Consider the following 115,055-nt stretch of genomic DNA (forward strand, 5'->3'; position numbering starts at 1 on the left):
AATATCAATTGATATTCATACAAAATATAAAATATCGATAGTGCCATCTATATTTTGCCAGTTCCACCCGATAGCAAGATATATTCGGTTACAGGTATTGGCAGTTGCCCAACAACAAAATATTGAGTGCATTAGCTGTCAAAATCAGTGATTAGTGCAACTCCGAGTTTGGTACTAGTTCGCGCCATTTTTCGTTTGTTCTTAACTATAATATACACACACAACCAAAAATCATTGGCAGATAGTGCACTTCGCGAGAAAAAATTGTACTCAGTTGTTAACGGTTCACAACGTGGTAATTATGTCATGACCCGATAGTATCAGTTGTGTGTCGTGAATAGCTGAACAACTGATCTTAATATGTGAAGGGGACAAAGAGCAGAATGAAGCGTACTGGCAGCGTATTTAAAAATTCAGTCGGCTTGGGGGGACTAGTGAGCCGCCAACGAAAATTTCGGAACGCCTTTATTGTCTGATTTGATGTATCACCAACTTCGCCATCGCGCTTGTAAAAATATTAACCAACTTTCCGATTTCGAAGAATTTTTGTTTTTTAATGCCTAATCTTTATTTTTCTTATCCTTCGCGGCGTCGCATATCCTTTTCCGCTTAGTTGTAATATAGAAAAGTAAAAAACCATTTTTCAATATTTAGAAGTGACGTCTTTTTCCATCCGGGTGAAAAGGTGGGTGAAAGAAAAAGTGAGAAAAAAAGTGAGAAACGAGATCTTGAATGAAAGTACTTGAAGCATGGAGGAAAAATAAAACAATCTATTCACATTACAAACTGATACATATCAGAACAAAACTCAAAATTAACAAAGAAAATGTCAAAAAATTTCGCGTAATTATTTTGCTTGGTCTTGTCAAGTACTTACGCGATTACTCATCTTCGTCACTGCCTGCCGTTTTATCTGCTCGCTTGATTTATTTTTAGTGTTGTCTCTGTTCATTATAAGTTATAAATAAATATCCTTGATACCCTTTGCAACTCTTTAGTGCACCAACATGTCAAGTTTTTACCAGCGATTCTCCTGTTTTGCATGAATATTTTCTTTAAATATTTAGACAACAGCAACAACATCGCAGCATCAAGCATCACACATTGTATCCCTTAACCCGCATTTAAATCTTCCGGTTGTCATCTTCTTTTTCTTTATGCGTTCTTCGTCATTATTATCAGTATTCATTCGCTCAATGCTTCAATTTGTTCTTGAAGCCAACCATCTACTATGCGCAAGAAATGAAGGACTTGATGATCTCCGAATGTGAAACAAATTACTAATGAGCATTCAAGAATAATGAAATTTGTCGAACTTGTATCATTTACGCTCGTTCACTGCCCATCCCACCCCACATACATAAGTGGAATTAAAAAAACAAAAGAAAGAAATCGAATATGATTGACAGCAATATTGTGTTACAGTACACCCGAAGAAAAATATTTTTTGGACTGTGAAATGCCAGAACGAACATATCAAAACGGTAAGTTAAGCCCCTACCTATGTGATAGTTAAGTTGGTTAATATTTTCGATTCTCTTTGCGAACAATGGCCATACAACACCATTGAAAGTTTTTCCCTTCTTTTTCACACACCGAAGTTATTTGTTAAGAAGGAACTGTTGCTGTTGCATCTGCAGCAGAAGGGAAGGAAGAAGTTTATTTTTTATGCCATTCCCAGAAACCTACTACAATGGGATCGCCTAAATCCTTTTCCTTACTTTAGTCGTATCTCGGATTCCTGCAATACCATTCGCTCCATTCACCATTTTTGTACAGTCGTAGCTACCGATTTCCCCAAGGAATGGTTGATCTCGTCAATATGTATTGAACCTACGAAAAGCTTAGCTGGAAGTTACCGGGCGCGTCCACAGGTTGCGGATAGTGGAATGCTCCATACGGAGTAGTTGCAACAGCAGTTGCGGACAATCAGCGGTATCGAATGGAGAGTCTCAATGAGAGGCCGGGTAGCACCGGCTCTTGCTTAAATACTTACTGCCTATGATGCTCGATACGACAAGGCGGGATATTGGCGCCTTTAAATAACCAAAGGCCAACATGTTTCCATGGCGATCGGTTGTATAGACCGGAACGAGTTTGCTAACCTGTCCTATAAGAGCTTGACGAGGAACGCCACCTCCACATGGAAATGTGGCTACAACTATACCCTCCAAATACTCAACAGCTACGGCGGTGGCGTCAGATCGTAGCATGTTGTCCTCCCCTCCTATAGGTGTGGGTGCCTTGGCGCACAACTAGTCGTCAGACTACTTAGCGAGGGAGAGACGGATAAACCAGAAGGATGCACAGTTCGTCCCCAGCCTTTAAGTTAATGTGGTGATCCGACTTGAATTCAGACAGCGACATTGTCAATGAAACAGTCATTGAAACCGAATCGAGAGATGAGGGCTAAGCTTAGAAGCAGACCGAGAAAGCGATCCGATGCACAACGAAGGAGACAGAGGAGTACGTACCGGCAGCGCAATAGAGCGAAAGTGCAGGATGCTGGAAGGCATAGAACTGACATTCCTAGTTGGAAGCTGAAAAAAGAATCAGATTTCCCGAAGAGCATAACATTGCAAAAATGCTGAAGAAGAAAAAGATCTCCCCGCTTGCAAGTACTCTGAGAAAACAAAGCCAGCCATCCCGCAATGGAGACTCCAGACAGTGTTCTGCGAAGGTAGACAAAGTCGGAAAAGGAACGAAGGAAGCGCACACAGGCCCTGAGTCTTCATGGAGGAATGTGACTTCCAAAAGGAGGCCACAGCCATCACAGAAAGGGAAAATTCTCTCTGATAACGGTAAGGAGCCGCCCTCTTACGCCAGAGTGGCAGAGAAACACAACAGAGTTGAACTAACTTAAGCAGGCATCAATATCGGGGTGCATCCCGTAGGATTCCACCAGATCATCGGTCCTAAGTGGAGGATCAGGTTAACGAACGGATTTTCGAACATGTGTGGAACTCTGTTGAGGGTCCAAACATACAACGCTGCGTTTGGCGTCGGCGAAATGTATTGATACCGTCAAACAGCTCGTCAGAGGTGTCCACGCTCCCTGGGAAGACGCAAAGCTCGACCTGGTGAGAAAGATGGACATCCCCCAGCTCACAAAGGCGACGGTCTTCATCAAGGTATTGGACAGTTCATTTGTGACAGAACGTATTTTCGGGTTCTTGGGTATGCAAAATCAATGCTTGGTCGCAGAGAAGTGGGAGGTCTTCCACAGGGAGGAGAAGGAGGAAGGAACTTTGCTTATGGTTGGAATTGAACAAGTCTCCGTGACGAGTTTGGATAAGACTTAAGGCTTGGCGCACTACGGGAGCAAGGCTGTCTTTTTCACAATTGGGAAGACTAGGATAGGCAGAAATCCTCATGTTGAGACATCAGGTCATGCAGCGGCTGGTGGCTATTGAGCCCAACGAACAGGGGCGGACGACGAGACAATTACCGCCTCTCTCAATATTGGAAAGACTAGGATAAACAAAGATCCTAATACTAAAATATCAGGTAGTGCAGTGGCTACAAACCCAACACAGCCAAACAAACAGGGTCCCGGCGACGGATCCATTACCGACTTTAAGATTCGGAAGACTAGGAAGATCTAGTAAAGGTCCTAACATTAGGCAGCGCATCGACAGGAGTCTCAATGCTGCCTAGCAAACAGGGAGCCGACGATGGTACCATCACTTACTCCCAAGAAGACCATTTACTTAAGATTTGGAAGACTAAGATAGGCAAAGATTCTAGTATTGAAACATCACGCAATACAGGGACTGGAAACTCAAGACAGCCTAACGAACAGGGACCCGAAGATGGAACTATACCGACTTTATAAAGATTCGGGAGAATAGGATAGGCATATAAACTAATACTGAAACATCACGCAGTGCAGTGACAGGAGATTCAATGCAGCCTAATGATCAGGGAGCGGACGATGAGACCATCACCCACTCCCAAGATGCCCATTTACTGAAGAACCAATGATTGAGGCAATCCAGATAAACCCCCACAGGAGTGAGATAGCTACACATGCACTGATGGAGAAAATCAGCAAGGGCAAGATTCACATTGCCTTGATTCAGGAGCCATGGACGACCCGGAACAAACTTTCTGGACTGAACCATACCAACTACTATTATTCTATGCTAACACTGGCCGATTACCTGTGTTATTTGCCTTAAAAATTTTCAATATATATTTTCCCCAGAGTTGTCAACATCGGATGCAATAGTGATGAGACAGGGAGACGTGGGAGCATACCTAGCATCACTTTATCTGCCTTTCGACTCTCCGACACTGCCACCTACGTCGGGCCTTTAACAGTTGGAGAGGAAAGCAAAACAGACAGCAAACGAGGTACTAATAGGGTGCGTTGCGAACTCTCACCACATTTAGTGGGGTAGTACCAACACTAATAAGCGGATCCAAGCCCTGGCAGAGTTCTTGAATTCTCACGACCTAATTACACTTAATAACACTGGAGGCCACCGTAGCGCAGAAGATAGCATATCCTCCTATGACGCTGAACGCCTAGCGGGACCATCAGAAAAAAATTTTCAGCGGTGGTTATCCCTTCCTTATGCTTGCAACATTTGTGAGGTACTATGCTATGTAAAACTTCTCTCCAAAGAGGTGTCGCACTGCGGCACGCCGTTCGGATTCGGTTATAAAATGGAGGCCCCTTATCGTTGAGCTTAGCTTGAATCGTACTGCATTCATTGATATGTGAGAAATTTACCCCTGTTTCTTAGTGGAATGTTCATGGGAAAAATTTGCAGTAACACTTAATATTGGTAAAACCGCTGCCTTTGTTAAAAGAATTAGGGAGAAGGCGTTAGATGTGACTCTCTGCTGTCACGAGAAGCTTAGCTGCGTGCTACCGGGCACGTCAACGGGTTGCGGATGGTGGAATGCTTCATACGGAGTAGCTGTAACTGCAGCTGTATCGAGTGGAGAGTCTAAGTGGGAGGTCGGGTGGCACTGGCTCTTGCACAAATACCGAGTACCTATGATGCTCGATATGACAAGGCGATTTATTGGCGCCTTTAAATAACCAATGGCCAACCTGTTCCCGCGGCGATCGGTCCTTTGGACCGGAACGAGCTTGCTCACCTACAGGAGCTTGATGAGGATCGCTACCTCCACATGAAAATGAGGTTACATTTTAGAATAGCACGGCTAGCGCCGAATCCGATAAGCTTTCGGAATAAGTTGAAAACTAACTGGTAATTGGTAATGTGTAATGTATGGGACATTTATTCGCTAAATGTAATATGGTTACAGAATGTAAAATATTAAAAATATTTTTCATTACATCTGCACATTCCGCCAATTTTGTTGTTCTTGGTTCTCGTCCAAAGTTTATCTTTCCTATGGACGCTTTTTGCTAATTATGAAAATCAAAAGAAACGGCAGATGTTGCCCATAAAGGACCACAGCGCCTGACGTTTCACTCACTGTTTCAAATTTCTTCGAAATCGGAAGAAATATGCTCCTTTTATGGATTCAATACTCTATTTCGGGAAATCAATCTATATGGCAGCTATGGTCGATATGGTCCGATCTAGACCACATTCAACAAAAAGGTGTGGGTCTATCAAAACACACTGTTCCAAGTTTCATCGAAATCGTTTATGGGTTCAATACGCTACACATGGACGATATGTTGGGTGTGAGTGCATCCCAAACACAAAAATTACGAGTAAACACAAATTCATATCTACTTTCCAAGAGTAGGCAAAAACAAAGGTCTCGAAAGAGAAAGCAGTTAGCTATGTGCATGTTTCATCAATGGCTTCTTCAATTGGTATGGATACATTCTGGGAGAACAATTTTGACCAGTGCTTGTTTCAGATGAATAACATTCGTAATGTAAGGGATAGGATTTTGGACCTGGTGTTTACCTCGATCATGGACTTCTCTTTATGTAGATGTTTGCCATTTGCGGAACCCGAGGATGGATACCATCCAACTATGTCTGTTGAAGTTCAGTTGCGCGTGATTTGATGAAAGATCTTCCAGTAAAGGATACGGGATTTAAATTTAATTTTGGCAGTATTATCTTTGATCTGCTGCGATCGATTTTATTCGGCATTTATTGGGTTTCTGATTGCGATTTGGATTTGTAAATTTCGTCTTTTTATAATGTTCTAAATGATGCTTTCAAAATATCTGTTTCCACTGTGAGGTCTCATTCTGAAAGGGGACCAACATGGTCTACCTCGTATCTGAGACGCTTGTGTAATGTCAAAAGTACACTTTGAAATATAACAATTATTCGAGAACGAGGGCTAAGTACAACACTGAGAACATAACATGTTATTCTGATTATCTTGTCAGGATGAGGAATTATCTTTACAGTAATCTCAGTAGCTTTTATAAGTTTGTGAATTCTAATAAGGAGGTTCGGGAATTGCCTAGTTGCATGAAGCTTGATTGTAGGGAATCGTCTGACGATTCGGAGATAGCGATATGTTTGCAGACTTTTTCCAAATTAGTTATAACAAATTGTCTTTCTGTTCCAGATATGCTTATGACATTAATAGGTTGAATAATTTTCAACTGATTATTCTTACTGAGGATGAGGTGCTGAATTCCAAGACACCAGGGCGGGATGGTGTACCGGCGAACATTCGTAAATCTTGTGCCTCCGAGTTATATAGGCCATATTCAATGATTCATTTTCTTCAGGATATTTTCCTCATTCCTGTAGTTCAAGTTATATAATTCCTTTGCATAAAAATGGTAGCAGATGTATTATTGAAAATTATAGGGGTATTGCGAATTAAAGTGCAACGCCAAAGCTGTTTGAAATGCTGGTTTTTCGTAGGATAGCCCATTTTGTCACACCAATTATTTCACCCTACCAACACGGGTTTGTTAAGGGGAGGTCGACATTGACCAACCTATTAGAACTGAAGTGTCATGCATATAATGGTTTTGTAAACAGATTTCAAACGGATGTAATTTACACTGCTTTTAGTAAGGCTTTCGATACTGTGGGGTATTATTTATTACTGTTAAAACTTAATATAATGGGTTACCCATCTGTTCTTTTGAATTGGATAGCTTCTTACTAACAAGATCATATACAGAAAGTTTACTTTGACAATATTCTTTCCAAGGGTATAACTGCTTATTCTGATGTTCCACAGGGCAGCCATTTAGGTCTATTGCTGTTCGTTCTTTGCTTGAATGATCTTCCATCATCTCTATGGAATGCATGGGGATAGCAGTCAGATCCGGTACTGCCGAGATAGAGCTACACAACGTGTATCCACCGCCCGGAAGCCTTAATGTAGATCTACATGATCTAGAGCGTGAGGTTCAGCGCTACAAGAGAGAACCTTTAGATGAAGCGGCATATCAAGCAGGTCTAAAGAACATTCATGCAGACACGGTAGCAGATGCGGTAATTGGCTACCGGGTGAATGTAGTCCTTGGAGAACGAACGCCCCGCTTTGCACCCTAAGAAATCAACCTCCCCCAGCAGACCAGAGTAGTTCTGGCTCAATTACGTTCCGGCAGATGCAGCCGCCTCAACTCCTACATAGCAAGGATTGATGCCGACGTGCAAGATGTATGTCCCGATTGTAACCAGGGACCGCACGATACACGTCACCTGTTAAACTGCACGGCCAGACCCACTCGACTCAGACCCAGATCCTTGTGGACGCACCCCATATTCGTCGCAGAGTTCGTTTGTCGCATGCGTTTGAGCCAATTTTTGAAGCACTTTTGTCATTCTGATTGATGTATCTCCAAAACATGCATTCTGAACGCATCAACCGCTTCTTCAGGTGCCGAAAAACGTTGACCTCTCATTTTGTTTTTTACGAAAGGGAATAGAAAGAAGTCTTTCCGGGCCAAGTCAGGACTGTGAAGCGGATGACTCATCAAATCGATGTTTTCAGTGCTCAAAACTACAGTTCTTTCGTATTTTTGAAGCATTTCTCTCGACCAATTGACTCGAGCCTTTTAAAGTTGTCTCAATCTCACGATAGATCACATGATGATCTTGCAATATCAGTTGGCGCACAGCATCAATGGTTTTTGGAACATCAATTGATTTTGGACGACCTTCACGAAATTAGTCTTGGAGTGAACTACCACCTCGGTTGAATTCATCATACCATCGATAAACACTGGTCCTTGATGGACCTTGATCGCCAAAAATTGAATTAAGTTTATCGATGCACAGTTACTGTTGAGTTAATCCACGTCGAAAGTTGTAAAAATTTTCGTACGAAAATGTTTACGATTTAATTCTATTGTTTGGGCGAGATGAATCTTTTAAGTTACTGTGAACAGTTGAGTACGCATAACCTCAGTGCGCAGATTGCAACACAAGGGTTGTCCAATCCCGAAATATAAGAGACAACCCTCGTAAGATTAAATTAAACTATTTTTTTTTCTATAGACAAAATCAAGACAAATCTTCTATGCCATGTAAAAACATTTTAGTAAAACTTTTTAAAATGACAAAATTTCATATTTATAATATTTTACAGAGAGAACAAATTCAAATATTTAATGATATTTTTCTAAACAAATTTTAATGAATTTTTTTAAAGACGAAATTTCAGGTAATATTTTTAAAGACGAAACTTCATCACAGTTTCTCCTAAAGACACAATTCTTATAATTCAGCGTAACATTCTCGGCCCCAAACAACCCGGCCCCAAATTTTTATTTATTTTTTTTTTCTAAAATAGAAACAAAATGAAAAATCACAAAATAAAATACAAAATGATTTTTTTTTTTATGTAAGGATAAAACTTAAAAGACTTTTTTTTTAAATTTTGCTCAGGCCCGGGCATCCTCGATTTTTTTAAAGAAAGATTTCGATGAATTTCAATAAAATCTTTTCAAACATAAACATTTTCCTACATTTTTTCTATAAACAATTTTTAATAAATGTCTTTAAAGACCAAATTTTAACCCATTACGCTTAATCCTCGACTCCCTTGTCCAATTTGGATGAAATTTCATATATTTATAATTTAGAGCATTTATATTGACGTAGTTATTTTTTAATTCATTTAACGACAATTTTTTTAAAGAAAAAATAAAAAAAATTTTAGACATTTTTGAAAAAGAAGCTATTCTTTTATTTCCTCAGCCACAATGTATTTATAATAAAAAAAATCATGCTTTTAATATTTTATCACCATTTAGCGAAGAAAGGTGGATTTAATTACATTCAGATAAAATAGCACTTGCTGACTTATCGCCATAAATTTATTTTTTATATATAGAAACCATCAAATGCAACAAGGCTCTAAAATGGATTCAAGAAATTTTTAAGAATTTTGAGAAAAATTTTTGTTGGATTTTTTTGAATGGAAAAAATTGCCGAATTTCGACAAGCCAATTTCCCCCAAAACATGACATTATATCAGGGGATAACTTATTTTTTACTAGTAGCCAATCCCAATTTCATTAGGATACCTCTTTCTTAGCTTGAGCTGGAATTATTCTAAGGCAGCTCCATTGTTGGGTATTTTTCTACTCTTTCGTTTTTAATGGGTTAATGACATTTTCTTTAAAGACCGAGTCACCCAGATTTACATTTTAAAATAATTATTTCAAATGAAACAATTTCTTTTTTCCTTGGAATTTCAAAATACAGTATTTAAGGCAATTGATATCATAGTGAATTAGGATCGAAATCTATAAGTCAATAGCAAGCACCATTGCTTCTAGAAGAAATTTATAAGTTGTGTAGGTGAGGTGCAGGTAGGTGTAGAGTGAAATATTTTTAAAAAATTTTAAAATTAACATTTTGAATTGTTGATTTTCTTCCAAAAAAAAATTTACAATGAAAGGAGCTTAATACCCACCTTAAGAAAAAAAATGTGTTAAAATAATATTAGTCGGCAGACTTTTATGATTGAGAACAAGTTTTATATTGCAACTGCGGTTGTTGCCATTATTGATTTATTTATTTCATCTACAGAGTAAAAATTAGTTGTCAAAGAAAGACAAAAGTTTACAACTGCAATAACGTGGAAATCTCTTCGTAATTCTGATTTCTAGATTCATCACCTTTTCTTTTTTATCTCAAATAAATTATGCAAATTATAGCCATATACGGCAATAGTTGGATTTAATTTTTACCGGACATCCTTTCCTTCAAAATCGGATTTTCGATCGATTTTAATAAAGTTCGGAGGAGAACAAGGTGGATTAATAAAGTGGTCTCACGCGAACACCTGAAAACAGCCGGCCAGTTTGACGGTATAAAAATGTCAGTTCTGTGTTTGCATTCTCAGCAAACTGCCCCATTTTTTAACGTTCTCCTTGTTTGAGTTTCCATTTCTCTCATTTAACTGGCATACGTATGCAAACGAGGGCAAATTTCTTTGGTTGTGTTGAGAACAATGCCAATTTTGAAATTACATCTTGATGGCGGTTTGCACCATATGCTTTGAGGTTGTTAAACAAATGAGACCACCATTAATTGTTTCGCCATGGGAGGAGAAAAAAGCGGCATCATTTAGGCAGAACCTAAATGGCTCGTCGGAAAAATAAATTAGAATTTATTTTTTTGAAATATTTAATATTTATTGTTTAATATTTATTGTTTTTTAAATTTATTTGCGTAAAATTTTATGGAAATAAAAGTCATTTAAAACCAACTGACCGATACAAACAATAACCTGTTGAAATCATAAAAATAGTTTGAGATTAAATTAAAATAAAAGAAGAAATTTCTCAAAATACTGAAGCTGGTTCGCCAAAACTATCACTATAAAACTAAGATATTCGCAAAGACAAGCAGGCTTTAAAAGATAAGGATCGGCCTGAAAACAGTGTGTTGGCAAGCCGCAAAAAAATCAGCTCTGACTTTAACTAGATGTCAACGCCTATGGGCCAACGCCTGCACCCAATTGCGACGATAATTTTCAAAAAAAGTTTGAGGTATCTTACCAATTTCACAGTTATAGAAAAATTTTGGCAATTTTCGATTTTGAAAAAATGTGAGACTCTCCGCTTGATACTGCTGATTGTCCGCGACTTTCGTTGCGGCTATTCCGTATGGAGCATTTCACTATCCGCAGTCTGTGGACTCGACCGGTAGTTCGCAGCTAAGCTTCTCGTGACAGCAATGAATACCACACAGATCGGGCATCAGTCTTCCAGCCTGTGTGGTGCTCACAGCTATCCGTTCCGTGATGTTGTTGTTGTAGCAGTGTGTTTTGTTTTATGTTGCGTCTGCTTGGTTCTGATGAATATCCAGATCCTGGAACTCTGCAACTAAGGTGGTTTGTGCCTTCACGTTGGCACCAATCTTTGCTCTGTAGGGGTTGAGGCAGCTGCATCTGCCGTATCTATTTGCCGAGGGGAGGTCAATTTCTTCAGGTGCGATGGGTGGCGGTCGTTCTCCAAGGCCAACATTCACCCGGCAGCTATTCATGTTCAACTCGCACAACATTCCTGGATGCTGAAAAAATTTAAATGTAAATGTTTTCCCACAATTTATTGTCTTCTGTGATACCCCATTATATTTTTATAGTGACAGACCAAAGAATTTTGTGAAAAAATAAACCAATATCCACACAATGATAAACCGACCAATCTATATATTCAGCGCATCCATAATGAAGGTTTAATAAGTATATTTATAGCCAACATATTTTCTTATAAAATTTATTCGATTAAAAAAACTTAAAGTTCCAAAAAATATCGTGAGTACTGGGCTTGTAGGTTAAGTTAGGTTAGGTTAGATTTAAGTGGTTAGTTAATCACACTTATATAAAAACTTTTGCATATTGATCCGGCCCTGGAATGTGTTATTTTATTGATAGTGTCCAGTTCAACCAATTTTAGTCCCACCTCTATTAAGTACAATTTCATTTTTTGTATTTTTCAAATACTTCCTCAAGCATCGACACATCCTTTTGACAGCTTCTTCTAACTTATCTGTATTATAGAAAGCAATAGACAACCTGAAACAGTTTGAAGCCCTTTCGGGTATGACTGTAAATACAGTTCCAATAAGGAAAAAAATCCGCTCTTCTTCCATGCAAACTTTAAGAAACTCTGAAGCACTACATCCCTTCTCTAATGTAATCCAAATGAACTGCCCACCTTCTGGGTGAGACATCTTACAACCAACTGGCAGTTCCTTTTTCAGAGTAGATAATGTAGCCAACATACGTTCTTTGTAGGTTTCATACATACGGTTTATATGTGTCTGTGCTAAACCCAACTCAAATAAACTGGCCACTATGCCCGAAGTGTAATTGTTTAAACATCCAGCACTGTCAATAATACCGCTACACTCCAAAATATCTTTTATTCTTCGAGGAACTTCAAACCAGCCCAAACGTATGCCAGGACTAATGATTTTGGAGAAGCTTCCATTAGATACAACATGGCCCCTATAGTCCTTGTCACGTTTGTTGTCGTACGACAGCAGGCGTTTTGTGCAATTTTCGTCGTTGTAATTCAATATGTTATAGACATCATCGCATGTTATAAGAATATCATATTTTCGGGCCAATTTTATTAAACCTTTGCAAGTAGTCGGTGAAAATAGTACACCTGTTGGATTGTGGAAGATAGGTATGGTGTAATACATGCCCCAAAATTGTTTTTTCTGTGCTTTATAGACGTATTCTTTCAAATGTTTCTCCAAATCCTCCAAGTCAGTGCCATCCTCACTTAACTTAATTGGTATAATGTGCATTGAGCTGAATTGTCTTATGACATCCAAAGCTGACATATACGTGATCTCATCCACAAATATGTATCCATTTAAGTCGACTAGTGTAGATAAAATTACATTTAGCCCTTGCGTTGCCCCACACGTAATAAAGAGATCCTCACACTTTACTTCACTCCCATACATGTGCGTAAAATATTTCGCAATCTGAAGCCTAACTTCATACAACCCCGATTTTGGGCCGTACTGAAATAATAGCGATGAATTACTCTTCTTATCAGGGTGAAGACTGTGTTCGGTAGCCTGGCGAAATATATCTACACAGTGTTGCAGCAAATCAGGATCCGGGGCACCAGCACTCAAGTCTAGGATCTTTGAATCGTATAAATTCCATTCTGTGCCGTCGAAGAGGTTAGTCAATTTCTGTTCTTCATTTATCAACGACATGATGAAATGAAAGAAAATCTGAACTTGCGAAAGTTGTAAATACTAGTGGCGTTTACAATAAGCTTTTATGGGTTTTATAACGTGTTATCTTAGCGAATTATTTCCTTGAAGTCAAAATGTGCCAAGTCCAATTAACTATAAAAAAGAAAATTTATCTAATAATAATTCCAATGAGAACTTTTTAGAAACAGAAAATTCTGCTTACAATTTACAAATAGTATAGAACAAATAAAAAATAAGAAAAGAGAGAAAGAATAAGAATTGGTGATTTTTTTAATGAGTAAAAAAATACCCCCGGTGTTGCTAATTGCTAAATAAGTTGGGCAGCCATTGGTTTGCTAGCTATGCCTGCGGGAACTGCCAACGAGTACGGACATAGCACACAAATTGTGCTGCTTACAAACAGAATCCGAACATTTCGCTTAAGACGCTATTACACGACATGTTCTTGTCTTATGACATTGACATTTGGTATTCACATGTAACTTATAATGCTTGCCAAAATTGTCAATTTGGGGTTGGTACTCTTTTCGGTTTTTCACGTGAACAACTGTCAAACTCCATTTAAGAAAAATGTATAAGCTAAAAACATATGCAATGTCCTTTTATGCCAATGACTCAAAAGGAGCACTTAGTCACAACTAATCCTAGTGTAATATGAATGTAAGATTAAGTCAGTAATTATGTTTAAAAAAATTATGATATTTTGTTAAAGTTTTTCGCAGCAATTTCGAAAACTGAGCAGAATACTCTGCTTTACATACGACTCATCATTTTTGGTACCACACCTGCATGTTATTTTCGTATGACATAACCTTTAAATGTGAGCAAATCTGATTTTTTACGCGTAATAATTGTGTAGTTGTTGTGAGAGAGGTGGTTAAATCATAAATTTCTAATAATAATTTAATTTGGGGTTGCTCTCATTCGACTGACAACATAAACAGCTGATTTCTTTATGTTTCTCTATTAATACACCCCCTGGCACTATGGACATACACCTAAGTCAGTAATTGTGCGGTCTAAATACTAAAAAGTAACCTCGAAAAAGCAAATGCTAAGTAAGGAATTCTGCGCTACTTACAAAATGGTACTTACAAAATCCCTAATTGTCTCCCATACCGGGCCCCTAGGTAGGTTCATTTTTGGTATAGTGACCCCACCTAAGTGCCGGTGTCTGTGGGCCGCGAAAGCCGGGCAATGCAATAGGATTTGATCCAAAGTCTAATCATTTTCCTCACATGCTGTCATTTGGCGCAGTTATTCTGCATAGGTGAGTTCGTTGTCCTTATCTGTCCCGTTGTGATAGCGTAAGTTATACTGATCTCCTTCACTCTTCCTTTTAGTAATAGCCTCGATGTCTCACGATCTGGATCTCGACATAGGATTTTCGTCATCCTACCGAACGTTTCGCTACTCCAAAGTGTCGCTAACGCCCTTAACTCGGCCGCTGCGTCAAACCGAAAGGCTTCTTGTTAACCAAGTTTATTGACGGCAGTCCTTTGGCCTTCATCGCCATATCGTCTATTCTTTCATTCCTCCTTACTGCGTTATAGCTCTGCTTTCAAACGATGTGAAACTTCCCATCCTCAGAATGAGAATGCGTTAATCTCCTTCCTACACTCCAAGGCTGTTCGTGACCTTACCATCCTGGTTGTTATTGCCCCGATAGCCAGTGATCGCCCGAATCTCCGCCTGAAGGACCTATTATGATCAGGCAGTCGAAAATAAAGGATAGACCCCAGGCCCTCTGTCCCCTAGCTTTGATCCATCTGTGTAGAATGAACTTCCAGATGGCAATACTAGAGTTCCGTGAATTTTTTTTTTGCGCGTGAATGAAAAAACACTCGCGTGCATATATCTAATATTTCTCACGCATCAATGAGTGCTGTCCGATTCAAGTTTTAAGCTCAATGATAAGGGGCCTCCTTTTTATAGCTATGTCCGAACGGCTTGCCAAAGGGCGACACCTTTTTGTGGAGAAGTTTTTACATGGCTGCCATACCAAATATACCTCACAAATGTCGCCAGCATATGAAGGGGATGACCACCGCTGATGTCGTATTTAATTTTGGCGGCACAATAAGTTGCCTTCTGACTACTTCAAATGGGATCAATTGGTGACACTTCGTGTCAGCAACACTGTTAATATCTGAATGATAGGATAAACCCAAAAAGTATTGCAAACATCAATTGCTGCCTATGGGTTATCCAAAGTATGGAACAACGATTTTGTAGTTTAAATTTTTAGAACACCTCCGTGGAAGGCGGTGCTGAAGAAGTTAAGGCGGGGTATTGATCCTTGAAGTGGATATCGAAAATCATAACGAAGAGCCATATTTTAGTCAAAAATGATAAGATTTGCATAATAATTTGCTACATTAATCTAACTGTTATACGATGTAAATGTTGGTTTCGTTTTTTTTTTAGAACAAAATCTTTCGACGTTGACTTATCTCTTTTTATTAAAGTCGGCACACACAAACTGTCAATTTAGCTAGAACATGTTTATAATTAAACTGATTTTAAATGTAGTTATATCAAAGGTCAATTAATAATCCCCCTATAATTACGTTGCTTGTTTACTACCTAAAAGCCCCGTTTTATTTTAGCACTGAATATATTAGCCTTGGACAACATACAAAAATAAAAGGCAAAAAATTATCCAGTGCAAGTCCGGTCATTTGATATGAGATGACCGTTTGTCAACCTATACAAAGAATGCAAAATTTATTATCAATTATTACTAAACAACTACATATTGACACAAATAATGGGTTTTCCAGCAAGAATCTTAAATTTTTTGATATTTGACAAGTAGAAACTACGCCATTATTAAAAATGAAACGATACACGCTTCAACTACGCATTGAAGTTATTAATGTTGGAGCCCTTCATCGGCAAGGGCTGCCGCCTCAGTCTATAACAAAAATTATTCAAATTCACTATAAAATTGATGAAAAACTGCAGTCACAATTCGTATCGAAATCGAAAAATCACCTTGACACCTTGAGACCCATTTCCAACTCGGTGGCTACGTCAACAAGCAAAATTATCGCATCTGGGACTCGGAAAACCTGAGAGTTATTGTTGAGAAGCCTCTCCATTCTCGGCGTGTGACTGTTTGGTGCGGTTTATGGTCCGGCTGGGTCATTAGACTTTACTTTATCGAAAATGAGGTTGGATCAACAGCTACACAGAAAAAATATTGACTTAAATTGGATCAATTAAATTTGGTATTGATTAGTAAAAACATTTTTACCAAAGTGATTAATTGCTTTGATAAAATTTGACATTGAAATTCCATTTTGCCCATTTTGCATTGAATCATGACATCTAATTGGTAAAAAAGACGTACGTTGAAAAAATTTTTGATTGCACTGATTAAAATTGTTATTAAATAGCATAACAGTATGTATCTGTTTCTACAATAAGAGAAACCATATTGTGTTCTCTTTCATACAAATGCTATGCAAACAGAAGTGCATATAAGTGAAATATATGAGCGCATACACCACTGAATACAAAATTTTTTGTTTCTCTCCCACACAATCGCATTTTTATTTTGTCCATTCCTGATATAATTCAAGAAAACACAGAAAAAAAACTCTAGAAACTATTTATTTACGACTGCTTAAAATAAGTTCAATAAATTTTAAATAAAATCAATTTATAGTGCGAATTGGAGCAGGGTGTGAAACTACGAATGGACGAATTGCATACTCGTATATATGAAAGGCAACCAAAATTAGAAATTATATGAGGTATTTACATATCAAAGCCCTGAACAAAACAATTCATTTGTGACTTTTTTGCTGAACTCGTGAACACTGAACCCACGTGATGTTGTATTTCAAGACTACTGAAGAGCGAGACACTGAAGATTCAGTACTTAGGAGTATTTTTGTCTCGAATTCATTTCCGCTACAGTGAGTTATGAGACATTACTCGCTGTATATCAAAGCGTCTCGCTGTCATTTTCAAAATATAAACTGATCACGCAAATCGTTTGCAAATTGTTTGTTTTTTCATATAAAAAACGGCGTGTGAGTTTACCCATGCTTTTGCCAGATCAACCACGTTGCCTTCATACGAATTTCGTACTACAAAAACAGACGACAAGAAAAAAGGTACTTTATCTGCAGCAAAATGTACCCGAATACGAGGGTTGCCTTTTATATTTCGATATTAGAGAACACAAAACCAATGTTTATCATCGAAAATAGCTTTATTGTTTTTCATAATATTCCCCATTAAGATCTATACACTTTTGCATGCGTTTGAACCAATTGTCGAAGGACTTTTGCCACTCTGATTGAGATATCTCCAAAACTTGCATTCTAAACGCGTCAACCGCTTCTTCAGTTGTCGAAAAACGTTGACCTTTCATTTAATTTTTTACGTACGGGAATAAAAAAAGTCATTCGGTGCCAAGTCAGGATTATACGACGGATGACTCATCAAATCGATGTTTTGAATGCTAAAAAATGCAGTTGTTTCGTATTTTTGGAGCATTTCTGTCGACTAATCGACACGAGCCTTTTGTGAGCGATTAGGAAATTGTGTGGGATCAAACGCTAAAAATTTTTTTTGACAGTCAAATATTCATGCAATATTAAATGTATGCTGGTCCCACTAATGCCTAAGGTTGTCTCAATCTCAAAATAGGTCACATGATGATCTTGCAATATCAGCACAGCATCAATGGTTTTTGTTGTTGTAAAAAAAAATAATCGTACGAAAATGTTCATTAATTTTATTCCATTGTTTGGGCGAGGTGAATCTTTTAAATTACTGTAAACAACACAAATAGCGCTCGTATGTCCAAACGTTCTGAGTAAGCATAACCTCAAAAATGTCAAGCTTTTCTATAGAGCTGTCAGTTGGCAGATTGCAACACAAGGGTTGTCGAATGTAATGTTTTAGTTTACCTTAATCTATAAAATAGGATCCATGTCTTGGAGGCAAACAAATTGAGGAGTGATAAAATGATTTCTTAAAATATGTTGTCGGGAATACAAGTAAAACCTAAAAAAATAGATTTTTGTGATGTATGTGTTGAAGCAAAGCACAGCCGAGAGCCTTTCAATGGAACACGTGAAAGGGCAAAGAGACCTTTAGAAAGAGTACTTTCAGGCGTCTGTGGGCCAATTGATCCGATAGCATGAAATGGTTCAAGATACTTTGTGTCTTTTAGAGATGATTTTACACTTTTTGCTATTGTCTACAATATTAAAGCCAAGTCTTGTGTTTTCGAGAAGTTCAAGGAGTATGAAGCACTAGCAACAGCACAGTTTGGAACAGCTCTAAACTTACCGTTACTCAAGGGACAGAATATGCTTCAATTGAACAAAAAAGTGGTATTTGAATAAAAGCATTCAGGTTGAAGAAACCATCGCATATTCTCCTCAGCAAAATGGGGTTGCTAAGCGGTTCAACAGAACCGTAGTTGAATCAAGAATCAAGTGCTCCAAAATATCTTTGGAATGAAGCTATCTAACCGCAGTGCACACAATTAATTTAAGTCCTACGGTATCCTTAGAAGGAAATGTGACCCCTGCAGAGACGTGGTACGGCTATAAACCTAATATTGCAATAATAAAGCCAACGCTTGGATTTCTAAGCAGAAAAGAAGAAACATGATCTCAAGAGCATTGGATTGGATATGTTCCGATCGGATATAAGCCGTGGGATCCAACCAAAAAAATTGTCACTTCTCGAGATGTTAGATTTGATGAAAATGTATTTTCCTATAAGGAACCGTCAAACAAAGGTGTTGATGTTGTTTTTGGTATACGACAAATGAGTAAAGAAAGCAAATGCAACTATGTTATTTTAACATTACATGGAACAATTAAACTTAATTAATTCTTAAAATTTTTGTTTATTTCTCTTTCGAGACGAGCTCAATGATCGGAGATGCAAATGGAAAAGGAAAGCCAAAGATAGCAACACACACCAACCACTTTGGTTAGAATACTTTTCAACCATATTAAGTGTGATGGGTTCAAGGGCTGAGCGTTGGTATGTTGTATTTGAATCGTATAAATAGCGAAAACGAATCTATGATACAATTACCACATTAACCGCACTCGACAACCCTGTCTATTAGCTGTACTTTTCCCAATGCATGTATTTTTGTGTAATGACAGACATTCTTTCTGTGACAAATTGCACTTCTTCCGCACTACATATGATTTTGTGCATCTGTTGGAAGTTGTATTGATGGCTTCGAACGCTAAGACAACGGCAATGGCTCTCGCTGTTGCCCCTGGTTTGAATCCCGGCCGGGCTCTGCCGAATTTTTCAAGTTTTTTGCCTGTTAGGGCAAAGATCATTTAATTGTACAATTTTTGTTTGTTTCTCTTTCGAGGCGATCTCAATGATCGGAGATGCAAATGGAAAAGAAAAGCTAAAGATAGCAACACACGCTTTAATTCTTTGTAGAAATAACATTTGAAGAATAACATTCGGTGCAGATAACTTATAAAATGGCGATAGATAAAATTATAGCCTCAGTTATAATTTTTGATCATAATGATTTTTATAGGGTATACATATATAGCTATATGTAGCAGATCCTCTTTCATCTAATTAGATTTCATGGGCTACTAGATATGATTAGATCTGCCCTTATCAATTTTTACTCGGTAATTGAAATTTTCGCATAATAGAGCCGATTATGGACATAATTGATCGCTTATGTTGACAAAAAAAAAACATCAAGTGCAGACCATATATTTGGTATTTTGAATAAAAATTTCTTTTTATTGTAAGTGTTTAGGTTTTTGGATCATGTTTCTGATGTGATTTATGCCCATTCTACTAGCGGTTGAAGAGAAACAACTAGTGTCTGTTTGGAAACAATGCTAGTGAGTCTTAGTACTAAAAAGCTTAAAATCAACAATTACAATAGTTTTTAAATTGAATAAAACTTAGTGCGAATAATTAATAAGATATTTTCTTACAAGGTATTCAATTAAATTTGTTATACGATAAATACTTACTTTAAAGAGACCAATTAAAATTTTTAAAATCATTTTACAAACTTTTAATCACCTAAAATACTTCTTTCTTTTTTTAGATACCACTGGAAGCTTTCAAACAAACTGAATTTAATCAATCCATCCATTCGAAACTTCAACATCTTTACAAAGAAATTGCCTAAGCCATCACATATGATGAATAAGATTGTTATACATATTAACAACTAAGTTGATCAAAACCTTAAAATACTTGGAAGCAGCGGTGGACAACTAGTCCACAAGGCACAGACATTTTTGCCCATTAGAAAGACGTTGGTGGAAATACTTAAAAGAAATTGGAAAAAAGGACTAACATTGTAGATTTCATGATGGCATATTGCAATGCTTGAACGTTTTCGTCTTAGTAACTTAAGCCGCCACTATCGCTTACGATCTACAGAACTGGCTCGGGAAAAGAAACAAAAGCAGCAATGTGTTACTGTGCTATTTCTCGATGATACTACCCATACCTTTCGGATAGAGGTAAGTTCAGTGTGATGTTTAATTTATTTTATTTGAATTAAAAACAAGAGATCTGCTTATTTTTGAATATTAAATAACATATTAACAAGATAGATTAACATTTAAATTGCTATTGCATAAAATCTACAAGTGATAGATATCAGCATGAATATTATAACTATATATATAACTACGCCATTGGACTAAATTTGTAACGATATTTTACTCATTCTCAGTAACTTTTGTTTCAAATTACCTTACATTATTTAGTTTTCAGTTTATTTTTTATAATTGAAGAAAGTTGAGTGTGAACTTTCTTTCTAAATAAATCCTTATGTGGCAGAGAGTGGCAGGGCACTTTCAATTATCAAAAGCTGTGCAAACACGGTTAGATCTTAGAGGGTAGAAATCTAATACAAATTCTTACGACCAGTGTAGGAAATGATTGCCTTTGACCTAGAGAGATGAGAGAAAAATAAAAGAAAGACAAAGTAATGTTAACGTATTTTATTATCACCTTCCTTTGTGCGATGTCGTTGATAAATAAGCCCAAGTCGGCTATAGTTTAAAATACAACCAAGTAAAATTGCCAACAATAATGCCAAATTACAATATTGAGTTTACAGAGATGGGAAGATTAATTTATTGTTCAAAGTTGAACAATAATATTTGATTTCCGTGAACCTGTAAGGTAGCTCGCCACTACTGTTCTTCGGAATGCACAAGCCACAATAGACTTCGGGGTTTCTAATGGCTGTGTGCAAATTTGGTTTTATAAATGTATTTATTTTTTTTTTTTTTAATTGTACCTTTCAAAATTGAAACACCGCAAGTTTCCGCTCTTATTTCTTTATTTCATAAGAGTTGGCGCATGAATGGCAATATCACATCAGGTGTTCGTATTTAAATAGGCCCTCAATGTCTTTATCGATTCATAGAATGATGTACTTTATAAAAACAAATAAACATAATACTAAAAATTCGTTGCTGTCTCAACGACTGAAACAAAGAGCGTAAGAATACGTGGGACTTGCCATCGACGCTACCGCAAAGGGCTTTCAGACATATAAATTTTGTGTGAATATCTTTTTTATTGTAGTTTGTAAGTTGTAAGCAAAAAACTAAATTTGAAACCCAAATTTTGTGATTTTTTTACCTATGTGACATTAAAGCCGTTTCCCAGACCTTTAAACAAAAGTTGTACAAAATTTTTCCAAAATAACATATCTATTTTAAAAATTTTATTTTTTTTAATTGATTTTTTTTTAGATAATGGATTTTGAAATAAAAAACTTTCTGATTTTATTCAGTATGGCATTCCCCCATAACGCATGAAACAATTTTAATAGAAGTATTATCTTATCATTGGGATTTTTGTTGTGTTTTAAAAAAGTAATCGCGAAAAACATGTGCTTTCAACTGTGAAAAACAACCAAAGTACCAGCCATTAGACTAAAAAATTGACGAAAATTTTGCAAAATTCGTTTAATAGCATAACATTTACATATTTGTTTTTAGAAATATTTTCTATTTCACATTAAATTAAAAGTTTAATATTTTTCATTTCATTTATGTAATAATTAAAAAAAAACAATTAATAATTTCATTTTTAAGTTTTTTGGAATGACATTAGTTTCATTATCATTTTTACCATCATTCTCACTATCATCTTCATCATAATTGTCCGCTGCATCATTGAATCCATCACTGGATTCATCATGATGTGGCATTCGTTGGGTCATAAAGTTGGCCCGCAAGTCGGAGGAACTCGTTGAATGGATCTTTTTTATTTCCTTTGCACCAAATCATTAAGGTAAACTTCTTTATATAGCCGTTGAAAAAATGTTTCCTGCGGCTATATAGTAGAAGCGACTTCTTGAGATGGTTTCATAAACCTTCAATAGTGTTAGTGTGCTGTTTTGTCACTGGGTGTACAAAATACAGCTTATGATTCACTGTGCAGTGCTGGTAGCCTTCCTCACTCAAATAATCATAAGAAACAGTCTTGTGAAAATTTTGTATACATATATTTTAAATTACTCACCTTCCAGCAATCGGAAACGATGATAGATCCAGGCAAAATGTATTTTTTTTTAATAGGGGGCGGAGTGTGGATCTTTTCCGATTTGCAACTGGGACAATAAAACATCGGTTTGTTCCCCGTTCCACACCTCCAAACACCGATTTCCATTCAACTGCATGTCCTTGATTGTATTTTCGATTTCACATTTTAGATTCATCGATTTCCACAGTGATGTTGGGTCCTCGGATTTGTATAGATGTCTGGAATGAACTGCAGACAACAACTTCCCTGCAGAAGTTGTTAGTGAAATGTTTTTACACCACATAAAGACGAAGACAAGTATTTGATACTTCTACAAGTGGGAGTTATACAAAAATGTTCCTTTACGTAAGAAACATTTGTAATCGTACTTATCGGCTTGTTATGACCCTTTGCCATATTAGCTCTGCATCTAAAAATAAAATAATAATGGTTATATATTGAACAAGAAATTTTGTACACTTACCTCCACATCCAGCCGTTTATATTTTCACACTGAGATAGAAGAAGGTTATGTCCATTAGGACATTTGCATTTCCTTTCTTTTGGAATTAGTTTCCATTTCATTAATTACGTCAATGCTTCTCGGAAAACTATTCCATTTATTTTATGATCAGAAAGATCATACACAATTGTTTTTCTTACGTCCATCTTTATAAAATTGTTAACGTAGTTTAAATAACGGTAAACATTTTCATCGTTACCGTATCGAAAAAATTGATGAATGATCATATTTTGGAACAGATGTGACATGTTTGTTTTTCTGGCAACTACACCTACACATTTATATGGAATTCACATTTAGAAAGGTTATTTTATAAAGTGATAATGATATAAAGAAGATTTATAAAATACGAAAGTTGTACCATAAATCGTTAATTCGAAAATTTAAACTGTGTAAATGATGTAAGAAATATTTATTAAAAAAAATCAAATTTGTTCAACTTTGGAATGTAAAAAGCGTTATATTTTAAAGACTCTTGGCTGTTCCTTCTGAATTACTTTGAATTTATCGATTGAAAGAAACATACCAAATGATTTCATATATAAGTTATACTGATTGGATAACATTACAAAATGTAATACCTTAATGTAAATTTTTTACTTAAAATTTATTTCGATATATTTTTTTTTCGGTTAGCTAGGTGAATTATACATCAAATGATAGCTTAGAGGAGAGTCAATTGTAATCTGGATGGTTCAACGGTAGGAACTAGAAGACATCTTACTTCTTCTGTTTCTGTGTTATCACAATGGATGAAAATGACTAAGTGAGTCTGATGGCAGACGGCCACTTAAACCTAACCTAACCTAGCCTGGTACAGTTGTTGAAAGTCATAACAAAACACTACATGCAAAATTTCAGCCAAATCGGAAGAAAACTGCGGCTTGTAAGGGCTCAAGAAGTCAAATCGGCAGATCAGTTTATATGGAAGCTATATCAGGTTCTAGACTGATTTACACCGTACTTTGCGTAGTTGTTGGAAGTCATAACAAAACACTACATGCTAAATTTCAGCCAAATCGGACGAAAATTGCGGCTTGTAAGGGCTCAGGAAGTTAAAATGGAAGATCGGTTTACCGGATTCTTTAGCCTCTAGAGGGCGCAATTCTTACTCAAATTGGCTGAAATTTTATTCACGGTATGGATTTCCAACAACTGTGTCAAGTATGCTCTGAATCGGTTGATAGCATGGTATAGGTGCCATATAAACCGATCTCAGATTTGATTCCTTAAGCCTCTAGAATGCGCAATTGCCACCTGATTTGGCTGAAGTTTTGCACATAAAGCTTTTCTATTGCTTTCAATAGCCGTGCTAAGTATGTTCGAAATAGGTTTATAACCTGATATATTATAGTTCTTAAATAAACAAATTTCCCTATTTGACTTCTTGGGCGAGGAGCATAACTTTTTGGTTGAAATTTTAAACGTGGTATTTTTTATGACTTCTAATAGTCATGACAAGTAGGGTCCATTCAAAGAATGTGTCAAATGCGATCCATGTGTGGACGGTATATCTAATTTGGCCCAGCCGAACTTAATGAACCTGTCAAATGCGATCCATTGTGGAATCGGCCAGCCCGAATCCTAGATTTTTCTGTTTGCACTCCTCCAATTCACATTATGAATTTAGTTTAATTCAAATTTATTGAATTTTATGCAATCGAAAATACATTCTACACTTTCTAGAAATTTTCTTTTGGACAATTTATTTTTATCTAGCCAGGTGTTTTCTTGAATCAGGGATGCACATAATGAGAAGCAAGATTTTTTTTTGCATTTAGTGGCATATGCGTACATATGTTTGCCTCATTGGCACTTCTGTTCGTATTACATGTGTGTGAAATAAAACACAATATCATCTTGCTTATTCCAGAAACATATATACCGATTATGCTATTTTTTTATAGCATATAAATGCCAAGAATTATCAAAGCACTTTCCCACATTGTTTAAAATGTTTTAATTATTCAATGATGACACCACACTATTAACTGGCTTCACACCTGGCATGCAGAAACTGATGGCAAAACTTATATGTGCAAGCGAATCATATGGACTAGAATCGATATTAAAAGGACAAAACTTATGTTGTCAGTAAGAAGAATGTCTACCCCTTATATTACCTGATATTAAAATTGAGTGAGTAAAAAATTTTGAATACCTGGGAGTAGTTATCACAGCTCAATGGAACATTTCAGATGGAATTAAAACCCGAATTGAAATGGCAAGGAACGCTTTTCTCAAAAATATTAAAGTGCTCACCAGCCACGATATGACAGTAAGACACCATAATATGTGCAGCGAGAGACCGGGAACTGCATTTACAGATATAGAATACACTTAAAATATTGAATTGATCGATCGCTTATATCCGAATTATGATTTGACGAATAAATAAAAGAAGAAGATTAATCAGTGACAAGTTTAATTGTTCAAGTCAATTTTTTCTGTGAAATGAAAACTTGGTTGCCTGCGAATAAAAAATGAAAAATTAAAAACCCAAAATAATGATTTTTATAAACTTTAATGGTCTTAACATTAATAGTACAACTATAAGAATCTCATTCCTCAGCAAAGATGCGTGGGCATTGTGCAGGTGACGAATAAATCCACGTCAAGTTTTTTAACCGTGATTGCCTTTTGTTTTATTAATAAAATCTTTTTGGACAAATTATGTGGGTTTAAACCAAAGTCAAAAAAGAACAATCTTTACAGGTATTTGGAATATCAGCAAAGGGATTAACCTTAACGTCCTTCCCTTGGGTATTACCTACCTTTACGCCTCACACAATTGTCATCTCCGTCACAAACTCTGTGAAGTATAATAAAGAAATTATTTTCATATTAAAATAAATCGTAATGAATGCCAACCTCAGCATTTCGCGAATACTATCTCGAAGTGTGGATCCAAACGAAGGCTTGTAGTTGGGAAGTTGTGTTTCTGTCACTCACTATTATAAAGCCTGATTTATATTTGGACAATTAAATATTTTAATGTGGGAAGGATAACTTTATTAAACATAACTACTTCAATTAATTTCAACAATACTATCAATTTTCGGGTGCATTTCGCATGTATGCTTTTTTCACATCCTCCTCCACTTCGCACTATAAATTTGTTTGTTATTTATTTTTTTCTTAATAGTAATACATAAGTCTCCTCGATCAAAAAAAACGTATTACAACAATATATGTATACTCATAAATAAACACTAAAAAGTTAAATACTTCACAGTTACGAAAAGATGTAAGATTCTTAGGCTAATTCATTTTAATTGGCTCCTTAGCCATAACAAGATTATGCGACAACTTAAACTGTTGGATTTTTGAACAAGTCCCATGTTAGCAATACAAAAAGATTCAAGCAACAACACTAAGTTTGATCTGTACAATAGAAGTTAATAAGTTTTAAGCGAAAAACATTATTCGAGTGTGAACAGATTCTTAACTCGGCGGGCAATACATTCCAACACCTGGTCACACGATTACAGAATGATCTATCGAAAACAGACCTAAATATACGGGGCAAGTTTATCTGAGTACTCCTACTCGAGCGAGAAAAATTGAAGTATCTACGCAGTGTTACTGGTGTTCCACTTTTTATAACTTTGTAAAAGAATAAAATATTTCGTAGATCAATAAAACGGGCAAAAGAAGTTCCCAAAAAGGTTTTGACATACTCTGAAATGTGGTCACGAACACGTAGATTATATACAAACCTAGCTACTGCATTCATCACCCGTTTCAGTTGTAGAAGATTATAGTCAAACGTTCCTGACGTTATCTCCAAGGCATTAACAGAGCGTGAACAAGTCTGATTTTCACCCACGAAGGAAAATAAATACCTGCCGAATACAACCGACGCAAAATACCATAAACTCGAGAATAGAGAAAGTCAATATGACAACCGAAATTAAGGTCTTTATCAATCACTATCCCCAAACATTTAATCCTATTAACAAAATTTACTCTAGAATTCCCCACAAAAATATCAAACCCAGCTTGCGTCTGGGATCCAAAAGGTAATGCCTTAGTTTTTGAAGGGTGGATAGAAAGCGAGTTAAGACTAGACCAAAACAAGATTCGACCTATAGAAGCATTAATATTCATCTCCAGAATATTGCTAGAACCACGATCCACACTAAAAAGAAGATATTGCCCAAAAAGTAATTGCGGATTTTTTAAAAGAAAGTAAATGCATTTTTAATAAAACTTAGAATGAACTTTAATCAAATATACTTTTTTTACACATTTTTTCTAAAGCAAGCTAAAAGTAACAGCTGATAACTGACGGAAGAAAGAATGCAATTACAGAGTCACAAGCTGTGAAAAAAACTTGTCAACGCCGACTATATGAAAAATCCGCAATTACTTTTTGGACAACCCAATATATATAGTCTGCAAAAAGAAAGGTTTCACACAAGTTAGGTCCAAGGAATTCAGAAAAATCATTAATGTAGAGTATAAACAGAAGAGGTCCTAAAACCGATCCTGCGGCACACCTGAAGAGAGGGGAATAATGCTAGACCGAGCTCCATTAAAATCAACAAATTGTGGTCTACAGCACATACACGACATAAGAAGCCTGCAAGGAGATCTAGAAAAGTTAATGTTATCCCTTAATTTCTCAACCACAGTATCAAAGCAAATAGAATTAAATACCTTAGCCAAATCAAGAGACAAAAGGACACAATCTTTCCCATTATTCAAACCATTTCGTATTGATTCAGTGAGATGAAGCAGCATAGAGGTCGTGCTGTGACCTGATCGAAACGCGTATTTGAAATCAACAATTTTATGCCCAACATTATCTGGTCTTTAAGAATATGTTCGAAAGCTTTAGAAAGTACTGGAAGAATCAGCATCACGATTAATAGAAGAGTTAGGAATTGGTACTACACGCGAAATTTTGCATACATCAGGAAAAACAGAAGAAAGCAAAATTGAATTAAATAAATGCAAAATCAAATCAGAAGTGTAGGGAAATAAAAGTTTAGGAAACTTGCTAGGTATACCATCAACACCAATGGACTTAGCCTTAATTTTTCCTAAAGCTACCGCAACATCTTCAATATTTACACAACGAAAGGAAACTGAATCTCCAACATCGGGAAATGATTCATTGACGCAAAAGAAAATACGATTGTGTGGGTCAGGGACGGGATAACTATGAACACCACACAGGCTGGAAGTTTGAGTGCCGGTCTGTGTGGTGGTCATATGTAGTTATCACGAAAAGCTCAGTTGCGGATAGTGGGATGCTTCGTATACGGAGTAGCTGCAACTGCAGTCGCGGACAATCAGCAGTAGAGAGAGTCTCAGTGGGAGGCCGGGCGGCACCGGCTCTTGCTTAAATGCTGAGTGCCTATGATGGGAGTTTGGGAGTTTGACGAGGATCACTACCTGCACATGCAATGTGGCTATAACAACAATAACAACAACGATTGTGTGGGAGAAAAGCAAGAAATTTTATTGTTGCATTCCGTATTATATGTGTGAAAAAGTACAAGTAAATCACCGCTTGTGCTATTAAATAACAATTATTATTGTAATTCGTGCAAATACAAATTTGCTAACAATACATATGCCTTTTTTAACAATCGTGACACAAAGGAAAATAGGAATTCATTGTCCGAAATTATTAATGCAATTTTTCTTTTTGTTAAAAATGTTTTCATTGATTAATACCATGTTTATGTTATAATACTTCTTAGGCGTAAGGATCCGAACCAGCTATGCAGAAGGGCCGAAAGGGTCTTGCATATGACATATGACTGGGCTAGGCACAGGGGTCTCAATGTTAACCCAGAGAAGAACGAAGGTGGGTGAGGTGGGGCTCCAGACACGTGCTCTATCGAATACAATTTATTTAAGTCCTATATTGCCATTGGTTTAGGGGAGTTTACACGATGAGGCGTCCCCCAAACACATAGCCCCAAAATTGGTTGTCAAATTCGTTTTCCAATCTCAAATACCTTTCATTTGAGACACATATTGGCATGGTCGAAAAATTTTTACCCTTTGGGGGGAGTTTTGGGTTAGGGGTGATGCCCTAAATACATGGTCCTACATTTGGATATCAAATTCGTATTCTACTCCCAAATACCTTTGAGCCCCATATTGCGATGGTCATTGAAAAATTGCTGTTTGTAGGGTATTTTGGGAATAAGGGGTAACACCCAGAAAATTGGTCCCGAAGATGGGTATCAAGTTTTGCTCTACCCCCCAATGCCTTTCATTTAAGCTCCACATTGACATTGTCGGTAAATATACCCGATTTGTGGGTGTTTTGGGGATTGGGATGGTCCCCCAAACACTAAGCCCGGAAAATATATCAGCAACGTGCTCTATTCTCATAAAACTATATATAATTTATTTAAACCCCATATTGCCATTGACCTCAAAATTGGATATCAAATTCGTTTTCTAATCTCATTTCGACTCCTTATGCAAAAGTCAGCAAATATGTCCGGTTTGGGGTATTGACCCTAAAAACTATGAATATTTAGTTACACTCTCTTTTAGACGCAAATTGTCTTGGTGAGCAAATACGTCCTATTTGGGGGTTGTTATGGTGGTGGGACGTCCCTAGATAGTTGGTCCCTAATCTTGATATCAGATACGTGGTCTACTTCCAAATACCTTTAATTAGAGCCCCATATTTCCAAAGTCGGCAAACATGACCGCCTTGGGGGTGTTTTGGGTGATGGGCGGCCACTCAGTGAGTTGGCCTTGAAAATATATATCGGATTCGTGTTACACTCTAAAAACCCTCTTATTTGAGCCTCATATTGCAATAGTCAGCAGATACTTCCTATTTGGGTGGTGTTGTGGGGGTGGGGTGGCCCAATAGACACTATTTCCGAATATTGATATCAGATTCGTGCTTTACTCCCAAAGATCTTTCATTTGAGCCCCATATTGTTATGGGCATAAATTTGCCCCCTTCGGGGGATGTTTTTTGGGAGGAGGCGGCCCCCCAAACACTTGGACCCATATTTGGATATCAGATTCGAATTCTACTCCCAAATACTTTTTATTTAAGACCCATATTCCCATGGTCAGTAAATAAGTCCTGTTTGGGAGGTGTTTTGGGGAGGGGTGGACCTCCAGGAACATGGTCCCACATTTGGATATTAGATTCGCATTCGCAAATACCTTTCATTTGAGTCCCATATTCCCATGGTCGGTAAATATGTCCGATTTAGGGGTATTTTTTGGGTTGAGGTGGTCCCCCTAACACTTGGTCCGACAATTGGATATCAGATACGTTTTCTTATCCTAAATACCTTTCATTTGAGTCCCATATTGTCGTGATTGGTTAAAATATATGTTTGGTAGGTTTTGGGGTGGGGCGGCCCCCTACGTACCCCATCCGAAATTTGGATACCAATTTTTTATTTTTATTTTTACTATATGAGAGCAGACAAAATTTCGCTTAAATCGCACCACACATCTCCGAGATCTGGCGTTTCTCAAAATTGGGGTAAGGGGGAGGGTCCGCCCCCCCCTTTAGATATCAAAAAATGTAGTACCCTATTTTCACCACGGGATCATTTTGCACCATCTGTGAAAATCAAGAAAATCGCTTCAGCCGTTTCTGAGTCCATAAGGAACACACACAAACAAACCTACAAACCAACACAAATTGATTTTTATATATAAGGCATTTTATCACCCAAGGCATGCGCAAGTGTGAGTCGACTAAAAAAGTTGTGCGTTAGTGAGATATCTTTGGTTGTAATATAATACTAGAATCGTCTTTGTATAAAACAAATTAATAAATCACTTATTTGTTTGAAAATGATGTCTCCGGAAATCCAAAAACAATTGTGGTCGTCCTCTATATTTATTGGTATGGTCCAGTTCAAAATATTCTAATATTGTTTCATCTTTTGTATTATTTAATTTTTTTTTATGTATCTAACAAAACCAATGATTTTTAACGCAAGCTACATTTAAATGCTTGACATTGAATATGATTTTTGTTATTAATTTCAGAAACGAGCCAAAGGCGTAGATTTACTTGAGCAAGTATATCAGTTTCTCGAATTATCCGAAAGGGATTATTTTGGTCTATTATTTCCATCAAAACCAGGCGATGTAGTGGTGAGTTCAAATCTGAAACAAAAGATTTAATATATGAAGAAGAAATGAAATGAAATATCCTATATATTTATTAAATGTATTCTTATAGCGGTGGGTGGATGCACAAAAACCTTTTAAGAAACAATGCAATAGCGTTGCTTTGGATAATGACGCCGTACCACTGCTAGAATTTAGGGTTAAGGTAATATGAACTCCTGTCATTCGCTGCAAACTTTTTACTATATTCTCATGCCACATTCCTTTCCAGTTTTATGTAAGCGATCCCAGTCGACTACAAGAAGAATATACGCGATATCAATTTTATTTGCAAATAAAACGTAACATATTGTTGGGCAAATTGCCATGCTCGCTTAATACACAATGCCTATTGGCAAGTTATACAGTGCAATGTGAGTACCTTAGTTTATCTTGTATGCCTTCAGAACGAATATAGCGCTGATTTTCGTTTTATTTATTCTTGCTGCAGCTGAATTGGGCGATTTCAATCCCACTGATCATAAGGCTGGTTATTTGAGTAATATGCAACTGCTTGTTGACCAAACGCCAGATGCTGAACGTAAAATATCAGAATTACATAAATTGCATCGCGGCCAATTACCAGCAGATGCCGAGTATAATTATTTGGAACATGCTAAAAGGCTCGAATTATATGGTATTGACTTGCACAAAGCCATGGTAAGTTGTAAACTAAGCCAAAGTGGGTCAGACGAATACAAACTCAATATATTTAATTTTTATACTTCTCGAAATACAGTTGAACCTTGATTAACCGGCTCGCTCTGGACCGAGCTGAGCACGGAAAATCGAAAACACGGTTAATAGAGGTTTTTCTTAAATTTCATTATTTATGTGCTTTTGTAGATTTCTGATAGTATCATAAAGAGTTTCTATAATGCAATGCAATGTCGTTTGTTTTTCCGCGTGTATTTTAGTTTGTTTTTGATTAGTTTGTATGAGATGTAGCTGCATTACATTTCTCTGAATTTTATGTACTACTATTGTTTTCAAGACATTCCAATAGAACACTATATTCGTTTATTGCTTAGTCTAATGGGGATTTTTGGTTTTTTTTAGTTTCCTTCCTCCGATTCTTCGGAATCTCCATTAGTCTCGTATTCTTCGCTTTGGTTAGCCATGTGTATTATGCGATCAGTAGAGATGGGCGATGTGTAAATACCGAAAAGGTATCTACCCGGTTAATTAGGTAAATACCCGGATATTAACCCATTTATACCCAAAAGCTGGGTATTTATAATTTTTCAGATATCTTTGGTATGTTGTTGTTGTTGTAGCAGTTTATTGTGTTCTATCGTTCGTCTGCTTGATTCTGCTGAGTGTGAAGACCCAGGAACTCTGCGACTAAGATGGGGTGCGTCCACTGGGATCTGGGTCTGAGTCGAGTGGGTCTGGCCGGGCAGTTAAACAGGTGACGAGTATCGTGCGGTCCCTGGTTACACTCGGGACATACATCTTGCACGTCGTCATCAATCCTGGCTCTGTAGGAATTGAGGCGGCTGCATCTGCCGGAACGTAATGAGCCAGAACTACTCTGATTTGCCGGGGGAGGTCGATTTCTTAGGGTGCAATGGGTGGCGGTCGTTCTCCAAGGACTACATTCACCCGGTAGCCAATTACCGCATCTGCTACCGTGTCTGTATGAATGTTGTTTAGACCTGCTTGATATACCGCTTGATCTAGAGGTTCTCTCTTGTAGCGCTGAACCTCACGCTCTAGATCATGTAGATCTACCTTAAGGCTTCTGGGCGGTAGATATCTATCCATAAGATGATGATTTGGGTGGTTTCTGCGATAACAGCCCAAAAGGTATTGCTTGGACAGCATGTAGTTATGTCTTCGCACTGGTAGGATCTTGAGAACTGAGGAGACAGCCCGTCACAGACCGGCCAATTGCTTTGTACGTGGTCAACAAGGTTTCTTTGTCTGCACCCCAAGTGCTGCCAGCAAGTGACTTGAGGACCTTGTTTCTACTTTTGATTTTATCGCAGATTGCTGTGGCATGTGAGGAGAATGTGTAAGAGCTGTCAAATGTGACGCCAAGTATTTTGGGACACTTGATGGTCGGAATCATTTCTCCATCGACCATCACAGTCAGCTCAGTATTCACCTCACGCGTATTTGTAGTGAACAATGTGGCTGAAGATTTGGTGGCGGATATTTTCAGATTTCTTGCAGCGAAATATGAGGCAAGCTCGTTGAGGTAGACGTTCACCCTATCGCAGACGTCATCTATGGGTAGGGCGCCTGATGCCATGATCGTTCAATCGTCCGCATATGATACGATCTCTATTCCGTCTGGAGGGGTGGAATGGAGGATAGGTAGAGGTTAAACAGTGCCGGAGATATCACTCCACCTTGGGGAATTCCCTGTTTCACTCTACGGTGTTTCGACTTCTTATCCCTAAATTCCACAAATGACAGGCGACCACAATAGCGACGACGACGACGCTTGTCACCCACTGCTGGCTATGTTCGCACAGCACCTTGCACCATAACCAGTATGACTATACTCCCGTAGTGAAGTGAGGCCAGAGCAAGATCGGCAATGTACACACTCACCTCACCGTCACCGGCCGATGATACTGGTTCTGTTCGGTTCTGGCAAAACGAACAGAACCAGGGTCCGGGGTTCTTTTCAATCCCGGCACGGACCAAAAGCGTGCGGAGAAGGCACTCCGGGATGTGCCTCTCCCATGACGAAAAAAAAAGACGAATACGTACACTGAGGCGGCAGCCCTTGCCGATGAGGATTCCATCGGGTCAGTCCGGTGCGTACAACCGCCTCAAATGGGAAATGTGTATTATTGATTAGCAATTTTGCAATTTGGATTTATGATAAGCTCGTATAAAACATGATTTAATCTATTAATTTCTTAATAATATAAATATATGAAAAAAGAAGAAAATTTGTCGTTTCCATTATGAACCCCTCTTCATTGACGGAGACATGGTCTGTAAAGAGTATCATAAGCAAATGAATTACAGTACCACGAAATCAAGATCCACATTTGTTATCTTCCGTCCTCAGCGCTATTTTTCAAGTCAATATACCTCTATATGGATAATGAACTATTAAAATAAGATAATATTAATAATATTTATATGCTATATATATGACGTTGGCATTCTAAAATTTGTTTGGAATTTGTCTATTCTATTTCTTCACATCTTAATTTGTTTCGCTTTTCACTATTTCAGCGAAACATTTTTAAAAATATTTTTTTTTTACTTTGCAATTTAAATAAAAATAATTATATATTTTATGGAGAGATAAAAAGAACTACACTTTCTATTTTTCTTGATTTTTTTTGTCTACCCACGCCATTTTTTGTCTTTATATGATAGAAGCGAGACATATATTTGGCTCATTCTCACTTCTCTTCGCAATGCAATCTTGATCAATGTACAATTTATACTATTTAATAGCATTTTAATTCGTACAATTAAAAATATGTTCAACGCAAAAATGATCAAAGCAATTAATCATTTTGTTAAGAATATTTTTATAAATCAATATCATGTTCAATTGGTCAAATTTAAGCCAATACTTTTTCTGTGTATTAATCTTTATTTCTATTACAAGTGAGCAATGTTCATAGAGAAATGTTACGCTAGCATTCTGTATTGCTTATGACTAATCGATAACATTAGTAAGCTTTCAGCTAATTTTTTAATTGATCCAATTAAAAAAGCGATTGCCAATTTTTTGAAAATATCAATTACTTTCTATAATATGTGGTACACAGATGTATTCCTTCTGCAACATGAACTTGAAGTGCGTTGTTTGGACACCCCTATAAACAAAAACTTTCTCGCTAGGGTTTCCAAAAAATGCCAGGTGTCGGGTAGGGTGCCATATAGATTTGTTGTTGTTGTCATAGCTGTGTTTTGTGCACTCAGGCGTCAGCCCTTGGTCCATGAAGGACTCCATCGAGTTAAACCGGTAGGTAGAACCGGCTGCCATAGATTTGCCGAAATGTGGGATGTATAGGTCTTTGAAATCTCCTTCCATTTACAACGTAAGGACAATATGGTCTTTAATTGATTCTTCTTAAGCACCACATTACAGGTGCTTAATGCAGATATTTGCTTAGTTTTATTTAGTTTAGGTCAGATGTTCTGGATAGAATTTCAGTGCAAAGCTGTCCTGAATAGTTATCGATAACATACAGATAATAATAATCGATTAATCGTGTGTTGCGATATGGCGTTCTAAAATAAAACAGCAATTATAAAAGAGGGCGTATAGGACCTATGACCAATTCGTAATTCAAACAATTTTCGGTTCAATTAAAGTAATGATTGAAACAATAAATTTTTATGAAGAAGATAACATTTTCAATCAAATCTTCTAATGAAACATTTTTCAAATTCAATTGAAAATTATTGAATCAATTAATTTTTTTTTTTTTTGATAATTACAAAATTTTCAATCACGATGTCACAAAATATCAGATTAAATTCAAAATAATATTGATTCAATGATTTGTTTAATTGGAAATTTTAAGAAATTGGTCAATTATTGTTTGGACCAATTTCTTCGTTGGTGCTCTTTAAATCATTTAGAGGTCAATCCCTCTAAAATTAAGGCTGTTCTCTGTGGTCCAACTGGCCGTTTTTTACCAAATCTCAATTTGTTTCTAGGCAACGATGAAATTGAAATAGTGGAGCACCACAGACGCTTGGGTATTATCTTGGATAGTTAACTGAACTTTAAATCTCACTTTGACTTACTCTCTGGCAAAGTTTGGGCTGCAATGCGTCGAATTTATTCAACTTTGCTTATTTACCTTTTCGCGTTAGGCGATTGCTGGCACATTCTCTTTTGTCAAGTTCTCTTGTCTCAAGTTCTTTATGACCTCGAGATTATATTATTATTATTTTCTCTAGATCAACAAGAAACCATCAAATACATATAACACGAATCGCGAGCTCTTTATTTGTCAGATCGCATATAGTCAGAGTTGCACGTTGTTGGAATAGATTGCCTTATGAATTGAGAATTTTATCGCAGTCTAACAATGTGTTTCGTTTGAAATTGTTGGAGCACTTCTCATAACTCTCTTATTATTACATTCTGACTTATGTGTCTGTGGTAATAACTTCTAGGATATTTTTTCTATTATATAATATATATTCAACTTTTATGTTACATGGCTGGGGAGCCTCAAAGATTTTTGATTATATTTTTTTTTCTTCTTCATTTAGTTTAAGTAATTCATAAGGTTTTTACTTAGGTTTTTTTTTCTAGATAATATGGATTTTTTGGCCCTGTAGGCTTTTTGTATTACTGTTTTATGAATAAATAAGTTCAATCCAGATGGTGTTTGAAAATTGTTTAAGATTCAATTAAAAAATTAATTGATTCAAAGGCAAAAATTTCAATTTACACTAAAATTGAAAAAAATTAATATTCAATTAAAAAAATGATTGAATCGATTAATTTTTTAATTGAAAACGATTTTATTTTCAATTAAATTTTTAATTAAAAATTTGTTTTCGATTTTTTTTTCTATGTAATGTAAGTAAAGCTGAACATTATTCCCTTTGTAAGATGCTGCTATCGTATATGATTTCCTATATCGTGGCAGCCTCGATGGTCTTAATCATCTCGTGTTAGGCTGTGGATGTCGAGCATATATTTTAAAAGAATTGCACCCAGAATAACCTCTGCTCTATTAATGCCTTCTTGTACTCTCTAAGCTTTGCCTTGTAAGGCAGCCCGAATCTGGTTGACGTCGCCTTAGCCAGATATTGAACAGATTCCAATTATGATCTGAGAAAAACTTCTTGTCTTTCTTCGTCGAGGAAAGTTTCTCTCTTTTAAGGTTTTCTTTCCTTCCGGTTCACCTGGCGAAATATCCTCTTTCCACCTGGCGAAATATCCCCACGAGACATCAAACTTAGAGTGAGAAAGGTTAAAAATATGAGATCAAGAGAAATAAAAAGTTGTTTTTACCTGGTGGGGTGTTAAAGAGCTAACCTTTTGCTTGCAAGTCGTATGTTATGACCCTTTGCCAAACGCTTGTTTGATTAAAGAAGGCATGTAAACACGAACATTCTAATTTCAGATTTGTGACCACAGCAGTAGAGGATGAGAGTCAAATTTGTGAAACAAACTATTCTATTCTGTGAACAAACTGCAGTTGCAGTTACTCCGCATATTTACGGAACATTCCATTAGCCGCCCCGGCAGCTCTTAGCTAATACCGTGATATAAACTGAGAGCAACAGCGATAAAGATGGACAGATGTTTAAAGAAGAAGGCAACGTCAGCATATATGCAACCACAAAAACTCCAATTTTAGATTTCTGACCACAGAAGTAGAAAATGAGAGTCTATTTTGTGAAACATGGGTGAGGGGCGAGCAAAGGGGATGTTACGTATTTGTCCAGCTTCTACGTTGTTTTTTTTTTTATTTTTTTTAATAGTAGCCTTTTTGAGTTTTAAGAGACTGGATGCGACACATCATAAGCCTTTAACAGCAGGCCTGCGCTAGTACCAAAATAACAATTACTAGGTGTTCCTAAAAGCTTATTTCAAAAAAGAAATCGTCTCTTTATTTACAGGACTCAAATGGTAAAGAGTTGCAGTTGGGAGTTTCAGCCATTGGTCTTTTAGTTTTTCAAAACGGTTTACGCATCAACACGTTTTCATGGTCCAAGATGGTGAAAGTTTCGTTTAAACGCAAAGATTTCTTCATTCAGCTAAGAAGAGAACCGGTAAGAAAATAAAGACATGTTTGCTAAAGAATTCACTATAGATTATACTATGTGTTTTGATTATTTATCTCAGTCTGAAAGTTATGATACGTTGTTGGGCTTCAGCATGTCCTCACATAAACATGCTAAAGCCTTGTGGAAGTCATGTGTAGAACACCATTCATTCTTCCGACTGAAAAGACCGCATCGATTATCACGATTTCTCAATTTAAGCCTAGGATCAAAGTATGTTGCTTAATTTTCTATTAAAGATATACACTTAGCAATAATGTTTTCTAATATTTTAAGTAGATTTTATTATTCTGGACGGACTGAACTGCAAGCTGTGCAAGAGTCCAAGCAACGAGTAAAAATCCATAAAGCTTTTGTTCGTTCCCCAAGTAAGCGGCTCATCAGCATAGGGCCTGGTGGCACTACGATGCCTCCTTTGGTTAACGGTGCCAGTGGCTCCGATAGTAATGGCAGTGTTTCTCATAATGGTAAACCTCCGTCCGCTTTAGCTGCCACACATACGTCCATTTTAACAATAACAAAAACTAGCCGTCCACATCATGACAATAAAGTTACGTCTAAACAATTGGATACGATGCCTCGTAAAGCTTGGGAACAGCAAAGTGATGAATATGATATTCAGCTGTAAGTATTACAAGTAGCGATTTAAAGAGATGTAAAAGAATAAAATGAAAGAATTTTTACATTTTATTTGCATAAATTTCGCCCTCTAGTGATACTGGCTATATCGATCAATGTGGTCGTCGTTTTGAATCTCCAGTACCTGCATATAGCACGGGATCTCATAGTCCAAATGGCACCCAATTAGGTGCAGCCATAACAACCTATATTAATGGATGTTCTGCAGGACCACCGGAAAGTGGAAGTGATTTAATAACCATACGTCTGTTAGCCGATGAACATGGTCGATTTGGTTTTAATGTTAAAGGTGGTATTGATCTGGGTTTACCAGTTCAAGTATCAAAAGTTGTCCCAAATACACCGGCCGATCGCTGTACACCGCGCGTCTGTGAAGGAGATGAAGTTGTCCTCATTAATGGTCGAGAAGTTGTGGGTCTAAAGCATGAACAAGTTGTTAGTATGATTAAAGAGTGTCGAAACACCCGTACCGGAGAACTGTTACTTACAATGCGACCTTGCTCAATTGGTCCTTCTTTAACAGAAGAGGAGGAACCTTTATATCAATATGTACCGGAAACTGATGAAATCGGTTCCCATTCCAACCTGCTCGATGGTGATGCTTTGTTTACCCAAAGTTTATTGTTGCTAAGTGATGGTTTAGCGTCTGGTGCACTGTTGGCTCAATATGAATTAATGTATCGTAAAAATCCCGATTTGGCCATAACCGAGGCCAGAAAACCGGAAAATGTAGCAAAAAATCGCTATCGCGACATATCGCCATACGACTGCACTCGTGTCACATTGGTTAACGCCTCCAGCGGCGATTACATCAATGCAAACTATGTGAATATGGAAATACCAGGAGGCATTAATCGCTACATTGCTACTCAAGGTCCCCTGGCTTCGACAACAAGTGATTTTTGGCGAATGGTACAGCAAGAAAGCAGTCATTTGGTTGTTATGCTTACCACTGTCATGGAAGCTGGCAGACAAAAATGCCATCAATACTGGCCCGTGACTGGAGACGAATTGCAATTGGGTGAAGGTTTATGTATCAAGTGTCTAACTGAGAAGCCGGATGAAACTGGCAGTTTTGTTTTTCGCGAATTTCTTCTATGCGACAGACGAACAGGTGAACAACGTCATATACAACATATGCAATACCTTGCCTGGCCAGACCATTGCGTACCATCGGATCCAAATCTTTTTCTGGAATTTGTGGAACGTGTGCGGAATGCACGCAATCGTACACTCTTGCAGGAAATCGAAGAAAGCCTCAAGCAGGTCCGTTTAATGGACGCCGATGCTGATGAAAACGGTGGTATAATGGGCGAACGCAAATGTGCTGCAAGTAATGGTGTCACTCCGGAAGATGAAACACCAGTATCGACTAGTGTCCATCAGTAAGTGTGGCAATTATTTTTCAAAGGCATCACAAGTTGGGGGTTTATAACATTTTATTGTGTCTTCTACATCAGATGTATAAGTGCCGCCAATCCCCCTGTGATAGTCCACTGTTCGGCTGGTATTGGACGTACTGGTGTCCTAATCTTAATGGACACTGCATTGGCCTTAATGGAAGCTCGTGAACCGGTCTATCCATTGGATATTGTTCGTACAATGCGTGACCAAAGGGCTTGTATGGTACAAAATGTGGTAAGCAAACATCCATTGTAACGGTATTACATTTTTACTGAAATATACGAATGCATCTTCCGAAAAAATATATTTAAAAACTTCACTTTATATTTTCCCTTTTAACGAACCATCAATTAATGTCATAGCTTTTGTCAGTATAGAAAGTGCTACGTCCATCTAAACTGACGTAACGGGTGTTACCGTTACAATAAGCGAAATTTCCATGTCTTTCACCAATGTCTTGATTGTAACGGGCGTTCCAACTAAATGTAACGTGCGTTACGGATAATCTTATATCACAAAGCACATATTTTTATTTAACATTTTTTTTTTCGTAAACACAATGTAATTAGACATAAAACATACTCTTTTGAAACATATATTATCGGACTATACCCCACTCAAATAACTATATGTGCAAAAACAATTTTGCTGTCTTCCATCTAAATGAAATTAAATGTACACTATCTTGAACACTCTGCCATTCCATAACCAATTCTCTGTATCGACTTCATTCAAAGGACCATTATTCTTAATTTCTGTGGAAGTTTAAAATTTCCATAGAAAAATTAAAATATTGGGTTGCCCAAAAAGTAATTGCGGATTTTTTAAAAGAAAGTAAATGCTTTTTTTATACTTTTTTTACAATTGTTTTCTAAAGCAAGCTAAAAGTAGCAGGTGATAACTGACAGAAGAAAGAATGCAATTACAGAGTCACAAGCTGTGAAAAAATTTGTCAACGCCCACTATATGGAAAATCCGCAATTACTTTTTGGGCAACCCAATATATTGAAATATATTTTCACAAGCCAAATTTGTTAGAACATCACCATCTAAATTAAGTGATATTTAAAGGTTATTTAGAAGGGTATGTAAGGAGTGAAATCTTATATATAACGAGTAAAAGCGTGCTAAGTTCGGCCGGGCTGAATCTTGGGAACCCACCACCATGGATTCGGCTAAAATATGGGAGCTATATCTGGTTATAGACCGATTTGGGCCTTACTTCACACAGTTAGTTGTTGAGACGCATAACATACAATTTCAGCCAAATCGGATAAAAATCACGGCTTGGTTTATATGGGAGCTATATCACGTTCCTGACTGATTCAGGCCGTACTTGGCTCAGTTGTTGGAAGGCATAACACTATGTGCAAAATTTCAGCCAAAGCGGACGAAAATTGAAGAAGTCAAATCGGGAGATCAGTTTATATGGGAGCTATATCAGGTTATAGACCGATTCGGACCGTACTTGGCTCAGTTGATGGAAGTCATAGCAAAACACTATGTGCAAAAATTCAGCCCAATTGGACAAAAATTGCTGCTTCCAGGGGCTCAAGAAGTCAAATCGGGAGATCGGCTTATATGGGAGCTATATCCAAATCTGAACCGATATGGCGCATTTGCATTCCCCAATGACCTACATCAACATTGAGTATCTGTGCAAAATTTCAAGCGACGAGCTTTACGCTTTCGGCCGCTGTTGTGATTCCGACAGATGGACAGACATGGCTGGTTCGACTCAAAATGTCGAAACGATCAAGAATAAATATGCCTTATGGGGTCCTGGATCAATATTTCGAGGTGTTACAAACGGAATGAAACGGTATACCCCTCTGTCGGTTTGTCTGTATGTTCCTCTCCCCCAAACAGAACTTATTTACTATTACTTATGACCATGGCAATATGGGGCTTAAATAAATGGCATTTGAGTGTAGAAGACGAATCTGATATCCAAATGTGGGACCAATTCTTTGTGGGGCCGCCCCGCCCCAAAAACATCCACCAAAGAGGACAAATTTACGACCATACCAATATGGGGCTAAAATAAAAGATCATTTGGGAGTAAAGCACGAATCTGATATAAATATTCAGGAAGAAGTGTCTATAGGGCCGCCCCACTCCCATAACATCACCCAAATAGAAGTATTGCTGACCATTGCAATATGGGTCTCAAATAAGAGGTATTTTAGAGTAGAACACGAATCTGATATAAATTTTTAAGGCCAAGTCACTGAGTGGCCGCACCATCCCCCAAAGCACCCCCCAAACCTGTAATTTTTGCCGAAATATGGGGCTCAAATGAAAGGTATTTGGGAGTAGACCACGTATCCGATATCAACATTCAGGGCCAACTGTCTACGGGACTACCATGGCAATCCCCAAATAGGACTTATTTGCTCACCAAGACAATTTGGGTCTTCAAGACAGTGGAGCTCGATATTGATAGTTTTTAGGGCCCAATCTACAAACGGGACATATTTGCTGACTTTTGCAATAAGGGGTTTAAATGAAAAGTATTTGAGATTAGAAAACGAATTTGATATCCAATCTCGAAGCCAATGGCAATATGGTGTTCAAATAAATGATATATAGATATATGAGAATGGAGCACGATGCTGATATTTTTCAAGGCTAAGTGTTTGGGGGACCACCCCATTTCCCAAATTATCCCTAAATCGGGCATATTTACTAACCAGGAAAATGTCAATGTGGGGCTCAAATAAAAGGTATTGGCGAGTAGAGCACGAAATTGAAAACCACTTTCGGGACCAATTTTCTGGGGTCCACCCTTTTCCCAAAACACCCCACAAACAGCAATTATTTACTGACCATCGCAATATGGGCCTCAAATAAAGGTATTTGGGAGTAGAATACGAATCTGATATCCAAATGTGGGACCATGTATTCGGGGCACCGCCCTTCTCCAAAACACTCCCCAAAGGGTAAACATTTTCTGACCATGCCAATATGTGTCTCAAATGAAAGGTAATTGAGATTATAAAACGAATTTGATAACCAATTTTGGGGCCAAGTGTTTGGGGGCGCCTCATCCTATAAACTCTCCTTAAACCAATAGCAATATGGGGTTTGAATAAATGGTAATTGAGAGAAGAGCACGATGCTAATATTTTTTCAGGGCCAATTGTCTGGGGGACCACCTCACCCCCGAAAACATCCCTAAATCGGTTATCATGAGAATATCGGACTGAAATAAAGTCTTTTAAGAATGGTGTACATCTAGCATCCAAGTAAATTTAAAGAAGGCGTACCGAAGCGGGTCCGATTCAGCTAGAATACATATAAAATTCGTCTTTTTTGTTAATTTCAATGAGGCCAGCGGCGCCATCTCATGTTAATTGCTAACGCCAGCACATGATTTGAAATAGGCACTATGCTCATTTTAAAAACGGGCGTAAGAAAATTTGAATGGATAGTTTTTGCCAAAGTTGATAGTCGAATTCGATATAATACCAAAACGTAATAGATGGTTCGTCTTAGACATCCATAAAACCTTTCGACTACGCCTTCGACAATCGGAATAATGGTGATTAAATACCGTCTTTTTACCTTATTTCGCTTTAATTTATTTAATTTACCATATTTTGCCATTAAAATATTACAATTAGCCAGGAATGCATTTTTCCAGAATCTGCGTTTTATGTTTGCACTCCATGTTCATATTTTGCTACATACTAACTTTTTAGTTAGTATAAAGTTATTCAAAAGTATACACCATATTTGGAGACTTTTTTGTTATCTTCGTATATCCTGAAATTAAATTGACAATGATAATAAATTGAAAGTGGGTCGTTTGAAAAAAAACATTTTGCTCTTTTTTCGTAACAGGCGTTACATACTTGAACCTGAAGATAAATGTGCTTGCACTGGCTAGTATCATAAAACTCAACTTAATGCAAGTACATATTTTCAAAGCCAAACACCATTATCTAGTAATTGTCGATACCAGCATTGAAAGGATTAACCATTTGTGAGAAACAATGATGCCAATCCGACCAGTTCTTAGATAGATTTTCAACCGGTATACATGAAAGAGCTAGCATTTTTGGGACTTTTAGAAATAGTTTTAATACATTTTTTACTGAATGCTTTTACTTCTAAGCCTACCATTGCAAATGCAAATTTTGCCCATGAACATTCCACTAAGGAACAGGGGCAAACTTCCCACAAATCAATGAGTGCAGTCCGATTCAAGTTGTAAGTGCCTCCTTTTTTTAGCCGAGTCCCAACGTCGTGCCGCAGTGCGACACCGTTTGGACAGAAGTTTTAACATGGCATAGTACCTCACAAATGTTGAAAATTTTTTTTGATGGTCTCGCCAGAATTCGAACCCTGGCGTTCAGCGTCATAGGCGGACGTGCTAACCTCTGCGCTAGGGTGGCCTCCGAAGACTACCATTAGGTACAAATTTGTTTTTATACCCTCCACCATAGGATGGGGGGTATACTAATTTCGTCATTCTGTTTGTAACTACTCGAAATATTCGTCTGAGACCCCATAAAGTATATATATTCTTGATCGTCGTGACATTTTATGTCGATCTAGCCATGTCCGTCTGTCCGTCCGTCTATCTGTCGAAAGCACGCTAACTTCCGAAGGAGTAAAGCTAGCCGCTTGAAATTTTGCACAAATACTTCTTATTAGTTGTTGTTGTTGTAGTAGCAGTGTGTGGTACACTGAAGCGGCAGCCCTTGCCGATGAAGGAATTCATCGGGTCAATCCGGTACATACAACCGGCTGCCATGGGATTGACTTCTTATTAGTGTAGGTCGGTTGGTATTGTAAATGGGCCATATCGGTCCATCTGCCATATAAACCGATCTTGGGTCTTGACTTCTTGAGCCTCTAGAATGCGCAATTCTTATCCGATTTAAATGAAATTTTGCACGACGTGTTTTGTTATGATATCCAACAACTGTGCCAAGTGTGGTTCAAATCGGTCCATAATCTGATATAGCTGCCATATAAACCGATCTTGGGTCTTGACTTCTTGAGCCTCTAGAGTGCGCAGTTCTTACCCGATTGGCATGAAATTTTGCACAATGTGTTTCGTTATGATATCCAACAACTGTGCCAAGTATGGTTCAAATCGGTCCATAACCTGATATAGCTGCCATATGAACCGATCTGGAGACTTGACTTCTTGAGCTTCTAAAGGGCGCAATATATGAATGTTTGATTCCAGTATCTCCTCCAAGTGTTCATCATGTTCCTACAATTATAGAAATGGAATGTTTTATGTACATCCCAAATGATACTTCTGAGTGTTTCAATTTTAATTACAACGCATGTAACTTTGATGTGCTAAATTCGATGCTTTCATCTATAAATTGGGTATCGATGTTTCCTACGTGTGAACCATCCAATTGTTATGATATTTTTCTGGCAAAGGTTTTAGACATTCTTAAATTGAATGTTCCTCTAAAGAAGAAAAAGCCCTATAAGCTTCCATGGTATACTAAAGGCCTAAAAAAACTAAAAAATCTGCGCAATAAATTCCATAATCGATTCATTAAATCTGGTAATCTGGAAGAGCAAGTCAAATTTTTACATTATCAAAAAGAATTTAATTTTTTAAACAAATTTCTTTATAAACAATACATTCTTTCTAAAGAGAATGAAATTAAAGTAAATGTTAAACATTTTTGGTCGTTTGTGAAGTCTAAGAAGAAATCTTCAGATATCCCATCTACTGTTCAATATAACAGTTGCATCTCGCAGTCTGGCCATGATGTTGTAAACATGTTTGCTAATTTTTTCCAATCTAATTTTGAGCAGCCTTCCACTTGTAATATGACGCTACCATGTTCTTATTCAGCCATAAATTTGGGAAGTATTTATATCTGTGAGGATGATGTTTTTGAAGCTATTGGTGCAATTAAAAATAGCTATAAAAGTGATGCTGATGGTCTTTGTGCTTATTTCTTAAAAAGTTGCTGTTTTAGCATTGTTTCCGTTTTGACTTTTATATTTCGCCTATCTCTTAAGAAAGGTATTTTTATAGCCAAGTGGAAGATAGCATCAATTACTCCTGTATTTAAAGAGGGTAGAAAAGATGATGTTACATGTTACAGGCCAATATCAAAACTTTCGTGTGTTTCGAAAATTTTTGAAAATATCATTTTCAAAAAATTATTTTTTCTTTGCAAGTCTACTATCTCTCCTTACCAGCATGGGTTTTTTTCGGGTAGATCTACCACATCGAATTTAACATTATTTACAGATTACTGTATGACCGCCCTCGAGCGAGGTAAACAAGTAGAAGTTATTTACACTGACTTAAGCAAAGCTTTTGATAAAGTTTCGCATAGTATTTTACTTGCTAAGTTACAGAATCTAGGTTTGCATTCAAATTTTCTAAAATGGATTCATTCATATCTAACTAACAGAGTGTGTAAAGTTAAAGTTGAAGGATACGTGTCTCAGCCATATTTTCAGACATCGGGAGTACCTCAGGGTAGCATCCTTGGCCCACTTCTTTTTAACTTATTTATCAATGACATCTCTTCATGTTTTTCGCATTCCAATTTTCTTTTGTATGCTGATGACTTGAAATTTTTTACTAAAATTGAGTCTCTACAAGATATAAATAATTTGCAAGTTGATTTAGATAACTTAGTCATGTGGTGCAACATCAATAAGCTTTTTTTGAACCTTTCAAAATGTTTTCACGTTTCTTATTTTAGATCACTTAATCCCATTCAACCAACCTTCAAAATTGGCAGCCACAATCTTACTAAGCTAACTTCCATTCGTGATCTAGGCATTATATTTGATACATCACTATCATTTATTCCACATATAGACCACATTATTCCTGAGGCCTACAAGGTTTTTGCATTTATCAAAAGAAATTGTGCGGAATTTTCTGATCCTAATACCGCAAAATTAATTTATACGGCATTTGTTAGGTCTAAACTAGAATACGCTTCAATTGTTTGGGATCCTCAATGTAGTGCTCACATTGTTCGCATTGAGAGAATTCAAAAAAACTTTACAAAGTTTGCCCTTAAAAACTTATTTCCTGCTCAGATGCCTCCATATAGATCTAGATTTTTGTTACTTGGCTTGCAATCCTTAGAATCTCGTAGAAAATATCAATCGGCTTGTTTCATATTTGACTTGCTTAATAATAATATTGATTCACCGGATTTGTTGTCTTTAGTTCCAACATTTGTTCCTCCAAGAAGCTTACGAGTTGTAAATTTGTTTGACATACCGTTCCACCGCACCAACTATGCGAGAAATGGGCCTTTAACACGAACTTTTTTGAATTTAAATTTTATCAACAACAGGCTTCAAAGGGAGTCAAAACCATGTATTGATTTTAGCACATCAAAAGAAATTTTTAGATCCATTTTATATTATATATTTTTGTAGTATGCACCTCTTTATTATCATACATTACTATTTAAACATTTGTTACGGAAGTCATCTTAGTCTGTAAGGATATTTGTTCCATTGACTAATAAACAAATAAACAATTCCTATCTGATTTGGCTGAAATTGTGCATGACGTTTTTTATTTTTTCTTTCAACAACTGTGTCAAATAAGGTTTAAATCGGTTCATAACCTGATATAGCTGCAATATAAACCGATCTGGGATCTCGACTTCTTGAGCCTCTAGAGGTCGCAATTATTATCCGATTTGCCTGAAATTTTGTACGATGGATCCTCTCTTGACCATCAACATACCTGTTTATTATGGTCTGAATCTGTTTATAGCCCGATACAGCTCCCATATAAATCGTTCTCTCTATTTTACTTCTTAAGCCCCAAAGGGCGCAATTCTTACTCGAATTGGCTGACATTCTACACAGGTCTCCAACATATAATTTAATTGTGGTCTAAACCGGATCATAACTTTATATCGCTCTAATAGCAGAGCAAATCTTTTCTTATATCACTTTTTGCCTAAGAAGAGATGTGGGGAAAAGAACTCGACAAATGCGCTCCATGGTGGAGGGTATATAAGATTCGGCCCGGCCGAACTTAGCACGCTTTTACTTCTTTTATTTATTTTACCATAATGAATATGGCTTCGAAAAACATAAACCGATCACATAAACATTTTTGTTGTTGTTGTTGTAGCAATTTATTGTGTACTATCTTTCGTCTGCTTGATTCTGTTGAGTGTCAAGACCCAGGAACTCCGCGACTAAGATGGGGTGCGTCCACTGGGATCTGGGTCTGAGTCGAGTGGGTCTGGCCGGGCAGTTAAACAGGTGACGAGTATGGTGCGGTCCCTGGTTACACTCGGGACATACATCTTGCACGTCGTCATCAATCCTGGCTCTGTGGGAATTGAGGCGGCTGCATCTGCCGGAACGTAATTGAGCCAGAACCACTCTGGTTTGCCGGGGGAGGTCGATTTCTTCGGGTGCAATGGGTGGCGGTCGTTCTACAAGGACTACATTCACCCGGTAGCCGTGTCTGCATGAATGTTGTTCAGACCCGCTTGATATGCCGCTTGATCTAGAGGTTCTCTCTTGTAGCGCTGGACCTCACGCTCTAGATCGTGTAGATCTACCTTAAAGCTTCTGGGCGGTGGGTATCTATCCACAAGATGATGATTTGGATGATTTCTGCGATAACAGCCCAAAAGGTATTGCTTAGACAGCATGTAGTTATGTCTTCGCACTGGTAGGATCTTTGTCTCCTGATGGAGGTGGTCCACATGAGAACTAAGGAGATAGCCCGTCGCAGTTCGGAGGGCGGCATTCTGACAGATCTGAATATTATTCCACTGCGTGTCACAAAGTTGCATGACCACACTGGCGCTGCATAACTTACCACAGACCGGCCAATTGCTTTGTACATGGTCAACAAGGTTTCTTTGTCTGCACCCCAAGTGCTGCCAGCGAGTGACTTGAGGACCTTGTTTCTACTTTTGACTTTATTGCAGATTGCTGTGGCATGTGGGGAGAAAGTGTAGGAGCTGTCAAATGTGACGCCAAGTATTTTGGACACTTGATGGTCGGAATCATTTCTCCATCGACCATCACAGTCAGCTCAGAATTCACCTCACGCGTATTTGTAGTGAACAATGTGGCTGAAGATTTGGTGGCGGATATTTTCAGATTTCTTGCAGCGAAATATGAGGCAAGCTCGTTGAGGTAGACGTTCACCCTATCGCAGACGTCATCTATGGGTAGGGCGCCTGATACCATGATCGTTCAATCGTCCGCATATGATACGATCTCTATGCCGTCTGGAGGGGTGGAATGGAGGATAGGTAGAGGTTAAACAGTGCCGGAGATATCACCCCACCTTGGGGAATTCCCTGTTTCACTCTACGGTGTTTCGACTTCTTATCCCTAAATTCCACAAATGACTGGCGGCCACACAGATAATTCGCGACCCAACGTTTCAGGCCTGGCTGGAGGGACGTGTTGGCGATGTCCTCAAATAATTTGGCATGGCTGACCGTGTCGAATGCCTTCGATAGGTCCAGTGCCTCGAGGACTGTCCTATCACATGGCCTGGGTTGATTGAAGCCACGGCAAATGTGTGTGGTGATGGCATGCAAAGCTGTTGTTGTGCTGTGCAGTCTCCGAAATCCATGTTGATGCTCGGCGAATGGAAATTCTCCTACGAGGCTCGGGAGGAGTAAAGCCTCAAGCGTCTTAGCCACTGGTGAGAGAAGGGAGATCGGTCTGTACGACTCCCCCAAACTCGGGTCTTTACCAGGCTTCAGTAGCGGGATCACTCTGCCCATTTTCCAGACATCGGGAACTATAAGAGTGTTCAATGACAGGTTAAGGACAGTGGTAAGGTACTCAACTCCAGGTAAATCCAGATTCTTCAGCATCAATGTAGAGATTCCGTCGGGGCCCAACGCCTTGGAAGATTTGGCGCCACGGATGACATTCGTAACTTCGCCCACGGTAAATTGTGATGGCTGTTCATCGGCTCGGAGACCACGAATACGGCGAATGGCTCTCCTCCTTGCCCTGTCTCTCTCGGGATGCACAATAAATTGACGGTTGAACAACCTGGCGCATCTCTTCGGATCAGTCACGGTTATCTCGCCAAAAGTGACTGAGGTCCTGTCGTCCCGTCTACCGGGGTTCGAGAGAGACTTAACAGTGGCCCACAGTTTGCCTGCACCGGTGCCTAAGTTACATTGCTCCAAGTGTTCCAGCCACAAATTCCGCTTATGTTCGTTGACTACCCTGTTTATTTCCAGATTCAGCTCGCTGATTCTGGGGTTAGCGGGGTCCATAGCACGAATCCCATCACGCTCGTCTGCGAGTACCCCTGCTTGCGCCGGGAAATTGGGTCGCACTTGCGGTATTCGACCAGCTGGTATAAAGCGAGCGGCTGCTGCGTTGATGATGTCTCGGAATTTCGGCCACAAGCACATCAGAGGGGGGTGGCAGTTCATTGAAGCGGCGATTGGTATACTCTCTGAAGCCAGTCCAATTGGCCTTCTTGTAATTGATGAACGTCCGGCGCTCAGAGGTTATGAAGTCGGGTGGTCGGTCGATGGTGAGGATTATGGGGAGGTGGTCTGACCCCAAAGAGATGACGGCTTGCCAGGATACCTCACTCAGGAGATCAGGGGATGCGATTGAGATGTCTGGCGAGCTGCTGCACCTCCTCGTAGTCCTAGTGGGGGCATCCTCATTCACCGTGCAAAACGTGGAGCTATCTATCTGCTCTGCCAGAGCTATGCCACGCTGGTCGTTACCTAGGGGAGAATGCCATGACGAGTGATGTGCATTAAAATCCCCCAGAACCAGACGACTATGGCCAGATAGCAACCCACTTATGTCGGGGCTGTAGGCCTGGCCATTAATCGTGACACAGCTACCAACCGGCGGTATATACACGTTGTATATCTCTATCTCGGCAGTACCAGACCTGACTGCTACCCCCATACATTCCATGTATGGGTCACTAGCGTAAAGCGCAGGCGAGATAGGTCTATACTGCACGGAATGGTGTATAACAAAGGCCAATCCCCCACCTCCATTCCTTGAGCGATCCTTACGTAGCACATTGTAGCCGTGACAACTGTGCAAGCTGCAGGTGTTAGTCAGCTTTGTCTCCTGGATCGCTGCGACCGATATGCTCTTCCGATTCATAAAATCTACAATCTCATCAATCTTGCCTCACAGTCCATTGCAGTTTAACTGCAAGAACGATACACTTCCCGGCACTGGCCTGGCAATAGTAGGGCTAGGGTGCTGTCGTTGCATAAATTACCGTACGGGAGAGGTCGGGGGGGTCACATAGTCCGACGACGAGGACGCCGAAGGCGACGACGGCGACGCTTGTGACCCACTGCTGGCTATGTTCGCACAGCACCTAGCGACATAGCCAGTATGACTATACTCCCGTAGCGAAGTTAGGCCAGAGCAAGAACGGAAATGTACCCACTCCAAGCACCGGTTACACCTCACCGACACTGACCGATGATGAAGGCGGTTCTGGCAAACGGAACAGAACCAGGGTCCGGGGTTCTTTTCAATCCCGGCACGGACCAGAAGCATACGGAGAAGGCACTCCGGGATGTGCCTCTCCTATGACGAAAAAAGACGAACACGTACACTGAGGCGGCAGCCCTTGCCGATGAAGATTCCATCGGGTCAATCCGGTGCGTACAACCGGCTGCCATGGGATTCGAACATTTTTGTGTCAGTGTTTGGCGACGTAACTGTGACTGACCCGAAGAGAAGCGCCAGGTTGTTCAACCGTCAATTTATTGTGAATCCCGAGAGTGGAAGGACCGCCATCACAATTTACCGTGGACGATGTTACGAATGGCATCCGTGGCGCCAAGTCTTCCAAGGCGTTGGGCCCAATGGTATCTCTACACTGATGCTGAAGAATCTGAATCTACCTGGAGTTAAGTACCTTACTACTGTCCTCAACCTGTCTTTGAACACTCTTATAGTACTGGATGTCTGGAAGATGGGCAGAGTGACCCGGCTACTAAAGCCTGGAAAGGACCTGAGTAAGGTGGAGTTGTACAGACCGATTTCCCGTCTCTCACCAGTAGCCTATGGCAGCCGGTTGTACGTACCCGATTGACCCGGTGGAATCGTCCATCGGCAAGGGCTGCGGCTTCGGTGTGCAACACACTGCTACAACAACAACAACGCTTGAGGGACAATTCTTTCCAAGTCTCGTTTGAGAAATTCCATTCGCCGAGCATCATCATGGATTTCGAAGGCTGCATATCACAACTTTTGCTTTGCATGCCATCACCGCACACATTTGCCGTGGCTTCACTCAGCCCAGGCCATGTGATAGGACGGTTCTCGTGGCACTGGACCTATTGAAGGTATTCGACACGGTCAAACATGCCAAACTATTTGAGGACATCGGCAACACGAATACGAATTATCGTGTTGTCGCCAGTCATTTGTGGAATTTATGGGTAGAAGTCGAAGCACCGTAGAGTGAAACAGGGAATTCCCCAAAGCGGAGTGATACCTGCGGCACAGGTATTCGACACGGTCAACCATGCCAAACTATTTGAGGACATCGGCAATACGAATACGAGTTATCGTGTGGTCGCCAGTCATTTGTGGAATTTATGGGTAGAAGTCGAAGCACCGTAGAGTGAAACAGGGAATTCGCCAAGGCGGGGTGATACCTGCGGCACTGTTTAACCTCTACCTATCCTCCATTCTAGCCCCTCCAGACGGCATAGAGATCGTATCGTATGCGGACGATTGTACGATAATGGCTTCAGGCCCCCCACCCATTGATGTTATCTGCGGTAGGTTAAACGTCTACCTCAACGACATTGCCTCTTATTTCGCTGCAAGAGATCTGTGGCAGAATTACCGCATACGTGATCTAGTACGCTTTTGTATCGAATGAGATTTCATCACGTATCGAATGGATGTATTACCGCACTCCAAAGCTGTCGTATCGAAAATTTTCGAATGACTACCGATTATTTTTTGCATCAGAGTTGATTGAACATATGTTTGTGAAAAAACAAAACAACACGAACACACAAATGAAAATTAACATCTACCCGGCTTTGTGACAAAAATTGCAAATGCAAATTGCAAAATTTTGCCCATGAACATTCCACTAAGGAACAGGGGCTTGTTGTGCTTGTCGTCCTCTAATTCTAAAAAGGACAATGACTTTGTGCGTATTCGCAGAGAAATAATATTGGGTTGCCCAAAAAGTAATTGCGGATTTTTCATATAGTCGGCGTTGACAAATTTTTTCACAGCTTGTGACACTGTAATTGCATTCTTTCTTCTGTCAGTTATCAGCTGTTACTTTTAGCTTGCTTTAGAAAAAAAGTGTAAACAAAGTATATTTGATTAAAGTTCATTCAAAGTTTTATTAAAAATGCATTTACTTTCTTTTAAAAAATCCGCAATTACTTTTTGGGCAACCCAATAGATAAAAGTGATCCAATGTCATTGCCGAATAAAGCGTACATAAATAATCTAAATAAAACATTTATGTTATTAGTAACAAATGCATGTTATTTAGATTTACCGGGTAGCTGACAAACGACCACTTTTTGTGTAAAAGTATTTTTTATTCAAAGTACGAAAGTATGCGGTAATATTTTTGATTTCATTCACTTTTGCGCGATACGACGACATATTCCATTATCTTCTGTTCTGAGTCGTTAAAGAAACGAATTGCAATCAGCACGAATGTAATCTGCCGGTATGTTGGCCCATTCCTCTACAATATATTTATTCAGCGCATGCATACGGGCATATTTTGTAGTCCTTACCTTGCTCTCAAAAGTAGCCTAAATAAAAAAGTCCGTCGGATTGACATGTGGCAAATAGGACAGCAACTCTGTGAACCAAAAGAAGTACAGAATATGATTTTTTTGGCATTCCTGGTTTATACGTGCTAAACTGCCGAGTCTTGTTGGTACGTCCATGGTCTGCGACCGAAAAATCTGCTTGCCCACGGCTTCAAAACAGCGATCAACATGTTTTAACGATAACAAATTGCATTTACTTTATTTGATTTGAGCTTAACTTCCAAGGGCTCATGTCCACCGCGGTGCCACCAAAGTTGCATTTAGCCGTTTCTTACATTTCCCCAACATTTGACATCATTTGTTCTTTAGATGTTGTCTTCCCTTGGCTATAATTTGGATTTTTTTTTTTTGCCAAATTCGAATGGCCCTGAATGCTCTAACGTCTCATCATCTTCCCCTCATGCAACAACTACAACAACGATCTGGATCCCCCCATAGGATTTTCGCCGTCCTACAGACCGTTTCGCTGTTCCACAATGTTGCGTGCGCATTCGCCGCCCTCTCCCTTAACTCGGACTGCGTCGACCCGAAAGGCTTCGGGTTAACCAAGTTTATTGACGGCAGTCCTCTGGCCTTCACCGCTAAATCGACTGCCCTTTCATTTCCCCTTACTCCGTTATGGCCCGGCTCCCAAACGATGCGGATGTTGCCATCTTCAGAGAAGGCGTTAATCTCCTTCTTACACTGCAAGACTGTTCGTGACCTTACCGTCCTGGTTGTTATTGCCTTTATGGCAATTTTACTCTCGGTAAAGATGTTCACACTCAACGTCCTCGCGTTAGCACCTCACCGCACCTCACCACTTCACGCATTTTGTGATCGCCCGGATCTCCGCCTGCAGAATCGTATTATGGTCAGGCAGTCTAAAACAGATGTCAGTCCCTGGGTTTTCAATGTAAACCCCCAGGCCCACTCTGTCCTCCAGCTTTGATCAATCCGTGTAACATGATCTTCCAGATGGCAATACTAGGGTTCCGTCAATCCAAGACTGTGCCGATGGCAGCAGTGCGTCGCGCTCGACTTCAAGGTTCATCTCAGGTATCCGATCGGAAACCCCTCCTCTCGCTCCTCGATTATACCGCGATGGTATGAGCTGCTCCCATCCTCAATCCATTCTCCCATCGCCTCAAGTCTTGTAGCAACAGTGGCTGCTCAAGTCTTGTAGCAACAGTCTTGTAGCAACAGTGGATTCAGGCCCCATTTTGAGCCTACGGCCCGTCTACATAGTGCCCAACATCTGTGAGCCCTCTCAGTACGCTCCTGAATGTGACACTTCCAATTAAGTTTCCTATCCAAGATTACTTCGAAGTATTTGACCTTGCCAGATATCGAAATCGTTTAATTAAGGAAACGTGGTGCGTCAAATTGGCCCATCTTCGTCTTCCTCGTGAACAGGCATATTTCAGTCTTATCTGGGTTAACATTGAGACCTCTGGGTCTAGCCCAGTCATATGCCATATGCAAGACCCTTTCGGCCCTTCTGCATAGCTGGTTCAGATCCTTACCCCTAAGAAGTATTAAAACATCGTCTGTCTAGCAGACGGGTTCAAATCCCTCCTCAGTCAGCATCCGTAATAGTTCATTTATGGTGGTCGCCCATAGGAGTGGCGATAAAATGCCCCCCTGTGGTGTGCCCTGTGCCACTTTCTCCCTTATATTTATGCCATTGGACACACAATTTATCCACCTGTTCCTTAGCATATGGTTTGTCCAGTCTCTAAGGACCGGGTCCACCCGGTACTGGTCTAAGGATTGGATCAGTGTGTCGCTCCGCACATTGTTAAAAGCCCCCTCGATGTCAATGCATACCGCCAGTGTGTACGTTTTGGAATCGAAGGATTCTTCTATTTTATGCACAACCTCGTACAGGGCAGTCTCCACCGACCTTCCCTTAACATAGGCATGCTGTTTGTATTTGAGCAGTTCGCTGGATGTCATACTCTTTATTATGGTGTCCACAATACGTTCCATGGTTTTGAGTAGAAAGGACGTTAGGCTTATGGGTCTGTAGGCCTTTGGTGTCATAACTTGCTTTGCCGGGCTTAGGTATAAACACCACCCTTGCCTCCTGCCAGACTTTCGGAGTATATGAAAGTCCTAGGCACGCTGTGAAAATTTTGGCCAGATAGTCCGCCTCTTTCTGCAGTAACGCCGGAAATATTCTATCAGGTCCGGTTGACTTAAATGGTTTGAAGCTCCTCAAGGATTCCTTCACCATAAATTCCGTTATTATAAACGTTTGATCAACGTCATTAATTCAAGATTCCGGTGTCTACGTGAGTCCCGTCGTATCCTCTGGAAAATGGGTTTTCATCAAAAGCCTCAACATGTCCTCCGTTGTCTCTGTTCTCACTCCCTTGAGGCGTGTGTAATACACATCCCCCTAAACTTCCATCTTTTTACGACGTGCTCTGTTAAAAAGTCTGCGGACCTCTTTCCCAATATTGCGGATCTCCCCGGTCATCAAGGGTTTTTCTTGAGATGATTTCCTTTCCCGAAGAGGACAACTATCTTCGAAGGATCCCACCAGTGCAGTCGTAATCCTGTTGACATTCTCGTCAATCTGTTCTATGCTTGGACAATCTAAATTATTTTGCCCAAGTCTTCTTCTGAGTAGCCTTCCGAATTTTGTCCAGTTGGTCTACAACTTATTCCGGAAGCTTATCGGATTCGGCGCTGGCCGTCCTATTCTAAACCTAATGTAGCGATTATCAGAGAAAGAGTGTTCCCTGGAGACCCTCGTCACATCTAATATTAAGTGTTATTATGTCGTTAGTATTCAAGAACTCTGCCAGGGCTTGGCCCCGCTTATTAGTGTTGGTGCTACCCCACGAAATGGGGTGAGAGTTCGCATCGCACCCTATTAGTACCTCGTTTTCTGTCTGTTTTGCTTTCCTAACCAGCCGTTGCAGCTCCGATGTGGGTGGCGGTGTCGGCGAGTCGAAAGGCAGATAAAGTGATGCCAAGTATGCTCCACCGTCTCCCTGTCTCACCACTGTTGCATCCGACGTGCACAACTCTGGGGAAAATATATAATTCAAATTTCTATGACAAATAACGCAGGTCCTCGGCCGAGTACCAGTGATAGCATAGAATAATTGGTAGTTGATATGGTTTAGTCCAGAGACTTTATTCCGGGTCGTCCATGGCTCCTGAATTAAGGCAATATGAATCGTGCGCCTGCTGATTTTCTCCATCAGAGCGTATGTAGCAGTCTCGCTCCTGTGGAGGTTTATCTGGATTACCTCAATCATTGGTCCTCCAGTAAATGGGCATCTTGGGATTAGGTGATGATCTCATCGTCTGCTCACTGTTCTTTAGACTGCATTGACTTTTCTGTCACTGCACTGGCTGATGTCATCGTTTTAGGTTCATTGCCTAGTCTAGTCTTCCGACTTTCTTCCCTGTTCGTTAAGCTTTACTGGGCTTCCATTTCCTGTTCTCCCTGTTGTTTCAAAACTAGGATCTTTGCCTATCTTAGCCTTCCAAATCTTAAGTAAATTGGCTTCTTGGGAGTAGGTGATGGTACAATCATCGGCTCCCCGTACGTTGGGTTGCATTGAGTCTCCTGTAGCTGCGCTGCCTAATGTTTCAATATTAGGATTTTTACCTATCCCAGTATTCCGAATCTTTAATCAACAGATATCGAAACTTAGGTGGAGACACAATATCAGACATGAACCAACTTAGGGGAGTGGCATTGAAAACAATTAAGGATTTTGTAAGTAGCACGGAATTCCTAACTTAAATTTTTCTTTTTAGAGGTTACTTTATGGTTTTTAGAGCGCACAACAAGCCGATTACTGGCTTAGGTGTATGTCCAAAGTGGCATGGGGCGGATTAATATCTGCACCCTCTTTTCAACCTAACCTAACGAATGCGGCAATGCCAAAACAACAAATTTCGAACAATTTTACTGGTTCACGTATGCGTTAATTCGGTCCCAGAAGATATCTGCCACCAATTTACATGAGATCGGTAGGGAGCTGAAAGTGATGGTCGATGGAGTGACAATTCCGACCATCAAGTGTCCCAAAATACTTGATGTCACATTTGACAGCTCTTACAAATTCTCCTCCCATGCCACAGTAATTTCCGTTAAAGTCAAAAGTAGAAACAAGGTCCTCAAGTAACTTGCCGGCAGCACTTGGGGTGCTGTAAAAGAAACATTGGTGATCACGTAAAATCCAATTGGCCGGTCTGTGGTACGTTATGCAGCGCTGTGACACGCAGTGGAATAATATTCAGATCTGTCAGAATGCCGCTCTTCGAACTGCGACGGGCTGTCTCATCAGTTCTCACGTGTACCACCTCCATCAGGAGGCAAACTATGAACACCACACAGGCTGGAACTTTGAGCTCCGATCTGTGTGGTGTTCATTGTTATCACGAGAAGCTTAGCTGCGCGCAGGTTGCGGATAGTGGAATGCTCCATACAGATTAGCTGCAATTACAGTCGCGGACAATCAGCCGTATCGACTGGAGAGTCTCAGTGAGAGACCGGCTCTTGCATAAATACTGAGTACCTATGATGCTCGATATGACAAGGCGAGTTATTGGCGCCTTTAAATAATCAATGGTCATCATATTCCCGTGACGATCGGTTCTTTGGACCAGAACGCTTGCTCACTTATAGGAGCTTGACGAGCATCGCCTCCTCCACATATAGACATGTGGCTACAACAACAACAAAGATCATCGCAGAGACCATCCAAATCATCATCTTGTGGATAGATAACCACCGCCCGGAAGCCTTAAGTTAGATCTACATGATCTAGAGCGTGAGGTTCAGCGCTACAAGAGAGAACCTCTAGATCAAGCGGCATATTAAGCAGGTCTAAACAACATTCATGCAGACACGGTAGCAGATGCGGTAATTGCCTACCGGGTGAATGTAGTCCTTGGAGAACGACCGCCACCCATTGCACCTAAAGAAATCGACCTCCCCCGGCAAACCAGAGTAGTTCTGGCTCAATTACGTTCCGGCAGATGCAGCCGCCTCAATTCCTACAGAGCTAGGATTGATGCCGACATGCAAGATGTATGTCCCAATTGTAACCAGGGACCGCACGATACACTCAACTGTTTAACTGCCCGGTCAGACCCACTCGACTCAGACCCAGATCCCTGTGGACGCACCCCATCTTAGTCGCAGAGTTTCTGGGTCTTGACACTCAATAGAATCAAGCAGACGAACGATAGAACACAATAAACTGCTACAACAACAACAAAGATCCTACCCCTGCGAAGACATAACTACATGCTTTCTTACCAATAACTTCTGGGCTGTTATCGCAGAGACGATCCAAATCATCATCTTGCGGATAGGTATCCACCGCCCAGGAGCTTAAAGGTAGATAAACATCATCTAGAGCGTGAGGTTCAGAGGTATATCAAGCGGGTCGAGACAACATTATTGCAGACATGGTAACAGATGCGGGTGAATGTGGTGCTTAGAGAACAACGGCCACCTGAAGAAATTGACCTTCCCCCGCAAATAAGAGTAGTTCTAGCTCATTTGCGTTCCGGCAGATACAGCCGTCTCTACTACTGCAGAGCAAGGATGATTCCAACGTTCAGGATGTGTGTGTCGGTTGTGACCAGGGACCGCACGCAATCCCATGGCAGCCGGTTGTACGCACCGGATTGACCCGATGGAATCCTCATCGGCAAGTGCTGCCGCCTCAGTGTATGTGTTCGTCTTTTTTCGTAATTGGAGAGGCACATCCCGGAGTTACATCGGTGAGATGTAACCGGTGCATGGAGTGGGTACATTTCCGATCTTGCTCTGGCCTCACTTCACAACGGGAGTATAGTCATACTGGCTATGTCGCAAGGTGTTGTGCGAACATAGCCAGCAGTGGGTCACAAGCGTCGTCGTCGTCGCCTTTTGCGTCCTCGTTGTCGGACTATGTGACCCCCCGACCTCTCCCGTACGGCAATTTACGCAACGGCAGCATCCTAGCCCAAATATTGCCAGGCCAGTGCCGGGAAGTGTATCGTTCTTGCAGTTAAACTGCAACGGACTTCGTGGCAAGATGGAAGAGATCGTGGCCTTTATGATTCGGAAGAGCATATTGGTCGCAGCGATCCAGGAGACAAAGCTGACCAACACCTGCAGCTTGCACAATCGTCACGGTTACAATGTGCTACGTAAGGATCGCTCAAGGAATGGAGGTGGGGGATTGGCCTACGTAATACACCATTCCGTGCAGTATAGACCTATCCCGCCTGCGCATGACGCTAGTGACCCCTACATGGAATGCATGGGGATAGCAGTCAGGTCAGGTACTGCCGAGATAGAGCTATACAGCGTGTACATACCGCCGGTTGGAATCGCATGGCTGTGTCCCGATTAATGGCCAGGCTTACAACCCCGACATAAGTGGGTTGCTATCTGGCCATAATCGTCTGGTTCTAGGGAACTTTAATGCGCATTACACGTCATGGCATTCTCCCCTAGGTAACGACCAGCGTGGCATAGCTTTGGCAGAGCAGATTGAAAGCTCCACGTTTTGCACGGTGAATGAGGATGCCCCCACTAGGATTACGAGGAGGTGCAGCAGACATCTCCATTGCATCCCCTGATCTCCTGAGTGACGTATCCTGGCAAGCCGTCATCTCTTTGGGGTCAGACCACCTCCCCATAATTCTCACCATCGACCGACCACCCGACTTCATAACCTCTGAGCGCCGGCCGTTTATCAATTATAAGAAGGCCGATTGGACTGGCTTCAGAGAGTATACCAATCGCCGCTTCAGTGAACTGCTACCCCCCTCTGATGTGTTTGTGGACGAGAGGAAATTCCGAGACATCATTAACGCAGCAGCCGCTCGCTTTATACCAGCCGGTCGAATACCCCAAGTGCGGCCCAATTTCCCGGCGCAAGCAGTGGTACTCGCAGATGAGCGTGATGGGATTCGTGCTATGGATCCCGCTAACCCCAGAATCAGCGAGCTGAATCTGGAAATAAACAGAGTAGTCAACGAATATAAGCGGAATTTGTGGGTGGAACACTTGGAGCAATGTAACTTAGGCACCGGTGTAGGCAAACTGTGGGCTACTGTTAAGTCACTCTCGAACCCCGGTAGACGGGATGACAGGACCTCAGACACTTTTGGCGAAATAACCGTGACTGATCCGAAGAGATGCGCCAGGTTATTTAACCGTCAATTTATTGTGCATCCCGAGAGAGACAGGGCAAGGAGGAGAGCCATTCGCCGTATTCGTAGTCTCCGAGCCGATGAACAGCCATCACAATTTACCGTGGGCGAAGTTACGAATGTCATCCGTGGCGCCAAATCATCTAAGGCGTTGGGCCCCGATGGAATTTCTACATTGATGTTGAAGAATCTAAATTCACCTGGAGTTGAGTACCTTACCACTGTCCTTAACCTGTCATTGAACACTCTTATAGTTCCCGATGCCTGGAAAATGGGCAGAGTAATCCCGCTATTGAAGCCTGGAAAAGACCCGAGTTTGGGGGAGTGGTAGAGACCGATCTCCCTTCTCTCACCAGTGGCAAAGACAGTTGAGGCATTACTCCTCCCGAGCCTCGTAGGAGAATTTGCATTCGCCGGGCATCAACATGGATTTCGGAGACTGCACAGCACAACAAAAGCTTTGCATGCCATCACCACACACATTTGCCGTGGCTTCAATCAGCCCAGGCCATGTGATAGGACGGTCCTCGCGGCACTGGACCTATCGAAGGCATTCGACACGGTCAGCCATGCCAAATTATTTGAGGACATCGCCAACACGTCCCTCCAGCCAGGCCTGAAACGATGGGTCGCGAATTATCTTTGTGGTCGCCTGGCATTTGTGGAATTTAGGGATAAGAAGTCGAAACACCGTAGAGTGAAACAGGGAATTCCCCAAGGTGGGGTGATATCTCCGGCACTGTTTAGCCTCCACCTATCCTCCATTCCACCCCCCAGACGGCATAGAGATCGTATCATATGCGGACTATTGTACGATCATGGCATCAGGCCCCCCACCTATAGATGACGTCTGCGATAGGGTGAACGTCTACCTCGACGAGCTTGCCTCATATTTCGCTGCAAGAAATCTGAAGATATCCGCCACCAAATCTTCAGCCACATTGTTCACTACAAATACGCGTGAGGTGAATACTGAGCTGAATGTGATGGTCGATGGCGAAATGATTCCCAAAATACTTGGCATCACATTTGACATCTCTTACACATTTTCCCCACATGCCACAGCAATCTGCGATAAAGTCAAAAGTAGAAACAAGGTCCTCAAGTCACATGCTGGCAGCACTTGGGGTGCAGACAAAGAAACCTTGTTGACCACAAACAAAGCAATTGGCCGGTCTGTGGTAAGTTATGCAGCGCCAGTGTGGTCTCGTCAACTTTGTGACACGCAGTGGAATAATATTCAGATCTGTCAGAATGCCGCCCTCCGAACTGCGACGGGCTGTCTCCTCAGTTCTCATGTGGACCACCTCCATCAGGAGACAAAGATCCTACCAGTGCGAAGACATAACTACATGCTGTCCAAGCAATACCTTTTGGGCTGTTATCGCAGAGACCATCCAAATCATCATCTTGTGGATAGATATCCAACGCCCAGAAGCCTTACGGTAGATCTACATGATCTAGAGCGTGAGGTTCAGCGCTTCAAGAGAGAACCTCTAGATCAAGCGGCATATCAAGCAGGTCTAGACCACATTGATGCAGACACGGTAGCAGATGTGGTAAATGTGGCTACCGGGTGAATGTAGTCCTTGGAGAACGACCGCTTCCCATTGCACCCAAAGAAATCTACCTCCCCCGGCAAATCAGAGTAGTTCCGGCTTAATTACGTTCCGACAGATGCAGCCGCCTCAATTCCCACAGAGCTAGGATTGATGCCGACGTGCAAGATGTATGTCCCGATTGTAACCAGGTACCGCACGATACACGTCACCTGTTTAACTGCCCGGCCAGACCCACTCGATTCAGACCCAGATCCCTGTGGACGCACCCCATCTTAGTCGCAGAGTTCCTGGGTCTTGACACTCAACAGAATCATGCAGACGAAAGATAGAACACAATAAACTGCTACAACAACAGGGACCGCACAACACACGTCACCTTTTTGACTGCCCAGCCAGACCCACTCGTCTCAGACCCAGGCCCCTCTGGACGCACCCTATTTAAGGGGCCGATTATGAATGGCAACTCAACTGTAGTTGCGTTGCGTTGAATGTTCGGCTACTGAGTAAATTGTAAAAAAGAATGCAAATCAGTACAGATCTGGATACTCAACAGAATCAAGCAGACGAAATATAGAACACAACACACTGCTACAACAACAACAACTATGGTACTGCATTAGAAAATAGTGTTGCTAACATTACTTTATTCGGCAATGACAGAACATTTGTCCCATTATCCGAACGTAGAATAGCGTTCCAAGTGCCTCGGTCTTCTGCGCACCTTCTATAATCTCTGACACCAAGTTTCGAGGTGTTTCTCGCTTAGGTCTTGATCCTTCCATCGGGCTTTTGGCCGTCCCGGTTTGCATATACCATCGTGATCACCTTCAAAAGAATTTTTCGCTGGAGCTTTTTCATTTATTTTGAAACCATAATCAAGCCAGCGCAACCGTTGTATTTTGGTACGTTTTACTATGCCAACGTCGTCATGCAGCTCATACAGTTCGTGGTTCATACGACGCCGATACTCTCCATCAAGGCAAAGTTTGTTGTTGTTGTTGTTGTTGTTGTTGTTGTTGTAACAGTGTGTTGGAGACTGAGACGGGAGCCCTTTCCGAAAAGGACTCGATCAGGTCAATCCGGTACGTACAACCGGCTGCCATGGGATTGTAATGCAGATATTTGGCCGCAAGGCTTTTGTATTATGCTGAAATAAATAAAACAAATCAATCACATTTCTTTTTTAATTTTTTGACGCGGTGTCATAAACAGGATTCTATTCGTGTGTGTCACTTACATTGTATATGATTGTGCAGCCTTTTAATTCCGTCGAACGTTATTATTTTTATGTAGACTAAATTTCATGTTCATTAATTTTTCCAGAGCCAATACCGTTTTGTATGTGAATGCATATGTGCTGCTTACATGAAGATGTCTCGCAATAGTGCATTATTAGCGCAAGAAGAAGGCGAAGATGAGGACGACGATGGTGATTGAGACCAATACGAATGAACAGAGAGATATAAATTAAGGACTTTTTCGAAATAATGCACGTGCCTCTCAACGGAATCACAATAATATTAAATACCAACCAGCCCATAAGAAAAATACACAGTTAAACAAGAGAAAGAGGATAAAATACATGCATATGGAATATAATGGATAATACATATATTTTTATATACAACTTACAACTAAACAAAATTGAACTATATACACATTTATTTCTATTTACAATTACAACGCATAGAGGACGACGACGTATACGTATTTTTTGTTTCTTATCTTCGCGTTTCGGCGAATCGGTTCAATCCTTCTGAAAAGTTTGTTCAACAACATCATGTTTGTTCGAGTTCAAGAGCTTATGTATGCATACATCACTTCTTATGCGTTTATTACGTTAACCAACATGTACTATGTTATAATAATTTTTACTTTATTATAAACTAAATTTCCTATCGCTGCAAAGGTATAAAAAGCATTTAAAATGTCCAACAACAAAACTGTCGTATCTCAACTTCCACCCCTAAAACCTACTTCCTCTTTTATATTCGATATTGGAAAAACGATTTGTTAAACTTACTCTTCCTTGCTTTCTTCCTTAAAGTTATAGTTTATAAATTATTTTTAAGTGTATAATTGTATTTTATGATTACATACATTATAAGGTGTTTTGTCCAAAATTCAATTGTCCAGAAGCGCTAAAGGAAACTCCGTACCAAAGGAAGACTTTCCAATTTTCAAATTATATAGTTTTTATTAGCAATACAACACCCTTCAAATATGATAAATACACAAAACAATTAGTATTCTAGCACCAAAAATAAAAAGGATATTTATGATAAAATAAACATACACATATAATAGAGCGTATTTATTATTATAATCATCATTTTACGATGTAATAGTTTTTCGATAAAAACGTTGTACGAAAATTGGTCCTTATTTTATAACAAAACCGAATAAAAGAAACTTCCCATATTTGGTTTGCAGTGATGCAATGTGTCTCATTTCATTTTCTCATTTTCTCGTACTACAACATCGGAACGTGCCAAGATCGGGCGGGCCGAATCTTATATACTCTCCACCATGGATCGCATTAGCCAATTTCTTTCTTTATTGACAAACAAAGGATAATGGATAAGAATTGTTATGCTATTGAAGCTTTATCAGGGTATGGACTGATTCGGACCATACTTGGCTTGCATGTTGGAGACCATAGTAGATGTCATTGTGCAATTTCAGCCAATCGGATAAGAATTGCGAATCCGGAGATCGCTACACATATATATAGTGAATTAGTATATTAAATATATTACAATAACATATCAATATTCCATGGCAGCCGGTTGTACGTATCGGATTGACCCGATGGATTCCTTCAACGGCAAGGGCTGCCGCCTCAGTGTAAAACACACTGCTACAACAACAATGAAATATGACCAATAGTAAACTATTCAGTGTCAATATAGAACACCAGCAAGCTCTCTCCATCCAGCTCTATCGTTGGTCAAAGCCTTAGACTGATTACACGATACATAGGTTGATTCCAACTCCCTTTTCGTGCAGCGGATCCATGTGTTTTTCGGGCATGCCCTTCTTCGCTGCCCTTGCGAGTTCTAGTCTAGGACATTCTCGCTATATCATCGCGCGGTCGGCGTAGGATATGACCCAACCAGGTCCATTTTCTTTTCCAGATTTCTTATTTGCAATTCCTGATTTGAAATACGATTTGGCCAGAAAATTCGAACCATATGACGCAGGCAGCGATTTATAAAAACTTGCATTTTGCAAGTAGTCGCTCGTGTCAAGCTCCAAGTTGTATCATGTCCGCATATGACGCTGAACGCCTGGCTTCGAATCCTGGCAAAACCATCAGAAAAAATGTTCAACGGTGGTTTTCCCCTCCTAATGCTGGCAACATTTGTGAGGTACTATGCCATGTAAAACTTCTTGTACTCATTGATATGTGAGAAGTTTACCCCTGTTCCTTAATGGAAAAATTTGCATTTTGCATATATAATACAAAGCTTTATTTTGGTTGCGCTGTCAGACTCCATCTCAACCAAACGTAAATTGTTATCCGTAATCAATCCATTGGGTGTAAACTTCTCTACTAAGTGGTGTCGCTCTGCGGCAAGCAGTTCGGACTTGGCAAGAAACTTTGTCGAACTTAAACTTATTTTCAGCATAAACTTGTATAAAACAGAAGTATCCCCGCTATTCCTTAATGGAATGTTAATCCTCAAATTTGCATTTTGAATATTGAAGTATGAAATAAAACACAATGCCACTTCCTTCACTTGGTCAAGAAAAGAAAAAGGATATCCGTAATCGAGCCATTTGGTGTAAACTTCTCTACTAAATGGTGTCGCTCTGCGGCAAGCCGTGCAGACTCGCCAATAAACTTGTATCGAACTTAAACTTAGTTTGAGCTTAAACTTGTATCGAACGGAAGTATCCCCGCCGCGTTAATCCCCAAATTTGAATTCGCATATTGAAGTATGAAATAAAACACAACGCAACTTCCTTCACTTGGCCAGGAATAGAAAAAAGAATGGCAATTCTTGTTATTCCATTTGCAAAACATCGAAATATTTTTTCTAAACACATAATTCACAAAACATATATGTACTTTATAGGAGAAACAAAAAACTATTTTTCTTCAAATGTATTAATAGTATTAAAGTATGATTCTTAGCGATTTTCATATCAGACTACACTTCATTTAACCTTCGTAAGGATGTAAGGATACACCTTATCTCTTACCATTTGTTTATTAGTGGCCAAACCTTTGCAAAAACTATGCCAAGATAAGCAGTTATTCAACTAAATTCACTTTATTCAGTATTTTTTGGGTTGAAAGAGAAAGAAACAAATATTTAATTAGCGAAAAGTATTAACACTAAAACGATTAAAGTATTTGAAATATAGATAAGGTTTATCATTAAAAAGTATGATAGTAACTTTGATTTGACATCTAGAGTAGGTCCTTTACAGCCTTACTGATTTTCGAAGCACATTTGGTTTGATTTTTATGTTTTGGGCTCTAACTATAGGACTTGCATGTGGCAACCATACAAGCGGTGTGTTGACTTTTTGTCGTCCACCATTCGTAACACAAAATGATCCTGGTTTCGATGATGAACTTTTATTTTCGTGAGTACCGTTGATATGCACTTCAGAATTCTGTTTTTCTGGGAGCCTTTCGTGAATGTTTACGCTTAGAATGTTTTGATTGTTTCCGTTTGGCTTTTGTAGACTTCTTTTTTGTCGAAATATCCTGCTGCTGTGGTCTGTTAAAAGTAAAGAAAAAAAACTGTAAGGCGATAAATGCAACAGATTTTGAAACATACTTTGACTTGGACAGAATATCTTTTTTAGCTTTAACCACGAGTTCCTTATCTGCGACTACTTCAGCATCCAACTTGCATGTTTTCTTAGATTCCTTAGATCCGTCCAAGGCGTTCTTGCTGCAGAAAAATTGCAATTCGAAATCTTTAGTAACGTCATATGCATGTATGTAAAATTTCCTTGAATCTCACCTAAACTGGTTTTTGCCAGAAACTTTTTCTAATGAAACCTGCTTGTTACCTAAAAAAATAAATAAATAATGGATGTAATCACCTTTGACAATAAGCAGTAAAACTTTATGTTCAACCCGGCACGGGATAGCTAAGCTGGGAGCTACCGCCCGCGTCCAGAGGTTGCGGATAGTGGAATGCTCCATACGGGGTAGCTGCAACTGCGGTCGCAGACAATCAGTGGTATCGGGTGGAGAGTCTCAGTGAGAGGCCGGGTGGCACCGGCTCTTGCTTAAATACTGAGTGCCTATGATGTTGTTTTTGGCGTCTTTAAATAACCAATGGCCGTCATGTTGCCGCGGCGATCGGTCGTATAGATCAGAACGAGCTTAAAGAGGATCCCCACCTCCACATGCAAATGTGGCTACAACAACAACAACATGTTAAAATATTGCAACATCTGGAATATCTGTTTTCAGTTAAATAAAAAAAAACAGTTTTTATAGCCAAGTTGGAAAAATGCACAGTGCTCGGGTCTATTTTTAATTAATTTCCTAATTAGACTGAAATTTTCAGTTGTGGATCTTTTGCCAACTAAAATTTCTCTATAAAGATGTATCGCTCTGCAGCACGCCGCACAGTGGCAAATTTGACCCCAAGTGTTTTTTATATCAACTTATGTAGTTTTGATATTTATAGTTTTTGAAATATTTTTTCAAATTGATATACGTAAGCTTCCCTATCGATTTCTGGCCTGCTAATGAAAATACAAAAATTTAATTCAAACCATTAAGCTCGAGATCTTTTGTGTTCAATTTATCGTCGTTTATTTCCCGATATTTCGCAATTTCATTTAATTGCATAGCCATTGCGAAATATCGGAAAATAAACGATGATTAATTGAACACAAAAGATCTCGCGCTTGATGATTTGAATAAAATTTTTATATTATTAAAGAGAACACCGAAAAAACTAAACCAATTATTTATACATTTTGCATGTGCTCAAATCAATTGTATTGTATAATTGTGTTGGCCCGCTCAATGTTACCTTTTGCTTACTTGCATATAACAAGTATAAAAATTCAAAGTAAGGATAAGGATACCATCATACAAACAAAGTAAAGACTATAGACTTTTAGACTTACCACCTTGTGCTGCTTCCGTTTTGCCCATCATGTGCGAATGGATTTGTAATTTGACTTCATCAACATTAATTATCTTTGGCGTGTTTTCTACCGATATATTACTGCTATTTTTCAAGGTGGAATTGTTAGTTATTGACGTTTCTCTCATTAACTCTCTAGATTTCTTAACAGATAAATCAAAAGGTACGTCATCTAGGCGATGCTCTTGGAAAATCATCTGTTTTCCATGGGGCAAATGCAGCACAGAATTTGCACCAAAGTGCACAATTGGACGTTTTGTTATGTTATGCTGCAAAATAAAAGAAATTTTAAATCAACTTGTGTACTACAATTACAAATGATTTTCAATACCTACCTTGAAATAATAGTTGTCTTTGGATTTTGCATTGGACTTGGACCCCATTGTTCTTTGAGTCATATTCTGTTTGTTGTTTGTATCAAAACAACTATCTTGGCTTAATTGACTTGGAATTTGAAAATCAATGACATTTTCATAATTTTGGGCCACAACACGCAATTCATCTTCTATCTCACATTTGATTTTTTTAGCTGGACTGCATATAATTGGATCAACACGTTTATGTTTCTTACCAACACTTGTATGCGGTTGCACTTCTATGACTTGTTCTACGCGTTCACCATCTTGCTTAATTTCAGTTCCTTTTTTATAGAAAAAAGAATGACAAAGCTCTTGGTCTGTCGTCGTTGAGTTTGCATTTGAATTTTGATTTCCTTCTAACTCAGGGGATGAAGAAAAAATCGTTTGTGGCGAAATGTTAATCTTGGCCATACTGGATTTAATATTAACAGCCAGTTGTTCGATATTTGCTAAACTTTTCGGATTATGTCCATTAATTAAATATTTGTATGATCGATACGGCTTCTGGGACAAGCGTAAAGATCTACGACAGGGTTGGGTCGAATTCACAGATAAAAGTTTGAAACTCAATTATTGAAACTAAACATTTTTCGTATATTGTGGCAAACACTTACATTTTCGCTTCATTGTTTTTTATTTTAGAATTTGTATTACAGCTTACCAGTGTATGCTTTTATAAACTGTCGACTAGTCCGAAGCGTTCACATTTCAATATAACGGCTTTTCGCAAACGCCATGGTATTTTGTACAAATAGTGATTGGCAGCCCTGATAGCTGTGAGTATACCTCTCACTCTCAGTTACGTTATTTAACAAATCATCTTTTTCTTTTTTGTTTGCAAATGACATTCAATGCATTGGAATAAGATAACAATATTTCTATATTGGTTCATGATAACCATTCGTTGTAAACTTTCAAAAAGAAGAAGAAAAAAGTTTAACTTACGGACTGTGCCAAATGATAACAATTTACTATAGTGAGAGTTAAAAATGTTCTGCTTAACATTTGCTTTCCCTCAGGATTCACTGAATAAGGTTAAGCCAAGCGATCAGCCGATATACTTTTTTTTAATATTTGGCAGTACTTGGAATTGAGGATGTCAACTTGTTCTCTTTTTACATTCATTCTTTGTTTACGTTTTCTCCTATATGATGACATTTTCAACCGTCAGATTTGACATCCTTAATGATGTTTATGGGGCCTATCCACTTTGTGTTTTGCATGTGACCCAACCTTCTATTAGTGAATCCTGGCTTTCCCTGATGAAAAAAGTACATTTTGTTGTGCTAAACGATGTATTGCTATTTTAAATCATCAAAACTGATGGTAAATCAACATTAAAAAGAATTTCAGTGCAAAGTTGTCCTATGGTTCAATTGTGTAATGTTTGGCGAAACAATTAAAGATAGTCTCATCTGTACAACAACCACAAAGCATATGGTGCAATCCACCATCTTGTCATCAAGATGTCATTTCAAATTTGCCTGTGAATTTAAACACAAAACTGACATCTTAATACCGTCAAACTAGCCAAATGTTTTCACATGCTCGCGTATGACCACCTTTATTAATCCACCTTGAACGACAATCGTTGAGATTAATTTTGCGACAAAAATATCGTTTGCACTAACGATTATGCTATTCCCTCAATCCCATGACAGCCGAATGTACGTATCGGATTGACCCGATGGATTCCTTCAACGGCAAGGGCTGCCGCCTCAGTGTAAAACACACAGCTACAACAACAATGAAATATGACCAATAGTAAACTATTCAGTGTCAACATAGAGCACCAGCAAGCTCTCTCCATCCAGCTCTATCGTTGGTCAAAGCCTTAGACTGTTTACACGATACATAGGTTGATTCCAACTCTCTTTTCGTGCAGCGGATCCATGTGTTTTTCGAGCATGCCCTTCTTCGCTGTCCTTGCGAGTTCTAGTCTAGGACATTCTCGCTATACCATCGCGCGGTCGGCGTAGGATATGACCCAACCAGGTCCATTTTCTCTTCCGGATTTCTACATCAACAGGGGAAGTGTTTGTTCTTATTTGCAATTTCTGATTTGCAATACGATTTGGCCAGTAAATTCGAACTATTTGTCGCAGGCAGCGATTTATAAAAACTTGCATTTTGCGAGTAGTCGCTTGTGTCAAGCTCCAAGTTGTATCATGTAATAAAATAGATTTCACATCATTGTTCAAGATTCGGACTTTTGAATTATGTGAGATGTCACTGCATCTCCAAACTTCGTTGAGTTTAAGAGAGTCGCTTCTAGCCTTGTTGATACGTACGCGTATGTCTGCTTCCGATCCTCTGTCCTTTGTTATTTTGCGGCCAAGATAGGAGAAGTTTGTCGACGTCTTCAATGACATGGTCGTTTATAGTGAGCGGTGTCAAATTTGATGTTCTTATCCTTATCAATTTCGTCTTTGCTTTCTTTATCTTCAGGCCTACTTTGGCAGCGTTTTCCTTCAATCGTTTCAATTTCGCCTTTATGTGCTCAAAGCGATGCGCAAAGAGGCATATGTCATCCACGCAGTCGATGTCTCCAAGGAAGTCGTTTATGCCCCAGCGTATGCCATATGGGGCCTCAGCAATAGCTGCTTCTAATACAGAGTCGCTCGAAGTCGATGAATAAAAGGTATAGGTGTGTATTAATTTTAGTTTATGTGGTCGGCACAAGAACGTCTGTTGCTTCCTCGAAATGCTGTCAAGTGCAGGCGAAATACGCTGCAGAAGAAGACTTGTCGTCACTTTATTTATAGGGTTTACACTGGGAGAGGTCACCCTTCTTTGGTCCCGGCACGGGATAACTATGAGCACTACACAGGCTGGAACTTTGAGCTCCGATCTGTGTGGTGTTCATTGTTATCACGAGAGGCTTAGCCGCGAGCTTCCGGGCGCGTCCACAAGTTGCGGATAGTGGAATGATTCATGCGGAGTAACTGCAATTGCAGTCGCGGACAATCAGCGGTATGGAGCGGAGAGTCTTAGAGGCCGAGTGACACCGGCTCTTGCACAAATTCTGAGTGCCTATGATGCTCGATATGACAAGGCGAGTTGTTGGCACCTTTAAATAACCAATGGCCATGATGTTTCCGCAAGAACCGGAACGAGCTTGCTCACCTATAGGAGCTAGACGAGGATCGCGACCTCCACATGTAGACATGTGGCTACAACACCAACCCTTCTTTGGTATCTTTATGAAGACCTTGTCACCCGACCTATCTCTGAAACTCTCTGCTCGATACCTCTGTTTGTCCGCGACTGCCGTTGATGCTACTCCGTATGGAGCATTCCACTATCCGCAACCTGTGGACGCGTCCGGTAGCTCGCAGCTAAGCTTCTCGTGACAGCAAAGAACACCACACAGATCGGACCTCAAAGTTCCAGCTAATTACTGTTCGGGTGTTGTTAATTCCGATCCACCCTCATCTTTTATTATTGCCGTTGGTCTTATATTGTTGCCGCTCATTTGTTTTATTGGCTTGATATGCCAGCATATCAAAATATATTTGCTTATGTCTGCGAACTAGGCGCTTGACCAGCGAGGGGAGAGAAGTTTAAGAACTTGAACTTTGTGCTTTTTGTTTGAGTCCTTTTCACTACACCACTACTGTGGTACAGGGTATTATAAATTAATGCATTTGTTTGTAAAACTCAAAAGGAAGAGAGATAGACCCATTGATAAGTATACCGATCGACTCATTTTCACTTTCTGATTCGATTTAGCTATGTCCGTCTGTCTGCCCATGTTAATTTGTGTACAAACTACAGGTCGCAATTTTCATCCGATCGTCTTCAAATTTGGTACAGGCATGTTTAATACAATAAAAAGGCCATTTGTTAACCGATTCTCTCGAAATTTGGCAGAAAGGATTTTCTTATGACTCTCGACATTATTGTTGAATTTCATGGAAATCGGTTCAGATTTAGATATAGCTGTCATATATATGTATAGCCCGATTCTAACTCCAACAGCCACTGCAAGCGCATTTATTGACCAATCTTCCCACAATTTTGCACAACGCTTTCCTTTCCGACGAATACCACTATATATGAGAAGATTGCTCAAAATCGGTTGAGACTTAGATATAGCTCCCATATATATGTTCGTCCGATTTTGGCTAATTTGCAATATTGTTGTCATTTGTCAACCGTAGTTATTAAAGTTTGAACATATGCTCGAAATGTGATACGGATTGTTTAATAACCCATCTGAAAATATCTGCCGAGGTCCATCACAATTGGTTTAGAATTGGATGCAGCCCCACATTGTACTTATAGGGTAGGTGTAGGGTATTATACATTCGACACCGCCCGACTTTTGCCCATTCCTTACTGGTTATGGGCGATCTTTGTGCCTAGAAATCAACGAATTTGTCACCATTGTCATTCGTGGTATCGATAAATCCTTGCAATCCCATGATTGATTGTAGATTATTGTTGTTATTGCCCACCTTGGCATTAAAATCTCCCATAACAAGTTTAGTGTCTCCTTTTGGTAGAGAGCATGTCACTGAGTCGAGTTGGGAATAGAATTGATCCTTTATTTCGTCTTCATCGGGTACGGTTGGCGCATAGCATTGTACAGTAGGTATTTTGGGGAATTTCGAATTTAATCTTGCCTTCAGATATAACATTGTATGATAGAAGAGCTCGCTTTGCTTTCGGCGACTGTAAAAGACCGACCCCATTTATTCGGTGGATTTTATTGCCTGAAGAAATGAAGTGGTAACCAACTTGCAGATCCATAGTTCCGGATTTCACTTAAACAACGGATGTCTAGGTTGTAGTTTGACATTTCGTTCAGGACTTGGGTGATGTTGTTGTAACCACATTTATGCGGAGGTGGCGATTCTCGTCAAGATCCTGTAGGTGAGCAAGCTCGTTCCGGCGCAAAGGACCGATCGCCGCGGGAACAGTGTGGCCATTGGTTATTTAAAGGCGCCAATAACTCGCCTTTTCATATCGAGCATTATAGGCACTCAGTACTTGTGCAAGAGCCGGTGCCACCCGACCTCTCACTGAGACTCTGCACTGGACACCGCTGATTGTCCGCGACTGCAAATACAGCTACTCCGTATGGAGCATTTCACTATCCGCAACAGTTAAGCTTCTCGTGACAGTAATGACCACCACACAGATCCGAACTAAATGTTCCTGCTTGTGTGGTGCTCACAGCTATCCCATGCCGGGCTAGACTTTGTAATGCCTCGATGCTTCTGAGAGAGTTCTGACGTTCCATGTTCCAATCATAAACCTTGTTCTGAATCCATAGATCGTCATCGGGGGTTTGTGAGTTCCATTATTTATTGTTGATGTTTCTGTAATCGTGATTTTTAGAGAGAACATGTTGTCTTGGCATAGGCGGAGCGGTGAGGACCACGCCCACTAGGGCACTGGGGACTATTCTAGGTATCCGACCCATTGAAATACAAATTAAGTGTGAGGCAGCCACTGCGGCTCTTGGATTGACGGAGCCCAAGTATTGCCATCTGGAAGATCATGTTACACGGATGGATCAAAGCTAGAGGCTATTATTGAAAGGGAGTAAGAAGGAGGTCAGTATAGCTATTGGTATCATAACGGGACACATTGGACTACGAGCTCACTTTTGTAAAATCGGTGCGTCAAGTGATAGCATGTGTAGGGCATGCGGGAAAGATGATGAGACGTTGGAGCATTTCCTTTGTCATTGCCTGGCTTTCGCGTCTAACAGATACCCGCACTTAGGTGGAGACACAAACCAGACATGAACCAACTTAGGGGAGTGGTATTGAAAACAATTAAGGATTTTATAAGTAGCACGGAACTCCTAACTTAACATTTTCTTTTTTTTAGGGTACTTTATAGTTTTCAGAACGCACAACAAGCCGATTACTGGCTTAGGTGTATGCCCATAGTGGCATGTGGCGGATTAATATCTGCACCCTCTTTTCAATCTAACCTAACCTTATCTAACACTCATAGAATAAAGTTTGCTTAAAATAGCAAACACTGTCGGCCGAATATTAGTAGTAAATTTTGCTGTTATTTTGGCAGTAGTTCTGCAATTTCAGAGTAGCAGGCTTACTGCTGAACAGTCTGTTGAAATAAAATACAAATGTAAATGCGTGTCTCAATGGATATTTATAATCACCACTGAATGTATTGCAAATTGCAAATTTTGCCCATGAACATTCCACTAAGGAACAGGGGCAAACTTCTCACATATCAATGAGTGCAGTCCGATTCAAGTTTAAGCTCAATGATAAGGGGCCTCCTTTTTATAGCCGAGTCCGAACGGCGAGCCGCAGTGCGACACCTCTTTATAGAGAAGTTTTACATGGCATAGTACCTCACAAATGTCGTCAGCATTAGGAGGGGAAAACCACCGGTGAAAATTTTTTTCTGATGGTCTCGCCAGGATTCGAACCCAGGCGTTCAGCGTCATAGGCGGACATGCTAACCTCTGCGCTACAGTGGCCACCACTGAATGTATACTTTCCATAATATTTTTTCTTTAAATTTAGATACAAGAGGCCATGCCAGTCATCTACACATTAATAGAGCAATAACAAAAAATGCGAGCGAGCCACGTTCTGAAATGTATACGAATGGATGGATCAGATAACTTTTTTACAGTAATATTCCACAAATTAAATCATCTTAAAAATCTAAAAAATACCTAAAGTAATCAAAACAAGTAGCAGGTAAACATAAAACATAGCATAACTTTTTTCAGCAGATTTTTGTACTTGAATCACTAGATTTTGTTTGCTGATTTAGCTGACCGAAATATTTGCTAATACAGCAGCCATGTTTGCTGAAACAGCAGTTGTGTCTTCTTTCCCATTTTCAGCAGACAAAAGCTGCTGTTTTAGCAAACATTTTTGCTGTTTTTAATAATAAATTTGGTTGAGTGTACAGTCGAAATCGGCTGATAACCTGATATAGCTGTCATATAAACCGATCTCCCAATTTGACACGCTAAGTCACTGGAGGGCGCAATTTTTACTCGATTTGCCTGAAATTTTAGATGGGGTATTTTTCTATGACTTCTTACAGCCATGGCAGGTACGGTCCATATCGGTCAATAACTTGATGTAGCTCATATATATTGAAAAAGTCATTCGAGGAACTTGACAAATGCGATCAATGGTGGAGGGTATATAAGATTCGGCCTGGCCGAACTTAGCACGCTTTAACTTGTTTATATTTATTTATTTTTGTTTTTTTTTACTTTTTGATGCTGCCGGACTGCCAAAACACTATTATAGGCATCAATTGATAAAAGTTGTCATATATAATACAATTGGAGGCCACCGTTAGAGGTTAGCATGTCCGCCTATGACGCTGAACGCCTGGGCTCGAATCCTGGCAAAACCATCAGAAAAAATTTTCAACGGTGGTTTTCCCCTCCTAATGCTGGCAACATTTGTGAGGTACTATGCCATGTAAAACTTCTTGTACTCATTGATATGTGAGAAGTTTACCCCTGTTCCTTAATGGAATGTTCATGGGCAAAATTTGCATTTTCCATATATAATACAAAGCTTTATTTTGGTTGCGCTGTCAGACTCCATCTCAACCAAACGTAAATTGTTATCCGTAATCAATCCATTGGGTGTAAACTTCTCTACTAAGTGGTGTCGCTCTGCGGCAAGCAGTTCGGACTTGGCAAGAAACTTTGTCGAACTTAAACTTATTTTCAGCATAAACTTGTATAAAACAGAAGTATCCCCGCTATTCCTTAATGGAATGTTAATCCTCAAATTTGCATTTTGAATATTGAAGTATGAAATAAAACACAATGCCACTTCCTTCACTTGGTCAGGAAAAGAAAAAGGATATCCGTAATCGAGCCATTTGGTGTAAACTTCTCTACTAAATGGTGTCGCTCTGCGGCAAGCCGTGCAGACTCGCCAATAAACTTGTATCGAACTTAAACTTAGTTTGAGCTTAAACTTGTATCGAACGGAAGTATCCCCGCCGCGTTAATCCCCAAATTTGAATTCGCATATTGAAGTATGAAATAAAACACAACGCAACTTCCTTCACTTGGCCAGGAATAGAAAAAAGAATGGCAATTCTTGTTATTCCATTTGCAAAACATCGAAATATTTTTTCTAAACACATAATTCACAAAACATATATGTACTTTATAGGAGAAACAAAAAACTATTTTTCTTCAAATGTATTAATAGTATTAAAGTATGATTCTTAGCGATTTTCATATCAGACTACACTTCATTTAACCTTCGTAAGGATGTAAGGATACACCTTATCTCTTACCATTTGTTTATTAGTGGCCAAACCTTTGCAAAAACTATGCCAAGATAAGCAGTTATTCAACTAAATTCACTTTATTCAGTATTTTTTGGGTTGAAAGAGAAAGAAACAAATATTTAATTAGCGAAAAGTATTAACACTAAAACGATTAAAGTATTTGAAATATAGATAAGGTTTATCATTAAAAAGTATGATAGTAACTTTGATTTGACATCTAGAGTAGGTCCTTTACAGCCTTACTGATTTTCGAAGCACATTTGGTTTGATTTTTATGTTTTGGGCTCTAACTATAGGACTTGCATGTGGCAACCATACAAGCGGTGTGTTGACTTTTTGTCGTCCACCATTCGTACCACAAAATGATCCTGGTTTCGATGATGAACTTTTATTTTCGTGAGTACCGTTGATATGCACTTCAGAATTCAGTTTTTCTGTTTTTCTGGGAGCCTTTCGTGAATGTTTACGCTTAGAATGTTTTGATTGTTTCCGTTTGGCTTTTGTAGACTTCTTTTTTGTCGAAATATCCTGCTGCTGTGGTCTGTTAAAAGTAAAGAAAAAAAACTGTAAGGCGATAAATGCAACAGATTTTGAAACATACTTTGACTTGGGCAGAATATCTTTTTTAGCTTTAACCACGAGTTCCTTATCTGCGACTACTTCAGCATCCAACTTGCATGTTTTCTTAGATTCCTTAGATCCGTCCAAGGCGTTCTTGCTGCAGAAAAATTGCAATTCGAAATCTTTAGTAACGTCATATGCATGTATGTAAAATTTCCTTGAATCTCACCTAAACTTGTTTTTGCCAGAAACTTTTTCTAATGAAACCTGCTTGTTACCTAAAAAAAAATAAATAATGTATGTAATCACCTTTGACAATAAGCAGTAAAACTTTATGTTCAACCCGGCACGGGATAGCTAAGCTGGGAGCTACCGGCCGCGTCCAGAGGTTGCGGATAGTGGAATGCTCCATACGGGGTAGCTGCAACTGCGGTCGCAGACAATCAGTGGTATCGGGTGGAGAGTCTCAGTGAGAGGCCGGGTGGCACCGGCTCTTGCTTAAATACTGAGTGCCTATGATGTTGTTTTTGGCGTCTTTAAATAACCAATGGCCGTCATGTTGCCGCGGCGATCGGTCGTATAGATCAGAACGAGCTTAAAGAGGATCCCCACCTCCACATGCAAATGTGGCTACAACAACAACAACATGTTAAAATATTGCAACATCTGGAATATCTGTTTTCAGTTAAATAAAAAAAACAGTTTTTATAGCCAAGTTGGAAAAATGCATAGTGCTCGGGTCTATTTTTAATTAATTTCCTAATTAGACTGAAATTTTCAGTTGTGGATCTTTTGCCAACTAAAATTTCTCTATAAAGATGTATCGCTCTGCAGCACGCCGCACAGTGGCAAATTTGACCCCAAGTGTTTTTTATATCAACTTATGTAGTTTTGATATTTATAGTTTTTGAAATATTTTTTCAAATTGATATACGTAAGCTTCCCTATCGATTTCTGGCCTGCTAATGAAAATACAAAAATTTAATTCAAACCATTAAGCTCGAGATCTTTTGTGTTCAATTTATCGTCGTTTATTTCCCGATATTTCGCAATTTCATTTAATTGCATAGCCATTGCGAAATATCGGAAAATAAACGATGATTAATTGAACACAAAAGATCTCGCGCTTGATGATTTGAATAAAATTTTTATATTATTAAAGAGAAGACCGAAAAAACTAAACCAATTATTTATACATTTTGCATGTGCTCAAATCAATTGTATTGTATAATTGTGTTGGCCCGCTCAATGTTACCTTTTGCTTACTTGCATATAACAAGTATAAAAATTCAAAGTAAGGATAAGGATACCATCATACAAACAAAGTAAAGACTATAGACTTTTAGACTTACCACCTTGTGCTGCTTCCGTTTTGCCCATCATGTGCGAATGGATTTGTAATTTGACTTCATCAACATTAATTATCTTTGGCGTGTTTTCTACCGATATATTACTGCTATTTTTCAAGGTGGAATTGTTAGTTATTGACGTTTCTCTCATTAACTCTCTAGATTTCTTAACAGATAAATCAAAAGGTACGTCATCTAGGCGATGCTCTTGGTAAAGCATCTGTTTTCCATGGGGCAAATGCAGCACAGAATTTGCACCAAAGTGCACAATTGGACGTTTTGTTATGTTATGCTGCAAAATAAAAGAAATTTTAAATCAACTTGTGTACTACAATTACAAATGATTTTCAATACCTACCTTGAAATAATAGTTGTCTTTGGATTTTGCATTGGACTTGGACCCCATTGTTCTTTGAGTCATATTCTGTTTGTTGTTTGTATCAAAACAACTATCTTGGCTTAATTGACTTGGAATTTGAAAATCAATGACATTTTCATAATTTTGGGACACAACACGCAATTCATCTTCTATCTCACATTTGATTTTTTTAGCTGGACTGCATATAATTGGATCAACACGTTTATGTTTCTTACCAACACTTGTATGCGGTTGCACTTCTATGACTTGTTCTACGCGTTCACCATCTTGCTTAATTTCAGTTCCTTTTTTATAGAAAAAAGAATGACAAAGCTCTTGGTCTGACGTCGTTGAGTTTGCATTTGAATTTTGATTTCCTTCTAACTCAGGGGATGAAGAAAAAATCGTTTGTGGCGAAATGTTAATCTTGGCCATACTGGATTTAATATTAACAGCCAGTTTTTCGATATTTGCTAAACTTTTCGGATTATGTCCATTAATTAAATATTTGTATGATCGATACGGCTTCTGGGACAAGCGTAAAGATCTACGACAGGGTTGGGTCGAATTCACAGATGCTGTGATAAAAGTTTGAAACTCAATTATTGAAACTTAACATTTTTCGTATATTGTGGCAAACACTTACATTTTCGCTTCATTGTTTTTTATTTTAGAATTTGTATTACAGCTTACCAGTGTATGCTTTTATAAACTGTCGACTAGTCCGAAGCGTTCACATTTCAATATAACGGCTTTTCGCAAACGCCATGGTATTTTGTACAAATAGTGATTGGCAGCCCTGATAGCTGTGAGTATACCTCTCACTCTCAGTTACGTTATTTAACAAATCATCTTTTTCTTTTTTGTTTGCAAATGGCATTCAATGCATTGGAATAAGATAACAATATTTCTATATTGGTTCATGATAACCATTCGTTGTAAACTTTCAAAAAGAAGAAGAAAAAAGTTTAACTTACGGACTGTGCCAAATGATAACAATTTACTATAGTGAGAGTTAAAAATGTTCTGCTTAACATTTGCTTTCCCTGATGAAAAAAGTACATTTTGTTGTGCTAAACGATGTATTGCTATTTTAAATCATCAAAACTGATGGTAAATCAACATTAAAAAGAATTTCAGTGCAAAGTTGTCCTATGGTTCAATTGTGTAATGTTTGGCGAAACAATTAAAGATAGTCTCATCTGTACAACAACCACAAAGCATATGGTGCAATCCACCATCTTGTCATCAAGATGTCATTTCAAATTTGCCTGTGAATTTAAACACAAAACTGACATCTTAATACCGTCAAACTAGCCAAATGTTTTCACATGCTCGCGTATGACCACCTTTATTAATCCACCTTGAACGACAATCGTTGAGATTAATTTTGCGACAAAAATATCGTTTGCACTAACGATTATGCTATTCCCTCAATCCCATGACAGCCGAATGTACGTATCGGATTGACACGATGGATTCCTTCAACGGCAAGGGCTGCCGCCTCAGTGTAAAACACACAGCTACAACAACAATGAAATATGACCAATAGTAAACTATTCAGTGTCAACATAGAGCACCAGCAAGCTCTCTCCATCCAGCTCTATCGTTGGTCAAAGCCTTAGACTGTTTACACGATACATAGGTTGATTCCAACTCTCTTTTCGTGCAGCGGATCCATGTGTTTTTCGAGCATGCCCTTCTTCGCTGTCCTTGCGAGTTCTAGTCTAGGACATTCTCGCTATACCATCGCGCGGTCGGCGTAGGATATGACCCAACCAGGTCCATTTTCTCTTCCGGATTTCTACATCAACAGGGGAAGTGTTTGTTCTTATTTGCAATTTCTGATTTGCAATACGATTTGGCCAGTAAATTCGAACTATTTGTCGCAGGCAGCGATTTATAAAAACTTGCATTTTGCAAATAGTCGCTTGTGTCAAGCTCCAAGTTGTATCATGTAATAAAATAGATTTCACATCATTGTTCAAGATTCGGACTTTTGAATTATGTGAGATGTCACTGCATCTCCAAACTTCGTTGAGTTTAAGAGAGTCGCTTCTAGCCTTGTTGATACGTACGCGTATGTCTGCTTCCGATCCTCTGTCCTTTGTTATTTTGCGGCCAAGATAGGAGAAGTTTGTCGACGTCTTCAATGACATGGTCGTTTATAGTGAGCGGTGTCAAATTTGATGTTCTTATCCTTATCAATTTCGTCTTTGCTTTCTTTATCTTCAGGCCTACTTTGGCAGCGTTTTCCTTCAATCGTTTCAATTTCGCCTTTATGTGCTCAAAGCGATGCGCAAAGAGGCATATGTCATCCACGCAGTCGATGTCTCCAAGGAAGTCGTTTATGCCCCAGCGTATGCCATATGGGGCCTCAGCAATAGCTGCTTCTAATACAGAGTCGCTCGAAGTCGATGAATAAAAGGTATAGGTGTGTATTAATTTTAGTTTATGTGGTCGGCACAAGAACGTCTGTTGCTTCCTCGAAATGCTGTCAAGTGCAGGCGAAATACGCTGCAGAAGAAGACTTGTCGTCACTTTATTTATAGGGTTTACACTGGGAGAGGTCACCCTTCTTTGGTCCCGGCACGGGATAACTATGAGCACTACACAGGCTGGAACTTTGAGCTCCGATCTGTGTGGTGTTCATTGTTATCACGAGAGGCTTAGCCGCGAGCTTCCGGGCGCGTCCACAAGTTGCGGATAGTGGAATGATTCATGCGGAGTAACTGCAATTGCAGTCGCGGACAATCAGCGGTATGGAGCGGAGAGTCTTAGAGGCCGAGTGACACCGGCTCTTGCACAAATTCTGAGTGCCTATGATGCTCGATATGACAAGGCGAGTTGTTGGCACCTTTAAATAACCAATGGCCATGATGTTTCCGCAAGAACCGGAACGAGCTTGCTCACCTATAGGAGCTAGACGAGGATCGCGACCTCCACATGTAGACATGTGGCTACAACACCAACCCTTCTTTGGTATCTTTATGAAGACCTTGTCACCCGACCTATCTCTGAAACTCTCTGCTCGATACCTCTGTTTGTCCGCGACTGCCGTTGATGCTACTCCGTATGGAGCATTCCACTATCCGCAACCTGTGGACGCGTCCGGTAGCTCGCAGCTAAGCTTCTCGTGACAGCAAAGAACACCACACAGATCGGACCTCAAAGTTCCAGCTTATGTGGTGCATACAGCTATCCCGAACCGGGATTCTAATTGCTGTTCGGGTGTTGTTAATTCCGATCCACCCTCATCTTTTATTATTGCCGTTGGTCTTATATTGTTGCCGCTCATTTGTTTTATTGGCTTGATATGCCAGCATATCAAAATATATTTGCTTATGTCTGCGAACTAGGCGCTTGACCAGCGAGGGGAGAGAAGTTTAAGAACTTGAACTTTGTGCTTTTTGTTTGAGTCCTTTTCACTACACCACTACTGTGGTACAGGGTATTATAAATTAATGCATTTGTTTGTAAAACTCAAAAGGAAGAGAGATAGACCCATTGATAAGTATACCGATCGACTCATTTTCACTTTCTGATTCGATTTAGCTATGTCCGTCTGTCTGCCCATGTTAATTTGTGTACAAACTACAGGTCGCAATTTTCATCCGATCGTCTTCAAATTGGGTACAGGCATGTTTAATACAATAAAAAGGCCATTTGTTAACCGATTCTCTCGAAATTTGGCAGAAAGGATTTTCTTATGACTCTCGACATTATTGTTGAATTTCATGGAAATCGGTTCAGATTTAGATATAGCTGTCATATATATGTATAGCCCGATTCTAACTCCAACAGCCACTGCAAGCGCATTTATTGACCAATCTTCCCACAATTTTGCACAACGCTTTCCTTTCCGACGAATACCACTATATATGAGAAGATTGCTCAAAATCGGTTGAGACTTAGATATAGCTCCCATATATATGTTCGTCCGATTTTGGCTAATTTGCAATATTGTTGTCATTTGTCAACCGTAGTTATTAAAGTTTGAACATATGCTCGAAATGTGATACGGATTGTTTAATAACCCATCTGAAAATATCTGCCGAGGTCCATCACAATTGGTTTAGAATTGGATGCAGCCCCACATTGTACTTATAGGGTAGGTGTAGGGTATTATACATTCGACACCGCCCGACTTTTGCCCATTCCTTACTGGTTATGGGCGATCTTTGTGCCTAGAAATCAACGAATTTGTCACCATTGTCATTCGTGGTATCGATAAATCCTTGCAATCCCATGATTGATTGTAGATTATTGTTGTTATTGCCCACCTTGGCATTAAAATCTCCCATAACAAGTTTAGTGTCTCCTTTTGGTAGAGAGCATGTCACTGAGTCGAGTTGGGAATAGAATTGATCCTTTATTTCGTCTTCATCGGGTACGGTTGGCGCATAGCATTGTACAGTAGGTATTTTGGGGAATTTCGAATTTAATCTTGCCTTCAGATATAACATTGTATGATAGAAGAGCTCGCTTTGCTTTCGGCGACTGTAAAAGACCGACCCCATTTATTCGGTGGATTTTATTGCCTGAAGAAATGAAGTGGTAACCAACTTGCAGATCCATAGTTCCGGATTTCACTTAAACAACGGATGTCTAGGTTGTAGTTTGACATTTCGTTCAGGACTTGGGTGATGTTGTTGTGACCACATTTATGTGGAGGTGGCGATTCTCGTCAAGATCCTGTAGGTGAGCAAGCTCGTTCCGGCGCAAAGGACCGATCGCCGCGGGAACAGTGTGGCCATTGGTTATTTAAAGGCGCCAATAACTCGCCTTTTCATATCGAGCATTATAGGCACTCAGTACTTGTGCAAGAGCCGGTGCCACCCGACCTCTCACTGAGACTCTGCACTGGACACCGCTGATTGTCCGCGACTGCAAATACAGCTACTCCGTATGGAGCATTTCACTATCCGCAACAGTTAAGCTTCTCGTGACAGTAATGACCACCACACAGATCCGAACTAAATGTTCCTGCTTGTGTGGTGCTCACAGCTATCCCATGCCGGGCTAGACTTTGTAATGCCTCGATGCTTCTGAGAGAGTTCTGACGTTCCATGTTCCAATCATAAACCTTGTTCTGAATCCATAGATCGTCATCGGGGGTTTGTGAGTTCCATTATTTATTGTTGATGTTTCTGTAATCGTGATTTTTAGAGAGAACATGTTGTCTTGGCATAGGCGGAGCGGTGAGGACCACGCCCACTAGGGCACTGGGGACTATTCTAGGTATCCGACCCATTGAAATACAAATTAAGTGTGAGGCAGCCACTGCGGCTCTTGGATTGACGGAGCCCAAGTATTGCCATCTGGAAGATCATGTTACACGGATGGATCAAAGCTAGAGGCTATTATTGAAAGGGAGTAAGAAAGAGGTCAGTATAGCTATTGGTATCATAACGGGACACATTGGACTACGAGCTCACTTTTGTAAAATCGGTGCGTCAAGTGATAGCATGTGTAGGGCATGCGGGAAAGATGATGAGACGTTGGAGCATTTCCTTTGTCATTGCCTGGCTTTCGCGTCTAACAGATACCCGCACTTAGGTGGAGACACAAACCAGACATGAACCAACTTAGGGGAGTGGTATTGAAAACAATTAAGGATTTTATAAGTAGCACGGAACTCCTAACTTAACATTTTCTTTTTTTTAGGGTACTTTATAGTTTTCAGAACGCACAACAAGCCGATTACTGGCTTAGGTGTATGCCCATAGTGGCATGTGGCGGATTAATATCTGCACCCTCTTTTCAATCTAACCTAACCTTATCTAACACTCATAGAATAAAGTTTGCTTAAAATAGCAAACACTGTCGGCCGAATATTAGTAGTAAATTTTGCTGTTATTTTGGCAGTAGTTCTGCAATTTCAGAGTAGCAGGCTTACTGCTGAACAGTCTGTTGAAATAAAATACAAATGTAAATGCGTGTCTCAATGGATATTTATAATCACCACTGAATGTATTGCAAATTGCAAATTTTGCCCATGAACATTCCACTAAGGAACAGGGGCAAACTTCTCACATATCAATGAGTGCAGTCCGATTCAAGTTTAAGCTCAATGATAAGGGGCCTCCTTTTTATAGCCGAGTCCGAACGGCGAGCCGCAGTGCGACACCTCTTTATAGAGAAGTTTTACATGGCATAGTACCTCACAAATGTCGTCAGCATTAGGAGGGGAAAACCACCGGTGAAAATTTTTTTCTGATGGTCTCGCCAGGATTCGAACCCAGGCGTTCAGCGTCATAGGCGGACATGCTAACCTCTGCGCTACAGTGGCCACCACTGAATGTATACTTTCCATAATATTTTTTCTTTAAATTTAGATACAAGAGGCCATGCCAGTCATCTACACATTAATAGAGCAATAACAAAAAATGCGAGCGAGCCACGTTCTGAAATGTATACGAATGGATGGATCAGATAACTTTTTTACAGTAATATTCCACAAATTAAATCATCTTAAAAATCTAAAAAATACCTAAAGTAATCAAAACAAGTAGCAGGTAAACATAAAACATAGCATAACTTTTTTCAGCAGATTTTTGTACTTGAATCACTAGATTTTGTTTGCTGATTTAGCTGACCGAAATATTTGCTAATACAGCAGCCATGTTTGCTGAAACAGCAGTTGTGTCTTCTTTCCCATTTTCAGCAGACAAAAGCTGCTGTTTTAGCAAACATTTTTGCTGTTTTTAATAATAAATTTGGTTGAGTGTACAGTCGAAATCGGCTGATAACCTGATATAGCTGTCATATAAACCGATCTCCCAATTTGACACGCTAAGTCACTGGAGGGCGCAATTTTTACTCGATTTGCCTGAAATTTTAGATGGGGTATTTTTCTATGACTTCTTACAGCCATGGCAGGTACGGTCCATATCGGTCAATAACTTGATGTAGCTCATATATATTGAAAAAGTCATTCGAGGAACTTGACAAATGCGATCAATGGTGGAGGGTATATAAGATTCGGCCTGGCCGAACTTAGCACGCTTTAACTTGTTTATATTTATTTATTTTTGTTTTTTTTTACTTTTTGATGCTGCCGGACTGCCAAAACACTATTATAGGCATCAATTGATAAAAGTTGTCATATATAATACAATTGGAGGCCACCGTTAGAGGTTAGCATGTCCGCCTATGACGCTGAACGCCTGGGCTCGAATCCTGGCAAAACCATCAGAAAAAATTTTCAACGGTGGTTTTCCCCTCCTAATGCTGGCAACATTTGTGAGGTACTATGCCATGTAAAACTTCTTGTACTCATTGATATGTGAGAAGTTTACCCCTGTTCCTTAATGGAATGTTCATGGGCAAAATTTGCATTTTCCATATATAATACAAAGCTTTATTTTGGTTGCGCTGTCAGACTCCATCTCAACCAAACGTAAATTGTTATCCGTAATCAATCCATTGGGTGTAAACTTCTCTACTAAGTGGTGTCGCTCTGCGGCAAGCAGTTCGGACTTGGCAAGAAACTTTGTCGAACTTAAACTTATTTTCAGCATAAACTTGTATAAAACAGAAGTATCCCCGCTATTCCTTAATGGAATGTTAATCCTCAAATTTGCATTTTGAATATTGAAGTATGAAATAAAACACAATGCCACTTCCTTCACTTGGTCAGGAAAAGAAAAAGGATATCCGTAATCGAGCCATTTGGTGTAAACTTCTCTACTAAATGGTGTCGCTCTGCGGCAAGCCGTGCAGACTCGCCAATAAACTTGTATCGAACTTAAACTTAGTTTGAGCTTAAACTTGTATCGAACGGAAGTATCCCCGCCGCGTTAATCCCCAAATTTGAATTCGCATATTGAAGTATGAAATAAAACACAACGCAACTTCCTTCACTTGGCCAGGAATAGAAAAAAGAATGGCAATTCTTGTTATTCCATTTGCAAAACATCGAAATATTTTTTCTAAACACATAATTCACAAAACATATATGTACTTTATAGGAGAAACAAAAAACTATTTTTCTTCAAATGTATTAATAGTATTAAAGTATGATTCTTAGCGATTTTCATATCAGACTACACTTCATTTAACCTTCGTAAGGATGTAAGGATACACCTTATCTCTTACCATTTGTTTATTAGTGGCCAAACCTTTGCAAAAACTATGCCAAGATAAGCAGTTATTCAACTAAATTCACTTTATTCAGTATTTTTTGGGTTGAAAGAGAAAGAAACAAATATTTAATTAGCGAAAAGTATTAACACTAAAACGATTAAAGTATTTGAAATATAGATAAGGTTTATCATTAAAAAGTATGATAGTAACTTTGATTTGACATCTAGAGTAGGTCCTTTACAGCCTTACTGATTTTCGAAGCACATTTGGTTTGATTTTTATGTTTTGGGCTCTAACTATAGGACTTGCATGTGGCAACCATACAAGCGGTGTGTTGACTTTTTGTCGTCCACCATTCGTACCACAAAATGATCCTGGTTTCGATGATGAACTTTTATTTTCGTGAGTACCGTTGATATGCACTTCAGAATTCTGTTTTTCTGGGAGCCTTTCGTGAATGTTTACGCTTAGAATGTTTTGATTGTTTCCGTTTGGCTTTTGTAGACTTCTTTTTTGTCGAAATATCCTGCTGCTGTGGTCTGTTAAAAGTAAAGAAAAAAAACTGTAAGGCGATAAATGCAACAGATTTTGAAACATACTTTGACTTGGACAGAATATCTTTTTTAGCTTTAACCACGAGTTCCTTATCTGCGACTACTTCAGCATCCAACTTGCATGTTTTCTTAGATTCCTTAGATCCGTCCAAGGCGTTCTTGCTGCAGAAAAATTGCAATTCGAAATCTTTAGTAACGTCATATGCATGTATGTAAAATTTCCTTGAATCTCACCTAAACTGGTTTTTGCCAGAAACTTTTTCTAATGAAACCTGCTTGTTACCTAAAAAAATAAATAAATAATGGATGTAATCACCTTTGACAATAAGCAGTAAAACTTTATGTTCAACCCGGCACGGGATAGCTAAGCTGGGAGCTACCGCCCGCGTCCAGAGGTTGCGGATAGTGGAATGCTCCATACGGGGTAGCTGCAACTGCGGTCGCAGACAATCAGTGGTATCGGGTGGAGAGTCTCAGTGAGAGGCCGGGTGGCACCGGCTCTTGCTTAAATACTGAGTGCCTATGATGTTGTTTTTGGCGTCTTTAAATAACCAATGGCCGTCATGTTGCCGCGGCGATCGGTCGTATAGATCAGAACGAGCTTAAAGAGGATCCCCACCTCCACATGCAAATGTGGCTACAACAACAACAACATGTTAAAATATTGCAACATCTGGAATATCTGTTTTCAGTTAAATAAAAAAAAACAGTTTTTATAGCCAAGTTGGAAAAATGCACAGTGCTCGGGTCTATTTTTAATTAATTTCCTAATTAGACTGAAATTTTCAGTTGTGGATCTTTTGCCAACTAAAATTTCTCTATAAAGATGTATCGCTCTGCAGCACGCCGCACAGTGGCAAATTTGACCCCAAGTGTTTTTTATATCAACTTATGTAGTTTTGATATTTATAGTTTTTGAAATATTTTTTCAAATTGATATACGTAAGCTTCCCTATCGATTTCTGGCCTGCTAATGAAAATACAAAAATTTAATTCAAACCATTAAGCTCGAGATCTTTTGTGTTCAATTTATCGTCGTTTATTTCCCGATATTTCGCAATTTCATTTAATTGCATAGCCATTGCGAAATATCGGAAAATAAACGATGATTAATTGAACACAAAAGATCTCGCGCTTGATGATTTGAATAAAATTTTTATATTATTAAAGAGAAGACCGAAAAAACTAAACCAATTATTTATACATTTTGCATGTGCTCAAATCAATTGTATTGTATAATTGTGTTGGCCCGCTCAATGTTACCTTTTGCTTACTTGCATATAACAAGTATAAAAATTCAAAGTAAGGATAAGGATACCATCATACAAACAAAGTAAAGACTATAGACTTTTAGACTTACCACCTTGTGCTGCTTCCGTTTTGCCCATCATGTGCGAATGGATTTGTAATTTGACTTCATCAACATTAATTATCTTTGGCGTGTTTTCTACCGATATATTACTGCTATTTTTCAAGGTGGAATTGTTAGTTATTGACGTTTCTCTCATTAACTCTCTAGATTTCTTAACAGATAAATCAAAAGGTACGTCATCTAGGCGATGCTCTTGGTAAAGCATCTGTTTTCCATGGGGCAAATGCAGCACAGAATTTGCACCAAAGTGCACAATTGGACGTTTTGTTATGTTATGCTGCAAAATAAAAGAAATTTTAAATCAACTTGTGTACTACAATTACAAATGATTTTCAATACCTACCTTGAAATAATAGTTGTCTTTGGATTTTGCATTGGACTTGGACCCCATTGTTCTTTGAGTCATATTCTGTTTGTTGTTTGTATCAAAACAACTATCTTGGCTTAATTGACTTGGAATTTGAAAATCAATGACATTTTCATAATTTTGGGCCACAACACGCAATTCATCTTCTATCTCACATTTGATTTTTTTAGCTGGACTGCATATAATTGGATCAACACGTTTATGTTTCTTACCAACACTTGTATGCGGTTGCACTTCTATGACTTGTTCTACGCGTTCACCATCTTGCTTAATTTCAGTTCCTTTTTTATAGAAAAAAGAATGACAAAGCTCTTGGTCTGTCGTCGTTGAGTTTGCATTTGAATTTTGATTTCCTTCTAACTCAGGGGATGAAGAAAAAATCGTTTGTGGCGAAATGTTAATCTTGGCCATACTGGATTTAATATTAACAGCCAGTTGTTCGATATTTGCTAAACTTTTCGGATTATGTCCATTAATTAAATATTTGTATGATCGATACGGCTTCTGGGACAAGCGTAAAGATCTACGACAGGGTTGGGTCGAATTCACAGATGCTGTGATAAAAGTTTGAAACTCAATTATTGAAACTAAACATTTTTCGTATATTGTGGCAAACACTTACATTTTCGCTTCATTGTTTTTTATTTTAGAATTTGTATTACAGCTTACCAGTGTATGCTTTTATAAACTGTCGACTAGTCCGAAGCGTTCACATTTCAATATAACGGCTTTTCGCAAACGCCATGGTATTTTGTACAAATAGTGATTGGCAGCCCTGATAGCTGTGAGTATACCTCTCACTCTCAGTTACGTTATTTAACAAATCATCTTTTTCTTTTTTGTTTGCAAATGGCATTCAATGCATTGGAATAAGATAACAATATTTCTATATTGGTTCATGATAACCATTCGTTGTAAACTTTCAAAAAGAAGAAGAAAAAAGTTTAACTTACGGACTGTGCCAAATGATAACAATTTACTATAGTGAGAGTTAAAAATGTTCTGCTTAACATTTGCTTTCCCTGATGAAAAAAGTACATTTTGTTGTGCTAAACGATGTATTGCTATTTTAAATCATCAAAACTGATGGTAAATCAACATTAAAAAGAATTTCAGTGCAAAGTTGTCCTATGGTTCAATTGTGTAATCTTTGGCGAAACAATTAAAGATAGTCTCATCTGTACAACAACCACAAAGCATATGGTGCAATCCACCATCTTGTCATCAAGATGTCATTTCAAATTTGCCTGTGAATTTAAACACAAAACTGACATCTTAATACCGTCAAACTAGCCAAATGTTTTCACATGCTCGCGTATGACCACCTTTATTAATCCACCTTGAACGACAATCGTTGAGATTAATTTTGCGACAAAAATATCGTTTGCACTAACGATTATGCTATTCCCTCAATCCCATGACAGCCGAATGTACGTATCGGATTGACACGATGGATTCCTTCAACGGCAAGGGCTGCCGCCTCAGTGTAAAACACACAGCTACAACAACAATGAAATATGACCAATAGTAAACTATTCAGTGTCAACATAGAGCACCAGCAAGCTCTCTCCATCCAGCTCTATCGTTGGTCAAAGCCTTAGACTGTTTACACGATACATAGGTTGATTCCAACTCTCTTTTCGTGCAGCGGATCCATGTGTTTTTCGAGCATGCCCTTCTTCGCTGTCCTTGCGAGTTCTAGTCTAGGACATTCTCGCTATACCATCGCGCGGTCGGCGTAGGATATGACCCAACCAGGTCCATTTTCTCTTCCGGATTTCTACATCAACAGGGGAAGTGTTTGTTCTTATTTGCAATTTCTGATTTGCAATACGATTTGGCCAGTAAATTCGAACTATTTGTCGCAGGCAGCGATTTATAAAAACTTGCATTTTGCAAATAGTCGCTTGTGTCAAGCTCCAAGTTGTATCATGTAATAAAATAGATTTCACATCATTGTTCAAGATTCGGACTTTTGAATTATGTGAGATGTCACTGCATCTCCAAACTTCGTTGAGTTTAAGAGAGTCGCTTCTAGCCTTGTTGATACGTACGCGTATGTCTGCTTCCGATCCTCTGTCCTTTGTTATTTTGCGGCCAAGATAGGAGAAGTTTGTCGACGTCTTCAATGACATGGTCGTTTATAGTGAGCGGTGTCAAATTTGATGTTCTTATCCTTATCAATTTCGTCTTTGCTTTCTTTATCTTCAGGCCTACTTTGGCAGCGTTTTCCTTCAATCGTTTCAATTTCGCCTTTATGTGCTCAAAGCGATGCGCAAAGAGGCATATGTCATCCACGCAGTCGATGTCTCCAAGGAAGTCGTTTATGCCCCAGCGTATGCCATATGGGGCCTCAGCAATAGCTGCTTCTAATACAGAGTCGCTCGAAGTCGATGAATAAAAGGTATAGGTGTGTATTAATTTTAGTTTATGTGGTCGGCACAAGAACGTCTGTTGCTTCCTCGAAATGCTGTCAAGTGCAGGCGAAATACGCTGCAGAAGAAGACTTGTCGTCACTTTATTTATAGGGTTTACACTGGGAGAGGTCACCCTTCTTTGGTCCCGGCACGGGATAACTATGAGCACTACACAGGCTGGAACTTTGAGCTCCGATCTGTGTGGTGTTCATTGTTATCACGAGAGGCTTAGCCGCGAGCTTCCGGGCGCGTCCACAAGTTGCGGATAGTGGAATGATTCATGCGGAGTAACTGCAATTGCAGTCGCGGACAATCAGCGGTATGGAGCGGAGAGTCTTAGAGGCCGAGTGACACCGGCTCTTGCACAAATTCTGAGTGCCTATGATGCTCGATATGACAAGGCGAGTTGTTGGCACCTTTAAATAACCAATGGCCATGATGTTTCCGCAAGAACCGGAACGAGCTTGCTCACCTATAGGAGCTAGACGAGGATCGCGACCTCCACATGTAGACATGTGGCTACAACACCAACCCTTCTTTGGTATCTTTATGAAGACCTTGTCACCCGACCTATCTCTGAAACTCTCTGCTCGATACCTCTGTTTGTCCGCGACTGCCGTTGATGCTACTCCGTATGGAGCATTCCACTATCCGCAACCTGTGGACGCGTCCGGTAGCTCGCAGCTAAGCTTCTCGTGACAGCAAAGAACACCACACAGATCGGACCTCAAAGTTCCAGCTTATGTGGTGCATACAGCTATCCCGAACCGGGATTCTAATTGCTGTTCGGGTGTTGTTAATTCCGATCCACCCTCATCTTTTATTATTGCCGTTGGTCTTATATTGTTGCCGCTCATTTGTTTTATTGGCTTGATATGCCAGCATATCAAAATATATTTGCTTATGTCTGCGAACTAGGCGCTTGACCAGCGAGGGGAGAGAAGTTTAAGAACTTGAACTTTGTGCTTTTTGTTTGAGTCCTTTTCACTACACCACTACTGTGGTACAGGGTATTATAAATTAATGCATTTGTTTGTAAAACTCAAAAGGAAGAGAGATAGACCCATTGATAAGTATACCGATCGACTCATTTTCACTTTCTGATTCGATTTAGCTATGTCCGTCTGTCTGCCCATGTTAATTTGTGTACAAACTACAGGTCGCAATTTTCATCCGATCGTCTTCAAATTGGGTACAGGCATGTTTAATACAATAAAAAGGCCATTTGTTAACCGATTCTCTCGAAATTTGGCAGAAAGGATTTTCTTATGACTCTCGACATTATTGTTGAATTTCATGGAAATCGGTTCAGATTTAGATATAGCTGTCATATATATGTATAGCCCGATTCTAACTCCAACAGCCACTGCAAGCGCATTTATTGACCAATCTTCCCACAATTTTGCACAACGCTTTCCTTTCCGACGAATACCACTATATATGAGAAGATTGCTCAAAATCGGTTGAGACTTAGATATAGCTCCCATATATATGTTCGTCCGATTTTGGCTAATTTGCAATATTGTTGTCATTTGTCAACCGTAGTTATTAAAGTTTGAACATATGCTCGAAATGTGATACGGATTGTTTAATAACCCATCTGAAAATATCTGCCGAGGTCCATCACAATTGGTTTAGAATTGGATGCAGCCCCACATTGTACTTATAGGGTAGGTGTAGGGTATTATACATTCGACACCGCCCGACTTTTGCCCATTCCTTACTGGTTATGGGCGATCTTTGTGCCTAGAAATCAACGAATTTGTCACCATTGTCATTCGTGGTATCGATAAATCCTTGCAATCCCATGATTGATTGTAGATTATTGTTGTTATTGCCCACCTTGGCATTAAAATCTCCCATAACAAGTTTAGTGTCTCCTTTTGGTAGAGAGCATGTCACTGAGTCGAGTTGGGAATAGAATTGATCCTTTATTTCGTCTTCATCGGGTACGGTTGGCGCATAGCATTGTACAGTAGGTATTTTGGGGAATTTCGAATTTAATCTTGCCTTCAGATATAACATTGTATGATAGAAGAGCTCGCTTTGCTTTCGGCGACTGTAAAAGACCGACCCCATTTATTCGGTGGATTTTATTGCCTGAAGAAATGAAGTGGTAACCAACTTGCAGATCCATAGTTCCGGATTTCACTTAAACAACGGATGTTGTAGTTTGACATTTCGTTCAGGACTTGGGTGATGTTGTTGTAACCACATTTATGTGGAGGTGGCGATTCTCGTCAAGATCCTGTAGGTGAGCAAGCTCGTTCCGGCGCAAAGGACCGATCGCCGCGGGAACAGTGTGGCCATTGGTTATTTAAAGGCGCCAATAACTCGCCTTTTCATATCGAGCATTATAGGCACTCAGTACTTGTGCAAGAGCCGGTGCCACCCGACCTCTCACTGAGACTCTGCACTGGACACCGCTGATTGTCCGCGACTGCAAATACAGCTACTCCGTATGGAGCATTTCACTATCCGCAACAGTTAAGCTTCTCGTGACAGTAATGACCACCACACAGATCCGAACTAAATGTTCCTGCTTGTGTGGTGCTCACAGCTATCCCATGCCGGGCTAGACTTTGTAATGCCTCGATGCTTCTGAGAGAGTTCTGACGTTCCATGTTCCAATCATAAACCTTGTTCTGAATCCATAGATCGTCATCGGGGGTTTGTGAGTTCCATTATTTATTGTTGATGTTTCTGTAATCGTGATTTTTAGAGAGAACATGTTGTCTTGGCATAGGCGGAGCGGTGAGGACCACGCCCACTAGGGCACTGGGGACTATTCTAGGTATCCGACCCATTGAAATACAAATTAAGTGTGAGGCAGCCACTGCGGCTCTTGGATTGACGGAGCCCAAGTATTGCCATCTGGAAGATCATGTTACACGGATGGATCAAAGCTAGAGGCTATTATTGAAAGGGAGTAAGAAGGAGGTCAGTATAGCTATTGGTATCATAACGGGACACATTGGACTACGAGCTCACTTTTGTAAAATCGGTGCGTCAAGTGATAGCATGTGTAGGGCATGCGGGAAAGATGATGAGACGTTGGAGCATTTCCTTTGTCATTGCCTGGCTTTCGCGTCTAACAGATACCCGCACTTAGGTGGAGACACAAACCAGACATGAACCAACTTAGGGGAGTGGTATTGAAAACAATTAAGGATTTTATAAGTAGCACGGAACTCCTAACTTAACATTTTCTTTTTTTTAGGGTACTTTATAGTTTTCAGAACGCACAACAAGCCGATTACTGGCTTAGGTGTATGCCCATAGTGGCATGTGGCGGATTAATATCTGCACCCTCTTTTCAATCTAACCTAACCTTATCTAACACTCATAGAATAAAGTTTGCTTAAAATAGCAAACACTGTCGGCCGAATATTAGTAGTAAATTTTGCTGTTATTTTGGCAGTAGTTCTGCAATTTCAGAGTAGCAGGCTTACTGCTGAACAGTCTGTTGAAATAAAATACAAATGTAAATGCGTGTCTCAATGGATATTTATAATCACCACTGAATGTATTGCAAATTGCAAATTTTGCCCATGAACATTCCACTAAGGAACAGGGGCAAACTTCTCACATATCAATGAGTGCAGTCCGATTCAAGTTTAAGCTCAATGATAAGGGGCCTCCTTTTTATAGCCGAGTCCGAACGGCGAGCCGCAGTGCGACACCTCTTTATAGAGAAGTTTTACATGGCATAGTACCTCACAAATGTCGTCAGCATTAGGAGGGGAAAACCACCGGTGAAAATTTTTTTCTGATGGTCTCGCCAGGATTCGAACCCAGGCGTTCAGCGTCATAGGCGGACATGCTAACCTCTGCGCTACAGTGGCCACCACTGAATGTATACTTTCCATAATATTTTTTCTTTAAATTTAGATACAAGAGGCCATGCCAGTCATCTACACATTAATAGAGCAATAACAAAAAATGCGAGCGAGCCACGTTCTGAAATGTATACGAATGGATGGATCAGATAACTTTTTTACAGTAATATTCCACAAATTAAATCATCTTAAAAATCTAAAAAATACCTAAAGTAATCAAAACAAGTAGCAGGTAAACATAAAACATAGCATAACTTTTTTCAGCAGATTTTTGTACTTGAATCACTAGATTTTGTTTGCTGATTTAGCTGACCGAAATATTTGCTAATACAGCAGCCATGTTTGCTGAAACAGCAGTTGTGTCTTCTTTCCCATTTTCAGCAGACAAAAGCTGCTGTTTTAGCAAACATTTTTGCTGTTTTTAATAATAAATTTGGTTGAGTGTACAGTCGAAATCGGCTGATAACCTGATATAGCTGTCATATAAACCGATCTCCCAATTTGACACGCTAAGTCACTGGAGGGCGCAATTTTTACTCGATTTGCCTGAAATTTTAGATGGGGTATTTTTCTATGACTTCTTACAGCCATGGCAGGTACGGTCCATATCGGTCAATAACTTGATGTAGCTCATATATATTGAAAAAGTCATTCGAGGAACTTGACAAATGCGATCAATGGTGGAGGGTATATAAGATTCGGCCTGGCCGAACTTAGCACGCTTTAACTTGTTTATATTTATTTATTTTTGTTTTTTTTTACTTTTTGATGCTGCCGGACTGCCAAAACACTATTATAGGCATCAATTGATAAAAGTTGTCATATATAATACAATTGGAGGCCACCGTTAGAGGTTAGCATGTCCGCCTATGACGCTGAACGCCTGGGCTCGAATCCTGGCAAAACCATCAGAAAAAATTTTCAACGGTGGTTTTCCCCTCCTAATGCTGGCAACATTTGTGAGGTACTATGCCATGTAAAACTTCTTGTACTCATTGATATGTGAGAAGTTTACCCCTGTTCCTTAATGGAATGTTCATGGGCAAAATTTGCATTTTCCATATATAATACAAAGCTTTATTTTGGTTGCGCTGTCAGACTCCATCTCAACCAAACGTAAATTGTTATCCGTAATCAATCCATTGGGTGTAAACTTCTCTACTAAGTGGTGTCGCTCTGCGGCAAGCAGTTCGGACTTGGCAAGAAACTTTGTCGAACTTAAACTTATTTTCAGCATAAACTTGTATAAAACAGAAGTATCCCCGCTATTCCTTAATGGAATGTTAATCCTCAAATTTGCATTTTGAATATTGAAGTATGAAATAAAACACAATGCCACTTCCTTCACTTGGTCAGGAAAAGAAAAAGGATATCCGTAATCGAGCCATTTGGTGTAAACTTCTCTACTAAATGGTGTCGCTCTGCGGCAAGCCGTGCAGACTCGCCAATAAACTTGTATCGAACTTAAACTTAGTTTGAGCTTAAACTTGTATCGAACGGAAGTATCCCCGCCGCGTTAATCCCCAAATTTGAATTCGCATATTGAAGTATGAAATAAAACACAACGCAACTTCCTTCACTTGGCCAGGAATAGAAAAAAGAATGGCAATTCTTGTTATTCCATTTGCAAAACATCGAAATATTTTTTCTAAACACATAATTCACAAAACATATATGTACTTTATAGGAGAAACAAAAAACTATTTTTCTTCAAATGTATTAATAGTATTAAAGTATGATTCTTAGCGATTTTCATATCAGACTACACTTCATTTAACCTTCGTAAGGATGTAAGGATACACCTTATCTCTTACCATTTGTTTATTAGTGGCCAAACCTTTGCAAAAACTATGCCAAGATAAGCAGTTATTCAACTAAATTCACTTTATTCAGTATTTTTTGGGTTGAAAGAGAAAGAAACAAATATTTAATTAGCGAAAAGTATTAACACTAAAACGATTAAAGTATTTGAAATATAGATAAGGTTTATCATTAAAAAGTATGATAGTAACTTTGATTTGACATCTAGAGTAGGTCCTTTACAGCCTTACTGATTTTCGAAGCACATTTGGTTTGATTTTTATGTTTTGGGCTCTAACTATAGGACTTGCATGTGGCAACCATACAAGCGGTGTGTTGACTTTTTGTCGTCCACCATTCGTACCACAAAATGATCCTGGTTTCGATGATGAACTTTTATTTTCGTGAGTACCGTTGATATGCACTTCAGAATTCTGTTTTTCTGGGAGCCTTTCGTGAATGTTTACGCTTAGAATGTTTTGATTGTTTCCGTTTGGCTTTTGTAGACTTCTTTTTTGTCGAAATATCCTGCTGCTGTGGTCTGTTAAAAGTAAAGAAAAAAAACTGTAAGGCGATAAATGCAACAGATTTTGAAACATACTTTGACTTGGACAGAATATCTTTTTTAGCTTTAACCACGAGTTCCTTATCTGCGACTACTTCAGCATCCAACTTGCATGTTTTCTTAGATTCCTTAGATCCGTCCAAGGCGTTCTTGCTGCAGAAAAATTGCAATTCGAAATCTTTAGTAACGTCATATGCATGTATGTAAAATTTCCTTGAATCTCACCTAAACTGGTTTTTGCCAGAAACTTTTTCTAATGAAACCTGCTTGTTACCTAAAAAAATAAATAAATAATGGATGTAATCACCTTTGACAATAAGCAGTAAAACTTTATGTTCAACCCGGCACGGGATAGCTAAGCTGGGAGCTACCGCCCGCGTCCAGAGGTTGCGGATAGTGGAATGCTCCATACGGGGTAGCTGCAACTGCGGTCGCAGACAATCAGTGGTATCGGGTGGAGAGTCTCAGTGAGAGGCCGGGTGGCACCGGCTCTTGCTTAAATACTGAGTGCCTATGATGTTGTTTTTGGCGTCTTTAAATAACCAATGGCCGTCATGTTGCCGCGGCGATCGGTCGTATAGATCAGAACGAGCTTAAAGAGGATCCCCACCTCCACATGCAAATGTGGCTACAACAACAACAACATGTTAAAATATTGCAACATCTGGAATATCTGTTTTCAGTTAAATAAAAAAAAACAGTTTTTATAGCCAAGTTGGAAAAATGCACAGTGCTCGGGTCTATTTTTAATTAATTTCCTAATTAGACTGAAATTTTCAGTTGTGGATCTTTTGCCAACTAAAATTTCTCTATAAAGATGTATCGCTCTGCAGCACGCCGCACAGTGGCAAATTTGACCCCAAGTGTTTTTTATATCAACTTATGTAGTTTTGATATTTATAGTTTTTGAAATATTTTTTCAAATTGATATACGTAAGCTTCCCTATCGATTTCTGGCCTGCTAATGAAAATACAAAAATTTAATTCAAACCATTAAGCTCGAGATCTTTTGTGTTCAATTTATCGTCGTTTATTTCCCGATATTTCGCAATTTCATTTAATTGCATAGCCATTGCGAAATATCGGAAAATAAACGATGATTAATTGAACACAAAAGATCTCGCGCTTGATGATTTGAATAAAATTTTTATATTATTAAAGAGAAGACCGAAAAAACTAAACCAATTATTTATACATTTTGCATGTGCTCAAATCAATTGTATTGTATAATTGTGTTGGCCCGCTCAATGTTACCTTTTGCTTACTTGCATATAACAAGTATAAAAATTCAAAGTAAGGATAAGGATACCATCATACAAACAAAGTAAAGACTATAGACTTTTAGACTTACCACCTTGTGCTGCTTCCGTTTTGCCCATCATGTGCGAATGGATTTGTAATTTGACTTCATCAACATTAATTATCTTTGGCGTGTTTTCTACCGATATATTACTGCTATTTTTCAAGGTGGAATTGTTAGTTATTGACGTTTCTCTCATTAACTCTCTAGATTTCTTAACAGATAAATCAAAAGGTACGTCATCTAGGCGATGCTCTTGGTAAAGCATCTGTTTTCCATGGGGCAAATGCAGCACAGAATTTGCACCAAAGTGCACAATTGGACGTTTTGTTATGTTATGCTGCAAAATAAAAGAAATTTTAAATCAACTTGTGTACTACAATTACAAATGATTTTCAATACCTACCTTGAAATAATAGTTGTCTTTGGATTTTGCATTGGACTTGGACCCCATTGTTCTTTGAGTCATATTCTGTTTGTTGTTTGTATCAAAACAACTATCTTGGCTTAATTGACTTGGAATTTGAAAATCAATGACATTTTCATAATTTTGGGCCACAACACGCAATTCATCTTCTATCTCACATTTGATTTTTTTAGCTGGACTGCATATAATTGGATCAACACGTTTATGTTTCTTACCAACACTTGTATGCGGTTGCACTTCTATGACTTGTTCTACGCGTTCACCATCTTGCTTAATTTCAGTTCCTTTTTTATAGAAAAAAGAATGACAAAGCTCTTGGTCTGTCGTCGTTGAGTTTGCATTTGAATTTTGATTTCCTTCTAACTCAGGGGATGAAGAAAAAATCGTTTGTGGCGAAATGTTAATCTTGGCCATACTGGATTTAATATTAACAGCCAGTTGTTCGATATTTGCTAAACTTTTCGGATTATGTCCATTAATTAAATATTTGTATGATCGATACGGCTTCTGGGACAAGCGTAAAGATCTACGACAGGGTTGGGTCGAATTCACAGATGCTGTGATAAAAGTTTGAAACTCAATTATTGAAACTAAACATTTTTCGTATATTGTGGCAAACACTTACATTTTCGCTTCATTGTTTTTTATTTTAGAATTTGTATTACAGCTTACCAGTGTATGCTTTTATAAACTGTCGACTAGTCCGAAGCGTTCACATTTCAATATAACGGCTTTTCGCAAACGCCATGGTATTTTGTACAAATAGTGATTGGCAGCCCTGATAGCTGTGAGTATACCTCTCACTCTCAGTTACGTTATTTAACAAATCATCTTTTTCTTTTTTGTTTGCAAATGGCATTCAATGCATTGGAATAAGATAACAATATTTCTATATTGGTTCATGATAACCATTCGTTGTAAACTTTCAAAAAGAAGAAGAAAAAAGTTTAACTTACGGACTGTGCCAAATGATAACAATTTACTATAGTGAGAGTTAAAAATGTTCTGCTTAACATTTGCTTTCCCTGATGAAAAAAGTACATTTTGTTGTGCTAAACGATGTATTGCTATTTTAAATCATCAAAACTTATGGTAAATCAACATTAAAAAGAATTTCAGTGCAAAGTTGTCCTATGGTTCAATTGTGTAATCTTTGGCGAAACAATTAAAGATAGTCTCAACTGTACAACAACCACAAAGCATATGGTGCAATCCACCATCTTGTCATCAAGATGTCATTTCAAATTTGCCATTATTCTCAACACAACCAAAAAAACTTGCCCTCGTGTGTGTACGTGTGCAAGTAAAATGAGAGAAAGAGAACATGCCAGAAAAAAATGGGGTAGTTTACTGTGAATGTAAACACAGAACTGACATATTAATACCGTCAAACTGTCCAAATGTTTTCACATGCTCGCGTAAGACCACCTTTATTAATCCACCTTGAACGACAATCGTTGAGTTTAATTTTGCGACAAAAATATCGTTTGTACTAACCGGTTGTACATACCGGTTTGACACGATGAAGTCCTTCATCGGCAAAGGCTGGCGCCTCAGTATACAACACACTGCTACAACAACATTATGCTATTCTCTAATTTTTTGTTAACTGTAATCGTTATTGCTTTATTGACTTTGGCAACGTTACCCAAAAATAATTGAAAATCCCAAAGAGGATAGACGAAAATAATTGGGTTGTTTTTTATTTACCAGTCTTGCGGATTCGCTACCATAAGCAACCCTGTACAGCTTTTCGAGCGGAGCTGTGTCAACCTCCATATAAGAGAATCGTCGGTGAAGCTTTGGCTAAAAATAGGCGGAAAAGTGGTATTCTGCTTATAGTGAGGAAAATGGCAAAAGAATATTATAGTTGCAACACTTGAAACTATTGCCGACATCATTTTTTATTAGTTTTATTGGTTTCACTAGTTCGTTATTATTTATTTATTTGCAAAAAAATATATTAAATAGAGAAAACAATAAGTGCATATAAAGAAAAGTTTTTATGGAAACAAGAACATTTGATTGCTATCAAATCTCGCTCGGGTGTTGGGTTTGTTTTATTTAGTTGGCATCACTAAAAGTGAGGCCGGCAATTTAATCACAAAATTAGCACAAATAACCATCTGAACATCTCAAATTTTAATGAATTATAAACAACGTAACTTAAGAACAATTGCTATTGGCTTATTTACCGCCTTTAACTACAATTATTAAATTATTTTGTACAACAACCACCAATCATATGGTGCAATCCGCAATCTTTTTATCAAGCTGATCGACGTTTTACCAACACACAAAAAGAAATTTGTGTGCGTGTGTGTACATGAGCAGAGAATATGCAAGAAAGAAGATAACAACAAAGAGAATGCAAACAAATGTCATCTTAATAGCGTAAAACCTGGCCAGATGTTAACGGCTGTTCCCGTGAGACCACCTTTATAAATCCGCCTTGCCTAGAGAGCAGGCCTGTGTAGAACATCTGTGTACAGGAGTGGCAAAATATGTTTTTTACATCTTAGTCTGGCCACCTGTAATTTATAAAATTACGTGCACATTTCTTAATAAAATTTGTTTAACTTCGATGCCAGCATGTGTTTTGCAAATTTTATTTCTGAATTTTACAAATATATATTTTGACACGATTGCAATCGGTGTTACACTCTGATGTCAAACAAACAGACTTTCACTGAAAAATTTTTGCGTTGTATTTTTGTCCTTCACGACTTGTTTATTCTGTACTAAAATAAAACACAGCAATATGTAGGTTAATCATACGGAAATAATATATACAATTGTGATAGAAAAAATATGAATCGTATGTAAATTGACAACTTTAAGTGATATAGGGCCTTAAAGAAATCGATTTTTCGTTATTGGGAATTGCTTCATTCATCACGCATACACGAAGACGGCGCATTTGATGTAGCGTGCAAATTGTTCATAACATCTACCACTACGTTTGAATTGCAAAATAAAGATTACTAGCAGCTGATTGGAAATAAATTTCCCTAAAAGTAGATGGAAATTCCTCATATTCTTTCTGCGGGCATCACCCACGAAAAAAGTTGATTTGGTAAATATTTACTCATAGTTGATGCCATGGACGAGGTTGATAAAATTATCGTGTATTCACTGAGGCAAATTGGTTGCAAATTAGAAACATATGACAATGAAATATTCGGGCTTGAACATTTTTCACCGGATCTTCTTGTTAAATCCGTCTCAAGATGTCTTCGGGAAATAAAGCCGGATGCCCTATTACCTTCGTCTCTTCCAGAGAGCATGAACATGGCACAAAGATTTACAATTGCCTCAACATTAGCAGAAGTTGTACTGTCCTGTGGATACCGGGGTGATATTGGATATCAGACTTTCCTGTATCCCAGTGTAGTGTCAATTAGAAGATTGTTTATGTTCCTTATAGAACAATTGCCCAAAGTACATGATAGTTCCCAAAGCAGTGATGGTACCAAGGAACGAAATGAGTATTCACAATTTATGAAGGAGATCAAACGAAAGATTTCAATGGAATTGAATTCTCCATGGGTTCCTCAGTATTGCAGGGGCATAGCCAACCGAAAAACAAATGGCGGTAGTAGTCTTACAATTGATTTCCTCCCACAATTGAATTTGCACATTCCTCATTGTATCGAAGGCGGTGTAGTATCGTTGAAGGAAGTTTCCTATCAGGTTCCGAGTATATTTCAACAAACTTCAGCCGTCGAGTACGATTTAGTAAGTTCTGTGCTACATAGAAGTGCAATAGATTTATACGATTCAAGACAATCTCCTGAGGTTATTCGATTGACTGGAAACAGGGTGAGCACTTTAGCTGCGTCGATTAAACCTTTACATGCGGAACAGTTGTCCGAATCCGAATCTATTGAACAGAGGAAAGTAACAACACCATTACAAAGCTTGTTACTGGAAGTTGAGTCTTTAAAATCCAAAAATGATTGGTGTATTAGAGAAAGACAGCAGTGCAATAACGAACTCACCCAACTTAGACAAAAGCGTTGCAACATTGAAGCATTCATCGGGACTATAAAACAAGGCGTAAAAATACATGAGCGGACTTGTGTTATTTTAGAAAACCCGACAGATAATATTAGAAAGCTTGAAGCATTAATAGACAAAACAAGAGAAAGACGACAAGCGGTTGAGAATCAATGGCAATTGCATCGTGAGCCGGCAATAAAAAGGATTGACGAACTACAAAAATTAAGACAAACAATAAATCTGCAAAACATTCAAGAATTAAGGGAAGCTATACATAAATCTGAAAGAAGCTTGCGAGAAAAAACAAACGTACACGCCCAATTGGCTGACGAACTGAAACGTAGCTCTATAAATGTGGCTCCACGCAAGGAGTACACGAAACGTATTTATGAGTTTATTGGAAATATTCGTAAGCAACGGAATGACATACACAAAATTCTCGATGATACTCGCGACTTGCAGAAGCAGTTGAATTCAGTCTCAGATCAGCTACAACGTCAATTTAATTATACCGATGATCTGCTTTTTCAGAGTGCCAAGTTACACGTGCATGCAAAAAACGCTTATAAATTACTCGCTTCCTTACATGCTTCGTGCAATGAAATATGCGATATGGTTTCACAAACAGGGCAAACGACAAAAGAAATCAGAGACTTTGAGGTTCAAATTGATCGCGAGCGCATGAATAAGGTCGACGCAAGTTTGGCAAAAATAACAAAAGATATTCAACAATTTCAGATTGCCAAAAAAGAAATGCGATCTGCAAACCAACTTGATAACAAAATACTCAGCAATTAAAAATTCAGTAATAAAGAATGCATCTTTACTTAATCATTTCTGTGTTGTTCATTGATGTTTATATGCGGCGCAAAGTAATTATACAGCCAAAAAGTGTGGGATTACGGGAAACTATTTTTGGAAGTACCGTTTTTTGATTTTGTGTACTTTAAAGTGTTCTATATTTTTTATAAAACTAATATATCTGTCATTCCATCAGTTTTATGAAGTAGGTTCTCATTTCTAACTCATGTAGAAATCCACAAATATTATTACCCCGGATATCTGCAAGAGTTGCAGAACGATGTTTTGAACTTCGGGTTGAATACAATGTCTTTTGAATTACGAAATTTTTCACGTGCTCCATATGCTTTTAAAAGGAAGCTTACGGAGCATATTGCATATATTGGAGATAGGACAACTATATATTAACGTTTGATTTTACATACGTTTTATCGATCCATTAATTTAAAAATTGCATGCTGGCAAGGGATTTCTTTAAGGGCTTCCGACACTTTTTTAGGCTTCTAAAATTTTTTTAGGCTTCCGACCCTTTTTTAATTTTAATGAAATTTTTAAAGGCTAAATTTCAATGAATTTTCTTGTAGACAAAATTTTAATGCACTTGTTTCAAAATGTCTATAAAATATTTTCTAAAAACAAAATTTCAATGAAAGATTGTCTAAAAAAATGTTCCTTAGGCCTGGGCTCCTCGAACGTTTTTTCTTTTTAAAAGATACATTTCAATAACATCTTTTAAAACGACAACATTTCCCAAAAATTGCCTTAATTCTATTAGGTTGCCAAAAAAGTCGGCGTTTTTTCATATAGTCGGCGTTGACAAATTTTTTCACAGCTTGTGACTCTATAATTGCATTCTTTCTTCTGTCAGTTATCAGCTGTTACTTTCAGCATGTTTTAGAAAAAAGTATATTTGATTAAAATTCATTCTAAGTTTTATTAAAAATGCATTTACTTTCTTTTAAAAAATCCGCAATTACTTTTTGGGCAACCCAATAGTTCTATCATTTTAAATTGAAACTTTATCTGTAGAAAAATACTATTTAAAAATTGATTTTAAAAAAATATTTTGTTTGTAAGTCTGAAAAACTTTAGTTAATAATAATTAAGGTTTCCGAAGAATAACTTCTAGTATTTAAAACCTCGAAACGTTCACCTTGAAATTTTTGTAGATTTTGGCCGTAGATTTGGGCACAGGAAATTTTTTTATGAATTTTTTTGTTTTTTAATTTTTTCAATTTTACCCCGAAACGTTCCCGTTGATTTACCCCGAAACGTTCAACTTTAAAACCCCGAAACGTCCACCTTGATTAATTTACATTTTAAAATAAATGTTTCAAATGAAACCATTTCGTTTACTTTTTTTTGAAATTTTTGTAGGTTTTGGCCGTAGATTTGGGCACAGTGCAATATTTTTTTTTTAATTTTTTCAATTAGTGGGCATTTTGGACTAGTCGAATGAGAAAGCTTAATAAAGAGTTTGAAAGTTGTCATTGTTGAGGGTATAAATTATTTATGAATTGACGAAACTAAATCAAATAACATTTAAAATGCAATAAAATTGACAACCCGAGCGAAAAAATTAATATGGTCAGATCCAATTTAATCAGCCATCAGATATAATTGGATCAAATTATAATTAATGAGATAAAATTAGACAAAATGTTATCTCAAATTTGTCCTGAGTTTTCAACTTTTTTTACTAGTGGAAAAAAACAATTAAAACTGCAATAACGTAAAATTCTCTTCGTATTCCCGATTTTAAGTTCTACCACCTTTTCTTATTTCTTATTTTATTTCCAATAAATTAGGAAAACTTTAGGACTTTACGGCAATAATTGGATGCAATTTTTAGCGGACATTTTTTCCAATTTTCGTTTGTTTCTCTTTCGAGATGAGTTCAATGATCTGAGGTGCAAATGGAAAAGGAAAGCCAAAGATAGCAACACACACCAACCACTATGGGACGCCAATCCCATGGCAGCCGGTTGTACGCACCGGATTGACCCGATGGAATCCTCAACGGCAAGGGCTACCGCCTCAGTGTACGTGTTCGTATTTTTTCGTCATGGGAGAGGCACATCCCGGAGTGCCTTCTCCGTACGCTTCTGGTCCGTGCCGGGATTGAAAAGAACCCCGGACCCTGGTTCTGTTCGGTTTGCCAGAACCGCCTTCATCATCGGTCGGTGTCGGTGAGGTGTAACCGGTGCTTGGAGTGGGTACATTTCCGTTCTTGCTCTGGCCTAACTTCCCTACGGGAGTATAGTCATACTGGCTATGTCGCTAGGTGCTGTGCGAACATAGCCAGCAGTGGGTCACAAGCGTCGCCGTTGTCGCCTTCGGCGTCCTCGTCGTCGGACTATGTGACCCCCCGACCTCTCCCGTACGGCAATTTATGCAACGACAGCATCCTAGCCCTAATATTCCAGGCCAGTGCCGGGAAGTGTATCGTTCTTGCAGTTAAACTGCAACTGACTTCGTGGCAAGATCGATGAGATCGTGGACTTTATGAGTCGGAAGAGCATATTGGTCGCTGCGATCCAGGAGACAAAGCTGACCAACACCTGCAGCTTGCACAGTTGTCACGGTTACAATGTGCTACGTAAGGATCGCTCAAGGAATGGAGGTGGGGGATTGGCCTTCGTTATACACCATTGCGTGCAGTATAGACCTATCTCGCCTGCGCTTGACGCTAGTGACCCATACATGGAATGTATGGGGATAGCAGTCAGGTTTGGTACTGCCGAGATAGAGATATACAACGTGTATATACCGCCGGTTGGTAGTTGTGTCCCGATTAATGGCCAGGCTTACAACCCCGACATAAGTGGGTTGCTATCTGGCCATAGTCGTCTGGTTCTGGGGGATTTTAATGCACACCACACGTCATGGCATTCTCCCCTAGGTAACGACCAGCGTGGCATAGCTTTGGCAGGGCAGATAGATAGCTCCACGTTTTGCACGGTGAATGAGGATGCCCCCACTAGGACTACGAGGAGGTGCAGCAGCTCGCCAGACATCTCAATTGCATCCCCTGATCTCCTGAGTGACGTATCCTGGCAAGCCGTCATCTCTTTGGGGTCAGACCACCTCCCCATAATCCTCACCATCGACCGACCACCCGACTTCATAACCTCTGAGCGCCGGACGTTCATCAATTATAAGTAGGCCGATTGGACTGGCTTCAGAGAGTATACCAATCGCCGCTTCAATGAACTGCCACCCCCCTCTGATGTGCTTGTGGCCGAAATTCCGAGACATCATCAACGCAGCAGCCGCTCGCTTTATACCAGCCGGTCGAATACCACAAGTGCGACCCAATTTCCCGGCGCAAGCAGTGGTACTCGCAGACGAGCGTAATGGGATTCGTGCTATGGACCCCGCTAACCCCAGAATCAGCGAGCTGAATCTGGAAATAAACAGGGTAGTCAACGAACATAAGCGGAATTTGTGGCTAGAACACTTGGAGCAATGTAACTTAGGCACCGGTGTAGGCAAACTGTGGGCTACTGTTAAGTCACTCTCGAACCCCGGTAGACGGGATGACAGGACCTCAGTCACTTTTGGCAAGATAACCGTGACTGATCCGAAGAGATGCGCCAGGTTGTTCAACCGTCAATTTATTGTGCATCCCGAGAGAGACAGGGCAAGGAGGAGAGCCATTCGCCGTATTCGTGGTCTCCGAGCCGATAAACAGCCATCACAATTTACCGTGGGCGAGGTTACGAATGTCATCCGTGGCGCCAAATCTTCCAAGGTATTGGGCCTTGACGGAATGTCTACATTGATGTTGAAGAATCTGAATTCACCTGGAGTTGAGTACCTTACCACTGTCCTCAACCTGTCATTGAATACTCTTATAGTTCCCGATGGCTGGAAAATGGGCAGAGTGATCCCGCTACTGAAGCCTGGAAAAGGCCCGAGTTTGGGGGAGTGATAGAGACCGATCTCCCTTCTCTCACCAGTGGCAAAGACAGTTGAGGCATTACTCCTCCCGAGCCTCGTAGGAGAATTTGCATTCGCCGACCATCAACATGGATTTCGGAGACTGCACAGCACAACAACAGCTTTGCATGCCATCACCGCACACATTTGCCGTGGCTTCAATCAGCCCAGGCCATGTGATAGGACGGTCCTCGTGGCACTGGACCTATCGAAGGCATTCGACACGGTCAGCCATGCCAAATTATTTGAGGACATCGCCAACACGTCCCTCCAGCCAGGCCTGAAATGATGGGTCGCAAATTATCTGTGTGGTCGCCAGTTATTTGTGGAATTTAGGGATAAGAAGTCGAAGCATCGAAGAGTGAAACAGGGAGTTCCCCAAGGTGGGGTGATATCTCCGGCACTGTTCAACCTCTACCTATCCTCCATTCCACCCCCTCCAGACGGCGTAGAGATTGTATCATATGCAGACGATTGTACGATCATGGCATCAGGCCCCCACCCATTAATGACATCTGCGATAGGTTGAACGCCTACCTCAACGAGCTTGCCTCATATTTCGCTGCAAGAAATCTGAAGATATCCGCCACCAAATCTTCAGCCACATTGTTCACTACAAATACGCGTGAGGTGAATACTGAGCTGACTGTGATGGTCGATGGAGAAATGATTCCGACCATCAAGTATCCCAAAATACTTGGCGTCACATTTGACAGCTCCTACACTTTCTCCCCACATGCCACAGCAATCTGCAATAAAGTCAAAAGTAGAAACAAGGTCCTCAAGACACTCGCTGGCAGCACTTGCGGTGCAGACAAAGAAACCTTGTTGACCACGTACAAAGCAATTGGCCGGTCTGTGGTAAGTTATGCAGCGCCAGTGTGGTCACGTCAACTTTGTGACACGCAGTGGAATAATATTCAGATCTGACAGAATGCCGCCCTCCGAACTGCGACGAGCTGTCTCCTCAGTTCTCATGTAGACCACCTTCATCAGGAGGTCACATAGTTTTGGAAAGCGAAATACCCACAGATTCCAGTGTCCCTGGAGTGTGTAAGGTAGTTCCTAGTTTCGCAAGCTCGCCTTAGAATTTCCTGGTATATCTCTGTGGCCTGGCACCCAGAACAGGTGAATTGTGAACTGTTCAGCCATCTCGTTGAGAGATCTGCGACAGTCAAGGGCGGTTTTCGCGTTCAGAAATACGTTCTCCAGGTATTTAATGTCTGTCTGAGAAGATATTTATGTTAATCGTTGTAATGACATTATATCTTAGCCATTCCACTACTCTCTTAATTGCAAGGATCTCTGCTTGATACACACTGCAGTGGTCGGGTAACCTCTTCGATATGATCAGTTCTAGATCTTTAGTGTACACCCCAAAGCCGACCTGGTCGTTTAATTTGGAACCATCCATATATAAATCTATGTAACTTCTGTTACCAGGGATATCGTAGTTTCAATCGATTCTATGCGGAATAGTGGAACAGTAATTTTTATCAAAAAGCGGCTCAGGTAGGGTGTAATCCACACTGCCTGTATCATCGGATATTGTATCAAAGATAACACAGTATTCGTAGCCGCCACATGACCAATGAGAAAACTCCTTAACCTCACGGCAGTGGTCGCTGCGATTTGGGTAGCCACAATGTCCAGAGGCATAAGATGTAGCATTAAATTCAGTGCATCAAATGATGTAGTCCTCACTGCGGCTGTGATGCACAAACAACCATCCTTTGGATCCGGTTAAGTTTTGAGCGGTAGGTGAATTTTTGAAGCGCCGTCCACCAGACCACAACACCATATAGCATAATAGGTCTGACAACTGCTGTATATACCCAATGCATGACACGCGGTCTAAATCCCCAACTTTTTCCAATGACTCTCTTGCAGGTGTATGGGGTGTGGCCTTTCTTGTCCTTTCCAAAAAGTTGGATTTAAAGTTCAATTTCCAGTCCAGCAAAACATCCAGGTATTTTGCGCTTTCTGTAAATGGAACATTCTCTCCATTAACGAACATCACACAGATCGGACCTCAATGTTTCAGCCTGTGTGGTGCTCACAGCTACCCCGCGCCGGGCCCTATATACGTATTGTTGTTGTTGTAGCAGTGTATTATAAACTGAGACGGCAGCCCTTGCCGATGAAGAACTCCATCTGATCTATCCGGTGCGTACAACCAGCTATCTATACTCACAAGCGCCACTAACCAGTCTAAGTGCGAATTTTAAATTCTTTATCTATATATGTGGAGGCCACCGTAGCGCAGTGGTTAGCATGTCCGCCTATGACGCTGAACGCCTGGGTTCGAATCCTGGCGAGACCATCAGAAAAAAACAAAAAAAAAATTCAGCGGTGGTTTTCCCCTCCTAATGCTGGCAACATTTGTGAGGTACTATGCCATGTGAAACTTCTCTCCAAAGAGGTGTCGCACTGCGGCACGCCGTTCGGACTCGGCTATAAAAAGGAGGCCCCGTATCATTGAGCTTAAACTTGAATCGGACTACACTCATTGATATGTGGGAAGTTTGCTCCTGTTCCTTAGTGGAATGTTCATGGGCAAAATTTTGCATTTGCATTATCTAAATATGTTGTTGCTGTTGTAGGAGTTTGTTGTGTTCTATCTTATGTCTGCTTGATTTTATTGAGTGTCAAGACCCAGGAACTCTGCGACTAAGATGGGGTGCGTCCGCAGGGATCTGGGTCTGAGTCGAGTGGATCTGCCTGGGCAGTTAAACAGGTTATGTGTATCGTGCGGTCCCTGTTTACAATCGGGACATACATCTTGCACGTCGGCATCCATCCTTGCTCTGTAGGAGTTGAGGTGGCTGCATCTGCCGGAACGTAATTGCCGGGGGAGGTCAATTTCTTCAGGTGCAATGGGAGGCGGTCGTTCTTTAAGGACTACATTCACCCGGCAGCCATTTACCACATCTACTACCATGCCTGCATGAATGTTCTCTAGACCTGCTTGATATGCCGCTTGACCTAGAGGTTCTCTCTTGTAGCGCTGAACCTCACGCTGTAGATCATGTAGATCTACCGTAAGGCTTCTGGGCGGTTGATATCTATCCACACGATGATTTGGAGGGTCTCTGCGATAACAGCCCAAAAGGTATTACTTAGACAGCATGTAGTTATGTCTTCGCACTGATAGGATCTTTGTCTCCTGATGGAGGTGGTCCACATGGGAGCTGAGGAGACAGCACGTCGCAGTTCGGAGGGCGGCATTCTGACAGATCTGAATATTATTCCACAGCGTGCCACAAAGTTGACGATACCACACTGGCGCTGCATAACCTACCACCACAGATCAACCAATTGCTTTGTACGTGGTTAACAAGGTTTCTTTGTCTGCACCTCTAATGCTGCCAGCAAGTGACTTGAGGACCTTGACTACTTTCTACTTTTGACTTTATCGCAAATTGCTGTGGCATATGGGGAGAATGTGTAAGAGCTATCAAATGTGACGCCAAGTATTTTGGGACTCTTGATGGTCGGAATTGTCACTCCACCGACCAGCATAGTCAGCTCAGTATTCACCTCACGCGTATTTGTAGTGAACAATGTGGCTGAAGATTTCTTGCAGCGAAATATGAGGCAAGTTCGTTGAGGTAGACGTTTAACCTACCGCAGATGTCAACAATGAGTGGGGGCCTGATGCCATGATCGCGCAATCGTCCGCATATGATACGATCTCTATGCCATCTGGAGGGGTGGAATGGAGGATAGGTAGAGGTTAAACAGTGCCGGAGATATCACCCCACCTTGGGGAACCCTAATGAAAATCACCGGCGGTGGTCGAAATATTGGTAAAAATTACAAATAAGACAATTATATAAAACACCAACACCTGTTTTGTAAATTGTTCGATGACCTCGAGCCAAACCAAGAAGACAAAGTTATTAATAAAAAAATCATAAATATTATGAAAATTCTTAATGAAAGAAAGAAAAAAAATTCTCATATTTATGAAACATTGTTTCATACATGTAAAGACATTTTCACAATTTTAATAACTTTTATCATAAATATAAAAATTATGTTATTGAAATATTTCCACGTAGGTATACAATGAATATTGTCTCATTTATGGAAATCGACTTTGTGTATCGGAACGATCCAGCCTTTCCAGTGGCTTCCATATGCATGTACCTATGTTTATGTACAAATTGTATTTCAATAAATTTAACTAAATATCTAAGCTTTGGGTTTTATTTTTTTCTGAATCTAGTGAAAACATTTTATAACCAGTAGAACAGGGTTCCATGAATATAATAAACTAGCCGAACCGGGCCCGCTCCGCTGCGCCTTCTTTAACTCTCTTATATCTTTTAAGGGTAGGGACACTTCGCCCTAAATGTGGATATAGAATTCGTGCCATTGTAGCCACCGTAACGCAGAGGTTAGCGTGACGCTAAACGCCTGGGCTCGAATCCTGGCGAAACCATCAGAAAATTTTTCAGCCGTGGTTTTCCCCTCCTATTTCTGGCAACATTTGTGAGGTACTAAGACAGGTGAAACTTCTCTCTAAGGAGGTGTCACACTGCGGCACGCCGTTCGGACTCGGCTTTAAAAAGGAGGCCCCTTATCAATGAGCTTAAACTTGAATCGGACTGCACTCATTGACATGTGGGAAGTTTGCCCCTGTTCCTTAGTGGAATTTTCATGGGCAAAATTTGCATTTGTATTTGCCATTGTAGCCTATGACACTGAACTCGTTCGAATCGAGAACATCGGACAAAGCGGTAGTTATCCCCTCTTAATGCTGGCGACAGTTGCGAGGTTCAATGCCACGCATGGTCATTTAAAAAATTTTCCCCAAAGAGGTGTCGCACTACGGACTTGGCTATAAAAAAAGGACGCTTATCATTGAGTTTAATCTTGAATCGGAAAGCACTCATTAATGTGTGAGAAGATTGTCCCTGCTCGGTTCCTGGTGTTTTTAAAAATTATGATAATGAGAAGTGCTTTTTAGTGGAGGGATGGCACCTCAGACATTTCGACTCAAATATGGATATCAAATTCGTGCTCCACTTTTAAGTCCCTTTAATTTGAGTGCCACATTGCCATGGTCGGTAAATATGAACCGTTTGGAGGGTGTTTTAGTGCTGGTGCGGCCATCGGCACTTTGCAGTGAAAATAGATATCAAATTCGTTCTTTATTCCGAAATACACTTGGCTCCATAATTGGATATCAAATTCGTTTTCTACTCTTAAATAACTTTCATTAGAGTCCCATATCACAATGGTTCAATTAAGCCATTTGACGTATCTTTAGGAGGGAAAGCGCCATCTAGACTTGAACTCAAATTTTAACGTCATATTCTTAATCTACTCCCAAATACCTCTCATGTGAGTCCCATAAAGCCATGTTCAGCTAATATGGCCATTTGGGGGTGAGCGACCTCTTTATTACTTGCACCTAATTTTTATGCGATCACTATTTCATTGTAACGTTTATCACAATGATTTTTGTTTGCTTTGAAATTACAATGAAATTATTACATTTATAAATACTTTCCATTTTTCTTGATAGATTTTTTTTGTTTAGCCATGCAACTTTGTGTTTGTATATGATAGAAGCGAGACATATATTGGGTTGCCCAAAAAGTAATTGCGGATTTTTTAAAAGAAAGTAAATGCATTTTTAATAAAACTTAGAATGAACTTTAATCAAATATACTTTTTTACACTTTTTTTCTAAAGCAAGCTAAAAGTAACAGCTGATAACTGACAGAAAAAAGAATGCAATTACAGAGTCACAAGCTGTGAAAAAAATTGTCAACGCCGACTATATGAAAAATCCGCAATTACTTTTTGGGCAACCCAATATTTGACTCACTGCTCGTGTTGCTTTTCTTTTCTTCGTGAACCGATGAATAAACGTCTCACACCAGTTGGCCTTCCAAAATAACAAAACTGAAGTATGGCTTTATGTTTGAAATGATGAAACTGCTGGATATATT

At 39.4% G+C, this 115,055-nt stretch overlaps 7 protein-coding genes across 20 annotated transcripts; 2 read left to right on the forward strand and 5 right to left on the reverse strand.

Annotated features, from left to right (window-relative positions):
* Window positions 1-453: 453 nt before the first annotated feature.
* Window positions 454-65,022, forward strand: LOC106088632 (tyrosine-protein phosphatase non-receptor type 4). 8 transcript variants are annotated; one of them, XM_059361208.1, is made up of 13 exons: window positions 454-685; window positions 1,068-1,484; window positions 20,202-20,625; window positions 31,173-31,280; window positions 31,369-31,461; window positions 31,528-31,669; window positions 31,747-31,955; window positions 37,869-38,021; window positions 38,095-38,246; window positions 38,310-38,657; window positions 38,747-40,057; window positions 40,133-40,310; window positions 63,910-65,022. In XM_059361208.1, exons 3-13 carry the CDS (start codon window positions 20,485-20,487, stop codon window positions 64,021-64,023), a joined length of 2,949 nt encoding a protein of 982 aa, XP_059217191.1. In that variant the 5' UTR covers window positions 454-685; window positions 1,068-1,484; window positions 20,202-20,484; the 3' UTR covers window positions 64,024-65,022. The 8 variants fall into 8 exon arrangements, with proteins under 8 accessions (XP_059217191.1, XP_059217192.1, XP_059217193.1 ...); XM_059361209.1 differs by having other exon boundaries at window positions 1,183-1,484; XM_059361210.1 differs by having other exon boundaries at window positions 1,219-1,484.
* LOC106088633 (uncharacterized) lies at window positions 11,605-13,174 on the reverse strand. The gene has a single exon (XM_013254245.2). It carries the CDS (start codon window positions 13,115-13,117, stop codon window positions 11,819-11,821), a length of 1,299 nt encoding a protein of 432 aa, XP_013109699.1. The 5' UTR covers window positions 13,118-13,174; the 3' UTR covers window positions 11,605-11,818.
* A 1,825-nt stretch (window positions 65,023-66,847) lies between the features above and the next one.
* Window positions 66,848-69,889, reverse strand: LOC131994009 (uncharacterized). Of its 2 annotated transcripts, XM_059360041.1 has the most exons (7): window positions 69,691-69,889; window positions 69,289-69,599; window positions 69,053-69,222; window positions 68,698-68,986; window positions 67,572-67,620; window positions 67,383-67,499; window positions 66,848-67,322 (listed from the first exon to the last, which is right to left on the reverse strand). In XM_059360041.1, exons 2-7 carry the CDS (start codon window positions 69,485-69,487, stop codon window positions 67,208-67,210), a joined length of 939 nt encoding a protein of 312 aa, XP_059216024.1. In that variant the 5' UTR covers window positions 69,488-69,599; window positions 69,691-69,889; the 3' UTR covers window positions 66,848-67,207. The 2 variants fall into 2 exon arrangements, with proteins under 2 accessions (XP_059216024.1, XP_059216023.1); XM_059360040.1 differs by having other exon boundaries at window positions 69,053-69,599; window positions 69,691-69,888.
* Window positions 69,890-77,405: 7,516 nt separating this feature from the next.
* On the reverse strand, window positions 77,406-80,477 carry LOC131998531 (uncharacterized). Of its 2 annotated transcripts, none has more exons than XM_059370888.1 (6): window positions 80,262-80,477; window positions 79,616-80,193; window positions 79,261-79,549; window positions 78,138-78,186; window positions 77,949-78,065; window positions 77,406-77,888 (listed from the first exon to the last, which is right to left on the reverse strand). In XM_059370888.1, the coding sequence occupies exons 1-6, from the start codon at window positions 80,272-80,274 to the stop codon at window positions 77,579-77,581; spliced, it is 1,356 nt and encodes a 451-aa protein (XP_059226871.1). In that variant the 5' UTR covers window positions 80,275-80,477; the 3' UTR covers window positions 77,406-77,578. The 2 variants fall into 2 exon arrangements, with proteins under 2 accessions (XP_059226871.1, XP_059226872.1); XM_059370889.1 differs by having other exon boundaries at window positions 79,616-80,162; window positions 80,262-80,474.
* A 7,290-nt stretch (window positions 80,478-87,767) lies between these two features.
* Window positions 87,768-90,853, reverse strand: LOC131998532 (uncharacterized). Of its 3 annotated transcripts, XM_059370891.1 has the most exons (7): window positions 90,619-90,853; window positions 90,209-90,550; window positions 89,973-90,142; window positions 89,618-89,906; window positions 88,492-88,540; window positions 88,303-88,419; window positions 87,768-88,242 (listed from the first exon to the last, which is right to left on the reverse strand). In XM_059370891.1, the coding sequence occupies exons 1-7, from the start codon at window positions 90,629-90,631 to the stop codon at window positions 88,128-88,130; spliced, it is 1,095 nt and encodes a 364-aa protein (XP_059226874.1). In that variant the 5' UTR covers window positions 90,632-90,853; the 3' UTR covers window positions 87,768-88,127. The 3 variants fall into 3 exon arrangements, with proteins under 3 accessions (XP_059226874.1, XP_059226875.1, XP_059226873.1); XM_059370892.1 differs by having other exon boundaries at window positions 89,973-90,519; window positions 90,619-90,852; XM_059370890.1 differs by having other exon boundaries at window positions 89,973-90,550; window positions 90,619-90,850.
* Window positions 90,854-98,118: 7,265 nt separating this feature from the next.
* Window positions 98,119-101,225, reverse strand: LOC131998533 (uncharacterized). 3 transcript variants are annotated; one of them, XM_059370894.1, is made up of 7 exons: window positions 100,970-101,225; window positions 100,560-100,901; window positions 100,324-100,493; window positions 99,969-100,257; window positions 98,843-98,891; window positions 98,654-98,770; window positions 98,119-98,593 (listed from the first exon to the last, which is right to left on the reverse strand). In XM_059370894.1, exons 1-7 carry the CDS (start codon window positions 100,980-100,982, stop codon window positions 98,479-98,481), a joined length of 1,095 nt encoding a protein of 364 aa, XP_059226877.1. In that variant the 5' UTR covers window positions 100,983-101,225; the 3' UTR covers window positions 98,119-98,478. The 3 variants fall into 3 exon arrangements, with proteins under 3 accessions (XP_059226877.1, XP_059226878.1, XP_059226876.1); XM_059370895.1 differs by having other exon boundaries at window positions 100,324-100,870; window positions 100,970-101,224; XM_059370893.1 differs by having other exon boundaries at window positions 100,324-100,901; window positions 100,970-101,222.
* A 1,946-nt stretch (window positions 101,226-103,171) lies between these two features.
* On the forward strand, window positions 103,172-105,177 carry LOC106095237 (coiled-coil domain-containing protein 22 homolog). The gene has a single exon (XM_013262477.2). It carries the CDS (start codon window positions 103,447-103,449, stop codon window positions 105,142-105,144), a length of 1,698 nt encoding a protein of 565 aa, XP_013117931.1. The 5' UTR covers window positions 103,172-103,446; the 3' UTR covers window positions 105,145-105,177.
* Window positions 105,178-115,055: the final 9,878 nt, after the last annotated feature.

The sequence above is a fragment of the Stomoxys calcitrans genome, chromosome 1, assembly GCF_963082655.1.
Source record: "Stomoxys calcitrans chromosome 1, idStoCalc2.1, whole genome shotgun sequence".
In the NCBI taxonomy this organism is placed as follows: Eukaryota; Metazoa; Arthropoda; class Insecta; order Diptera; family Muscidae; genus Stomoxys; species Stomoxys calcitrans.

Excerpts from the sequence above, each read along its gene's own strand:
- LOC106088633 (XM_013254245.2), bottom strand. The coding sequence starts at position 13,117 with ATGTCGTTGATAAATGAAGAACAGAAATTGACTAACCTCTTCGACGGC.
- LOC131998531 (XM_059370888.1), bottom strand. Across the intron at positions 78,066-78,137 it reads TCTGGCAAAAACAAGTTTAG|CAAGAACGCCTTGGACGGAT; the intron begins GTGAGATTCAAG and ends ATTTTTCTGCAG. Across the intron at positions 77,889-77,948 it reads GATATTCTGCCCAAGTCAAA|ACCACAGCAGCAGGATATTT; the intron begins GTATGTTTCAAA and ends TACTTTTAACAG.
- LOC131994009 (XM_059360040.1), bottom strand. The coding sequence starts at position 69,487 with ATGGCCAAGATTAACATTTCGCCACAAACGATTTTTTCTTCATCCCCT. Across the intron at positions 68,987-69,052 it reads AAGACAACTATTATTTCAAG|CATAACATAACAAAACGTCC; the intron begins GTAGGTATTGAA and ends TTTATTTTGCAG. Across the intron at positions 67,500-67,571 it reads TCTGGCAAAAACCAGTTTAG|CAAGAACGCCTTGGACGGAT; the intron begins GTGAGATTCAAG and ends ATTTTTCTGCAG.
- LOC131998533 (XM_059370893.1), bottom strand. Across the intron at positions 100,258-100,323 it reads AAGACAACTATTATTTCAAG|CATAACATAACAAAACGTCC; the intron begins GTAGGTATTGAA and ends TTTATTTTGCAG. Across the intron at positions 98,892-99,968 it reads AACGGAAGCAGCACAAGGTG|GTAACAAGCAGGTTTCATTA; the intron begins GTAAGTCTAAAA and ends TTATTTTTTTAG.
- LOC131998532 (XM_059370890.1), bottom strand. Across the intron at positions 88,541-89,617 it reads AACGGAAGCAGCACAAGGTG|GTAACAAGCAGGTTTCATTA; the intron begins GTAAGTCTAAAA and ends TTATTTTTTTAG. Across the intron at positions 88,420-88,491 it reads TCTGGCAAAAACCAGTTTAG|CAAGAACGCCTTGGACGGAT; the intron begins GTGAGATTCAAG and ends ATTTTTCTGCAG.
- LOC106095237 (XM_013262477.2), top strand. The coding sequence starts at position 103,447 with ATGGACGAGGTTGATAAAATTATCGTGTATTCACTGAGGCAAATTGGT.
- LOC106088632 (XM_059361208.1), top strand. The coding sequence starts at position 20,485 with ATGCTTGAACGTTTTCGTCTTAGTAACTTAAGCCGCCACTATCGCTTA. Across the intron at positions 31,462-31,527 it reads TGCTAGAATTTAGGGTTAAG|TTTTATGTAAGCGATCCCAG; the intron begins GTAATATGAACT and ends ATTCCTTTCCAG. Across the intron at positions 38,022-38,094 it reads TTCAGCTAAGAAGAGAACCG|TCTGAAAGTTATGATACGTT; the intron begins GTAAGAAAATAA and ends TATTTATCTCAG.